General features: G+C 40.7%; 5 protein-coding genes and 1 pseudogene across 11 annotated transcripts; 3 read left to right on the top strand and 3 right to left on the bottom strand.

Moving 5' to 3' along the window:
• Positions 1-32,868: 32,868 nt before the first annotated feature.
• Positions 32,869-45,148, bottom strand: ccne1 (cyclin E1). The gene is made up of 12 exons (XM_033620720.2): positions 44,877-45,148; positions 44,272-44,322; positions 43,955-44,042; positions 43,557-43,619; positions 43,127-43,293; positions 42,304-42,439; positions 40,419-40,565; positions 40,133-40,228; positions 39,434-39,568; positions 37,169-37,280; positions 36,868-37,025; positions 32,869-34,037 (listed from the first exon to the last, which is right to left on the bottom strand). Exons 2-12 carry the CDS (start codon positions 44,283-44,285, stop codon positions 33,852-33,854), a joined length of 1,302 nt encoding a protein of 433 aa, XP_033476611.1. The 5' UTR covers positions 44,286-44,322; positions 44,877-45,148; the 3' UTR covers positions 32,869-33,851.
• Positions 45,149-45,269: 121 nt separating this feature from the next.
• LOC117253353 (uncharacterized protein F13E9.13, mitochondrial) lies at positions 45,270-56,503 on the top strand. 5 transcript variants are annotated; one of them, XM_033620730.2, is made up of 7 exons: positions 45,270-45,390; positions 45,768-45,869; positions 46,102-46,202; positions 46,292-46,472; positions 46,802-46,952; positions 49,781-49,908; positions 55,500-56,503. In XM_033620730.2, the coding sequence occupies exons 2-7, from the start codon at positions 45,797-45,799 to the stop codon at positions 55,688-55,690; spliced, it is 825 nt and encodes a 274-aa protein (XP_033476621.1). In that variant the 5' UTR covers positions 45,270-45,390; positions 45,768-45,796; the 3' UTR covers positions 55,691-56,503. The 5 variants fall into 5 exon arrangements, with proteins under 5 accessions (XP_033476621.1, XP_033476635.1, XP_033476644.1 ...); XM_033620744.2 differs by having other exon boundaries at positions 45,272-45,390; positions 46,120-46,202; XM_033620738.2 differs by lacking the exon at positions 45,270-45,390 and adding an exon at positions 45,398-45,533.
• Positions 55,788-61,281, bottom strand: LOC117253375 (tumor protein p53-inducible nuclear protein 2). The gene is made up of 4 exons (XM_033620765.2): positions 61,130-61,281; positions 59,770-59,916; positions 59,486-59,639; positions 55,788-56,932 (listed from the first exon to the last, which is right to left on the bottom strand). The coding sequence occupies exons 2-4, from the start codon at positions 59,894-59,896 to the stop codon at positions 56,704-56,706; spliced, it is 510 nt and encodes a 169-aa protein (XP_033476656.1). The 5' UTR covers positions 59,897-59,916; positions 61,130-61,281; the 3' UTR covers positions 55,788-56,703.
• A 1,150-nt stretch (positions 61,282-62,431) lies between these two features.
• On the top strand, positions 62,432-67,565 carry LOC117251409 (protein C19orf12 homolog). 2 transcript variants are annotated; one of them, XM_033617685.2, is made up of 3 exons: positions 62,432-62,655; positions 64,211-64,385; positions 65,341-67,565. In XM_033617685.2, the coding sequence occupies exons 2-3, from the start codon at positions 64,226-64,228 to the stop codon at positions 65,604-65,606; spliced, it is 426 nt and encodes a 141-aa protein (XP_033473576.2). In that variant the 5' UTR covers positions 62,432-62,655; positions 64,211-64,225; the 3' UTR covers positions 65,607-67,565. The 2 variants fall into 2 exon arrangements, with proteins under 2 accessions (XP_033473576.2, XP_033473567.2); XM_033617676.2 differs by having other exon boundaries at positions 62,441-62,626.
• A 2,382-nt stretch (positions 67,566-69,947) lies between these two features.
• Positions 69,948-96,812, bottom strand: LOC117254476 (AP-2 complex subunit alpha-2). 2 transcript variants are annotated; one of them, XM_078161926.1, is made up of 23 exons: positions 96,574-96,812; positions 94,836-94,904; positions 92,786-92,928; positions 92,431-92,624; positions 90,768-90,897; positions 90,295-90,396; positions 90,091-90,199; positions 88,436-88,586; positions 87,934-88,102; positions 86,892-87,029; positions 86,626-86,808; positions 85,130-85,227; positions 82,370-82,601; positions 79,407-79,571; positions 78,950-79,039; positions 78,186-78,319; positions 77,816-77,898; positions 77,520-77,610; positions 76,236-76,358; positions 76,039-76,155; positions 73,906-73,975; positions 72,912-73,046; positions 69,948-72,809 (listed from the first exon to the last, which is right to left on the bottom strand). In XM_078161926.1, exons 1-23 carry the CDS (start codon positions 96,638-96,640, stop codon positions 72,732-72,734), a joined length of 2,871 nt encoding a protein of 956 aa, XP_078018052.1. In that variant the 5' UTR covers positions 96,641-96,812; the 3' UTR covers positions 69,948-72,731. The 2 variants fall into 2 exon arrangements, with proteins under 2 accessions (XP_078018052.1, XP_078018054.1); XM_078161928.1 differs by lacking the exon at positions 78,950-79,039 and having other exon boundaries at positions 96,574-96,811.
• Positions 96,813-105,545: 8,733 nt separating this feature from the next.
• Positions 105,546-112,763, top strand: LOC144458959 (5-hydroxytryptamine receptor 1F-like; annotated as a pseudogene).
• Positions 112,764-137,205: the final 24,442 nt, after the last annotated feature.

The raw sequence follows: 137,205 nt of genomic DNA on the forward strand, positions 1-137,205 counted from the left end.
TGTAATATAGAGCAGATACACAAAACATCTATCAGCATGTGTTTTAAATGCTCTGAGCAATATAGTACAACACATGTTCTTTGTAGCGTCAACATTGTTTCCACATTATGACTTAAAGCTCATGATGAGCACACCAAATATCGAAGAACGATTTTTAACCATTTTTCCATGTAACAATATCAATCTAAAAATCTGAGTCTTAGAAACTCTTTTAAGACTCAGGATAAGGTCATGACGCAGTGCCTTTCTCATGGTGTCTTGACTTCAGTTCCATTTTATTTCAAGTGCATATTCCTGAGACATATTTACTTACAAAGTTTCAGTCCACAGAGCCCCATCAGGCAAAATTTATCGAAACAAACAAATGATAAATTTGTTATATGTAAAGAGTTGGGTATAACACGTTACAAAGTAAGTAGAGTACTTTGATTACTTTTTGCAGTAACGAGTAACCTAACACGCTAGTTTGCTGTTTGAGTAATCAAATAGACTACTTAAGTAGCCTACATTTTCAAACAAGACATCAGTTACTTCCGTTACTTTTAGAACGCTGTTCCTCCAGCTCCGAAACAGCAACGGCTGTTGTTTGGTTCTAATAACGGAGATAATGTTAAACCTATCAGTCTGAAAGAAGCCACGGAGCTGTGAGAAATGCTGCCGTTGTCTATGGTGGAGTCTAAATAGGTGGAGTAGGACTCACTGACAGACATATTTCAGACTCAGGACTTGCATTATGCCTGGTACACGCTACATGCTGGTACTCACCAGTTATCCCCGGTCGTCTTTCATGGTGTGTGTGATGTCATCGGGTTATTCTTGTCCTGTTTTTATTACTTTCACTATCTGAGTCTGTTCATGTGCCAGCCGTCATGTTGTTGTAGTCACCTAAAAGCGTCAGCAGATGGCAGGATTTGAAACAAGTGTTGAGATTGAAATGATGGTGCGATATGTTAAATTTACAAAGACAACGGAGTGGATAAAAAGTAAATATATAAACACACAGAGGGATTAATAAATAACAGACCGTCTATAATGTAGTTTGTTTCAAATGAAGCTGGGAGCCTCTGCAGTTGTGGTGAGTAAAAGCCCCGCCGCTATTTGTTAATGTTATTACTTTATGTCTGACCGTGAGGATGTACCATTGTTTGCCAAATAGGCTGACCAAACGTCAGTGTAACGTGTAAGTGTCCCCTATAGGGGCCTATCTGAATTTCTGTCTTTGAGAGATATTATTTTGTAATATACATAACTGAATTTTCTATCCATACATATAAACTTTGAATAGGCTATAGGCCTATTAAAATTATAAGGCATCTTTGAGTAAACTGCGAGTATCATTTAAGTAGGCTATGTCTATCGTGGCCGGGCCAAGTGTCCTCTTTTTTGGAAATCAAAATATGGTCACCCTATGCTAGCTTGATGCTAATGACAGTAACGTTAACTCAGCGGGTTGACAAAGTGCCTCTGCTGTTTCACACCATCATTTCCCCCTTTTACTCTGTGTGGTAACATTCCTAGAGGAAATATTAAAAACGCTGGGGTGTTGTTGTCATACAGTTGTCTACGGCAGCAGATCGTTCTGTGTTTCTACTGGTCAAAGTGACGGCTGTGATGGGAGAATTGGGTCTCAGTGAAGGGAAAGTGGTCCATAACTTTAATTTTGGAGACAAAAAAATGTAGGCTTAGTACCCTGTGGTCCATAGACTCACAAGTCAGTCTTCAGATGCTTTGCTTAACTAAAGACTGATGACTTTCTCCCTGATTTTGTGTTTAGATGGGCAGATACAATTTCAGAGTTTAACAAAACTCCCTACGTTGCAGAACCAGTAGTAAATCTGCAGGGCGGTCCTTCGGTGGCTCGCTGAACTCTTGTGCTCGTAAACATAGTCTGACTAGAAACACATGTAGCGGTACAAAATGGCTCAAGTCACTGTAAGTCCTTCATTTCCACAATCTTGTGGACTGAGCACACGTTTGATAAAACGGAGTTAATTTTCAAGCTCTCTGTGTGTTTGTGTCCTTGCAGACGAGAAAAGGGGGAGCGCACATTTCCGGGAGGGTGTGTCCTTTTCAAAAATGCAAGAGGCGTTGCTTAGTTGCTGGCTGTTTTCTCTGGTGTGTTAAACACACTTTAGAAAGGAGTGTCCCCAGACTATCAGAAGGCGGAGATCTCTGATTGTCTGGTGGCAAGACTATGTGGTCCATTGCCCAATAGGAATGTAGAATACTCAAAAGTACTTTAAAAGTGCTTGAGTTACTTTTCTCAGGGAGTAATGTTGGAAGTACTTTTAAAGTAATTGAGTTACTTTACTCAGGGAGTAACGCAGTAAAGTAACTGGTTACTTTTTTAAAAAGTAACGCAGTAATGTACTTTGATTACTTTTAAAGTAACCCTTACCCAACTCTGATCAGCTTACAGTTTTTATAGGGTACTGGTGCTTTTTGTTTATATGAATTTACAGTTTGTGGGCCAAAACGTTGTAAATAATGTGAATGCAGAGGATCAGCTGCTGGGTATTTTGAGTCTTTTACAGTCAGGGTTTTTTCACCTTTCTAATATACTTCCTGGTGCCAAAGAATGTTGTTGTAAGTCATGCATATTCCTTCATTAAGTCATTAAAGAAATTAAGTCATTAAAATTTAAACCAATTAACATTAGGGCTGTGTATTGGCAGGAATCTGGCGATATGATACGCATCACGATACAGGGGTTACAACTTTGTCATATATTGCAACACTGTAAGCAAGGCAATATATTGCATTTTTTTTAAAAACTAAGTTTAGAAAAACTGTCGTAGTACAATGAACACACCACATATACATAAAATCTGACTTTAAAAAAAATCATTTGTGACTTTTTCATGACATTTGGACAGCTTTTTAAATTTTCTAATCAAACAGACAGGTGGCCAAAATATTATTACTGAAATTGCAGAAATTGCCTGTAATGAGGTTAAAGTAGGCAAAGCTATTATCAAATGTTTATCAGATGATAGAAACAAACGTGCACAACTAAAAGCTGTAAAAAGAAAAGAATTTACAGTCTGTTAGAATAGCCTATAGACAGTTTTTTGTATCCTTAAACAAACAGTAGTCCCGTAAAACTTCATTAGTAGCCCAGGCTATTATTGTACTAAATCACTGAAGTCAACAGGCTTATCTTTGGGACAGATGTCTATATGGGACAGGCCTTAATTCCTTTTACACAACTGTTGCTCAGTGAAGATGAGAAATATGATCAAATTATTTAGTTGTACCAGTATGAATGTTACTTGTATAAAAATTAGGCTTCGAATAACATATCAGTTAGAAATTATTAATTCAATCTCGCTCCAACAGACAGCGTATCACAGAGAGAGAGCGCGAGAGAGCATTATGACACTCTTTTTATAGCACTCGAGGATTACGGCATCCAACAAACCGACACAGTATCACTTTATCCTGTTAAAACAATATTCACAACTTGGATTCATTTTCATGAAAAACCCTTTTCATTCTTTTCATCAGTGGACCCTCATGGACTAAAGGAATATGAATAACTTACTGGGTAATCGAGGAATGGACACATATTCTGACTTTATGACAGCTTCAAAGGTAGGGAGTCATCTTTTTTTTCATCATGCTGGTAAGTGTAAACGAATTACGGTTTTCTCTGGTGCTCATGATTTCAGTAAAAGGAACTGAAGGACTGAATTGTGGAGAATCTAACTGAGCTAACGATGTTTAGCATCTCCATATTGACAAAACTTTAAATATTTATATTTGTATGTACAGTTTAAGCAGCTAACTAATATTAGCTCCAATGGGTAGCCAACAATCTGTTTCATACATCCAAAGAACTTCTTTTAAAAAAATAACTGCTTAGCAACCAGACCAGGTGTCTAATTGAGACAGGCCTGTATTTGTTAAAATGTGTAGCTAGTTACTACAGGCTAGTAAAAGGGACTGGGCTTTTAACTGAAATTTTACAATATTTATCGTTCCTCATATTTGGATTTAAAATCAGACAATAACTCTGTCTTTTAGCAGAAAGGGCGCTTGAGGATGAATAAGGACTTGTAGTGTTTTTTACACATTATTTCTCCAACTTTTAAATAGTAGCTATATATGACAGGGCTACAGTTAGTGCTGTTCACCCAGACTTAAAGTAAACCTCCGCAAATCAAAAACCCCTTTTAGATAGGAGTTGTGCAAATTTGCAGGAAAGCCCAATCAGTCTTTTTTCATTGGCAGTATAAAAACAAAATCGGGGAGTGCAGCAAAATGCCGCCTGCCTACTTTTGTTTATACAGAATGCGCCTTTTCCGGGGCAATGTGGGGCATGAGCAAGTAACAAAATGTGTAGCTCAGCGTGTGACGTAAACAGTGACGTGGGAGGGAAGCCGCGGCTGGTCAGTCCTTCAGCAGTTCTCTCGTAAGTCGGCCCGTTCCCATCATCTGATGGTTAATGGCCTCTTTGTTTGTGAGGACAAGGAGGATGCTCAATTCCTTGTCTCCCCAGTTGCTCATCTTTACAGTGTCTGTCAGGTTTGCATTTCTCTCTTGCTACTAGCTGCTCGCTAATTCCTGCTATCAGCTGTTTCCTGTTTATCCATTGCCAGTGGCTCGCATGTGCGGTGTCATCAACAGCTCCTCCCACAAGTCATCAACAGCCCCTCCCGTTGCAGAAGGCCGCCTCGGTCTGTTTAAACTAAAAGGGTTCCGCCAATATGTTTACCCTACGAGGCGGAAAATTGGGCATCTCAGATCAACTTGCCAGTCTGGCTCTGTGTGTCTAAACGCTCACAGCTTGCCGGCAAAATGGCCCAACATTCGCGGAAAATCTGGCAGTGTAAAAGGGGCTAAAGACGTGATCTTATTGTTTCATTTCAGATCTAATTTTTGGAGTTCGGTGCCAACGCAACAAGAAAAGGTGTCACTGTCCAACATAGATTACACAGCATATCTAATATAGACTCTCTCAGGGTGTGGTAGGGAACTCTTTTCCAAAGCCAACTAGACACTCCCTTTGTTAAGCATTGTTTAAGTAAAGCCAGTAAAAGATCCATGTCTGTCAGCACTACCCCTGTCTTCTCCCTTGCTTCAGTGGGGAATGGAAGAGCAAAGGCCAGTGGGACTTGTAGGACAAAGGAGGGGAGATGCTGGAGGCTAATGGGGAGGAGGGCTCAGCTGTGACACAAATGTCTCTCTGGCAATGAAGTCTTTAATATCCTCTCCCTGAGTCCCACCATGAGTCAAAGATCTCCTAGAGCACCTCATAGCTTCTTGCCTCCCTGGAATTGTGGTCCAACAGTGGATACACAAGCCTGCTACTGAGCCCCCAGCCCCAGCACAGACACCACTGTCATATCGACACTCTGGTGGATTTTCACTCTACAATTTATATGTAGAAATCATGACACTCTAGATAAAGTACAGAACATTTCCTTACCTGCACCTAACATACTATTTCAAGCAGAGGTGGGGGATTTGAGTCACATTACTTGACATAAGTCAGACTTGAGTCACAAATTTTAGAACTTGAGACGTGCTTGACTAACACTGCTGAATTTGTGTGTTTTTGTTGTTGTTTTTTTAAACATGATTGGGTGATTTCTAATGCAATGCCAGTATATGAGGCAGCGGTCATGCAGAGAGGGCTAGTCCAAAAATAATAACATTTGGATTCAAGGATTACGTTGTCAATGACAGTAATGAGAAAAGAACAGCAGTAAGAAGAAGTAAGGTCTGCAGCTCAAATATCAGTGGCACAACCACCACACCATCCAACTTCATCTGTCACAACAAAACTCACAAGGAAAGGTGCCTGTCTTATTAGCTAACTTACTAGGTTACTGGCTGGTCAAATGTTAGCAAGAAAGCTAAGGTTAAAGGGATAGTTCAGATTTTTAGCAGATAGCTATACATAGACAGTACAGGCCTATTACATACAGTAAGTGTCAGTCAGCACATGCCCAGTTTGAAGAAGCAGGCTGGAGTATTTTAGCCACCTAAAGAAAAGTCCTACTTCAAAAAAATTAATATCAGTTTAGGTGTATGCTATTTTGAAAATATTTTCACTGCTTCACCTTAATGCCATACAGTGATTTCCATCTTTAAAATGAAGCAGTTATATTTCTCTCTTCAAAGCCACACTCCATTGAGAAAAACAGTGATTTGATGTTACTGAACACAGGAGCCTCTGGTCTACAGCTGCCTCAAACATTTATTTTATTTGTGTTATTATGTGATCTTGGTATTTAAAAGGGTTGGTTCAGATTCACAGAAGTCTCACATAACACAAACTAACTGATTGAAAAAGCAGTAAACCAGCAGCCCCCGTGTTCAGCAAGCCAAAATGACTGTAATTGTCAATGGAGTCTGGTGGCTTTGATGAGAGCATAGATAGGAAAGTGAAGACATTAACAGCTTCCTTGTCAGAACAGGCTGTCTGACAGAAAAGTTAAGTGCTGAAAATACTCTAAGTAAAGCATAAACTTAAACTGATACTGATTTTTCTAGGCAGGACTTTTTTAGGTGGCTAAAATACGTTTTGTTGGGTAAATTATCAGAATTTCATATGACTTGACGTGTGACTTGTTCGACCTGAGCAATGACTTGACCAGAGTTGGGTAAGGGTTACTTTAAAAGTAATCAAAGTACTTTACTGCGTTACTTTTTAAAAAAAAAAAAGTAACCAGTTACTTTACTGCGTTACTCCCTGAGTAAAGTAACTCAAGCACTTTTAAAGTACTTTTGAGTATTCTACATTTCCTATTGGGCAATGGACCACAGGGCGCTAAGCCTACATGTTTTTGTCTCCAAAATTAAAGTTATGGACCACTTGCCCTTCACTGAGATCCAATTCTCCCATCACAGCCGTCACTTTGACCAGTAGAAACACAGAACGATCTGCTGCCGTAGACAACTGTGTGACAACAACACCCCAGCACTTTTAATATTTCCTCTAGGAATGTTACCACACAGAGTAAAAGGGGGAAATGATGGTGTGAAACAGCAGAGGCACTTTGTCAACCCGCTGAGTTAACGTTACTGTCATTAGCATCAAGCTAGCAGACAATGTTACGTCCTCATGGAGACGGACATAAAGTAATAACATTAAAGAATAGTGGCGGGGCTTTTACTCACCACAACTGCAGAGGCTACCAGCTTCATTTGAAACAGACTACATTATAGATGGTCCGTTATTTATTAATCCCTCTGTATCTTTATATTTTCACTTTTTATCCGCTCCCATAGTCTTTATAAAGTTAATATATCGCGCCAACTTGGTTGTGGAGGATACAGTAGCTTGAATGTTTGCCTACGGTACCTCAAATGGAGCTCCTGCCATCTGCTGATGCTTTTAGGTGACTACAACAACATTTGGGCTGGCACATGAACAGACACAGTGACTCAGATAATAGTAAAAGTAATAAAAATAGGACAAGAATAACCTGATGACATCACACACACACCGTGAAAGACTACCATGTAGTGTGTCATGTCTGTCGGCCAAGTCACAGCACGATTTTGTGACTCCACAATCGTGTAATGTGACATAGTGACTTTCAGGACAGGCAGAAAAGTCTTGTAGTGTGTACCAGGCATAATGCAAGTCCTGAGTCTGACCTGTCTGTCAGTGAGTCCTCCTCCACCATTTTTTAGACTCCACTGTAGACAAGGCAGCATTTCTTCTACCATGTAGCGAGCCACAACCTTCATGACTTCTTTCAGACTGACAGGTTTAACGTTATCTCTGTTATTAGAACCAAACGACAGCCGTTGCTGTTTCGGAGCTGAAGGACCAGCATTCTAAAAGTAACGGAAGTAACTGATGTCAGTTTGAAAATGTACTCAAGTATTTGATTACTCAAACAGCAAGCTAATGTGTTAGGTTACTTGTTACTGCAAAAAGTAATTAAAGTACTCTAACGTGTTACTTTGTAACACGTTATACCCAACTCTGGACTTGATGTTAAGATCATGCTTAACAACCCGTTCTGATACAAAAACACATTACAAATTACCTCATCACAAACTCTGACCTTCACAGAAAACCAAAGCAGCACATTGTCCAACACAAACTTAATGAACACAGTCAGGAACGTTGCTGAAACAAAAGCTGATTAATTTCACCAAAATGAAATGCCACAACATAACTCACAAGCCTGAGTTTCACCACCACTGCCAACTCTATTTTTTTTTTTTGGGCAACAGCCTGGAGTCTGAAGCTGTGGTCCACTGACAGTCACACCTGATCTCCCACGAACTGATGACAGCGGTGGAGCTGCAGCCACGGGGCTAATGTTAGCTTGGCCTTCTGTCGTTATTTCGTTCCCTCATCCTCCCACAATCTTTTTTAATCACATTTTGCCACTTTTTTATATCCATTATCACCAACCGTACATTAAGCTACTATTTGCTAATGCTAGCTTCCAAAATTGTTTGTACGTTGCATTCAACCCTTGACCTTGTGGGTCATCCTTAATCTCTGGAGACTTGATGGTTGACCATCTTCCTCATAAATTAGGCTAAATTGTTGAAGTATGCCCCAAAACAGTTTTAATTAGAATCATCACAAATGTACACACAAATGAAAAGCTTTTTTGCTTTTTACCTGAAAGATTTTATCAGAAGAGGGGTCTGGCCATCTTGCCTTTAGTTGTTTTTCCAAAGTTATATGCAGATTCAAGCAAAAACTCACCAGGGCCCCAAAATGGCATTTTTCTGTTGACATGCTGACCAAGGCAACTGTGCATTTAGAGACAGGCTGTCACTTTATGGTGTTTTAAATCCCAAAGGCCTACAGGAGCTTACCTAGAAAACAAATAACACATTAAGTTCAGTTCTTTCTTAGGCCCTGCCTAACTGTTGCTTTTGCCTTTTTCTTTGAAGCTGCAATTCATCACTATGTCAAGATCAATACAAAATCCATATTTGACACCAACATTTTGAGAATGTCCTCCCAAGAAAAACAACAGCATCTGTCAGTTGTTTTAATGCCTAAAAACAACATATGTTTCGGTTTAGCTCACAAGGAACTCAACTTTTAGTGAATTATGTTTCTGCTTGTCAGGAACAAAGGAGAAATCATTGTGACATTGCAGAAGCCAAAAACTTGGTCACTGGCCTAAAAAGTGAAAACTAGCTTAACTTGTGTCACAGCACAATGGGATGTCATCTGACTGAGTATTGCATTGGCCGATCAAATGGTATGTGGTAGCACATGGTCATGGTAGATTACTTTGTAACATGAATGCTCCATTCTACTGCCAGAGCTGTAAAATCCTCTCTGACAGTGCTATAAATCTCTGTGGATTGTTTCACCTTCTGATGAACGTTCAAACCATCAATCAATCAATTTATTTGTCACATGAAGTCATAAGAATACAATTTCAGTGATAATTTCAGTTTCAGTGGATATGTCACTGAAACTGGACTTCCTGGGTCATATTGTATTTCTCATTGAGATGTTTTAAGAGCTGTTTTTGATGTGAGTGGTCACACAGAGGCATGCTGGAGACAGCCTGGCACTCCAAGGGAATCAAAATATGCAGCTTGGGTAGTGTCCCTAGCACACCCTTTAGCTTCAGTAGGTGCGGTTACATGATGACTTCATGAAATAAAAAAAATATTTATATATATATACATATATATATATATATATATATATATTTCATTTCCAGCAGCTTTTCCACTGCGGAACGTGGGTGTATTTTTAGTGACCTGTCGCTGTTTCCACTGATGATAGGGCCATGAAAAGCAGATGTTTTTTACCAAGAGATCAGTGCGTTTCTTGCTGGGATAGTGCTGCAAAAAGCAGTTGCGTTTTTTTAGCAGGGATTTTGCCACCAAAATTACACCAAAACGTGATCTTTTCCTAACCATAACCGAGTGGTTTTTGTGCCTAAACCTAACCATATGTTAGCCACAGCATTATTAAAAGTTTCAGAGAATCCACTGCATAGTAGTGTACAAATGTTACTTTTACGTGGTTTGTTTGTTTTTGAGCCTAAACCTAACAAAACTTTAAATTTGTGATAATTTTAAGTTAACTCTCTGTCAGTTCTGTTTTTGGTCTCCACCAGCTCCTGAGGGAAATATCTGTCTGTTTAGCTGCTAAATGCTCCACTGTGGAAAAAAAAACAGCTGCTTGCTGTAGCCAAAAATGATGCTAGAATGGGGAGAGTGAACCAAAACAGTGAAGTTGTGAGCCAGACGACTAAACAATGAACTGAAACTCAACATCAAGATCTTTAAAGCCACGGGGAGTTAGATTCAGGTGATGATTCACTGTAGTTTCATCACCATGAGCAAACCCTTTAGCCTATTCAGTTTGGCTCATATTCAAAATTTTGGGACCTAGAATCCAATGGAGGGTGATTCTGTAGAATCACTGAGTACCTTTTTAAATGTTTGCATTAAAAATTATGGTATTAAAAGCCCAGTTCAGACCAAAGATTTGCAATGAGATGAGACTACTTGCATTGCGCTGTTCTGCAATGTTCTAAGAAGCTGCCAGTTCACACCGATGCAGCTAGATGAGACGGTGTGTCATCTGTACTTTCGTTCTGATTTCCAGCTTTTCAGGCTTATTTTTAGGTTGAATATAATTTGTAGCTTCTTAAAATGTGAATGAGGACAGGATAGTGAGATACTGACTACAGTTGCATTTATAGTAGTAATGAAACCACGAGAAACATAAACAAAATGAGCACCAGGTGGACTGTATTGCCACAATAACATAAAAAACCAGCACCAATTCATTAGTCAATGAGAATATGTGTGCGAGGGGGCATAAGCACATACAGCGTGCAGCAGCAGCGACCCACCATCCCACACCGGCACACCGTGAGGACGGAGACAGAGGGTTTGGAAGGGACGGAGCACCTGCCGAACACGCCGTCTGCTGTCATCTTGACTTGATCAATGGGCTTCACTACAACTTGATAGGCTATAGAAACAGGTGATGTAGCCTATGTTCTAAAACCAGCTGCCTGTGATTTGTCCAGCTGAGTTGCAGGTGACACCATCAGCCAGCATCAGTTATGTATTTCATACAGCCTATTCAGCCACAAGTTTTCTGATGAGTGATGGTCATAAGTCATTCACCACAACAGGGTAAATTGGACCAGTGCTCCTGCTTCCACAATAACACCCAATAAAACTACCCAAGTTGCTTGTTGAACGGAACCAAAATAACCAGTAAGGGACCTGAAGACTTGAGACACAAAGGAACAGTGATAGCTCTTACAATAGGGAGTAAGGTTGGGCTGAACTGGAAGGGTCAGTTAATTAATAGAGGAATTTTAAAGAGAGCACATATTGCTCCTACGTACTCCAAAACAGCGGGAATCCATGACAAGCAGCTTATCACACACACTTCACCAGGAGAGTGAATGTGTGTGTGCTTGATAGAGAGAGAGAGAGAGAGAGAGAGAGAGAGAGAGAGGCAGTTAGACAGAATGTTAGGAAGAAAATGTCCATGAGTGTGTGTTTGTGTGTGTGAGAGAGAAAAAGAATAGAGTAGGAGAGTAGGATCATAAGAGTACGAGAAGGAGCAGAAAATCTGTGTGTGTGCGCGCCTGTGTGTGTGTGTGTGTGTGTGTGTGCGTGCGTGTGTGTGTGTGCGTGCGTGCGGGCGTGTGCTGCTCCTCCACAGGCAGCCAGGCAACTCTCTTCGATGAATGTTGCCTGAGGTTTGCCGGGCCTCCCACTGCTCCCCGGCACTCCAGGCGTCAGTGAGCAGGGAGGTAATTCGCTGACACTGTGTCACTTGTGATAATTGGGGAACGTCAGTGCGCTCGCTCGCTCACCTGTCTCCGCGCAGGTGCTGGGATGTCATCGCCCACCGGAGAGGAACAGCTCCTCTTCTTCCTCTTCCTCCTCCTCTCTTACTTCCCACCACCCAAACAGCTGCTGTTTATGTGATTGAGAGAGGGACGGGTTGGGAAAAAGCTCATTTAAGGCTGTGTTTAGTCATTTATTATCTTTACCGTCCTCTATCTGTGACCACTGGGAAGTGCAACAACATGGTTTAAGGCTGATTGATAATTCTGCTTGACACCGTTCTCCCCAAGAAATGACCCCACAAGTTGTTTATAAAAGCAGTTAATTGGGACCTATATATCGTTAATTATTAAGCAGTGACCTCTACTGGCTGTAATAATTTTGACGAGAGCAAAAGGAGGAAGTCAGGTGACCTTGTAAAAAGAGAGTTGTTCAGGGCTTTGAACAGGCCCCCGCTGCTCAGCCTTGCAGCAAATTTTTCCCAGTGGCCACTTGCGGTACTGGAGCGGTAAAAATCCACTGTGCCCAAAAAGCATTTTCATCATAGACCAATTGTTAAAGACACGTCTGTAAAACTGTTGTCAGGACACCCCTGAACTGCAAACAAGCTCAATTAGAAGCCTTTCTTTTCTGAATTTTTGAGCCATGGTAGTTTCATATTTGTAAAACTTTCCTCAAAGAAGAGGGATCCCTCCTCAGTTGCTCTTCCTGAGGTTTCTACCGTTTTTTTTTTTCCCCGTTAAAGGGTTTTTTTTTGGGGAGTTTTTCCTTATCCGCTGTGAGGGTCTTAAGGACAGAGGGATGTCGTATGCTGTAAAGCCCTGTGAGGCAAATTGTGATTTGTGATATTGGGCTTTATAAATAAAATTGAATTGAAATTGAATTGAAAGTGAGAAAAGCTGTTTAAAAATCTGTCATCACCACAATGTAAAGTCTATGAGCCGAGTGGGAACTTGCAGACAGGGCCAGGGGGAGAATCACTACTGCAAATATTAAGTGGACAGCATACTGCGGAAGTAAACGTGGAAGCTTGAAAACTTTTTTGGCGTATGCACCAGGCAAGCAATTCCACTGGAATGAATAGGTACCATCTCAGGGTACGGTATTTGAAAACTCTTTGGTTCCAGGATGGCATGTCAATTCACACTTGTACATGCATTGTGTCTTTTCAAAATACACCTCTGTTTTCAAGGGAAGTGTACAGTTTCTGCTCATTTTATGCATACAGTCTTTTTTACAGTACACTTGCAACGTATGTTCATACCTTATATTTATGTTGAGTACATAGTTAGGTTTAGGAAAACACATCATGGTTTGGCTCAACATTCACATGGAAGGCAATGTCTAATGGCTAATGTCATCTATTGGCTGTATCTATGCCATCACAAAGGACACATGGAAGTATAAGGGCAGCGACTTTTACAGTGTTTGAAATGAACGCATCTATTGTTGTATGTAAAGGGGTTTAAATGAGCCTTAAAACTTAAACACATCCAAACTCCCCACACCTCTGCACTACCCTGCAGGAAGGTGCTGCATTGCCGGATTTGGTGTGTAATCATCTGCCATGCATGCTTCATCCTCTCCGCTTGGCTTCTCTGCTCTGTGTGTGTGTGTGTGTGTGTGTGTGTGTGTGTGTCTGTGTGTGGCTCAACCTTACCTTCAATCAAACAGACACACAGACCTGCAGCTTGCATCCACAGAGCAGAGGAGAGAGACGAAGACAGCAGTGTAACCTGGTTGCTACATTCTTAGATGGGGGCTACACACTTCTAACCAAAGTCTGACACCCTGAAATGTCTACTGTGAAATGTCATAATAAGAAGAAAATACAGTCAGAGAGCAGGTTCTCTGCACATACACCAGCACACACTACTAGTCATAATGATGCTGATGCTCTCAAATTGACACACCAATCACTAACCTCCGGGCCTAAAAAAGCCAACACAGAAGTGCCAAAAACTGCAGAACCTCTAATGGCCACTTGAGGCTGGCTCCAGAAGCCAGTCAGTCCCCATAGACCCCCCCAGTGTTAAAATGCCCAGCTTTACAGCAGAAATAAACACATTTACAGCCTGGTACTGAAGACAATTTTGGTCTCTTTTGCTAATGTCAACATTCATGACAACTGTAGAGGGTGAATTTTTATATAACAGGTTATAAAGGGTTAATGTTACACATTATTAAGGGCAGCTGCTTCGAGTGACAGGCTGTCTGCAGATAGGGTCCTAGGCTTCTCAGTCAGATCCACCCCTCACTCCTCCACAGCTCTACCCTCTAAGTATGGTACCTTGTGGCTCCAAAAAGATGGCAACAGCCAAAATACCATACTCGTGGCCTCAAAATAGGAGTCCACAAACCAGTGGGACACAGTAGCTATGTCCAGTATTTTTGGTCTATAATACAGACAGATAGTTGGCTGATGGACAAATCAACCAATCCCACTAATAAATAAAAGGTCAGAAACTGGGGCACCCGCTAGCTCACCTGGTAGAGCAGGTGTTCTACTTACAAAGGCTGTGTCCTTAATAGCCACGGGTTCAATTTCAACTGATGGGCCTTTGCTGTATGTCATTCCCCTCTCTGTCTCTCCTCTTTTCAAGCTATAGCTGTCCTATCAAATAAAGGCCAAAAGCTCCAAAAATATCTTTAACTGATCCATACTTTGACAAGATACAAAGCTAAATAGATGCATGAAGTGTCATCGCTCAAAGAGACTGAAACCAGCCCAAAGCTACAGGGTTAATCTGATCTGTAAGGAAGAAGACAAAAGTTAGGACAAAAAAAACAAATGTCAGATTAGGGGAAAAGTGAAACAGAAGGCGAGGGGGCCACCCACAGAACGAGGCAAGAAGGAGCAACAGCCAAACCACTTGGGAGTAATGGTCTGTGAGGCTAATATTTCCTCTGTCTCTGCTGAACCCTGAAGGAGAGGGGGGTTGGAGAGGGGGGTGGGGGGACGCTCACTTGTTGTCGGTGTGATGTTGGAGGGAAGGAGGGGGGCAGGAGTGGGTCACCTGTAATGGCGGAGCGCTAGATTGTGGCCATTCCACACTCATTACACCATTTACAATTACTGCTACCTATCACCCCCCCTCCCTAAACTCCCCAAGAGGCCAGTCTCAACCATTAGCACCACGACTCAAATGAAGTGGATAATTGTGTCTCTCTGTGGCATATCATGGGACAAGAGAGTCAGACAAGAGAGGAGGAGGGAGAAAAGAGAGTGACTAAATGAGAGAGAGGGGGAAGAGAGAAATGTTGAGACAAAGAGATGTGCAAAATTAAAAAAAGGATTTGTGTTGTAATCACAGCCTGTAGCTTTTTAGACAGCACTGTACAGAATAATGTATATGCTATACTGTGATATAGGCCTGATTGTTGTGACTAATTTTGTGTTCAAATACACTGCAAAGGTAACAGCTGTAATGCTTTAAAAATCAATGATAATCATCTTCAGTCAAGTGCAGAATGAAAATACTGGCTTTATGATTAATGATACTCCCAAATAACACAACTGTTCTTTTATTGTGCACAGGTGAAAAATTAGGCTACTTGAACTTCTCTCTTTTGACAGCTACACTTTATGTTTACCACTCACTTTGAGGAGAGACTGGCAGAAACTAGGACCCGTTTTCCCATTTTTACAAGTTGTTGCTCCTTTCTCTGGCAGCATGATTTCCTCTCCATAACAGGTATTAAAGATATATTATACAGAATTTCCCTAAAAAACAATGGATAGGCCCATACAAAAGTAATCCCTCTCAATCATCACTTATGACTCACTAGAAGTGTGTAGCAGTGTATTTGTCTGCGGAGACTCTGCCTTCTGCTTGTATTTTTATATTTTCTTCTTATTTTGTTGTGCTCAGGACGTTCCTGGGCACAGGGCGCACATGAGGTCGGGACTTTCCAAAATGGAAGCAAGCAGTTGCAAGACCCAACTAGCATGCATCCAAGAAGAAGCCATGAAATCGCAGACACAGTGCCAGAAAAATGCAAACATAGCGAGGTGAAGCACTAAGCGGTTGGCTTACACCAAGCAAGGCAGTTCCTTGAACGGCCACTTGAGGCTGGCTCCAACAACGAGTCAATCCCCATTGATACCCATATTAAAATAGTTAGCTTTGCAACAGAATGTTTACAGCCTGGTATGAAAGACAGTTTTGACAAGCGGACAAGTCGCTACTATGGCAACAGCATTGTTTGGGCAACTTAACCATGGTGTAACCCAAAAAATCTATCTATCTATCTATCTATCTATCTACCTATCTATCTATCTATCTATCTATCTATCACATGAAATCATACAGGTCATACGGTCTCAGTGGTGCAGGAGCAGAAATTCCTCAGTATCTGAGGGGTTATCTGGAATTTCGTCAAGTGTCTCAGGTAAAATAGTTTTAAGTTTCAAGTCAGGCCCTCAAGTCAGGTGATGTGGGCACCAAGGTATTTGAAGCTCTCCATCCTCTCCACCAAGGATATTGAGGGGAGAGTATTTCCTTGGCTGTTTCTTCCCAAAGTCATCTATCATCTCCTTAGTTTTGCTGACGTTTAGGAGTAGGTTGTTGTCCTGTAAACGCACCATGCTAACTAAGCTAGCAGATAGCATTGGTTAAGGGTTAGCTCCACCCTCTCCTCCAAATATGGTCGCTTCTAGCTCCAAAAAAAGCAAAAGAGTGACGGTCAAAATGCCAAACTCAAGGCTTCAGAGAGGGAGTCCATAAACTAATGGGTGACTTCACTGTGACTGCATGCATTATTTCTATGGCTTTCACTTTCACTTATGCTGCATTACTGTTTGCAAACAGTAACCAACAATGCCCTTATAGTACTGTATATCATTAACACGTCTGCCTTTAGACTTAGTCTGACAATACATCTAAAAACCTAGTTTTTAAGTGTACTTAGACCTTAAAAGCAATAGTCAACAAATTACTGGCAGAGCTAAGCTCAGTTTCATTACAATGCGAGTGACATGACTGATATAATTTATTAAAAAGCAACCATCTTTGATGCAAAACCCATTTGCTTACAACACTTGTTTGATGCAGATCTGCAAAGAAACAAATGCAGTCAAACGAACATAACAGAGTCATTCTTTATCATCTCTAAGTGTTGACTTATATGCAAATACAAAGATTATGAAATGCTGCACACCAGGTATGTTAATAGTAGGCTGATAGTAATTGAGATAGCACAATAGACACTGAAGGCCCAGGATACGACAGGTTGGCTGAGCATCCCTCAAGTGCCCCAGAGGAAAGGTGGGGTGCTTGCCATCGACCTGATGCGCCTTGTCTCCAGAGATCTCCAAGTGGCTTCAGGGTCTAAGTGTTAAGGACTGATGTAGATCACAAGAGCAGCTTCCAGATCTTGATGGGCTAATGACAGTTACCATCTTCAAACGGGAAAGCCCACCACTGTGCATCTTTATTCAAAATGGAACGCTTCTTATATTTTGCACATAGGGTGGGAAACTCATGAATAGGAAAGTGAACGAAAATAGAGATTCATCTCATGGCGTCTCTTGAATGCTAAATATAAGATGAAGGCCAATGAGCAAGCCCAGACAGACTTGTCAAACTTTGTGCCTTTACTATCCTTTGTCTTAGAACAGTTGTCATGTACAGCCTGTACCCGTATGAAATATTAATTTTGCATAATAACTTTCAAAGGGGAATAAAGCACAGAGTTAATTATTAATAGCATGTGTATTCAAGGCATCTCTCTTTTTTCAGACGCACCAAAATATTGCGACAGTTGCCACTCGAAGGAAGAGAATCCCCATAATGCCGTGCTGAAGCAGAAATGACAATCACTAAACACTGATGCAAGTTCCACGAAACATCTAACCTACATTTCACAGGTGTCAGTGGGAAATTCACCAGCGCTCTGCACTTTCTTGTCTTCTCCTCAGCTGGGAAAACTGAAGTCGCTCCTGCTCTTAGTCTCATATTTATAGCATGTGTTAAACTGATAAACATGTAACAGCAGTTTTGGCACAGACCAGACTCCAGGACACATGTGAAATTAGCATGAAAATGGTCCTGCGGCAGTTTCTTTGACAGCCTCTAGCTTTGCATGAGTCAATTCACACTAGAAGGTGGTACAAGAGTGCATTTTACTCCTGTCCCACTCTGCTCCCACAAAATAAAATCCTGTCCCATATTAGAACTGCATATTTATATATAAAAACAGACGTATTGTTATTACGAGTCCTCTCCCAGTCATGAGATTAAGAGTGAAATTGACCCCCATCCCATGCGAATCCCGCAAGAATCCCTTGATACACAGGATTCCCTGAAGTACAGTATGTCTTCTTTTCTTTACATTAGGCTTAAAGACATTTGGGCATTGCATCTTGCTGCACACACATAGCAACATTAGCATTCATTTGGAGTCGTGCCACTCTCTTTTTAGCTCTGTTTTGGTCTCCACCAACTCTAATTTTGCCTGTCTGCTGTTTGGTGCTGGGCAGGTACAATAGTTGACCTTTTTCAATGAAAACCGCTGTCTGCTGTGCCTGAAAATGGCACTCATTAAAACTGTAAGAGAGAACCAAAACAGTAAAACTGCAGACCATAAAACCAAAATAATGAGTTGAAAGATGCTAAAATGCTCCACAGAGTTGAAGCGAATGAACTGTTAGTCACGCCAGAGACCAAGCAGCAATTTTTGGGGCAGAAAAATGAAGCCAACATGAAAGTGCCCAAAACTGCAGCTCTTTGAATGGCCACTTGAGGCTGGCTCCAGAAGCCAGTCAGTTCCCACAGACCCCCATGTTAAAATGCCCGAATTTACAGCACAAATGAACATTTTTACAGCCTGGCACAAATAATGAGTGACCGGCTGTCTGCCGATAGCTTCCTCGGCTTCTCAGTCAGATCCATCACTCGCTCCTCCACAGTGCCAGCCTCTTGCCCAAATAAGGTCACTTCTGGCTCTAAAAAATCAAGATGATGACGGACGAAATGCCAAACTCGAAGCCTCAGGGAGGGTGTCCACAAAGCAATGGGTGACCTGACAGTAGCTACTTTTATTATTTTTACAGCTTATGCCAGGGAAACGACATTGAGTATAAAGAGGAGCGCTGTTGAGACATTTTCGAAAACAACCATAATGGTTGCAGCTGAGGTGGAACCATGACAGCTCCCCATAAATGAAGCCAAAACATCTCGATCACCCCCTGGTGGCTGGCTGTAGTCGTAGACCCTGCCTACTCCATGTTAGCAGGTGGGAAATGGGCCAAACCAAAAGCTTCAAATATCCTCAAATAGATTTTTCCTAAAGATGGTTTCTGGCATCTTAGGTAGTTCTCATCATGTTTTTAAATACTCAAGTTATAACTAGTTATAACTAGTTATTTGATGCTATGAAAAAGGGGGTGGGGGATGGGGGTGACGTCATGACTGACAGCTATGTGTACCAGTCAGTGTGCTAGCTGTGAATGGCACTGCTCGCAATTGGTTGGACAAGTGTGTGGGAGGAAACTCGATACTGCGCAGATCGCTATTACGCAAATGGCGGCACCACAACATGACGCCACCAACTGTAACCAGGGTATTTTGGCTTCATTTTTATACAGTGAAAGGATGCAGAGACGCGTTGTCTCTCATACAGTCATTGTGTAGAACTTTTTGTTGATGTAGGCTATTTTTTTTTTTTCAAATTCTCATAGCAAAATGGCAACACATATTTATGCTACACCATCAAAGCTCATCTCTGCAGCCTGTTAACATCTGTCCGTTGCTCAGTCCTACATCACATATTTAGTGGCTCTGACTGGTTGTAGGTCTAACCGATTGCGTCCAGAAGAAATTTGGTCTACAGCTGCTGATAATAAGCTTCCCGTCTAAATTGAACTAAGAGGTGACTCACATTTGCGATTTAATCTGCCGATGTAAGGCTAGTGAACTGAAGAGTGGGGTAAAATTCTCTGCGGGCTCTTAACTATTAGTGACCCCCTTTACGTTACAAAAAGTCATTTGATTCATTTAAAAAATGAAAACATGACTGTAGCAGTTTTAGGCACCTGTCACTCAGAATAAATGCCACTTTTAAGATTGTGTAACCATCCTTTTCTGTCATACAATTATACCATGAGACAAACAGCTAGATTGCACAGATACAGTGTGCATGCATGTGTGTGTGTGTGTGTGTGTGTGCAGACAGCAAGGCCAAGGTCAGTTAATTTGAAGTGGCTACGTCATAAACCCATCAGGCGTCAGTAGGGGAGGAAATCAAGCAAGCCGCTCTGATGAGGGGAAATGCTATCTGCTAGACAATAGATATCTCATTTACTGCATTTCTGTCCCATTTCAGCACACTTTGCCCAGAGCCCGTTAATATGCACGTTATCCGACTGTGCTGAGGGGGCGCATGGAGCCAGCGAGGGGGGGTGGGTGGGGAGGTTTAAAGGGAGGGCGGCTGAGGCGAGACGGACCATTTCAGTGTCAATTTACAGCAATTCCCGCCGTCAAAAATGAGAGGGAAAAAGTGAGAGTACTTCCCATTTTCTTCCCAGATCTTTTAGTTTAATTCAATTGGACCTTTCAATACCTTATTTATGACACACAGGAAGCATTCGCCCTATTGCATTATGGGGAGAGGGGGAGAGATAAAGACGCTGATTCTTTAAAGCTCTTCGGCACGAAAGGAGATAAAAGCAGATAAAAAGAGGAGTGTGTTTTTCATTGTGTTCTGTTCTGTAAGGGAGGAGAGGATTAAGTCGCTTTATAATGCTGCCTGTCTGTGTTCAGGAGACAAAACACAAGCTAACACATTTAACTAAACTCAGACGGGGGCTATATTTGACTTCTGTTCGTACTCTCAAAGTGATGACACACCAAACTTACACCTAGAAGTTATCAGGTCCTTCCATCAGTTGATCAAAGTGTTTTAACCCTTTAGCTGAGGATATACAAAATGTACTAAATTTAAGCCTTCTCTTTAACTTATTCTTTAATATTAAAGCAGCTGTGCGGAACTTCTTACCATTAATAAAACTGTCCCTAGTTCGTATCACACCCCCTTGAAGATCCACATATTTATTTGAACCCAACAGCGACAAAAAAGCCTTTCTCTATATGGCTATTTAGCGTAGCCTGACTCGGGTTGGACACAGCAAAAGTCAGCAAACTAGAATACGGCACCCGGAGGCGGAAGTAAGTCTGCACGCCCACAGCGGCCCGCAGCCATTAAACCATAGAAGAAGAAGGAGCCGTGTTTATGAGTAGGATTTAAGAAACAGGCTAAATGACATGTAGTAGGGGAGAAGTGAATGATTTCGGACACATTGCACACTCTTGTACAGTTGGTGGTATGCACCTGGAAGTTGTTTGCGATCGGCCAATAAATTGAGAGAAGAAGAAGAGCCGTGTTTACAGAGAGTGTTCTTCGAGTAAGCGGTACGCAATGGGCATTGCTGAACACATAACAGTTTTACCAGATGTATCTATAAGGACTTGGTTGTACTTTCAGTGTCATGGCGGATAACGAAGGAGCACCATCTAAAAGAAAAAGAACAGAAGAAGGCTAAACGGGACAGTGACAGGGCTCGAGCCCAAACGCGTGTAAACCTCAGTTGGGCATTCACCAAGTGGAGAGAGCTGAGAGATTTGAAAGGTTTTAAAACTGATCCTGAGTTGGCCCTTTTCCTAATCGACAGGTATGTAATTTTTGTTTTTATTTAGAGAATATACTGCAACTTGTTAGACGTTGTTTCACTTCAATATATGACGACATGGAAGTTATAAGCAAGCTAAATGTAACGTTAGCTGATGTGAACCGCTTTTGTCTAGTAACGTTACAACAAATGCCACAAAATTTTCTGTGACCATGAACACAAATATACAGCAGGCAGTTGTCCTCAGTTTATAAGAAATTCAGGGCTACACCAGAACATAATTTTTCTCTCGCTCTCCAAAATGCATGCAGTAATTGCCGGTTGCAGTCGAGATTTTACAAATGAAGCCGAAGGCTGCAGTCGGAATTTTACGACACCAGGCTGTGGGTGTCATACCGCTTCGACCAAAAGGGGCGCTATAATCAACGAAAACGGAAAGTTTCGCACAGCTACTTTAAGGCCCAGACACACCAAACCCACTTCAGAGAGCTAGCATTGCATCATGTCACCGTGTCTTGGCCACACTGCAGCGGCTACAGTTGGTCAACCAGCACATACGTTCTGCTCCTGCGTGAGAGGACATAACGCTCCGCACCAGCAGATGGCGGTAATCTATAATCCTCATTCAAAAAGGGAAACAGGAAAATAGCATAGGCTATGTGTCGTGTGACAGTGAACAACAACACAAACCATCAGGAAATGTTTCTGCTGAAGAGCTCAGTGGCTAAAGAAAAATAATCTTACCTTATGTAATAAGTTGGTTTTGGTCTCACTAACTAACTCTAACTCTGCTCACTTCTGTTTCTCTTCTTGTGCACCAAGCTGAACTGCCAATCAGGGTGATTTCATTCACTGATGGGCTACGCTGCGCTGACACCTATTCAACATGCTGAATCAGCCAAAAAAAAAAAAAAAAAAGCCAACAAGGTGCGACAAGGGGAAACAGTGCAGGACACACCACATTCGAGCACCTAATTCTGAACCATTTGGAACATTTTGTCCAAAAATAAACTGAACTGGAAAACTTGGTTCGCAGCTGGAACTCTGGAATAGTAGGTTTGACCTGAAGTGCAAACTGTGATGCCATCAGTGGGTGTGTCATATTCATCAGATTGGAAAGAAAGGATGGAGTCTTGCATGTAATAGTCTTCTATGTCTTCTTATCATCAAGAGTTGGTCCGTGATTTTTCTAAAAAAAAATTTAATAAAAACAAATATTTGTGACTAATAATGGCTCACGTGTAGTCAATGTGATCTGCCATCTTGCTACTACTGTTTACTTCTGTCGTGCATTGTGCAACACCCTCCATTGATGACACATCCTTGGTTACACCGGTTCTATTCAAAACTGGTGGAATCGCAGCCTGATTCACTGGACAGCACCAAGAGTCCAAGAGTCTTAAATGAACCGGCTCAAGAACGAGAGCTAATTTGGTGATAAAGGAGTATGGGAGCATGCAATGGACATATTTTGATGATCAAGAAAATGATCATTTCAGTGTGCTAATGAGTGTGAATCCCTAAAAACGCAGAGGGGAACTGCACCAAGACAAAAGCAACTGCTGTAGCCTGCCACACATGAATAATAGGTCAGCTGTGATCGAACAGCTCCATCTCCATCCAGCGATGGTGAGCCGGCATATCTCTTCTTTTCCAGGAATCTCAATCAATAAGCAGTCACTAATGTGTTTGACTGAGTGAGATGCCTGAATCTATATTTAAATCATTGTTGCACACATCATCTCCCTCAAGTTATATGTGATTAGGCACAACTGCATTCACATTTGAACGTAGTTGCTGTTAATTATTGACTTTCTTGTCACAAATTCATAATGAATTCACAAGCGTCTTGAACCCCGGTCTTCCATGATCACAACCCCTGAGCTCTCCCTGCACAGGCCTTCCACACGGCAAAGCACAGAGGGAGGTTGCCAGATACCACATAATAAAATGACACATTCCCTTACTGAGAAGCACCACCATGATGGCTTCAGGCGCTACCTTTGTCTCCATCACAGCGATGACGAAAATCAAGCATTGTAACGCAACACCCCTGATTTCATGCAATGTGGTGGATTATGGATATGAATTGAACGCTCAGCTCTTTTTTTTGTGTTCCAATTTCCAAATTAGGATTTTCTGCCTTCATAATGACACAAAGCATTCTCTTAGTCAAATCAATGGCAGCTATTTATATGAGCGGTAATCCCTCACCCAGCACTGAACTGCCAGAAAAGAGGGATGGCTTTTAAAGTAATGCTGCAAAACAAAAGGAGACACTAAATGAATGCAAATTGGCTTCTCTGTCTTTCTGAATGTCCATCTCTGAGAACACGGTTCAGCCGGCCAGGAAGAGGAAACAAAACAGCTGTTTAAGACAGCTCATTTGGTAAATAACCCATAACGCCATGTTCACTACCAGTTAAGCTTAGAATAAAATGTTCAAATAAGCACCCCTCCCCTCCAGTAGCAGCAGCAGCGGCTCATTCCTCTCTGTCTTACATTTCAACAGAACAGGGCATGAATGCCTGACAAGTAGGCTATCATCCAAGAGATCATTAAGCACAAGGGTTGAAGTGCCATCTTCAGTGCCATGGCAACAGGGTTGAGAGATGAGATAAAAACAATGCGAGGCAGGAGGCAGGAGGCGGGGCGGGCGCTCAACGATCGCCACTGATCGATGGATCTCTCTCTTTCTCTCCCTTTAGAGGCCAGGCACAGGAAGGGGAGGCTGGAATGGGGAGGGCAGCGAGAGAGAGAGAGGGAGAGAGAGAGAGAGAGAGAGAGGAGGGGGGGAAAGGCCAAGCAGCTTTAGGGCTTCATAGGTGCACTAACAGTGGGAACTGTCTCTCTTCAAAGCGCCGATCGTTTGCCTCACAAGGGTCTAATTGAACATGTCAAACAGTGCATTTGCATGGGAATGATTATTTTTACTTTGTAGCGACGCTGAGCCAGAGGCTTCACATCTGTACTGAAGAACAGCAACTCAGCACTCACACATGCAGAGCAGAGGATACAGTGTGGATGTGTGAACACTCCTGAAGTCACAGATTCCGTATCAAACCAATATGGCCGATTATTTTACAGCTGTTCCTAAAAACGGTTCATGACCTCACAAATCTGGGTGTATCAGACGGTCTTTTGTGTTGCAATCCAAACAGATCAGGCACACTGTACTGTAGGTTTGTGAAGCATAAGCACTTTTTTGTGAGTGTGTGCATGCATACAGTATCTATTTACCTCTTCTCTTCCTACATAACAGGCGTTTGGAGTATGATAGAGGTGAGCTGAGAGGAGCGAGTGTATTATCTTTTGCAGCTGTCAGCACTGTTTGCAGTTTTGTGCCGAAGCTCCACGGGGCTCCTACTAAATGCCATCAGGTTACGACTGTGGTTGTTTGCTTTTTTAATTATAGCAGGAATGCTTTTTGAAGCGTGCGATAAGCACTCCACGACTTCCCCCCTTTACTCTGGGGCTGCATACACACACAGCAGCGCCACCGTGCACCCACAGACACACATGTGCAGACGCACAAAACGTACACAAACCCAGTTTGGGTAGTTGTCTGTCTCACAACATGTGCTAATCAATCTGTTGAGAGCAATCTGTCAGGAAATCTTTAGCTTTAAACAACCCAGTGTGAATAGGGATGAGGCCCTTTCCATGGGGCAGGGCACTGCAGGGACTTAGCAATAGCTGTCTTTACGCATCCCGGAGTGTCAATAAGGATTAGGAGCGAGCTTTTATCTCTTCAAACACACAGACCAGTCACTCATTTAAATGGATGAACAATTCAGGTCTGCTCAATAAATAAAAAAAGAATATACTTCCATAAATACATTCAAATCCCAACTCCATTCAAATTCCAGCACCATATGCTTAATTTAAGATCTAATCTCCCTTTTTCTATTTTCACCAATTCACGGAAGGCAAATCTTTGTACACATAGTTGTTTAAGACCTCAAAGGATAAACACAGACTACCTATTGTTGATGGCAATGCACCTTTATCCTCAACTTAAGACCCACAGTTCCTTTGAGAGTGCTCCTGGCAGATGCCGTATGCAAAGCAGGTGCACTGAGGGAAACATGCCCGACAAAAGAGACATTATTGCATTTCACAACCTCCCCAAAAAGACGAGCGGAATATTAAAGGTGACACAACTGTATTTACACATCATTTCAATAGACCTAAAATAACCTCATTTCTATCTTGCTCTATCAAATAAAAGGAGGCAATAAAATCTGCCAAGGGAAGAACAAATAAAAGCAAATTTTGACATTTTGCTTTTTGACGCCTTCCATTTATAGGTCAGAGGAAACACCAGCCGACCTCTCATTGTTTTTAAATGCCATTTTGTAAGGCTGGGAAGCAGGAATTAATTAATGCGTGGGTAGCTGCCACTGTCAAGAGGCAGCACATTAAAATCAATGATTAATAAATTCAAAACACACAACAAACTCAGCTGGGAGATGAAAATAGTATTGTGTGCTCCATAGGAAGCAGCCCCAGTGCGGGTCCTCCCACTGAACGAGGCGTCCACTCAGATGGCTAATGGAAAGTAGCCGGTGCCAGCTGTGTGCCTGTGAATAAAATCACTTTAATTAAAGGAATTACAATGGAAAAGGAACCGGGGATGTGTGGAGTAGTATCGACAGGAAACGGCCTCTCATGTGTGACACACACACATATACACATTATGAAATCCCATAAAGACTTAAAAGAACAGAGTGCCTTTGTGCTCGCATTATTAAATAGGCCTAATCCACACATGCTCTATTGTACCATACAGCTCTAAGATTTACTCCAAATATGTCCCCCTCAGTCTAAATTGTAGGGGAAGATACAGATACTTTGGTAATGTCTGCGAGCGTGACACCCACTGAAGAACACAATTGTGTCTTGAACAAATAACAAATCCCTAAATACAATTTAATAAGGTATTTGTTTGCTTAAGCAAGGACAACAAAATTAATGACAGGCAAATACTAGATCCTGCTGCTTCGTCTGGGGGGAGATGGTAATAAGAGTGGTTTTATTTAACCTTTTATCAAGCATGACATGAGAATGGAGCACTTTGCCAAGGATTTTTGAGAAGTTCTGGGTTTGCCACAGACCAACTTCCAGATGCAATTCCAGAGTGGCTTTTGGGTAAACATTACTGGAAAAGCAAAACGTTTGGCGCCATTGGCACCCCAGACACAATGTCATTCAGTATGTGTTTGCATGTCTTTTCTTGCAGTGGGTGGCTGTTGAGTATGTATAACAAAGACAGGGTCAGTGCAACACTTTTTATGTCCCTCCACATGTATTGAATCAACATAATGTGTATGTAATCACTTAATCTGAATGCACCTGAATGTCAGAACATTTGTTTTATATTATTGTCTCACCTTTCCAACACCAGATGCTCCTAAACAGATCTTGACATTATATATAACAAAGATGTAAATCGGTTTCCTCCATCCAACTTCTAACAGTGTAAAACATGTTTGTAGAATGCAAATATCAGAAAAATATTGGTGTTTAACAGCTGTAGTTTACAGAGTATCCCATATCACTCAGCTACTTTCAGTTCTGAGAGTAGCTGAGCGATATGGGGTACTCTACATATTAAAAACTTTATCAAACATGTACTTGTCTTGGATAATGTATAAGATAGATGGGGTTATGAAAGGTTTTACAAACTGATTGTTTTCGGGAGTTCATAAACATGTGCCTGTTTCAGACTCCTGTGAGATCAGATGGAAGGCCAGCATGGTGGGCTTGTGGGAAAGGCTGCTAGGTTTTCCAAGCAATTGGCCAGCTGGAAAATATTTTATTGGGATTTTTCTATTAGAGGTGAATGGGCATGTGAAATATTTGATTTATTACATGAATGTGAATTTTAGCAAAATTACCTCAAAAAACAAATGTGGATTAGTTCAAATACCAGATCGGGGCTAATGTAATCAGGGGGAATCTAGCAGGTTACTGTGATTTAAGAAAGATCATAAATGTGAAAGATTTATGGACTATAATTTGAAATTCTACTTTGAGACTCTGTTCACAGATTGAAAGCAATACAAAGGTGTGGATGAGGGTGGAATCTGTGAATACTGTCAACTGAACATGGTGGAAAATAGATTTTTTTTTTTTTTTTTTTAAAAAGATATATAATTCCCTGCTGTCCTTTATATCATGACTTGTGACAAGCATTGTCGCAAAAAAAGTCCATGTTCCAGATTTCGATTTGATCATAACTGAGGATGGAACTTTAATTGAAAACCATGCTAGGACATGGTTACATGGTACATTGAGAAAAGAAATTACTTATGATAGGTAAAACCCTCATGGAATACAGGCTATTGATATATGATCTGAATCACATACAGGGTCTTAATGTTGATTTTTTTTTTTTTTTTTGGTTGGTTTGTTTCAGTTGGGTTTTGTTAAATTATTATGTTTATCGTTGTGTGTATATGTATGTATATATGTTTATTTAATTTCAATTGTTGGCAATCTCCTGGGACATAAAAAGTAGGCTGTTCATATTTATATGAGGTCACTGTATTATTCTATTAGATATTACTGGGTTTACATTCATATACATTTGAAGGATGGGTCAGACAAATACCCAGACATGAAAATAATAAAATAAAACTGAATGAAATAAATAATAATAACAATAACAATAACAATAATAATTAATTCATTCATTTATTCATTCATCAATCTACAAAAAAATTCTCATTGACAAATATTTTTTATTATTTCAGATCATATTGTACTCAAAGGACACAGCTGTGAAGCTTGAATATCTGTTCCATTTAAAGCTGCTGTAAATCCGCCTTTTTCATATAATCAGTGTTTCACTTAATGTTGTTCATATTATACTTTTATTTTTCTTAAGAATTCAAAACTTTAAAGACTCTGTAGTACACAAAAATATTGAAATCAGTACACATGCAATATAAAAGGCCTTTTATATTGCAGACACTTTGACTTACTTCAACAGGAAAAGCACACGTGTTGCTGATAACCTCATAATCTACTTTATTTTGATTTAGGTGTGCCAGTTTCAGTCCAAAACAAAAAAAAAAGTTTCTCAAGTGAATGCATCAACCCTCCATACATTGGCATAGCTAACTGTGACATTTAATGGAACGGAAACCATCATCAGTGTCATTAGTTACACATTGCTTTTCTTGCTGACAAGTTGAAATATCTGCTGTGAAACAAGTTTGTATCCATACTCATTCAGAACAAGGGACCTCAGAAACCAAAAGGCAACACATGACACATAACTTCCCTACTTCAGAGAGACATTATTGTCAGTTTTGATGTACTACACCTTTTTAGATGCTTCCAAATGTAAAGCTATGTATTTTCACACAGTCACATTTCACACTTCAGGGATGTATTTGTGTGTGTTTGGCATAGCCACCTAATAGCAGCATAATTAATACACAAAAAGAAAAGCTCTAAATAAAAACTTTATATGTGTCTTTACTGCCAAACTCTCTCCTGCTCAGGATTTCCAAAACTGTTCTGCCAAGCCATGAAACATTGATGTAGTTTCTGAATTTTGAATCTTAGCTAACTGACAAAGATTCAAAGAAGGCATTTAAACTTGGTGGATTCTTGGAGCATATTCACATTACTCACATGATTTGTAATCTCTTTTTCAGATTTTGTGCTCAACTTGGAAGCACACACTTTATGCAGGGGAAATTCTTATAGAGAGGGAATTAACTGATGACAGAAACAAGCCTGTTAAATAAAATCAACCAACACAACTCATCTTGTGCAAAACGGCCTCAATCCAATGCAATTAAATGCATCAGTTCTGCAAAACAATGTCTTCGTGAAATTTCAGTCTATTTCTGCTAAGTTTGTCAAAGCAATGTTTAGTTAATGGTGTGTTAAAAACATTAATTTTTCTCTCGAATCCTTTTCTTTCTGTGTGTGAGGGGAGAGCATGAGGCTCCTGTGGGGGAATCAGTGGCTCAGCAAGTGGACCTGCACTTAATTAGAGTAGCCACAAGAGGGAGGCAGACACACATTTAAAACAGCCTGACAGACAGACCAACATGTACATCAAGAGTCCCTGAGCATTTCAACACAGACATGTTTCTCACAGTCTAAGGGTACTTCAGGGTTTCTGGAGGCCCCTGAACAATCACTGGCCCTTCACCAACTCAAAGTGATCAACTGGAAATCATACAAGATTTTCATACAGTGTGTGCTGCTGCCATGTTTGTGTTTACCATACACCACAAGATAAACTGATCCTTTTGAGTTTTTGAAAAACAGCAGTCATAGCCCTTGATATAGTCAATTTCTCACTCGGCTGTTGTGAATTAGCGTAAGTCAATAAAATATTTAAGAGTAAGAGAAGAGAAACTAAGTCAGCTGGAGACATCAAAGTGTCTGCTAATATACACTGTAGCATCTTGTTTACATGGGACGGTGGCGAGGCCCTGAGGGAGGTCTGGCCTGGTTCTAACTCTGCTCAGCTAGAGCAAACAACACCAGTGGCAGCGTCAACATACAGAGAAGAAACTAACCACTGGAGACAAACAAGTCGAGATCTATGCTGGTGGTTAACAAGAACCTCAGTGTGGCTGCTGGTCGAGTTTCTGTGTGGCTATTGACCGTCTCCAGTGTTTGATTGTAGAGCTGGTTCTTGTGTGGCAGTTGTCAAAGATCAAAGGGGTGTTTCATGAAGATGGCTCAGATTCAGATAAAGCAGGGATAATTGTGAAAAGCCTGGCTTAAAATAGCCTAAAACACTGAACCATAATGGCCAAACTAATGATTGTAACTATCATGACAAAGGAGCCACCATCAGTTCAGTGTTATAATTCTACAGTGAATGCTTACAGGGAGGCAAGCACAGTTCCAGGTTAAAGGGACAGTTCATAGTTTTTGTTCAGACAAAAATACATACAAATATTTTTACTCTTAGCTAAAATGCTATGTATTAGTCTAGATTGTTTTGGTGTGCGTTGCAAAACGTTGGAGATATCAGCCGTAGAGATGTCTGCCTCCTTTCCAATATAATAAAAACTAGATGGCACTCTACTTGTGGGGCTCAAAGCACCAAAAAACACATTTGAAGAGCTCAACAGCAATGTCTCTTTGCAGAAATCATGACCTGGTTACTCAAGATAATCCACAGACCTTGTTGTGAGCAGTTTTTGTGTAGGAACTATTTCCTTTCTACCCAACTGCACCTGTCAATTGTATCACCATGCAGAAAGAGACATGCATTTAACTGCTAGCTCACCTAGCACCACTGAGCTAACTATGATACAGCTCAGCAGAGGAGGACGGCATTAATGTTTACATCTCAAGCTGTCATGAGCGCAAGCCTCTCGTCCATGAGTAGATGTACACTTCCTTCCACGTGGTGATACAGTTAGTGGGTGTAGCTCAGTAAAAAGAAAATACTTCCTACATGAAACTGCTCACAACAAGGTCTGTGGATTATCTTGAGTAACCGGGTCATGATTTCTGGAACGTGACATTGCTGTTGAGTTCTTCATTTTTTTATCTGGCGCTTTAAATTAAGCTCCACTAGCAGAGTGTCATCTTCCATTATATTGAAGAGAAGGCAGACATCTCTACAGCTGATATCTCCAACAATCTGCAACTCATGCCAAAATAATCTAGACTAATGAACAGCACTACAGGTAAGAGGAAAAAATATGGTATATATTATATTATCTATTTATGAGATAATAGGTACCATGACGATGGTTATTACGTTTCTATCAAACTCGTCTTTGTACTCATGATTTATATACCTGGTCCTTATTTGCTGAAGTGTGATTTCCACTACTGGTATTGCAGCTAACACAGAACTGATTAATCCTTTGGTATTTATCACAAATAATATTCAGTCAACTTTAATTTGATCTGGCAACGAGAGTGATTTCCACGTATCCGACCTAGATGCTATTCTTGACTATAACTTCTTACTCTGCTGTATCATGTTTAAAATTTAAGAGCTGTGCAATGTGCAGCTGTCATGCTAGAAATAAATGGCAGGCACTGAAAGGGCATTGAGTGGTAAAATAAATATATTCTCTGATGACAATACATGATTAACAAGTTTCTGCCAACATTCCTCTCCTGCATTATTTGCACCAAATGCCCCTTTTTAATTGGACAAGCACAGAGCCAGAGGAAGGAAACCTGGGTTAACAAAGAAAGTTGCTAACCACCATCGTGGTTTCCCCATTACCTCGGTTCTGGGTTTTAGGCTTTGCCGAGCTAGCTATGAAAAAGAAAGCCTGGCTCTGTCCAGCTTGCCTCGTGGTACAACCCCCCTGCTTTCTGGCACAGGTCCATTTTGTGAAATGTTGTGATTCCTATTTTACTCATGTTTTTACCCAGTGTTGTGTTTGCACCTCAGGGCTACTGTACCAAGGACTTTATAAGGTCCAAATACAGTAATTCTGGGTTGCAACACATAGGATTTACCTTGTTGCTGAAGTACATCAAGATGTTTAGATGCTCTGTTGCCGATCTGCAGACTAATTTCATGACTTGAGAGCAGGGCCTCTTCCACAGAGCCCACCATGTTTCTGCAGTATCCCAGAACAGACAGACCCAACACTGGTCTCCAGAGGGCCTTCAGCGTTTTTTACAGTACAGTGGCAATTTGAATTTGGTTGTGTGAATGCACCGGTCGGAACCTGAAGCCTGCCTTAGGTTTTTCCTATATGCTTGGAAAGGGAGGGTGAGAGGAGCAGTACTCAGTTGGTTGCAATCTGCAACCTTATCACTATCATGCCCCTAAATGGCCAATGCTCACAAAAATGAAGACTTGAGAAATTAGTTGGCTCTCTACACTGCTTTCTGAAGACTTGACATGATACAGGTCTCAAGTTTTGGCAAAATCCCTGTTGTGACAGGCAGGCTTTACAAATATATGGACCTGACCTTGTATCTTTTATCAATTCATCATAAACTTCAAAAATAAGACTAGCCCCTGCCTTTGCTGCTCTCTCCTAACTGACCTCTGGAGCTCGCTGAATTAGTTTCTCTTACAGTTTACATCCGTGTCGGTGAAAACATGGATGATTTACACACATCTTCCCCCTGGCAGCACAGAAGATCTACACAATTAGCAGTTTCAAGGTGGACCACCTTGACTTTAAGACATCTGAAGAGGTTTAAAGACCTGCAGACACCCTGCTTGAGACTTGATCTTTTTTTGTTTCTGATATCTGATCTGGTCAATGAATAATGATACTTAAGTGATGCTATATTTGCACGTTTCTCCTTCTTGGCGAGAACAGAAGGCATTCAAACTGACAGCATCACACTGACATCTAGTGGAATAAAGCCTGTGTGCATCTGTGATTTTTTTTTTCTTGCAGGGGTGAGGGAAAAGTCTGTAACAGTTTCATGAAAAAAAATCGGTCAGAGTGGTTTTGTGCACTACAATGTCAAAAAGGCTTATAACTGAAAACCCATACACAACAAAGGAGTGTTTAATTAAAAGAGGAAATATGTAGCAGCATTTTATTTAAAAAAGTCAAATATAATCTTACATTTTGGTGGTGGGGAAACAAACCGCAGGTTGGGATAAAAATGCAAGTTAAATACAATCAATACTTTAGCTTCTGAAGCCTGGCTGGTTCATGAGTCCATTTAGGTAGCCAAGCTACTGGTCCCTAAGCAAAACATGGCCATGTTTTGTCCACTAAAATGACAAGAGTAGAACCAAAAAACAAGAGCAACACACTATTTCACACACAGACACACATTCTTCCCCCTCCGTCATGCAAAGCCCACTTTTATAGCAGCAGAGAGCCAAATATGACCCTAGGAATAGTTTTTGGGCAAATGAGGCCACTTATAGATTAAAAACAGCAATCACCCTCCCCCCCCAAACACAGACACACTCACACACAGTCTCGCACACACACACATACACACACATGCTAAATCAAGTAGAGACTCCATAAAATGTCCATTCAATTTGGCCTCTGCATAGAAAATAAAAATGGCAACCACAAAATGTAGGTGTGGCTGGTAATTAATGCAAGCATTTGGGTGCACTCCTCGTCAAAAAAAAAAATCCTCTTCAGTTGTCCCATCCTTAACAGCCCTTTGCGATGCGTTTTCATCTCAACTGGAGGGTTAAACAGGTCAGATTCCTGTGTGGATAGGGCCGTCCAAAGTGTTTGCTCACTGCATGTCAGCATTTCCGATTTCAAAGTCACTGTGTGCACCCAATACATAGACATTTAAAAAGCACCTGGATCCAAGTAATCAGTGATATAGCCATCCATATTTCCCTACTGAAAATTCATCCATCAGTCCTAACATGTGTGCTGGTACTGCAGTGGCGTCGCTGTTCAGAATCAACACATCAGAATTGCTTTTCTTCCCCTTACAGCTTAAAGTCGAATTGGGATTTGCTGTTGTCTTGTCAGCTTCAGTGTTTGCTTCACTACTTTGGAAGGTGTCGTTGTGGTGATGAAGTCTGAATCCTGGGCCTGACTTTCAGCGTTGTGGTATCCACTCGGTTCAACTCTTCGGTTTTCTCACTGCTCTGGGGTGGAGTCAGGACACCTGGAGGTACAGGACAGGTGCCGTGACGCTCCAACTCCACATCCTGGTAGGAATAGGCCTTGTCCTGTACACAGCAGAAATACACAGGTTAACTCTGCTGTCACTAGAGAGCAGTGGCAGTGATTTCAATGTGCTTCTAAAATCTGACTTTGAGGCGTGCCTATCAGAGCATTGTTGGTAACATCACGTGAAGTGAAAGCCAATCAGGTCTATTATGCAAACTGTGCCAGCGTACTGTGGAATTTGAAACCTTCAGTGTAGAGAGCAAGCCCATAGGAACCAAGCTGGGCTTTGAAGCCAATTTGAAAAAGTGGTCAAACTGTGGAATTGCAACATCTGGGTCCGTCACATAATGCCAAGGGGCCCAAAAACACTTTCTCATGGACTTGCATTGTGAAAGAAATGTGTGTACATGAGTGGAATTTTTTTATTTTACATGTATCAACTTCCTTGCGAACACTAAATAAGTATTTCACTACTGGAAAGATGGTCTTTTCATAAAACCAGGCTGTCTATGCAGTAGAGAAACACAAATACTTTTGAAACTGGTGTTATATGACTAGGGATGGGCAAACGATCAAAATTCATTATTCGATCATCAAAAAAATTAATGATCAATTATCAATTAATTGATAAGCGAGTATTTCAAAAGAGAGAAAACAAAAGAGTGCAGTGCAGACTGTCGCCGCAAGAGAGCGCAGCTTCCCCAATTTTGAGCTTCAATCCCCCAGGCCAAAGAGGAAGAATGGCGCGCATGCACAGTTCACCCCTGGGTGTTTACAACCGTTGCCAGCAAGAGTTACAGGCTTCAGTTTTCAGCAAAACCTCCGTCTTTCAATGGCGTAGTGTTTTCAGAGGCCTCAAGGGAAGCCGCCGAGGCTTTGGAGAGCGATGAGAGCTTCCGTCTGTTAATGATTTTTTGCCTGGCATAAGTCCAGTGGGGATCTCGTAGGCCCGTCAAGCCGCTGTGCTCGCCGGGCAGAAGGGTCTCATTGGCACGGCGACTTGCCGGGCGGGGGGTCTTGTTGGCACGGCGGCTCGCCGGACCTATGCCAGGTATTGTAGGGAAACACTGCGACTATCGATCAAAATTATTTGTGATCGATCAAAAGCCTTAACAATCAATCATCGATAATCGAAAATTGATGCCCATCCCTATATATGACCACAGAAAACAGAAAAAGGACTGTGACATTTGCTTTGCTCTAGATGTAGAAAACCTATAACTACCAGAATACACAATGCTGCACCTGACCAATCAACACTTATGCTGGCGGGTGAAGTAATGCACACTTGTCCATTTTGACACAGGAAACAAAATGGCGGTCGGTTGATTTAGCTGTGATATGATCACTTATTAGCACTACTTGATTTTATTGTTTGGTCTCTGTTTCTTTTATTGTAAAAACAGAAGCTGAAAAAAACTGTTTGGTGCCCACTCCCTTTTCACATATTCTCATATTACAGCTCAACAGTCCACTAATACGTTTCTGCCAACGTTTTAGGTATGGAATAGGCAATATTGTAACAGGATTCTCTTTTATTTTTGATCAGCACTGCTTAGTTTAGCATTTGATCAGAGTATGAAATAGAGCAAGGGCGAGAGTGTCTCTCTCTCGACCCTCCTCTGCACTCTGTGTTGGAGGGCACATGAAAATGTGGAAGAGCAATCTGTTTTTTAGGACACTTGACCAGAGCCAGCAAAGAGGAGGAGCAGGAAGAAGGACCAGCAGGTAAGATAGTCGGAAGCTGACCATAGTTAATATACAAACACTACCCACACTGTCATGATTCATATAAGATCTATTTAAGGAGACACATTGCCGATATTTAACCAGTTTTGTATCATAATGACCTAAATGTTGCAAAATTCACTAATAACTGAATCCAGAGTTATTTTCCTGCTCTTCTTCGTGTGAGCGAGCCCGAGACTGAGCGGTTGGAGGGAGGGGTTAAAGAAAACACCTGTGTGCTTGCTTTTATGGATACAGGAGATCTGGGTTATTTTGAACCTGGAATTATAACTTCATGCACCACTTTTATAAGAATAAACAGGGTTCTGCCTCCAACACTGTGTCCAGTTCTCTTCATACATCCAGAGAAACATTTGAGTGAAACAGTTTCTGCTCATCAGTTAAACTCATATTTGCATGACGTGGAATTTCCAGTACAAAAGGAATAGATCTGTGTTTGAGGCTTTTTAATAGCTTTATTTAAAAAGTAAATTAAAGACCTACCTTTTAATGTGGAGTAACATTACAGTCTTGATTTTTTAACCACTGGCTTTTACCTTATTTTATCCCTCCTGTTTGTTTTTATTCTATTTTATCTATTTACTTTCTTTTTATTCTAAAGAGTTTAATCATCTTTTTTTTGTTTGTTCTGGTTTGTTTGGTTTGCTTTTTTTAAAGTCTTATTGTTGTAATTTTCTAGTCTTACAAAACTTTGTGTGTAGTTGTTTGTGTTATCCTTTTTATTGGGTATGTGTCATTCCAGTTTTGCCATGTGGAGCACTTTAGGCTGCATGTTTGTATGAAAGGTGCCATGTAAAAAATGTTGAGTAGCTTATTCAACATTTTTTGTAGACAATATTTCAGTTAAGTATTTTTACAAAAGTTATGAGGTAGGCTTAAACTTTTTTTTCCATATAGTGCCCTCCATTATCACTAAAAATGATGTTGTAATATACACGCATCCTCAGCTTAAATAGTGGATGAAAGAATTTCAGATGTGTTCATTTGTAGGTTATAGCTACCAGGCATTTAAGCTCACTTCCTCAGTTTAAAATTAAAATAAAAACTTGCAGTGATTCACAAATAGCTGTTTTGATGGGCAGCAAATTTTGCTACATTTTAAAATTGAAAAACATCATATATTACAATACTTTCACTTACCAGCCATGTCATGTAAGGGACATGCGTCTGGATGTTGTGCATGTCATCTGCAGGGATTCCTGGGAATGTTTTCATAGACGACCCACCAACCTCTCGCAGAGCCATGGCGAATGGCACCATCCACCTCACGCACTCTTCTAACTCCACCCTCTTCAGAGCTGCATGGACAGAAAGAAGTGATAAGTCAGGGCAACACAACCAGGGTAACAGCAGCAGGAAAAACAAACATTAAAAAAATAGTGGTATGTTTTAATAAAACTTTTGCTTAAGGAGTAAATCGTTATTTTGTTTATTCCTTTACCCGAGACGTTTTCCACCAGCTCCAGAGAGGAAAAGTGAAACAGGGCTGAAGCAGCAAGGACGCCATTGGAAAACTCAAGGCAACGCACATCGAGCATACACAGGTCCAACAACTAGGAGGAGGGGAAAAAAAAAGACAAAGATGAAAAAAACTGAACAGAAAAGCAAACCTCAAAAGGCATACTGCAAATACTCCTACTATATCATGACAGAATCAGCTGTGGAAAGGATGTAAATACTGCGTGTACTACATTTCTGAATAAAGAGAACTGTTTATGCTCCTCATACCTACACTGCAGTGCTGGTGACTGTAGGGCAGCAACAAGTAGAATGACCAGGTCTTAGTAGCAGCACAGCATTTTGTGTTGTTCCCTGAACTTGACCAAGTAAAAGCTTATCTGGTGGTAATGCAAAATCCACAGATCGTGTAAAGTGATTTATGTATGTGTATGCTATCTCAGAAGGTCGGTGAGGCCTTTAAAACCAAATTATGAGAACGATTAGGACCCAATACTGGCTTCCTCTGAATTAAATCCTCACTCAAAGGCTGTTTAGGAGACTATATTTCACCCTCAAGTTTCACTTTGTCACTTCCTTGGACAAAGTGAGCCCATATTTTATTTGCGCTGGCAGATGCATCTGGTCCTCATCCCATTCAGACAGATTTCCAGCCGACCTGCCCAGGTCAGGCCAATCACAACCGTTAATCTGATGTAGGGCATGTTTGAGACTGTAACTGACAACTTGTGAAGCCTTTACTCTTTACACAAAATATGCAATGACATCCCCCATGCTGGGGACACTACTGAGGCATTTTAGAAAACAACCCAGATGGCTGCAGCTGGTATGGAACTTTATGTTGTACTACTTTGAAATTCTGATGGCAAAAAACAGCAACACTGCTTACAGACATATTGATGCTACACCATCACAGCTCATCTCTGCATGCTGTAGCCATTTCCAGGTTAAAATGAACTGAGAGGTTCCAGACTGACTTGCATTTGCGATTTTGGTCTGGTGATGTCAGGCTAGCTCTGCTCCACTTTGCAGTTTATAGATACTAGAGCTGAATTTTTACAAAAACATTTAGCCATCTGTAGGTTTTTAATGCAGCATGTTTTTCTTGTTTTCAATTGATCAAAACTTGTTCCTCATCAATAAAAAACATTTATATCTATCATTATTTACAATCACTCACTGGACATGTAAAACGGACACCCGTCTGTGGTGGGAAAAAAATCTCACTGAAAGCAGGTAGGGGAGGTTCAGCATTTGCAAGTGAATGTACCTGGAGACTAGCCTGGTGAAACCATCCTAATCTCACGAGCTCATATTCGATTTTGCTCCGCAGATCAGTCTGGCCATGCAATCATAAAGGCGCATTCTGGTGTCGGTTAAAGCTTACCGGGCCAATCACAACCGTTCATCAGAATAGGAGGGACAAGGAGTGGAGTGAATGCATTTTGTAAACAACCAACATGGCTACTGATTTTGAAACTGCGATGGTAAATGTGTTGAACAAACTGGAATGTACATTTTCTTTAAAAGCAGAGCAATCGGCTGCACTGAAAGCTTTTATTGAAAAAAGGATGTGTTTGTCGTCCCTCCTACAGGGTTTGGTAAAAGTTTAATTTACCAACTGGCTCCGTCGATCGGGAAAAAGATGGGACTCAGTGAAAACCCAGTGGCTACTGTTGTTTCTCCGCTAGTTGCTCTCATGGAGGAGCAGGTCAGGGAAACGACTAAGCTGGGAATCACAGCCATGCAACTCTGAATCCACAGTGAGGAGGAAATCTGCAAAGATGGCAACACTCTTTCCCAGACATTATCACAGCTCATCTCCGCTGCAGCTTGCTGGTCTGTTTACAGTGGCGTTGTGCTAGCCTACGTCACACGTTTCGTTTACTCTGATTGGTTTTCCGTCTTTCCAACTGCGTGAAGGGGCACTTTGAGTGAGAGCCGTTGATACCTCCCCTCTGGAATAGAGGAAATGTACACTCCGTGTCCAGATCCATTTGGGTCTGGCAATGCCAGGCTACCTGGAGACATGCATGTGGTGTAAATATAGTAAATGCGAGCCAAACGCATACTCGTGTCACTCTTGACAACAACTAACAAGACATGTTGTTTCACAATCAACAGAACTGTGCAGACCTACTGAAAGCCTCGTAGTTCTGTTTTTGTTATGTATTACTGAAGGACCACATGGATACTTTAGTTCGTCATTAGGGCAACACACACACACACACACACACACACCCCATACCTCTGCAATCTGTGTGAAGGTAGTTTGTGGGTATCTGGGGATGAGCAGCTCGTCCGTCTCTTTCAGGTAGGCCACCTGCATGTAAACATTGAGCCAGGAGATGGGAGTCTGTGGGCTGAGACTCCACTTCAGCTCCTGTGGTAGAAAAGAGAGAAAGATCAAGTAACCTGCAGTGCTGAAGTAAAACCATCACTAACAGCAACTTGACCACTTGCAACTTAAATGTAAATAAAATTAAAGATTTTGTTTGGCTGACAACCAAACAACTATCTTTTGAACAGACAGACATTTCTAAAATAATAATACAAGAATAGAACAAGAACACATGCTGTCGGCCATTAGTGATTTGGGTAACTTAAACCAAATCACTAATGGCCGACAGCATGTGTTATAGTGATTTGGGTAACTTAAACCAAATTTATACTTCTGTGTTGAATCAATGCTATATTTACAGCTTGGGCTCTGAGTAGCTGTCTACCATATGCTACAGCCTACACCACAGCCTGACGTGCACCTCCCCAGAAATATAACTCCATGCTGCGGCAATGAGGACCTCCTGTTTATTTTTGTAAATTGAAAACCATTTCTTTCAGTGGAAAAAAAGCTTTAGTTTAATTTTATTTCACAGATAAGAAACAGTAAATTGTGAGGTTCATACTAATGTGTCATGGATCAATGAGTAATGTGAGTGTTCTTTACCTTCATAATAATGATTTCCATACTGAGAATTTCATCTTCAGTGCAGGCTTCATCTGTAACATAGGCAAACTGGTGGACCTTGGGAGGATACATCTCCTGGGGGATGCAAAAACACAGGAGACAAGAATTGTTCGACCAATCATACTAACAAACATTGTAAAATGCTGTAGAAGGTGGTAATGTAGCTTAGATAATGTACCTAAGGCAAGCCCATAAGAAAGATCTACAGGCTACCAGGTATTTTTGATCAACCCACTTTTCTTCTAAACAGTCCAACCCTTCTTACCTCTACTTTGGCAGCAATGAAGAGACAGGTAATGCCTATGAGCTGCAGTGTTGATTTGAAGACGTTTCTCTGTGTGGCCATGAAACGATCAAAGTAGTCCTGAGCGAGGTGGTATGACTCTCTGTGCAGTTTGTACACCTCACTTACCTAAAACATGCACACAAACACAACATGGCAAAGCACTGTTACTATTAATTGAAAAAGAGACATTTGTGTCTTTGCTGATTAATGTCTATCCTATTTTATATTCCTTTATTTAAAAAAAAAAAAGTACAATTGAAGGATTTTTAACAATAAAACGTCACAGAACTCATTGCAAGTGACAAATAAGGATGTGTTTGCACGTGATTTTCAAGGAGAGCTGGATACAAAACAAACTGAACTATTATGATGTAAGAGCACACATGTAACACTTAACACTTTGTTGCATCAGTAACTTGTCCCCTTGTCTCTGTCTCTCTGCTGCACCAGTACTCACAGAGTGCATCACAGAGCCTGTTATCTTTTGAAACAGACCTCAGATCTGTCTAATGAGGTCCCACATTACTTCCATGCAGCCCTTATCGCCCTTATTTTAGCAATTTATGCTTTGATATTAAGAGGAACCAAAATCAAAGGCTAAAGCAGATAGGGTCTTTATTGAATGTGATTAGGCCAATCAGATTGGTTGATCTCTTTCAGACACAGGAGACCTCATAAGTCACTGCAGCTCATTATTTACCTTCATTACAGTGATGGTCAGAACTCAAGAGTGTTTTTTTCACTGCCACACAAGACACTGTTGAAGATTTTTTAACCGTTTGTGCCAATGGATGTTTACTGATAATTACTCACAAAACATATGTCTTTTCTCAATAACCAGTTTCCAATTAGGAGATTAAGAGAGGCTGTTGCCAATGTGTTGCGCCGTAGCTCCAAATTGCATCAGTACATTAAAATAAGAGTTATTTCAAAAGTCATGAAATCTAAGATGATGTTCTGTAAGGCTGTCTACAGCTGCCATTAACAAAATCCATGAGAGACAATTTAGTTATGATGCGCAAGTCAGTAGAGGACTATAAATGCAGCCTTTACTTTTATCCCCGCAAATAAAACTGAAATGATCAAAATGAAAGGCATTATACATTTTGTTAAATGTCATGTTGACAAGGAGAGAGGCGTTCAAGTGGTCTCTGAAGCTGGGCACAAACGGTACCATTTAAGCCCGTTTCTGACCCAAATTTTGAGCTGCATAGCTCATTTTGAAGTTGGACCGGTTTTCAGCTTAGTCAGGCATCATTTGCCATGTAATGTACATTGGGAGAGGAGGAGCAATTAACTGCTCCCAACTGGCTGCCAGACATTCAGATGAATTTCGGTCAGCCGTTGTCAGACTCTTAAGCAGAGCCACGAGTCGATTCCCAAAGATCAGTGTCCTTTCTCACTGTGCCTACGTTAAGTGGCAAACAGAGCGTCTGAAAGTGTCATGGTGACAAGATGTGTCATGGTGACAAGATGTGTCATGCAGATGTAAAATACAGAGGCCAGCTTTAGAGCATATATGCCTCTTTGACGTTTCCCTCTCCTCCTATCACAAGCGGTATGACCGAGTGAAACATTGTCAATAATGCATTACTGTGAATCGTACTGGTGTAACGTTACAAACCTCTGCTAGCAAACAAACTTCTACTTGCCTCAGAGCTTTTCAAACAAATCTTGACAATGGTTAATAGCGAGAGTCATCCACGAGGGCGAATAGGCCATTTATTTGCTATGTTACTATTACTACTATTTTTCGTGAGCTTTGGCTTCTCATTGCAGCCACTTTACTCATACGGTAGGAGCTGGAATTAAACAACATCTTTAAAATTGTACAGCATATGCCCAGGTTAAGACTACTACAGACCTCCATGAGCCAGTCCAGTAGAATTGCCCTCATCTTGGGCTGCAGATGAGGATGTTTATCCATCACATGGACATCTCTGGTGTAGGTCTTGTCCTTCTCCAACATGTTGTTCCATACCACATCCTTACTGGCCCAGCTGATAACAAAACAAATGGGACACAATAGTTAAAAAAAAGGATTGACTGAACTCTTCACTGTTCACAACAGCAACACTTATGTATGCAGTCAGCTCTTTACAATCCAATTCCTGCAGGGCTGTATTTTGGCCCTGGTTACAGGGGTAGTGATTTAAGGTGAAGCAGAATGTCTATTAGCTATAACTAAAAGAAAAAGCAAAACTATGACAGAGAGCACACAAGCTAAACCTATACAACAGGCCCAGGCCTTGTCACACACAGATGGGCTACTAATTAAACTTAGATACAAGGGATAAAATGGGTGGCTGCATAACGGAGCCTCGGCTGAGACAAACCAAGCTCAAACTCTAGGCCCTTATCTCTTTCACTGATTTTAAACTTAGAATACAGGAGGTGGTCACTGATAGTTGCAGCAGCTTAAATGAACTAACAAATTCTGGACTAAATATTGCTGCATTGTTAATGCACCATTTCATGTCATGTGTTTGGCGTATCTATTGACGCCATTTTTAAGACATACTTAATTGATCCCCAGAGGGGAAATTCAAGTATTGTATTTGATGTGGTTATCCTGTTTGTGTTTGTTGCTACTATTTGACCCTGTCTTGGTTAGGTCTCACTTGCAAAAGAGGTTTTAATCTCAATGTGAATTTCTATTTAAATAAAAGTTTAACACCAGTACTCACCACAGTGCAGGGAGCGGGGCACAGCGCACGGGGGTTACAAATACGTTGTTAAAGTTGTAGTGGGGGAAACCTGCGTTTATCAGGGCAACTGGTGGGTCCACTTCCTGATCAGGTGTGGGGATCCACCTCTGTGGACTTGTGTAACCAGCATCAGGACTCCAGCCCACCTTCACAGAAAGAGGAAACAGAGAGATGACAAATCTGATGGTAAGTTCATAATATGGACACATGTTGTGGTCGGGCTGACTCCCCCAGTAAGTGGCCTGCAAACATTAAAGCCTGAAGGGACTATAGACAGACCTCCTAGCCAGAGATCCAGTGAAGTGCTAGTCATAGCAGAATTATCAATAGCCTATATGGATTGATGTGTAGTCAAATTGGGGTATGGCACATGTTTTAACATTGAATGAGGAGAGATAACCAAGCCTACCTCACATTCCCGCTGCTTCTTCTTTGTCATCTCTGCTACCTCCTCATCCAGGTCTTGTAAAAACTGAGGATGGGAAAATAAATTATGTTGTGTGTGATTCAGTTCAAAAACTGCACAGAGCTGGTTAGATCAAATCAATTCCCACAGCACATGAAAAGGTGGCAACTGAATCCTGTTCTGATGGTGTTCTGCTCTGTAAGCACCAATAAAATCATAGTCACATACAGTACACTATCAGCTGCATCAATCAGTAATACTTCAATGAAGCACAGGACATTGTTACTTGTGAACACTGTTAAACGTGACACCAGTTTTATATTTTGGTTATTCAGTTAGGCCCTATAACCCAGCCACAGGTGAAGTTTCAGGCTGGTCTGCAAGCCTTTCAGACTACTTACAATGGCAACATCTGCCTTCCTCTTTCTCGGTCGTACTGTAGTTTCTTCGGGCGCCTCGGGAGCAACAGACTTCGGTTCTGTCTCTTCCCTAAAACAACACAGAAACAGAAAGGTACCAACTGTAAGTCACCAAAGTCAGCACAAAACAGTTTAACAAGCTTGGCGTTACAAGTTAATGTGACCAAAATAAGGTCGTATAGCAACAAGCTAACTAGCCGGATGGCTAAAGCTCCATCAACTCAACTTTTCTTTCTGTCGTCACACACTTTGATTGACGCGCTTAAAAGAGCCAGGAATGAAATAAACATGAGACTCACCGTTTTCCTCGCATTATACTCAGAGGGGTGTGTGTCAGCTTTGGAGTAAACCTGTGAATAAGAAGTGTTTTAAGTTGTTTTTTGGGGGTTTAAACAGAACACATTCACACACTCCCAACCCCCACTCTCAACTCCCTCCTTCTGACAAAGCCCAGCTCAGCCAGGCGCGGCGAAATGGACACGGTACGCAATGTTAAAAGTCGCCAAAGAGTATCACATAATGCTCGTATATCCATGAAACTAACCGTTGACTAACATCGGACACCATATTAGCTGACTTGGGTTGTTGTTTGGCGTATTTTTGAGGGGAAGCTGGTTATTTTCCCTCCCTAACTTCGGATATCTTTCTAGCCACATAATGGCCGAACTACAGGCACAGCTGAGACGCCTATTTTCTCAATTCACCATTTATCAGTAACAGCAACAACACCTAACACACAACTACAACAGACGACATCTAAGTATGAGCATCCATACAAAGCTTCAATTCATTATCCAACTTGTCGCGGGTTAGTTAGCATTCAGTCAGCTTAGCTACGAAAGTTGCATCCGAAACTAGCTTAACTAACTCCATGCAACGGTAACGTTTTGTTTGGTCCACTCACCTCAAGATTCAGCCCTTGAAGTTCACTCTTATTCGCAGCTAGAAGATAAATATGAATAACTTGTGATTTCACCGCCTGTTTTCAGAGCATGCTCTGTGTGTATGTGTGTATCCAGGCCAGGCTAGTTCCTCTGAGCTGGCGCCTTGTAGGGAACAGATGACTTGAAGCATCAACGTCAGAGAGGAGTGGATTTAACTTGGCGCTAAACCCCCTCCTTCACCGCCTCCTTTTAGTCTAATTTAATCACAAATCACCACAGTTTCTCATTTATATTGTTAACAGAGATCCTATTTTTGATACGATTGATTTATATTGTGCTAAAGAAAATGAAAAATACGTTTAAAAGTTAGCCGGCAAAACTGGAGGTGTGCCTGCTGTGGTGACAGCTGCAGAGGCGGAGCATCCGATGAGGAAGTGCTCGGGCACCGCGTGGCTAGTCTGTCAGATGTAAACAAAGCCGAAGATCTTTGGATTAAACCTAAAATAAAACTTAACGCGACCAAAGTATTGTGAGGTAAGCGGGCCTTTTTGTTCCGTGAACTCCACAAGTTGTTGTCTCGCGCTGTCACCCTGGGCGCGTCTGTTATTTAGCAAAGAAATCATCTATGTTAGCCTGCGGATGCTTCTGACGACTACCGGGGCGCCCATTTCAGCACGGTTTGTCTCTTTGCAACCACCAAACTGTTTCCATGAACAAACATGCTGCACTGCTAAATGTGTTTTAAATCAAGGTGGAATAAGGTCAACAATTGTTTTCTGCACTACCGGTTTGTTGTTGTAGATTTTGAAGACGGGTTATTAATTCAACTTTTGTCTGATTAAACCGACCTTTGCTCCAGTCACGTGATCCCCGTGCCCCGAGAGACAAAAAAACAACTTTTTTTTTTCCAGCTTCCAGGTTGCGCAACAAAAACGGGAACATGAAGTTTTTGGATCTTTTTGGTCGTCTAAAATCAGTGGTTATTGGAATGATCCATGTTAAAGCCTTACCAGGTAAAGACTGTACTGACCTGTGCCCCTCGATGTGCAAATGGAGGTATTCAGTAAAAGAAGCATTATGACACTGTAAAAATACTGTATGTTTGTGTAGAAAATCTGTATTTTTAAAGTAACTAACCAGAAACCAAGGAATTACTTATTATTTGACTAAATGCACTTAGTTGCATTACACCACTGCACATCTGGGAGCTATAAGTTTTGATAATTCATTCTGTTTGAACGTAAGTTTTCCTGTTTGTCTCAGGCACCCCCCTGGGTTGTATGAAAATGTCCCAAATCACCGAGGAAGCATGCAGGGAGGCAGCAATCTACCAAGATGCAGGGATTGTAAGTTATTGCACATTGTGTGAATTCCTGACACATTTGAAGTCTTCCAGGGCAAGCCAGTAACCAGTGCCCCTAAACTACTCTTTCAGGATGGTTTGATCATTGAGAACATGCATGATATTCCTTACTCATTCTCCGTGGGCCCTGAGGTGTCTGCCTGTATGACTGCAGTATGCACCGCTGTGAGAAGCATCTGTCCACGCCTGCCGCTCGGAGTGCAAATACTGTCTTCTGCAAACCAGCAGGCACTGGCTGTAGCTCTGGCTTCAGGTTCAGTCTTAAATAAGTTGTTGTTATGCTGTGTATGAGGCTCTTATCATCTGCAGCAAAAGCTGTTAGAACAGAACAGAGGTTCCCAATTATGTGTTATCATGGACAAAGTGTAAACGGATTTTCCTACATCAGCTGACATCACTGTCAGGTCACCCTTTATAATTGAAGGTGTGTATGTCAGAGAAATAGCTGCGGTGTGTTTGGTGCTTACTTTATGACACAGATCAGCTATTTGTGTGTCAAACTTAGCCTAAACCTACTTGTATTTGACACAGTGGCTAACAGTTAGTCAACCATAGAGTTATAATGTTACTGTATGGTCACAGGTCTGGATTTCATCAGGGCTGAGGGGTTTGTCTTTTCTCACGTGGCTGATGAGGGTCTCCTGAATGCCTGCGCTGGGGACTTACTGAGATATCGCAAGCAGATTGGAGCTGAGCATGTGCAGATCTTCACCGACATCAAAAAGAAGCACAGGTGAGATCAGTCACCAACTGTACAGTGTGATTAGTAGGGAGAACCTGATGAGCCACTGATAGCAAAAAAGACCTAAGGGCATATTTGACTTTTTATATCTCTGAATGCAACTGTAGTTATTCGCTTAGAACTACTTTTTCTCTGATACTAGATAGATAGATAGATAGATAGATAGAGACTTTATTCATCCTGAAGGAAATTAAAGCATTCAGTAGCTTATTCAACAGCAACACAGCACATTCTCACACAGGTGCAAGTGCAAGGACCTCCTTAGTCTGTTTATGGAGCACGCCAGTGACAGGAGTCTGCCACTTAACATGCTCCTCTGCTGTGTGAAAGCTCTGTGAAGCGGGTGGTGGTACTACTGGCAGAATTAGCAACGGCAGAACTAACTACTGACCCAGCCCCTTACTGTCAGTCAATAAAGGCTTATAGAAATTGTTTTGTGGTGACTAGACAGAAGAATATTAGTTAGGGAGATTTAAGCTCCTTCAGTTTGTCAGTGGCCTCAAAATCAATTACCTTGACCTTGGCTGCTAATTGGGTCTGACAGGGTTTCATCAAATTTAAATTTGTAGTTTAAAAAATCCCATCAGTTTCAGTTCAATTTAAATTTCATTTACAAAGCCCAATATCACAAATCATAATTTGCCTCAGAGGGCTTTACAACATACAACATCCCTCTGTCTGTGGACTGTCACGACGGATAAGGAAAAACTCCCCAAAAAAACATTTTAAAAAAATGGTAGAAACCTCAGGAAGAGCACCTGAGGAGGGATCCCTCTTCCAGGACCGACAGACCTGCAATAGATGTTATGTGTACAGAACAGATCAACATAATAAATGTACAGTGATCCTTATGACAAAATGATACAGACAGAGAAAGAGAGAGATGCACAGCAACAACAACAGTTATAACAAAAGTAAGAGAAATATTATTAATAATAATACTAACAGTAGTATATGATATTATCTATATTACATGTATATATCAGTATATGATAGTATGTGTATGTGACAGTAATAATCATATGTATATGATGATAATAGTAGAAGTATGACTAATAATAATACTAGCAGCAGTAGTAGACATCAGGCAGGACCACAGCAGCAATGTGACCACAACCAGCAATTCATTATACACAATCCAGGCACGACCTCGATCCGAGGGAACCTGTGAGACAAGGGAGCACAAAGGCTGTGGGGGAGAAGACCCACATTGATATGCAGAATAGGACATGAATGATAGTAAATGAAGAGAGAGAGAGAAGGAAAGAAGGGGTGCACTTTATCATAGGTCCTGCCGCAGACAAGGCCTAAATCAGCCCAAGTAGGGGCTTGTCCTGAGCCAGCCCTAACTATAAGCTTTATCAAAGAGGAAAGTTTAAGTCTACTCTTAAATGTGGAGACGTTGTCTGTCTCCCAGACCGAAAGTGGAAATGGTTCCACAGAAGAGGAGCCTGATAGCTGAAGCTCCCGTTCTACTTTAGGAACCATGAGTAACCATGCATCCTCAGAGTTCAGTGTTCTGGTGGGATAATAGGGCACTATGAGCTCTCTGAGATATGACAGAGCCTGACCAGGCCCAGATTTATCAAACTGCGGAAAGTGAAATTTTAGACTTAAGTAAACATCATTCGATGGTACTCTCATTTGCAAACTTAAGAATAAAACCTATGTATCAAATTTCATTTGACCATAGATTTCACTTAAAATTAAGAGATTTCCAGGGGTGATAGCCCAATGGTTAAAGTGCATACCCTGTAACCATAATGTCCCCAGTTTGATTTGATTCCGCTTTGATGCATGTCATATACCACTCTCTTTCTCTTTCCCCTCAAATCCCTCTACTCTGTCTACTATCCAATTAAAGTGAAAATGTTGAAAAAACATCTGGAACACCTGTACAATATCATCTTAAGCAATATTTGTTATTCAGAGTTGGAGTTAGAATTAGCTTCCTTTTGCAGTTCTCATGGGTGTAAAATATAAGAATAAAGCTGCAGCCATTATTTAAGTCACTTTCTATTAGGGGTGGGAATCACCAGAGGATCCATGATATGATATTATCATGATACTTAAGTCATAATACAACACTATTCTAATTTTAAATATGTTTTGATATGCTAAATATTGCGATACAATATATTGTGATTTATTACCTTTTATCAACTGTAAATTATGTCCCTGAAGGAAAACTTTGCCAACATCTGTTTTAACTGTCTGTTTATCTGACTTAAGCCAATTTTTTTTTGCAGCAAAATGTATCTAGTGGACTAATAAAGCAATTGATAATATTACTCTAGTAGGCTACCTAAAGTTTAATTTGTATTTGTTTTCATTCCTTTAAGGGTCATTCTGACAGATAAGATAAATTCTTTCATATCATGATACCGTGAAATCGCAACATTTTCTGAGACGGTTATTAGACCGTGAAAATCTTGTAGCATTGCAACCCTACTTGAGAGCTGCTCAGTTACTCCTACATTTCACAGTGAGTAAGAGAGAGATGCATGATACAATTCTGATTCTTCACTTTTATTGAAAAAGTCATCTCTTCAGAGCTTTTATAGGTATAATAGACAAAGGCCCAGACCAGCATTCCCACAGTACTCACAAAGAACCACTTATAACTACTTATATTTTGAAATCCAATTCATAAGGGGGTTTGGAAGTTTTGATGGAATATCAGGGTTTAGAAAATTGACACCCTGCTTTCGTTCCTGGTCCCAGTTTAAAGTTAATTTTAAAATGTGTTTTAAATCTATCACAGGCTGAGTAAAACTGTGTGTGCTTGTGTATGTGTACTGTATGTGTGTTTTTACCAGCTCCCATGCCCTGACATCAGATGTGAGCATTGAAGAGATGTCACGAGCGGCCGAGTTCTTCCTCTCAGATGGACTCATCATCACAGGAACAGCCACTGGAGTGCAGGCTGACCCACGGGAGCTCAGAGGTACTAACATCATACAACCAGGAGCCATATGGTGCTGCAATTAATTCTTCGATCAGACACTGTTTGACACTTTGGCATCATTTTAGATAGCAACATAGGGCTGCAGTACAAGCTATGTTCAACGTTGATTTGGTTGATTCAACATTTTTAATGAATCTTTTGGTTTATATAATGTTTAAAACCTAAAAGTATTCAATTAACAATAACAGAATATAGAGGGAAAAAGCAAGTCCCCAGATTTTAGAAGTACCACAGCCTTGTGTGCTGTGTAATCTAATGTAACGTTATGTCCAGCAGATGGGGCAGTGACTCAACGGTAGTGATGCGCTATTCAGGTACTCATTCACCATTTTTTCATATGTGGCCTGGATTGTGGCCCATTTCAAAGCTGGTGTTACATTTGTGTCCATTCTGCAGGCAGCTGTCCTAAAAAAAACACTGATAAAGCAATTGTACATGACCTGCTCAACACCAAACAGCAGACACACTTAGTTAGCTAGCGAGCATAGTGGAGCATTTTAGCTGTTAAAGAGACAGATATTTTTCCCCACAGATTGTTGGAGACAAAAAACAGAGCTAAAGGAGAATGAATATTGGACTTACATTCACCAGACAGACCAAAATCCATGACTCCAAATGAATGCTAATGTTACGTCATAACTACTGGATGTTAAATAAGCAAACGCTAGCAAGTTATTTTGATCAACTTTACATGAAATGTCAGTATATTGAAATCTTGGCCAAAAAACAAAACAAAATCAGCTATAGTTAGCAGTGACTTAATTAAGATTTACATTAGGACTGGACGATATGGAGAAAATCAAATACAACAATATTTTTGACCAGTTACCTCAATACTGATATTGTGATGATATTGTAAGGTTGACTTTTGGTGCTTTCACAAAATATTTACACAATGAGATTTTTGACAAATTATTACAGTAATGTGGATATAATGACTAAGTGGGTAAAGGGAAATAACAGAGCAACAAGAACAGTTTGGTAAGTTTAGAAAATGACATTACTTTACTGTAATGCAGTCTTTAAAACCAGGAAAAGACACACTATTACGATATCCAAAATCTGACGCCCATTCTCGAGAATTAATTTCTTACAAAAAAAAGAAAGAAAACCTTTGAATTATAACTTATCAACACACGAGTTTTGTTTCTGGAGCGAAACAGTATTTTTTTAAGGATTTATATGTATGAAATAAGTTTTATATTTTCATTTTTATGCAGTGTTTTTATTATTTTATCCTTTTTTTTTTTTTTTTTTTTACTTGACCTGTGCCAGAAAACAGCCTATCCCAGACAAGAATTCACAACTTTGAACAATTAAAAAATGTATTAAAAGCCTTTAAAACCTAAAATTACCACTACGTACTGATAACATTGCTGTAAAAATGTAATGCTATAATCATCTTTGTTTTAAAATATATATTTTTTATGAAAATGTTGGCCGTTTAAAGATGTCCACCAGATTTCAGTCAGTTATGTTAGATTTCTACAAAAAACATCATTTAATCAGGCATAAAAGAAGCTAGCTATATCCCAAGGACTCCTGTCTCACTTCCTGGTTTCCAAAAAAAGCAGGAATGCTGCTATAGTACTTGTAAGCTTTCTATTTTTCAATGAATTAATTTAATAATATTGCTATCAAGTGTGTCTCAGTTATAACAGGTCAACTCCATAGCCCTTTTAAATCAAAGCTAAGTAAGAATTATGGTTTAAAAATAAGTACTTTGATTAGAATTAAGAGATCTCTCAGCAGCTGTGAAAAATAAAATGGCTCCTTACTACAACTGCAGGAAAATTAATAAATCTAGAAGTTTTTGTCAATTATGTCAGATCTTACCTCCAACATCCATCCATCAAAGTGGCTGGTGGATTTTGAATTCTACCAGCCACTCATACTTTTGACCAGCCACCATTCTGCTGTCACACTTGTGTGTGTAACTAGCTTTGGTGTTTGTGTGTACAAAGAAACAAAAAAAAAAAAAACAACCAATACACATTGTTCTCATTAAAAGTATAAGTTTGATATTTTATTTAATGCTTATCAATTTTTGATTCTGTCCTTCACACAGACACACAGACACAGACAGACACAGACAGACAGACACACACACACACACACACACACACACACACACACACTTCAAATGTACAAAAACAAAATGCAGACACCCAAGCAAAAAAGATATTTGTATTGATTCTGATTATTATTATCATTATCATTATTATTATTAAAACTCGCCTTTTTACGAGTTGGCCACTCTCTTTACACCAGTCACATGGCCAAACTGTCCTTAAAACACCCTGTCAGATTAGACAAACGACACCCATGCTAATGTTAACTGCTAACGCCACTCAACTTTATGACTCTTCCTTTTCGTCGTCTTATATGGCAGTTGGTTGGTTTGCAATCTGCCAGTAAATACAAACAAGAAGACTAAGAAGAAAAACTTCACTGGTGCAGTGAGGACACACTACACTACATTACCTAGGTAGAGCGACCTGTGATTGAGTCGATATTTTTCATGAATGGATTCAATCGTTTGGTAAATTTTTTACCCAACACCATGGTGAGTAGGTTCATAAAATCCATCCTCCACCGGCCAAATTCACCCGCATTTGGCGGGTGCTAATTTCCAACACAGATTACAAGGTTTCATAATCAAGACTTTGATCTTTTAAAAAACATTTTCCTAGCATAATTGAAGAGTAAAACTTCATAAACCATCAGAAATAAGGTTTTGTCCCAATTCTCATGAATGAGTGCGAAGACAATATCTAGTCTCATATCACAATATCGTTATAATATCAATATATTGCCCAGCTCTGTTTTACATAAAACACACTTTGCTGTTAATGCTTGCGTTCCTCTATGTAAGGCAGGTTTTCAATGCAGCACTTGTCGTAATACTACTAACACATATCTGAGTACTTTTTTTCTCCACTTATTTGACAGTTTTTATTACTTGTTACTTAGAACAAATCTAGTCTTACCTGCCTGTCTGATCAGCTTAAAAGATACAATGCAGTATATACAGTATTTAAAATTAGCTCCACCTCAGCCAGTTACAACATTAAAATACTGCTTATATGTACTGGTGATAATGATCCAGCAATAATGTTAATACTTGACTGCATTGAGCTGGTACTACTTTTACAGTACTTTTACTGTAGTGAAGTATTGAATTGCAGTAGTTGTACTTGTAATGAAGTATTTTTAGATGTTGGTGGCCTACCAGAATTTGAATACTTGTTCCACCAGTGGCCAATGGGGTGATGAAAGGCACCCAGCAGGTTTGTATCTGCTGAGAGTCAGTGGGTCTGAAATCGGGATCATGCCGTCTCATGGCAACACCTGGGCTGCTATTTTAAGCAGAGTTTCCAACGGGACATTCAAGACTGTAAACACTCAGATCTAAACAGGCACACAGCCTCGGTTTCATACACGCGAGTGTGCTGACACACAGAATACACACACTTTCCCCTATCTCTTTCCCTCACACACACGTGCGGTCTCTATCTGGCTGACACAAACATGCAGACACTGGTCAGACAGAATGATACTGAAGCTCACATGCCAGGGTGGAGGTTAGCTTCTACTCTGTCCAAAGTTCACTGGGTGTATCACAGCCTCTCTCGATTTAGTCTCTTCTTGTTATAGCAGACACCGTGGGTGACATTCATTAACTTAAGCGTTCATGGACAGGCCTAGATTTTATAAGGAGCATTCTGCATTGACGTGACCAGAAATCTCAGATACAGTTAAGCACATTTGATTTGAACTCTGTATCATGGTGATTTTGTTAGAATAGATTGAAGAAATAGTTCACCCCCAAATGACCCTTTGTATATCAATTACTTCCCGTGTTGCATTGAATTTGGGAAGGAAACTTTGTGTTTCATGCATGCTTCTGCGGTGAAAGAAGAATCCAAAAAAAGGAGAAAAGTCTTGATGAATTGAAGTCATGGGGGTACATGTTTAATAACAGCAAAACTTTATCAAAACATCTATTTACAAACTCTCACATAACTCTGGCAGTATAATCCAAGTCTCATTTATCCAGACCTATGCCTAGTACTCCCTGAACAGATAGCCGGGGAACTGAACAGAAAGTGAAAGTTATCTATGCTCACTTCAGAGCCAGACTCCATTTTACCTCATTGAACACAGGAGCTGCTGATCTACCGCTGCCTCAGTCAGTTAGTTTGTTGTTGTTAATGTGTGAATTTAGTGACTTTAAATGATTAGTTCAGATTCAACAAAGAAAGAAAGAAGATGTGTTCCTTTGAGATGCACCCATGTACATGTGCTGGTGAGAGGTGGGTAGGAAGTTAACTTTTTATATGCCTTTAAAGACTTCATGTTGCAGCAATGTACATTAGTTATAAGATATTGTTTATTTTTATGCCACGTGCTGGCAACAGCTGTGGCCAGAGGCATTATGTTTTTGGGTTGTCCATCCATCCGTTTGTTCCATTCTAATAAACACGATGTCTTAAGAACACATTTGAAGGAATTTCTTCAAATTTGGCACAATGTCCACTTGGACTCATTGATGAACTGATTAGATTTTGGGGGTCACAGAATAAAGGTCAAGTTTGTTGTGGCCTCCTCGTCTCTTCCTTGTGAATGTGATATCTTAAGAATGCTGTGAGGTGGGGTGTCGGTGGCTTAGTCGTAGAGCAGGCGCCCCATGTACAAGGCTGTTGCTGCAGCGGCCCAGGTTTGATTCCAGCCTATGGCCCTTTGCTACATGTCATCCCCTCTCTCTCTCCCCCTTTCACACTTAACTGTCCTGTCCATTAAAGGCAAGAAATGCCCAAAAAATATATTAAACAAAAAAAAAAAAAAAAAAAGAATGCTGTGAGGGAATTTTTTCAAACTAGGCCCAGACATTCCCTCAGACTCAGGACAAAGTGATCAGATTTTGGTGGTCAAATGTCAAAAATCAAGGTCACCGTGACCTTGTCAGTCGCATAGCTGTGAATGTGATATCTCAAGAACACTTTGAGGGAAATTGTTCAAATTTGGCACAAACATCTACTTAGACTAAAGAAGAACCGATAAGAATTCCATGGTCAAAGGTCAAGGTCACTGTGACCTCACAAAACATGTTTTTGGTCATAATTCAGGAATTCATATGCTATTTATGACAAAATTTCACTCAAATGTCTATGAGGATAAAATAACAAAGTGCTGACATTTTATATGTAAAAAGTCAAAGGTCAACTTCACTGTGACATCATAATGATGTCCCAAAACACTTTTCTGGCCATTACTCAACATCCTAACTGGGGACCAAAAGGGAAGACATTTGGTCAGATACGTAATTGTTGTCATTAATCTTAGGTGTCCACCTTGAAACTGTGCTGATTGTATAGATCTGTGCTGCTGGGGGGGGTGAAGCATCCATGTTTTACGGATACAGATGTAATCTGTAACTGCAAGTTACAGATTACATCAGTTTTTAATCATCTCCTGGATTTGTGTCATCATAAACATTGTAGCATTGTTAAAATACACTCTTGGTAGGCTGTAGTTGCCACTGTTAAACTGTTTATTCGCTTTTGCAGAGGTTTCCCAGTCTGTGAGTATCCCAGTGCTGATAGGTTCTGGAGTGACCTATGACAACATTGAATGCTACGTGGATGCAAATGGAATGATCATCGGTTCTCATTTCAAGGAGGGAGGCCACTGGGCCAATGCAGTCGACCCAGAGCGAGTGAAACGGTTCATGGGAAAGATAGGTGACCTTCGAAAATGACAGTGAAGGTTTTCTGTCTCTCAGTGCCTTCAACATGTTTAACTCCAATGTCTAATTACTGTCTGTAGTGCCACATTAAACACACACAGCCACCACCTTAAGAAAACAAGATTTTAATTTTTTTTGTACATTTTATAAATACACACATATAGAAAAACACAATATTCAACTGTATTTACACTTGTTTAAAATGAACAATTTGTGTTACATGAAAAAAGTGAGTACTCGCTGGAAAGTACAAAATGGTAAACTCAATACAAAACATGAACAGTGGTTTTTGTAATTATTTCTTAAGCAGAAAATTCACAGATGTATTTGCAGGACATGGATACTGTACAGATCACTGCGGTATGAAATATTAATACATTTGTCACAAGAACATTTAAAGCCAAGGCACATAATGAATACAACCAAAGAATAACCGCTCAACATGTGCCATAATTCAACTGCATCATAATGAATGGAAACAGAGCAAAATATTCTTAAGATCTGACGTTTTCATATTTGGATCAATGTAACACAGTAACAACACCTTTAAAATAACTTTCACACACCTCCAACTTCTTGTAAGTCCTAACCCTACTTACTACATCTAATCAATCTAAATCACTCAACTGTTCTCATTTGATAATATACAAAGGCTTTTATGTGACAGTAACTGTGTGTTACTACCTGAGGTCCCAAACTGAGGGACCAGCTATGTCATTCACGATGTCAGGAGATCAAGATTCATTGTTGTCAGTGGTTTCAGACGTGAGGGGTGCAGTGCAGGTTGCCTGTATTAAAATCAAAATAAAAACTTGCTGTGGTTCATTTGACGGATCATTTTACTGCACAGGAAGTGGTGAATCTCGCATGCTTTGCCTTGGTGGATATGCAGTAGCAACTGTGTTGAGGTGAAACAGTGGCGGAAAACCTGAGTAATTCAGAGTCAAGGCACTGTGCTGCACAACCGGGCTATGGTGGAGGCAACTTGAAACACACCCTCTCACAAGCAGCTCCATGGCTCCTGATCAGTAGTTGTAGAGGCGCTGGCAGGGCTGCTTGAAGTGGCCGTAGCGTTTTTCTGCCGGGGAGAATCGCATCTTAGCCAGGTTCTGCCTGTGGAGGGCGCTGCGGCTAAGCTTCTTCCGCTCAGCCTGAGTCCTGGCCCTCTGGACAGTCAGCAGCTGGATGTTGCAGGGCAGAGGGATTCCCCAGGCGGCCAGACGCCAGGAAATATGCCGCCTCACTGCCACTGGCCTGGACAGGAGAAGTGTCAAAGTATGTGTTGATGATATAGGTGAGATACAATATAAGAGAAAAAGTATTCCCCTAGACAAACTGCGTGAATGTTCTGCTGCCATCTTAGTGAAAACCAATTCAAGATTTAAACCCCAAATGTGAGGACACTTGTAAAAGGTTTTGGATGGTCCTCATTTTCCAAGAGTTTAGTTCTGGAATAAATTTTGAGATTACAGTTAGTATCAGGATTTAAAGCTATAGTGTGTAACTTCTACAGGTCCGTAAATGTCCGTTTCACCCAAGCCACTAATAGAGGAGATGACACAATGCTGATTAAGCCGATCAGCTCCTCTAACATCTCGCGGTATTTTTTCAAAATATATCATTTTTAGTATGCGTGTCGACCGGCGACATTCCCGTGCTGGCACACAGGAAATGCTTCCTCACAACAAGAAGGGAGGGGGAGGAAGAGCGGAGGGTGTCATAGCAAGAGGTAGAGCGCAGGTAGAAAGAGAAAGCAACATGGCGGAGAAGCGGCCGAGACACGGTTCAGAAGTGGATCCTACCACAAAGGCAAGTGTTACTCTGTGTACGGTGTGTGGCGACTGGCAAGTGTTACTCTGTGTACACGGTGTGTGGCGAGTGTTACTCTGTGTACATGGAAGTGCCGCCGGCTTAGTTGTAATAACGCATTATCCGCTGGGAGTCGACAGAAGTTACGCACTATAGTTTTAAAAGCCTTGATCTTTGTGTCCACGTGACACCCATCTACTCAAGTGCAAAAACATGTCAGCCAACCACAAACAACTCAAGTGGCCTACAAATATTTTCTTAGCTAAGAATGCAAGTTCATTCTTGACCTTGAAAACCTTGACCTTGCTAAAAGGAATACTTCACCTGCAAAATGACCATTTGTACATCAATGACACACTTACCATGCCTCCACTTAGTACGGAGAATCCAAAAAATGTAAACATTCTTTATGAACTGAAGTCACTGGGGTCCATGTTAAACAACAGCAAAACTACATCAAAGCATTTATTTACAAACTCTCACATAACTCATGCAGTATAATCCTCTTATTATTAGTCTGATTTATCAGTGCTTCCCAAACACATGCATTTTAGATAAAACCTTTACAATATAAAACACATCCGCCTACAGGTAGTGCACCCTGAGCATGTCTGAGCACGCTCCTGCCTATGAGGGGAGTTTAAATGCACTTGTATATCCAGGCAAGCGACTTGGGTGTTTATGAGAACGTTTGTACTGATGTGTTTTCATGTTTTAGTGAAAATGCATGTGTTTGGAAAGTACTGAGCATACGACTGGATAATACTGGATTATATTGCACGAGTTGTGTGAGGGTTTGTTTTGCTGTTATTGAACTTGGTCCCCTTTCACTCCATTTCATCAAGAATTTTTGTTTTTGGATTCTTCGTTCAACCCCGAGGCATGCGGGAAGTTTTCTTCATACATTCAGCTTAACAATGCAAAGTGAAATGCTGCTTACACATCAATGCACCTGTATAGAATGCTCCATGGATAACTCTTATAACCCAGAAATAAGTTAGCATTTTAGCACTACCGCCTCCGCTGTGTTGAAGTCAATGGTTTATTTGAATGGGTTTTTGGTTAGATGCCTGAAATAAGGTCTGTGGTTAACACAAGCTTAAGAGACCTTTACATTTTGTTGTACGACATAAAATATGCCAGTGAATACCCCACTCATGATAGCGGGGGCTTTCATGTGTCTTAAAAAAGACAGTTGCTAACAAGTGGTTAAATGAGACAGAACTTTATCAGGGCTTGACAGCGTCATTGTGGGGGCGATGTTAAGTCATGCATCTGTGGTGTAGTTCGTTTATAGATTAACATTTGCTTTCTGCTTCTAGTGATTGCATTTAGGCTTCAAAAATAATGAAAGTGGTGTTCATGTGTGTCTTCCTATACAAAATGTGTGTCTCATAAACATTTGTTTGCCACAGAGTTTATTTTCTGCAATAGTCAAAATCCAATGCAAAAATCCCATAGGCCTTTTGATGAGAGAACCAGGGCAATGCTAACTTCCATGTTGGCCAACAGAAAAACGCCATTCCTCAGCACTCTATTAAATACTAATATAACAGTAAAAACATATTTCTGCATAATGAGTACTTTTACTTTAGATACTTATTATATTTTATTAATAACACTCAAACTTTTAATTAAGATTCTGAATGCACAGCTTTTACTTATCACTGAGTATTTTTACAAAGCAATACTGCTAGTTTTGCTTAAATAAAGGAGCAGAATGCTTTTTCTACCACTGTATGTATGCAACAACATTTATGCACTTCACTTAATCCTCTGTGTTTTGCCACTGCAGATTAATGAAGCCTTGTACCTCCTCGCTTCTATAATCATTCTAAGTCCAATTTTATAATATTTAAAAATAAAACCCCCTCTGGAGCTCATGTGTGTTTTAGAGTAGGATGACATCGAGCTGCAACTAACAGACATCTTCACTTGTCTCACACAAGTTCTGAGACAAATATATGTGAGTTGGAGTGTGTGTAGATGGAAACTAACCTGGAGATGTCCTCTTCATCTTCATCAGAGCCTAGCTCCTCCTCCTCCTCAGCGCTGCTCATCCTGCGTCTCATCTGGTAAACCGACATGCTGGGGTGCTCAATCAGCAGGTTCTCCAGAGGATCAGCCTCAGGGGCTGACAGGGGCCCGTTTTCTGTACACAGAACATCCCAGTTCAAACTGATCTCATCCCAGTATGAGCTGCACGCTCACCGAGCCATTTGAAATTATAAATATGTGAATAACATATTTGGTCTACCTCTAGCAAGGGGTCTATCTCTCACCTGGGAGGTTAACAATGACCCATCCTCCCTCCTCAAACTCCATCAGCTCTTTGTAAGTTTCATCTGCTGCCTCACAGTCCTCCTCCTCAGTGTTCCCCAGCAGATGAGAAAGAATCTTTCCAAGCATCTCTATTCCTCGATTGCGATCTGTAAATATCAACAGCAAGCATTTAAAGTACATGAATGCACCAAAGACACAGTGATGTAGTTTGGGAAGTTTTTGTGTCATCAAACCAGTCCATATTTTAAAAGTTAAAGTGAGCACTGACTTGATATGAGTAACCTTTTCCACCTGAACTCCCTCCCTGCATGTGTCTTTTGCTAAGTACCAATGCAAATGGCTCCCTCTTGAGGATGTCTTAATAAACACCTGAAAGGCATGTCTTCCATGGACAGCATTACTCTGAAGCAACAACTGCTTCCATTGCGCCAGCTCAGAAACCTGAACAGCCTGACTCGTTACGTCACTATGACATGGAGTCATGGGGTCAGTTTGGAGCTGAAACAGCTGAGGGAGGCTGAAATATTATATAATCTGTGATGCTGGTTCAGATGAAGAAGGTATGTAATTTCTGTGACCTCAGGCTGCAGCTGACTGACCTTTGTCCCAAACACATGATGTGAAATTAACATCAGCACTGTATTGTTAGTTGGTCCCTGGCACAGGTTTCTATGCCATTCTTGGAAGATATTTTCATCTCCTAATGTTACTTTTTTTCTGTTATAATGCAGTATTTCACTGTCTAATACTAAAACTGAAAACTCTTACTGTCACAATAAGTAGACAAAGTAGTGATTCTATTTCAGCTAATCACAAATATTTATTTCAAACAGACAAAAACAGGACTTAGTTTACTCATCTGTAGAGATATCAGGTATATGCCAAAATATGTTTTCACAATACACCATGACTTACTACACGTTTATTACAAGTATTAGTACATGTCTGCTGTCGTCGTTTAAGACAAACATTGATCCATAAATCGACCCGTGTTTCCCCCCAGTGTCTGAATGCCTTCCTGCCCGCTTGTCAGTTGTCTGCACAGAGTCTAATGTCAGCAGACCCTCCCTGTAAACACTGCCTTAATCCCGGCAGGCCTTTTATAACCTGATATCCACCTACAGAGCACAACAGCTGACTGCCTGCTCAGAGACTACTGCTGCTTCATATTTTATAATCCCAGCTGCTCGCATTGGGTGAGGTTTTGGAGTGGAAAATAGAGTCCTGCTGTAACAAACATTAAGACATCGCAGAGCCAGCGAGAGGATTGTACTTAGAGAACAAAAGACAGATGAAACCCGAGGCTGATAACGGGCCGGTGTTTCTCAGTGAGGCATAAAGATTTACATTTGGACTTACCTGACCAAATCAAAGTAACGTTAGGTTTGTCTTCGGGTGTGGTCGTTGTACAGAAAGGTTTCCGCTATGTTGCTGTTCTTCAGAGATTGTTTTGATCCCAAAGTTGTTTATCGGCGAGAGCCCTCCCCGTGTCCTGAAACGTCATCAAACCCCGCCCAATGAGGCGGGACGAGTTTGCGTCAGTCACTGCGTCATATGTCCACAAACCCACTTCTTCCATGTCATCACGGAAATATTACCTTTTTGTTTTTTTTGTATTTTATTCACATTTGTGTGAGTCTTGTCAAGCTACAACACAAACTGGAACATAACGTTTTAAAACCCAACAGTTTCAAAAACGGACAGTCTGCCAATGTTGTGAAACGTTTGTTGTATCTGTCTCCATACAACTCACACTCAGCTGAGGCAGCAGCGTCTGAAAGGCAGCAGACAGCACAGCAACGACACCCTCTGCGAGAACTGACAAATTAAAAATGTATTTTCTACTTTGGCTTGTACATATAACGTTACATGAATGAGCGAATGGAAAAGGTTACGACAGACTCACTCAATGTACAACTTTATTAAAGGTTTGATATTTTTATCACAGACAGCAGACCCTACTTCCGTTCGAGATAATTCCCCTCCTACACAACACCATTGTTTGTGTAGTGCGCATGCGCAAGATTAGGACAAACGTGTATTTAGTATTTACCAAAGACAAAAACAGTAAAAAGTAAGGGACTGCCCGTTACTTGTGAGAGGAGAGGGGGTGATGCAAAATGGGGGAGGAATGTCAAATATATATATATTTTTTTTTATCACAGCCAGAGACTATCCAACTAGCCAGAAATTATCATTGGATTTTCACATTTCCAACTGTCCTTGTACACATCATGTGTAGGCTAATAAAAGCCTCTGTTATTAAAAATAAATAAAATTAAGATAAATAGTGATATTTCATCAAAATCACCTTATTCTGTGTCTCATTTAAAACTTGGTCTAAAATAAACCATTTGCACTCACTAACTGGCTTGCACAACAATATGTTTTTTCAACTTCAGGATTTCATCTTTAACTTTTAACCTTTAAATTTAAACATCAAAGGGTACGTTTTAAAACTTTGATAATAAATTGATGGTCATGCATTTTCTACCAGTCACTCAGGGAGGCTCAGGGAAAAATATGTGTAGCTTCTAGCAGGGTTAAAAAAAAAAGAAGAAGAAAAAAAAGCAAATGCTTGGAAAAGGAAGTGCTTTATCAGTACAGACACATAACATCATGTGTCATAGATTTATATGATTTATAGCGTTTGCCATATTTCTATGTCTTTGTTGAAAATACTCATCTTGTCTGGACTGTGTGTTATAGACTCTTTGACGCATTTTTGGAAAGCAGGAAGTGGAGCTACTACCAATCAATCCCATCATACAGTGCAAAGCGTACACTGTCTGAGAAAAGCCGACTGCACACGAAGAGCTGAAACTGCCGCCTCACCCATTCAGGACAGGACTGAAGGTAAATGTAACAGCTAGGTAACTCTTGAGGTAAGGCTGCTGACAGCTGTCTTCTGTTTCTGGTCTACTCTGCTTAAATAGAGACGAATAAACAAGTGACTCAAGCACTCAAGTGCTTGAAGTCTTATCTAGTTCGGTGTTAAACTAGAAACGAAACTTTGGTAACTTGAATCGCATTGACATCGCTGTTGAATCTACGGTCCTTATTGTTATAAAAGCATTTTAAAAGAATAAACATAGGCGTATAGTAGCTTATTATGCCCACTTGGTGTACAGTTTTGTTTAGTTAAGACCAGTAACGTTACACAGCTAGCAACTAGCAACCCCGACACCAAACTCTCACGCCAAACTCCATTCACAAATCAGGTAATTTAAAATAAACAAAAACTAGTGGGTGTTAACGAGCATAAATAACGCGACTTGAGATGTTCTACGAATTGATAACAGACACGTGAACATTCGGTGTACCTGCAGTGTAAAAACAATACATTGTTTAATCAAGGGTCAGGGTTAGGGTTTAATCAGTATTTCTTAAAAAAAAAAAATACCCTTTTTGTTTTGGTGAAAGACAGTTGTAAAATGCTAGGACATATATTTAAAATATTGTATTATGTATGTGCTTTTTCATGCTGTTAAGGTGATGTTGAACTTGCAAGTAAAAGTGAAACCAAACTGATCCTGACAGTCTCAAGAGTCGCTCAGGAGAAACAATAGAATATGACTTAACATGTGTCTTGTACAATATGTTGGACTATCTGATGACTTTCACCTGTAGCATCTGCAGGACTGTCTTTTTTTGCTCTCTTTTTATTATCTCAAGTGTGTGCTTTATTGAGATAAGGATTTGTCTGACATTTCTCCAAAGCAGGCAAGTTCTTCAAAAGAGTGATAGCTTTCTTTTTCAGGATGTAGACTGCTGCATAAATATTATACAGCGTGAATGCACCGGCTGGTGATGGCAGTCTTTATTTCTTTGACCCCAGATTTGCAGGACTGTTAGTTTACAAAAATGACCACCACTAAGGCTGGATTATAAACTCTCTGGCCACTGGATGTCAGTGTGTTTTGGTATTTTTTCAATTGCAAATTTCATGTTGGAACTGCCACCACTAAAAAACAATATCAGCTAAGGTGGTTTTTGCATTGCCACCTAATTTTGTGTCCCTGTCTTGGAGAGGACCTTTAGTCAAAATCTGTTTTAAGAAATCATGATTGCAAAGTGTTTTGAAAGAAACCTTGGTATGTGGTCTAGGGGCTAAATTGCATGACTCATTATGTCAGTTTAATCTTAACCTGTTTCATCTTCATTGCAATCAACATTTCACTTTTTATGCTTCCATCATTGCCTGAGAAAATCTGCAAAATCTTCAAACTCACTATGAGATAATAAGAGACATGTGATTTGAGTTTTTTTTTAAATTTTGACGACTACATTAGTTTTGTTGGTTTGGTAGATGCTTTATCCTACATCCATCTAATCTGTCTGAATACTCAGCTCAGAAAATTAGGCTTAAAGATGGATATTCGTTGTCTTTTATGTAAAACACCACAGTAGAGTTGACAGTCCTCTTTCCTCTCATTCCAGTGTCTCAATATCAGGATGGCTCCGCGAGTGGATGATGTCATGCGCCTGTGCTGTGAATTATCAGCTCATGATCAGATCAAGGTGGCAGTGAAAAACTCCACCAAAGGAGCGATGGTGGCCGGAGGAACTGCCTTTGTGGGCGGGCTGCTCGGTGGACCTCCAGGAATTGCTGTTGGTAAGAATAAATATTGGGACAAAAACTACAGATTCTGCTGTCGGTGTTTCTGATGAAGACATTACAGCAGCCTGATTAGAGGGTCCGAATGTAGCCCATACTGACAGGGGGCTGTGAGACTGTTTGATCAGTAGGGTCTCGTATCTCACAGGAAAATAAAAAACTTTGAGTAGGCTGTCATTCACAGATGAGACTAACACTTTGTTACAATATTTATACCACCACCTCTTCCTTCTTACTCACTGCTAGGTAATTGATTGGGAGAAAATGTATCAACTGGGATTTGCTGCTTTTGTCAGATCTATATCATTGTTAATTCAAAGTCTTTTGGTTTTTGACTCTTGGTCAGACAAAAAATCAGTTTGGAGATGTCACCATGGGCTCTGCAAGCTTGTGATAGGCATTTCTCACCATTTTTTGATTGCTATATAACTGAGAACACCATTCATAGCTTCTTTTAAAAGACGAATGCCACCTAAATTTCTCTGCAAAGTTAAAACCAGCATTATGTGATTTTTTTATTTATTTTTTGGCTGCATGGGTGCAGAGCAACAAACTGTGAGCACAGTGTTGACATATGTATCTCAGCGTTAGCATTTATTTGGAGCCGTGTTTCTGGCAAGCAACAACCTCAAGGGCTAAGAAATGAAGCCGAAGTGCAGGTGCCAAAAACTGCAGTTCTTTAAATGGCCACTAGAGGCTGGCTCCAGGAGAGACTCAAAATGTCTGACTTTACAACAGAAACAATGGTTTGGGTCTCTGTAAATAATGTAATCATTCATGACAACTCACCTGTTTACATTTTATTAAGACGTGAAGTTACACATATTTAGGGACGGGGCCAATTGAGTGACAGTAACCCCCCCCCAGCACGAGACTAGCACAAACTTAAATTGGATTTATACTCAACCTGTAACTGACCACTTTATCCGCCCCCTCTCTGTGTCTCCACCAGGTGGAGCAGTAGGCGGTTTGTTGGGCAGCTGGCTGACCAGTGGTCAGTTCAGGCCTCTGCCTCAGATCCTCATGGAGTTACCACCTACCCAGCAAAAGAAGCTCTGTGATGACGTTATGGCTATCTTGGGCAACCTGGACTGGACAGACGCGGCCCAGCTCATTGCCCTTGTGATGGGCAATGCCACACTTCAGCAGCAGGTCACTGCAGCGTTGCTTAACTATATCACAAAGGAACTCAGAGCAGAGGTGCGTTATAAAGACTGAGTTATGGTCACACATGGACTTTCCAGGATGTTTAAGCCTGCCAAGCACAACCAGAGTCCTTTACGAACTATTTTTGTACTTAATTGGAAGAACTGTGAATCATGGATGCTCATTTTGATGACTGTGCCAAATGGAGCACTTAGCCTTTACTATCTTCAGAGTGTCTGTCCTTACAGCAGAGGGAGAAGGTAACTAAATACATTTACTCAAGAACAGAATTTGAACTATTTCAATTTAAGCTACTTTATCCTACTACTCTATGACAATTCAGAGGCAAACGTTATACTTGTGCCTCCACTGTTTGGCAGATTCTGAATATTAATACACAGTAGAGTGCTGCAGGGATAGATTTTTTTTGTAGGCAAACCAGGAAGTAAGCATTACCCTGGTTACATCGTCAAAAAGCCAATGGGATTTTACCACTGGATTTTGAATCACTGCAGAAAATAAACTCTGTCACAAACAAATGTTAACAATTGTTCACCAAATAAACACCACTTATATGATTTTTGAATCCCAAATGCAATCGCATTCAGTGTTGCCACCACAGCGATACTTTAAAGCCATGTTCAATGTTCTGTAGTCTCATTTAACCACTTGTTAGCAACCACCTTTTTTAAGACACACAGAAGCTTAAAAATTCACAAATGGGGTATTAACTGACATATTTTGTCATAGAACAACACTTGAAAGTCTCTTAAGCGTGTACTTACCACTGACCTTATTTCAGGCACTTGAAAAACCCACTGACTTTGATACTGGGTACTGTAAGTGCAAAAATGCTAAATCATTTCTGGGTTTTAGGAATTATTTCTGCAGCACTCCATTTAAATCAACTAATAAATGATAAATGTTCTGTACGACATCTATTGCACGTCTGTCCGTCCTGGAAGAGGGATCCCTCCTCAGTTGCTCTTCCTGAGGTTTCTACCGTTTGTTTCCCCTGTTAAAGGGTTTTTGGGGGAGTTTTTCCTTATCCGCTGTGAGGGTCCAAAGGACAGAGGGATGTCGTATGCTGTAAAGCCCTGCGAGGCAAATTGTGATTTGTGATATTGGGCTTTATAAATAAAATTGATTGATAAAAATTGAAATTGATAAGACATTATTATAGATCAAACTACCCTGTAGTATATAAAGGAACTGAAAGTAGCCCCACCTTTGCCAGCTGCAATATTAGTGATGCTTACACATTTGTACACCACTAATTATAGTCCTGTGAAATGATATACATTATTCTGAAAATAGTCATTCTGCATCATGAGTACTTTTATGTTTAGTACTTAACAGGTGTATGATGCAGGATTGGTTAAAGTAAAGTGAGAGCCAACTTCAGATTCACTCTACTTTGGTATTTCACCTCGCTATATTTGGCGCTGTGCCTTTTGGATGCCTACTGCTTACGGTCTGAAAACTGGTCACTGTTATTTTATAAAGCCCCGACCTCACCTGAGCCCTGTGGGGTTACACACCCATAAACATCCTGAACACAGAAAATAAGAAGAAAATAAGAAAATCCAGGCAGAGGGCAAAAAAAAAAAAAAAAATCTGCACACACTGAGTGTATCGTAATATGAGTCGTAGTATGAGTCTAAGTTGTTTTTAGGACAATCGTGCATAATATATCTTTGCATGTATTTTAATTTCAGAATTTCAGATCTGAGTCCTTTATCCAACAGTGCCTAACAGGAAAGACCTCACTGTGCAGTGCAGTCACCACAGAAACATTTTATGATACTATATAATGAATGGATAGAGACATTAGCTCAAATAATGGTTTGTATGACAGATAGATTGTCAAATTTCAACTCTGCTTTTTTTTTTTAAATCTCTGTAAAATATTGTTCCTGGGGAGTCATTTATTCTGGATTAGAATGTCATCTCTATTCCCACACTCTGTATCAGGGTGTTTTAACATACCTCTGTTTAGGGATTAAAAAGAAAATAAACAGATGAAGCTGTTGTGTTTTTGACTGATTATTTGCTCATTTAAAGTTTTTAGGATTTTGAAAACACACACATTTGTATCAGTGTACGTTCTCACAACCTCTGTACAATATGGCAAATGAGATTTTTTCTTTTGTGACAAAATAATCTAAGATCAAAAGTCCACCAACTACCTTTCAACTGAGTCAAAGGTCCAGAGCAGTAGTAGGGAGATCATGGGTCAGTAATGAACTTACATGTTTTTCTTGAGCCCATAACCATTTACTTGGTCCTTTCAGGTAAAATAACATGTCTTACTAAGTTTGACTGAGTCCTTGGAGTAAAACCGTTCTGCAGGAACATTGATTGAAATACACTGTAGATGATTGTATGGAAGCCCATTACTGCTAGGAACATTAAAAAAATAGATGAAATGTTACAATATAATGTTGCATTATAAAAAAAAAAAAAATACTCATGATGTTATAAGATAGTATATCAAAACTATGTCATACTAAGTTAAATTTATTGGTATAGTAAATATGTATTATGAGATGAGGTTATGGTGAGCTGTATATATGTTATATTTTGAGTAAACTGTTATGGAGACAGGGTAGGACAATAGAAGTGTGCACTTACTCCTACTTCTTATTGACATGTAAATAATTAATATTTATTTATGTTGTTTACAAGAATATACATATTGAGAATTAGCCTTAAGATTACTGTTCTTTTTATTTATTATTCTTGTTTGAATTCTTTTACATGTTCAAAATAAATCAAATAAAAAAAAAATAAAATAAACGTACCAAGTTAAAATTATTAAAGTTAAAATTATTAGATCATAAATTAAAACTTTGAACCTCAAAGTGTGTGTTCTAGTGGGGTGCTCAACCTCAAAAATCCAAATCAGTTCAAAAGTAGAGAAGGCGGCACACCACCAAAGCAATCAGTGCCTGTAGAGCTTTTCATGTTTCAGTCACAGACCCTCCTCAGAACATTAAGTAGTCAATCGTTTTTCCCCACTTTTTTTGCAAAAAACTGTGTATTGTTGTTCTCACAACAAATGTGTTATTACTGTCTCAATGTGGAGGCATAAAAGTAATAAAGAATTATATACTATTCAGCATCTAAGAGATACCCTTTTGTGATTTTATTGAAATGCTAACCCTGAAGCTCCGTTCAAGTTCTTCACTTGGTTTATACTACCTTCCCCCCTTTGCAGCACATGCTAAGGAAATCAGTAATGGGTCATATCGGTCTAGAATAACCTTTGACTGCAGTAGTTAAAACAGTACAAAGATTGCAGTCATGTATGCTACATTGATAATCGATTGTGTAAAACAGATTTGCTCTGTCCTCCAAAAAATCCAAACTAAGTCACCAAAGTGAATGACAATTATGTTAGTGCTAGGAAAATAATTGAAAATATAAATTCCTCCCCGATCAAGTCAAAACGTATAAATATCTCAATTTGTTGCTTTGATTTAAACATTAAACTTGATAGTGAAGCATAAAGTTTTGACAAAATGTTGGCTGTCACCACATCACTTTTCCTGTGGTGTTGATGCTTCTCTAAACACAGATGATACATGGCAGAAATGGAAACTGGTGCAGCTATCTTTGAGTCTTCCAAAGTAAAACACACATCTGTCTTTACCCTCTGAACTGAGTGCTCAAAGCCAACCAGCCAGCAGTGAGGCTTATACTGAAGAACCCTGCAGTCAACTGTACGCAACACTCAGGTGTAATGTGAACATACTGTTTGATAACACTTGATAATTAATCATGTTTTTATGCCTCTGTGCCGGCAATAGCTGTGGCCGGAGGCATTATGTTTTCAGGTTGTCTGTTCATCCCATTTTCATGAATGTGATACCTCAGTAATACCTTGAGGGAATTTCAAATTTGGCACAAATGTTCACTTGGACTTAATGATGAACGGACTACATTTTGGTGTTCATGGGTCAAAGGTCAAGGTCACTGTGACCTTGTCTGTCTTAATGTCATAAACGTGATATCTCAACAATGCTGTGAGGATATTTCTTCAAATTTGGCACAAATGTCAACTTTAAGTCGAGAATGAACTGATTTGAATTTGATGGCCAAGAATTCATACGCAAATTATGACAAAATTTCCACACAAATGTCTAATAGGATGAAATGATAAATTGATAACATGTTATATCCAAAGGGTCAAAGGTCAACTTCACTGTGACATCATAATGTTCTGCAAAAACACTTTTCAATGTCATATCTTGGTCAGACACTTTATTAGTGACACTAATCTTGGGTGTCCACCTTGAAACTGAGCCAATTGTATAGCTCTTCTGTGCTGCCAGGGGGAAGATCTGTGTGAAATATCCATGTTTTGACAGACATAATTCTAATTTTCCATTAAAAAGCCAGCAGTATATGTTATTTGTTTACAAAGGCCAAATTTTTTATTTGTAAAAACAACTTTTGGATCTTGAAATGACATTACATTTAAATAGCAACAAGATATTCAGCTTTCTTTTTCAAATGTCTGGCAAAAAGACTGAATGCTTTTTAGAAGGCACAAAAACACAACAGCATTGTGACAGGTTGTGAAGTTAAAATGTTACAGTCACTGATAGTAAGCACTGAGTGTACTGGATACAGTACCAGGGACCCAAATATAGGTCTTACAGTCAGGGTTTAGGCCCAATTACGGTATAGTTTAGCATAAGCTTGTACTCTACTTGAACACCACTTTACAATAAAATTCAATGAGTAGTTATTTGAAACTTTAAAAGTGCCGTTTCTCACTCTAAAATATGAAAGGCAAATTTGTTAGCCAACAGTAGCTTAATTACACATCTGGGAAATTCTAATCAACAATTATATGGAGCAACCTAGCTAAAGACAGTCCAATATTTTGTTTGGTTTGTTCCTCCGAGCAATACCTCTGCCATTTAATAGTCATTTGACCTTATGGTGGTACTGTATCCAAATAGCCTAAAAAGAACATCAGTGCTTATTGTCAAGTGGTCATTCACAGCTATACTTTGTTCTATTTATTGTTAAAAAAGAAATGAAATGTCACCCCTTGACATTCACCTTCACTCCATTTGCTTTCTTGAAAATAAGCTGCTGAACAACAGAAGGCACAGTGTGACACTGGGATATTTGGTCTTCTTGACAAAAGTAAAGAGATCATTCAAGACCTCCAAAAGGACCAAAGCCACTGGCCTTATATAATGTGAAACCATATATCCCATGAGCCATAACTGATTATTATTATTATTATTATTATGGATAAAACATGGTAACATCACAGTAATGCTTGTCTGTTCCAGATTGAAGTACCCTTATTCATAAATCAGTCAAACCTTTTAACAATCTAAAGATTTATTCTTACACTCTTTACATTTATTCTTACACTCTTACTAATTTTCATCAATATTTCTGAACAAAAGCTCATTAAAGAATAGTCTGACATTTTGGTACATACTCTCTTATTTCTGTTCTTGCTAAGAGTTAGAGAAGAGGATCAATACCACGCTCATGTCTGTCTATTAAATATAAAGCTACAGCCAGGAGACAGTTAGTCTCTGATTAAGCTAAGCATTAAACTAACATAGCTCAGTCCAACAGTTAAAAAAAAAATCCAACTACAAGCACGTTATTTCTTGTTTAATACAAAAACAGCTATGTAAAGGAGGTTATGAGTAACGAGTGCCCCAGAAATGAGTCCTAAAACCTGGAAATGAGTTAGCATTTTTGCACTCGGGTTCCCTCGTCTCCAAGTGAATGGGTTTTTTTTAATGGGTTTTGGTTACATGCCTTATAAGGTATTATAAACGTTTGTTTGCCATTGAACCTATTTTCTGCAATAATAAAAATCCATTATTAAAATCCCATAGACTTTGCTGAGGGAACCAGGGCGAAGTTCCTTTCCGCATCAGCCTACAGAAAGATGTCATCACTGGAGCACTCTGTTTCTATCTGCTGGGCACAATGACTTCTGGAGTCTTGCTGTCGTGTGAACCCCCCCTGCAGCCTGTTGTTTGTACACTGCTGTAGTGGTAGATTGTTTTTACCTTTGGAAAGAGCTGGTCTTTATGCAAAGCATCCAATAAGGATTATAATAAACATACATCTCATAAAACAGAAAATACACCAGACGTTACTGAAATAAAGAAATATTACCAGTTTGGCAGTGCTGTGAATAAAAGCATTTAGGTGAAAGTAGTGTGACAGTGTGGCAGTGCTTTAGACTTACATATATTTAACATTACTCTTGTCTAATTGAAGGCTCGTTCTGTTGTTCACAGAGTGACAAGAGCTCATAGGCACGACTGTGGAAGCAAAATCAGACAATGCATTTCATAACTATCAGAAACTGATATCCATTTGCTACCTAGTGTTCTATATTAGTTTTTTTTGCCATTTTTCTGAAGTGTCTGAATTCTATGTGTAAACTTTATACACATTATAGCTCAAAAAATGTCACCACGGAAAAAAAAATAGTAGCGTCCAAAGACTATTATTTGGTAAAAAATACCAAAATGCAAAGCTTTGCTTTTCCTCCTGAGATGACAGACATGTAAAATTGGTGAAATAAGTAATAATGCTGATAGTGAAGCAGAATTCTCTCATCTAAACCTATCTGATCTACCTATGTGATCTACTTTTTTGCCGAACAAGTGCAAAATGGGCAAGAAGTTGAGGAAAACTTCCCATTTCTGTGCATCATTTGTTTAAAACGCTACAAGAATACATATCTCATAGAAACGCTATCAGAACAACTAAATTCATTGTTGAGATCATTGGTAAGCTTACAATCCTGTTGAGATTTTCAACTAACTCAATCTCATTAATGCTCCTTAACCAACTCTTCAAAATGTTTGAATAAGAAAGGCAGTACCCAAGCAGCAAAAACACACAATTTCAAAACTGTTCAGAACTCTGGAGCTGCAGAGCACCACAGAGAAGCACTCAGAGCCGCTTGCACCATCTGCAACATGTTGGCGAAGGTGCTCAGTGTGAGTACACAAGGCAGGTTTAAAGCAGTGTTATATTAGTAAAGCTATGTGCGAAAAATACATTTCACTTCATTGACATGTGAAGTAAAAAAAAAAAAAAAAAAAGAAAGAATTTACACTGTACAAAACATCATTCCCATCTAAAGTGAGACCAGGAGAGTGAAGGTGGAGAAATGCTTGTGCTGTGATGAGTCTAAAACTGATCAGAGAGAAGATCACACAGTCTTTTAGACACAGTGTCCCTGCTGGTCCGGACGGTGAGACGGTACATCTGAATAGAGAACACACACACATACATACACACACAGTTACACATGCTGGTTCATGATGGTTCAATACAAGGATGAATCTGTGTGTGTGTGTGTGTCTTTACCTGTGCTTGTGTGTTGGGCTCCAGTCTGAGGAGGCAGCCCACCTGAGAGTTCTTAGTGTGAATGACTCCAGCTCCAACAAAGTTTGCAGGATTGGGATCCACCCCATCCAGCAGAGCTACACCAAAACCTAAGATCTACGAAACCAGTTACAGAAGAGGAATAAAAAATAAAAACAAACATCATGATTATATGTACACAAAGAAGAAGAAAATCAGGTCTAAAGAAATCATAGGCCATGCGTCTTACAGTAATTCAGACTGAAAACTGCCTTCAAACAGTGTAGGGGGCTGCATTGGTGGGGGCCTGTTGTTTAAAGTCTCCCTCCACTCAGAAATGTGTTTTTCTTCTGTTTATGTCCCCTTAAATGAATGAGCTTTACTGCACTGACTTGTATCTGTGCAAAGTTGGTGACTAGAGAGGTGTTTTCACATTCCTCTAATAAAGGGGGCAACATCTATCCTTACCTTAAAATTTGAGATTGATTTGTAAGCACAGAGAGCAGAGTTAGCATTAGCATAGTGAATGTTTTGACAGCAAACATGGCAGTGTGTGTAGTTTTTGGATGTTAACTGGACACAATGTGAACACACTTTAACACACTGTACCAGATTGTATTATTACAACCACTAACGCTGTGTAAGCCACTGCCAATTAGCCTACAAGCTATCAAACAACATAAAGAAATAAAAGTTGTTAACTACACTTACCATTCTGATTCATCTGCTAATCGCCAGTTTTCGTTTGGTTCTTTAAGGTGCTGATGCGACATGTCATAGACATTGAGTCTAGACTGTTTTATCAATTTCTATATTGTGGCTGACAAAAACTATCGCCTACCAACAGGGATGTCATTCATGCAGATTTTCTCCATGATGTGAATGTGGAGTGGTTAAACAACTCTCACTACAGCATGCCAAAATGAGTCCAAATGTTTAACACTAATGTACAGCTAAGCAGTTTCCCTTAATTTTTTTTTTTTTTTTTTTTTTTTACCTTGGCATTGGTAACATCTCTGTCCATTGGGTGTTTGGCTTTGAAGATTGTCTGAACCTCTTGCTGAGGACTGAGGACACAGAGAAGAGAGGTATAATTATAGTTACATATCTGCAGGTGGACAGGAACATGACCTATCTGAACCTCATTCTGGTAATATTTTGTGAACACTTGCATATATGCATGACCCAAATGCCAAAAACATTCAATCATTCATTTTCTGTAACTGCTTTTCTTATTAGGGGTGGCGGGGTGGCTGGAGCCCTTCCCAGCTGACACTGGGCGAGAGGCAGAATACACGCTGTACAGGACACCAGACTATCACAGGGCTGACACACAGAGACAGACAACCACTTACACCCACAGCCAATTTAGAGTCACCAATTAATTTGTCACCATTTAATGTGCATGTCTGTGGATTGTGGGAGGAAGCTGGAGTTTCCAGAGAAAATCCACACTGACACGGGGAGAACATGCAAACTCTGCACAGAAGGACTCCCCCACCCCGGGGTTCAAACCAGGAACCTTCTTGCTGTGAGGCAACAATGCTAACCACTGCACTACCGTGCCGCCCAATGCCAAAACAGTCCAAACCTATTCACAATGCTCTGTGTTCCCATTATTTTTACAGCAAGATTATTTTACTGGTGAGGATGTGCCACACTGTTGGCCCTGCTGAACGACAAAAACAACATTTTTGCCTGGTTGAAAACAACGAATTAAAATGAATGTAAATTCATTTCAGTTTTAGTTTTTGAACTACCGGTATATGGCCTCCAAAAAAACAGGAGACAGAATGAAGTTCTGTCAACTCCTGTGACACTGAAACACTGAAACTGAACAAACGTGACATTCCAGGAGATGTCGCTATGCTGCAATTGCTTCACATTGGAAACTAAACTAGCACAAACAATAAACATTAAACATTGTGGCTGTGCCCATACAGTTCTCCAACCATATGTTTTATGTGTACACCTATAAGCCACAACATTAAGAGCACTGGTTGGTGAAGTGAATAACATTGATTGTCTTGTTAAAATGCAATGTTCTGCCGGGAAACCTTGGGTCTTGGCATTCATGTGGATACCACTTGACAGCCTTCACCCAAACAAACAACACTGCAGACTAAGTACCCCCTCCTCATGGCAATGACACTCCCTGTAGCCCCACCAGCAGGACAACGCACCATTGGCCTGAGGAATGTGACAAAGTGCTCAAGGTGTTGACCTGGCCTCATAATTCCCCAGATCCCAATCTGATCGAGCATTGGATCGGATTCTGTCCCTTGGCTTCTGGCACCAGAGCATCAGTGGTGGATTGTGTGGGTTGAGTTGAAATGGTATTCCAGTACATCACACAGATATTCAATCAGATTGGGGAATTTGAATCTGGGAAATTTAGAGGCTAGGTTGACACCTTGAACTCTTTGTCACATTCCTCGGGCCATTCCTGAGCACTTTTTGCAGTGTGGTATGGTGCATGGTCCAGCTGGGGGGGCCACTGCTGTTGGGGAGTGTCATTGCCAGTGTTTGAGAGGGTGAAGCGTGTCAGGTGGCATCCACATGGATGCCAGGACGTCAGGTTTCCCAGCAGAACATTGCATTGTAACAAGATGATGAGTGTTATTCACTTCCCCTGTCAGTGGTTTTAATGTTGTGGCTGATCGCTGTATATGTAGCTACACACTTCTGGGGCATTTTACCTGGCTTGAACAAAAATATATTAGAACTTCTGTTTAACTTAAACTAATCATAAAAACTAAGCCTTTCTGAAAAACTGAAACTAAACTAAAAACTAACAAACTTAACTTAAATGAAATCAAAAATTACAACTGAATAGAATAAAATAGAAACTGAAATTTCAAAACTATAACCTTGCTTGGAACCAGATCCAAAATGGCTATCTGACTACTGTATGACAGTACTAAACCAATATTGTGTTTTTAGGAGACCTATTAGCCATAAAACAAACAAAATATACAGTGACTTTTGGATCATTGTTGATTCCAAGAAGTTGAACTACATTTCAAATAGTTAAAGTATTGTCTCTCATAAAACTGCAGTTGTCTCTTCCTCTTGTGACAGAGACAAGTGCTGAGGCAGTGGCACATTGATGATGTAAAGTGAGCCTTACAGTCCAAGCTGTTTCCAGCGTTGGAAGAATTCTTGGGATACCATCTCTGTGGGCTGAAAAAACTTGTTGAGCATCACAGGGAGTTTCACTGCGATGTTCTGAAGAGTTCCACCATATCTGTCCACACAAATACAGTCAGAAAGTAGCATATAAAAGTGATTATTATACATCAAAAAAGTATGCATTCAGACACCAACCTGAACTGGATATTGAGCACCGGTGCATCTGTGAAATCTGACACACACTCAATGTTAAGGATCTGCTGGACCTGAGCCCCACCTTCCACTATGGGGTCTACGGCCTTAGGGTGGACATTTAGCTGTAAAGGCAATGGTTAAGGACTCTTTAAACACCCAAATAACACAAGCATTGGCTCAGCTTAGCCTATAGCAGCTCTGGAAAGTATTCACACACATTCAAGTAGGGCTGGGTGGTATGACCTAAAATTTATATCACGGTATAAATCGAATCCCTTCACGGTAACGGTATATATCGCGGTATAAATTTAAGTGTAAAAGTTATAATAGAAGTGTTTCTGAATGGGTAGTAGTCCCTTAGCAAAGCTAAATTGATTAAAAAAAAAAAAACAACAACAACAAAAGCAAAGATATAATGTATTTTTTAGAGCATTTATTTTGCAGAATGCAGATCTCAAAACTCAAAATTAAAACCCAGTACTCTATGGTGCAAAATGTCCCCTGGGATCTGTATCAAAAGGTAATTTCCTTCTTTTAGCAAAATCCTAAATGACTGAGTTGTGTTTTTTCCACCTGGACCTTTATGCTCTGCCATTTCTCCTCTAATCATCACGCTGTAACCTGTGACAGGCTGCTATGATACCACAACTATCACACATTCACATATGGAGTTTTTTGTGGAGCCCTTAGCGTCACATAGGTTTACATTACCAAAGGTTTATGACAAACTCTCTTGCCGAAAACCAACTCCTGTGTGCGCACGGCGAGAGAGGAGAGGGAGAGACGCTGTGCTGCTGCCAGAGGAGACACTGAATGAGTTCCCTCTGAGCGGTAAGTCGCTAAAAGAGTCTGAGAAGTCCGGGGCTGTTCATAAGACATTAACTCACTCACTCACAAGTTCTCCAGCAACACATGTTGCACGTGCTACGCTAAATCACAGACATGATCCAGCTCCTCTTGCTCCGCTGTCTCTGTGCTCGCAGCCATTTTCACACTGAGGCAGGTGCGATGACGTCATCGACGATAGGATGGTAGAGCGCAAATCTCTACCGTGGGCCAAATTTATATCATTTCTACCGTCTACCGCATATACCGTGCAGCCCTACATTCAAGCTGTCAGTTTTGTTGTGTTGTGCAGAATTTAAGCGTAAAGCACTCCTCAACTGGGAAGAAGTAGTAGGTGTTGATTTAGTAGCATGTGTTATGTAATCTGCAGTATGCTTTTTGGGATGGAATGGGACAAAAAAGTCTGTAATAAGAAACTATCAAGCAGTAGAAAGGATATGAGTCTTGAGTGTGTCATCACAGGTCACTGATGTGGTGAAGCTGAGGAACTGAGTAGATGTCTTGTTGCCGTAAAACGCATAAATGCGACCTGAAGGATGACAACAAATAAACTGAGTTCATTCTTTTTGAAGTAATCACATATGACCAGTATCCATTACATTTAAAATGATATATAATTACTATTTCAATTCCATATCTTATTCCTTTCTTCTCTAAAGCTAGCCTAGAAGTATCCTTTAACAATATCCTAACATTTCTTATAGAAAAATAATTAGAGTTATAAAGCTACTCACCCAGGTTCTGCCTGTACTCAGATTTCAGTCCAATCTGCAACAGCTGGTTCTCATAGATCACACCGTTGTTCTTACAAACAAACCTGGAATTTACAAGAAAACAATAACAATTTTACAACGAAGACCTTTCAGAACCTTCACATTTGTCAACCCATATGCTTGGCTTGCAACAAACTGTAAAGAATAATTTTAGGATATCTCAACCTCCACAGCTTGAATTTTTTTAACTGTCCCCTGTTTGTCACCCAACTGTCTGAAAGTGCAATTCTAATTAACCCTGTTAATATCTAATAGAATGTGGATTACCCTACAGCATGTGTAACCACACTGTCTGCAAATGCCATCAACTAAGCTCACAGAATGGTCCCACCTTGAGAAATTCTCCTCAGAGACATCTATGGATGCAGGAGTGGAGCTTTCGGACAAGACATCAACTAGCAGACTGGGTCCTGCTGGAGGGGGGGAGTTTAAATTCAGCAGGTCTGTGAGGGGCTGGGTGGGTGCCTGAGAGAGAAATATTCACTTTAAAATACAGTGTCAACATGCAAACAACACCAAAATCTGAACAGATGTGTACAGTTTTTTTAATCTACAAGGCTAAATACAATCCCAAAAGAATCCAATTATTCCTCTGCTTTCTATAGCTTAAACTTTTCATTGGGCTGAAGCTTGAATTCACTTTTTGTGTGAGAAAATGTAAACCATAACAACACTACAGGTCTTAGGTGCGTGGGCATTTCCCATGTTGTAGGTTGACTGTCAACTGAGAGATGGCGTACTGCAGCAGACGCACTGTCAACTTCTGTGAAGCACTATTGGCTGAGGAACATCATAGTGAATAGTCTATTATGCTGACAATATTTCATGATACTCTATCATGCCATGAACTGCAACTTAAACTGTCTGTCACTTTTAAAACATTCAGTGTTGTACTGTTACGTTTGTATTCCACTGAGGAAGCAGAGGCTAGTTAATATATCATGCCAGCACTAAAGCAAGTGGAGAGAGCAGTGATGACCAGGGGAGCTTCTAATATAATACAGGATATATTGGAGACAAAAGTAGCTGCCCCTCCAGTGGAAGTAAATAATTATGTAATTCACTCTACTGTGTTGTTTTTAGCTATCAATATACCATGGTCCCAGCAGAGAGTATGGTGGGACTAGAGGAGGCAGGACGGGGTCTGTTGGTAGGAAGAAGGTCTGCCATCAGTGAAGGAGAAGACTGATGGAGAAAGAAGAGGAAAGGGAAAAAAAGAGGAGAAGAAGGATAGAGGGGTGAAGGTGGGGAGGGAAGGAGAGAAGACAAGTAAAGGTGAAGATCAAGGAAATGCTTAAAACTAGAGGAAAATAAAGGAAAGGCAGTAATGACCAATATAATGTAGGCTTGTTTTAGGGATTAGGGAGCACCGCTACAGTAGAATAGCACATTGCAGAAAATGATTCAATGTGCTGATTTGTATGAGAAACTGGTGACGTTTCCTTACTTGTTAAGATAGCATCGGGTTTGTAGGAAAAAATATATGGTGAAAAACAAAAACTCAAGCTGTACTGGTCGTATTTTACTGCTACTTATTACACTGTGGAGTTACCTTGTTTGTGCTTTCAGTGTTCTCACTGTGCTCGGTGCTGCCGTTGACATTCCAGCGGGTGTCGTCGATGTCGGGCAGGTTGCCTGGGCCCTTCTTCCTCTTCAGTTTGGCCAGGATTGAGGACTCTCTCTCTGGGAATGGAGGCATTTCTTCTAAGACTGTGGCCTGTGGAGGAACAGAGAGTGTGAGACAATAATGTAAAGCTTTAGGCTTTTAGGCAATATAGACAGTTACTGCACCACCGTACATTTAGCACCACAGGAGTGGCCACTGTGATACCAAGAGTGGTTTTTTTTCAACTCACAAGTGTAATTTAGGAAGTCACTTGGACATTTTAAAACTAAAATAACTACAGAAAGTACATCATGGCACAGTGAGATGGGCAAGGTTCCGTTGAGGCAGATGCCGCTTCACGAAGCTGACAGCAATAAGTACAGCATGAGATGGAAGGATATATTCACAATGTGAACTTTTATGAACATGGTGAAATGATGCAAACTGAGGCAAAGTCATTCCCATCTCAACAAAAAAGGAAGAAGCCATGTGGTCTTTGTGTAGAGACCAAAGATGAGTCAAAATTGCTCCCGCACTGCTGGGTATTTGTCTCCTTTAACCCTTCTGGGGATCAGTTAAGTACTCTATCTACTTGTTACTGGATACAGACCATGGTGCTGACCTAGTCTCTCTTTACTGTAGCACGTTACTTTGGGTGGGCGACATGTAGCCGTGCACAGATAATATAAACATTAGCCTTGATCTTTTCTGGCTGACGATAATTCATGTTATCAGCAATCAACCCATCTGACCTTTTCCAAATCTCTCTAACATTACCCCCGAAATTAGGAGGAAGCAAAACAGAAGCTGGTGATCTGACATTAGGCTAACTCCTCTTAAAGTTAAAGTTAAAGTTAAAGTTACACTGATTGTCACACACCTGAGTGTGTGAAATTTGTTCTCCACATTTGACCCATCCCCTGAGGGAGCGGTGAGCAGCAGCGATGATGATGACGATCGCACCGGTAATCATGTGGTGATCTAACCCCCCAATTCCAACCCCTGATGCTGAGTGTCAAGCAGGGAGGCAATGGGTCCCTTTTTTATAGTCTTTGGTATGACCCGGCCGGGGATCGAACCCACGACCTCCCAGTCTCAGGGCAGACACTCTACCACTAGGCCACTGAGCTCTTGATGTCACTATACATTAGCTACCTAGTTACCAAGGTTTTGTCTAACATTAGCTAACTTACAATGAGATTATATACAATGTAATGTGTCCATGAAGATTGTGACAGTACCCCAGCTACATCTTTTAACCATCTTCAAAATTTGGTTTCTTTTCAACATAGATAATATATTATGTGCTAGGCTTGTCTAAGTATAACAGGAAATGGGACAGATGACTGCTGGTAATAGAGCATGCTCAACTGTTACTTGAGCACAGAGCGGAATGGGGCAGGATTTAAAAAGGACTGACTGGCTAGTCATTGAGTAGGTCTGCATGTTTGATTATTGGTTTCTCAAAATTTACAAAAACTGTGAAGCATAGTTTCCCTAAAATAGATGTCTGAGGGGTATGGAGGAAGGGGGCTTCAGACTAGGGCTGCCACTAACGATTATTTTCATTGTCGACTAATCTGTCGATTATTTCTTCGATTAGTCGACTAATCATTTCATCGAAAAATGTGTTAAAATGTTGAAAAATGTCGGTCTGTCTCGCCCAAACCCCAAAATTACGTCATCTAATGTCTTGTTTCATACTCACGCCAAAGGGATTTAGTTCACTGTCATGGGAGAGTGTGTAAAGCTGCCAATATTATTTTGGGGTACTTTTATAGTACTTTTCTATGAAAAATGACTCAAACCAATTAGTCGACTACTAAAATAGTCACCGATTATTTTAATAGTCGATTAGTCATCGATTAGTCGACTAATCGTGGCAGCCCTACTTCAGACACAATTCAATCATCCCACAATCACTCCGATGAGAACACACCTATGCTTTTGGACATTTGTAAAAGGACTCCCAAAAGAAAAAGAAGAACCAACTGTGACTGCCCTAAATGTCATGGGTACAAAAACAAAGGCGAGCCAATAAGATGAGCCTTGATGCAGACTTCAGCTAATGACGTGTCCTACTGATGATGATCAAACTCTCAGCCAGGCGTTTGACCTGTACTTTTCCCCAATCCTGTCTTCACTGTGACGGACTGATCTAACTTCACATAAAATGAACTACTCAGATTAACATGCTGCCCTAAATTGTGATGCAACTGTACAATTTGATTGTTCAATCAATTATTGTCATCTGCTGATCATATTTCAACAGAGAGTGATGTATCTTGTCGGATTCTAAATATAAGACCTTTGTTGTGTGATATACTGCAGCACCTCTGCTGTTTCTCCCTGAGGGCATAGAAATGTAGTAATTCTTTTCAATTCTTAAGTTAGGACCAGACTTTGCTGGAGGAATACTGTAACAATAAAGGCCAAAACACACCGGCGGCGTCATATGACGGCAGCGTCATTGACGCGAGTCAAGTGCCATCTCCAACACACACAAAAAGCATCGTGCTGCGGGGCGTCAACCGGATTTCTATTGCACACTCCAGTCTGCTAGGCTGGGAAATACAAAATAGCGCTTTTTCAAGGGCGGCGACGATAGAAAAATAGGACAATAGCGTAAAGTGCCGTGGTGCGGCACATCAACGCGCATTGAGCCGCCGCCGGTGTGGGTTTGTAAATAGAAAATAATGGGGGCGGCTGTTGTGACGCGCGTCGTACGCCGCCGATGTGTTTTGGCCATAACTGTTAAACATTTATTGCGGATGTGAACTAATATTATATATACCAAATGATTCCATTCAGAATGTTGACAGCACCTCACAAAAGCGTGCGTGTGTGTGTGTGTGTGTGGTAGACTGGTGTTATCAGTATTTTGTCCACATCCTACATAATTCACTAACCAATATGTCAGTGCTGGCAATGCAGCTGAGCCTCAGGTACTCAACAGCTCTTTGCTGAAGCTCCACGTCAGCGTTGCGGAGCTGGCTATCTGAGCGCAGGACGTCTTGAATCGTGCCCTTCACTTCTGGAAACAAGTTAATGAACTTGATGTAGGCTGACAGCAACAGTGCCCGAGTGGGCACAGAGCATAGGTGGAACTTGGAGTGGAGAAGGTTGAACTGGACTAGAGGGCTGAAAGAGAAGACAACACAAACCAGTAAAAGGTCTTTACATCAAGGTCAGCTCAAGACTTGTTACAAGATCAGGGTATATGCAGGAATCCTGAGGTTAATTTCAATACCTTTTTAAGACTTTTTTAAGACCTTCCAAAAAAACCTTAAGACCTCATCGCCACTTTAAGTTGTCGTAGCAGCAACGCATCTTTAACTTACTAAACAGTTGTAGTTTGCAATTAAATCTATGGAGCACAAATATACAACAGAACTCAGATAAGATGAGAAGGAATAAAGCTTGAAAGAATAAATTAAACCAAAGGCAGGTTTATTAAACAATATAACAAGTAACACAGCTCTACAGCTCAACATCAACTATTCAAGGCCAACTTGCTGAAAACAACAAACTTATGGCTAGCCCCTTACATGTGGGATTTAGGGCTGACCCAAAAAATTCTAAGCTTCAAAGCTTCATTTGATGGCATGGGATTCGATCGTGAAAGAAAAAAAAAAAATCAAATATTAGGCCTTTTTTTTCTCCCGTTTTTTGGGGGGACCTTGAACGCAACACTAATCATACCGTCCATTTACGGTTGTTTTTTCCCCTTTAGCCATATGTAAACTCAAAGAACTGCTGATAGCACCTTGAATTGCACTTTACTTGCACCCGCAGCTTGCTCCGTCTTCAGGTCCTACTCATAAAGGATATTGCGCTAATGATATACCAGCGCAAACACGCCCACAAAGTTTGGCAGCTGAGTGCAGTTTGCCCGATTGCAATTAGCCACATGGCAAAGTATAAATGCTGGCTTTGCGCCAAGAACACCGTGGCAGAACAATGGCAGACTTTGTCTGGCAAAGTACTGAATACTGTATCCCCTCATGTAGTGATGTCTGCTGGTGAGTCAGTCTAACAGTGTCGGATGGGTTGAGGCTGTGGATTTGACCAAGTCTGACCACTTTATCACTATTCCCTCTCACTTGTAGCTGTTTCTTCGTTATCTTTTGAATTTCATATGAATTATGGAACCGTTTTTGTTCACGTTTGTTTCCCCCGTTTCGTAAAATAAATTATTGAAAGTTGCTTTTGAAGTGCGTGACGGAAGTGCATTTTGAGAACGACGCATCAGTATCTTCGGATGCCATTAAAGTAATAATGATTATAATAATAATGTCAAAATATTATTTACAAACTGATTTAACAGACGATCACTGCTGCCACGATCACTGGAAAGTCTGGGCGAGAGGCTTCCACAGGAGCGCCCAGTTTGCACCAGCTTTCTAATGACGTTATTTACTTCACTCAAACTGCGTGTGGCTATTAGCGCTGGTGTTAGTGAATTAGACGTTGTTTATCAATGAGGCTCATTTGCATAGAAAGGGGCAATTTTTGCGCCAAATATATGCATATTACCTCATTTAAATACATGCAAATAACACCGGAGCACCGAGACGCAATCTGCTTGGCAGCGCAGTTAGTGGAGCATTTCACCCTCTGCGCGTGCTTTGTGAATTAGAAGCTATCTGTTTGCTCCATTTTTACCGGTTTAGTGGCCGCAAAAGCCACGCAATCCTTTTGTGAATTCGGCCCTGAGTCTGGTGTCAGTGACACATGCTGCTCTGAGTTGTGCGCATCTGTCTGCTTGCGCTGCAGTGTGCGCCGAGGGTTTTAATTTTTAATGTTAAATCAAAAGTTAAACACTACTTATCAGCAACCAGAAGTGCTTTTTCGTTTGTGAATATTTTTATCTTAATTCTAGGCTTGCAAGAAACTACCCTTTCGCCATAATTTTTAAGTTATTAACTTTTTTGGACTTTTTTTTTCGCTCAGCCCCCACCCCCAGTGGCAGTCCGAGTGTGTCTACATACACATCGTTGTTTGTAATAGTCGCGAGGAGGAAAATAAATTATACATTCATGGATACTTTTTGTCAAAGCTTGAATGCCAAGAAAACTTAATACTTCATAAAATCACGATTAAGACTTTTTAATACTTTTTAAGGGCCTTAATTTTCCAACATTTGATTTATCAACTTTTAATACTTTTTAAGACCCCGCGGACACCCTGAAGATGAAGTCAATATTGCCCCAGGATATTAAGCTCTTCTGCTTCTTTCCTATGCTAAACACAGCACCATGTTTAGTTTTAAGACAATATTTTGGTGTCAGCAGCATTTGTTTAAAGCTTTGGTTAACACTTATTACAAATAAACATATTTTTGCACTCAGCCTAGTTGTATCCGGCCATAAAGATATTGTTAGCTTAATATAAAGGAAGTTTAACAGAAGGAAAAGTCCTGGCGAAAACACTAACAGTGAGGTCTAAAACAGGAAAGAGAAATTGCTATGAAATTTTCAAAAGTCATTTTCAATGCTATGGGCACTAAAAACAAAAATCAATTCAGATGTCTCAAAACCTGGACAAAAAAAAAAAAAGTTTTTGAAGATTGGGCAAACATATCCTGAGCTGAAACATTAACTGAACTAAAAACATGACTTTGACATGACTTTCAAAACAGTGGAATCAACTATGTGGGTGATGTTTACCTGGAGCGCGAGTCACCTGCAATTAGGTTGCCAAACTCTCCAAGGATGTAACCTCCCACTTTAACCAGGTTCTCATGGCAGGCGGGAGCCTGTAGCGCCTGTAAGTGTTCACAAAGCATGACAGCATTGGGTTAGGAATATCTACTACTTGATTATTCAGGTGCACAGTGCACACATAGGGGCGAATTCACAAAGAATAGAGCGTGGCCTCTGATAGCATCATGAATTGCACATCACTTGTAAGCCGTATCTGCCCCGTCTCAAGGTCTGATTCACAAAACATATTGCACTAACAATATTACAGTGCAACACACCCATAAGATGTTGCTGCTGAGTGCAAATTTTTGGTGTCTGGTTGCAGTTATCTATGTGCCAAGGTATAAATGTTGCCTTTGCGCCAAGAGCACAGTAGGCAGGACATTCAAAGGCAGAGAGAAAAGGAAAATTGAAATTCTAAGGCAACGAACCACAAGTCCTGACTGACAAGGTGCAGAAGCACTCCTCAAAACTTCAGGTAAGAAATGTAAATGTGACAGAGAAAAAAACATATTTGGGATTTAATATCCAAGTCTGTCAGTGCACTCCAGTTAACACCAACTCTCTGAAGACGCTATTAATTTCACTGTAACTGTGTGTAACTATGAGAACTGATCTTTGTGAATTGGACTGTTTTTGCACTGAGGCTCATTTACATAGAAAGGGGCCACTTCTCCACAAACGTATGCATATTACCTAATTTAAATATATGTGTCAATAGCACAGGAGCACTGAAACACTATTTGCTTGGCAGCGCAGTTAAGTTTGCATTTCCCCCTTTGCAGGTGCTTTGAGAATTACACGTTTTCTGTTTGTCTTATTTGTGCAGGTTTAGCCCCCTAAAAGTTGTGCTTTATACCCATTGTGAATTCGCCTGTGAGTGTAAAGCAGGTTGACATGTGTGAAGAAATTTGCTGAATAGCTTTGCATTTTGAAAAAAATGGATCACAACTTAACTTTAATGGCTTTCTATAATATTTTATAATGACTCACTCCTTCCTTGTGTGGTTCAAGTGTTTAAACAGAGCACTATGAGTCATGTGTGGCAGTTCATGCATTCAGAGCAACCCAAGGTTTGGAAATCACCTTGTTCATACCTATCCATTAAAAAAAATGTCTGAACAGCTCAGGACATTCATAGATGCAGCACTATAAACGTAGCATGTTAGTCTGGGTGACCTGTCGATAGAATGGAAAAAGACATTGCTGTTTTTAAATGTGCAGGCCCATGTGAGGCCTGGGGATGGGCTTGCCATTTTCAGCATTTGTGAATGAACCTACGTATGGATTCTCACAGTGTAATCAGTTGTAGCCAATTCCCATTTAGCCCTCATTTAATTTTCTTGGTGCCCACATGGACAAGTTTGCTAAGAGAAGTGCCCTTACAACAAAGAGGCAGATGCTGAGGGGTCACACTGGCAGTCACACTGATCTGTGATAACATTAATCTTCATGCCTACCTCAAAGACGGTTTTGGCTGCGTAGCCTTGGACATCATCTCGGTTTATGACAATTTGGATGACACGATACCACACCTCCTCACTGACATAGTCACCGGCGATGCGGATGAGGTTGAGAATGGTGTCCACGTACCAGGTGTAGTCCACAGCATACTTTTCTGCCAGGATAGCCACCTTGAGCACCTGATGTTGAAAAGAAACTGTCTGAGTTGGAGAGCTGCACATAGAGGAACTAAATGGTGAACAGGCCTATACTGATGACCCACTATTTCCTCTCTGATTGAGTAGTCAGCATTCTCCAGGTAGCTGAGCATCTCTGCCACGATTTGCTTGGCATTGCTGCGGTCACACATAGCATAGAGCAGATCCACAGCCCGCTGGCGAACACTCACATCTCGCTCTGTCTGTATATAAAACAAACATGAACAGAATATAGGACTAAATGTCTCTGGCAGGTTTTATCAGCTAGCATGTGATAGTGTTGTACGCAGACATTAGGGCATAAAACGAGCGATATGTTGACTATTGCATATCTGTCAATGCTGGAAAAAAAGATTAAAGAGAATTGCTGAAATTGTTTCCAAAAGGTGCTTGAGTAACATTTAGGATCATAAGTGTCACAGACATCATCCACAATATGGATAATGTGAACATGGAAAACAGCTGAAAATGAGTTATGGCCATCCTGGGTGGATGGTTTGGTTCAGTAATTCATGTCCCTCCTAATTTCTGATTATTACATTATATCAGCATATTAAAATGTGCCTTTTCTGTGACTGCAGTGGGTATGATTACAACCTCCTGGATTACTTCTAGGCATTGGAAAGTAGCTAAAGCTCCAGAAAAGATTGGGTAGGAGACAGAATTCCATAAGCATGACAATTCCATGCTCAATCACAGCTAAGAACCTCCACTGTAGGCTGATTATTCTTACTAACTTGCCAACCATCAAAGTATGTTATCAAAAGTTCATCACTGTTGCGTTTTCTGCCACTATTACAAGTCACATAACCTGCAGCCTACCAGGAATCCTCTGGACTGTCTCTAACTTCTCTCAAACTCAGGAGCTACTCCTAGTGCTAAAAGGCTTTGTAAATCACTCTTTAAAACCAAAAGCTCCACTCAATAACTTATTTTAGAAGGTAACTATCAATTAATAATCTGAAAAAGTGCATAACAATCCTAGTAGTAAATGTCAGATTTCATAGCTCCCCACTGTTCAGATGTATTAAAAAACAACAACCAAGCAACCACCAGGTTCATCATTTTCACATTAACCAAAGTAAAAAGAACTGATGAAGGACTCACCTTAAGAGCGTTGATCACAGTGTCTATGTGCGTCTTTACTGCCTCGTGAGAAAACTCTGAGCTGGCCAGTGTGCACATGCTCTCCAAAGCCAAATAACGGAGATTGGTTTCCCTGTGTTGCAGAAACTGGCCTAGCTGGTTGCAGGCTCGTACCAACAGGGTGGGCTCACTGAGAGACAAGACACAACAACTAGCTGTAGTGTCCAAATGCCAGCACACATTTCATCACCCAAATGATACACAACAGAGGAATGTGAACTCATGGCAACTGGGTTTGCTCTGTAACTTTGATGTGACGTGTGAAGACACTCTTGGTGTTTTTAATGCAGCATTACAGTCCAGTGCCTGCTACAACTGAACTGATCTAATACAAGACGGTGGAACTTAACACTGTTTTCTAAAAGTCTACCCAGTAGGCTAATGGTAAAATTACCCCGATAATGAACCAGTGTGTCTGAATTCAATGAGCAGCTGAAAGCTCTTCACAGTGAATATCACCAACCTGTCATGATGTATGATGAGGGAGATGGCTTCAAACAGAACAGCATTCTTTGCGTTGGAGTGCTGGACCTTCTTGGACTTGGGTGGCTCCTGGGCTTTGTTGAGGATGGTCTCCAGACACTCTGTCAGACGACTACGCAGTGCTGCATCCTCTACAACAATAAAGATTATGTTCTTAGAACCTCCTAGACTTTTACTCTCATCACATATCTATATACGTGTTGTTATATTACAATGAATCAAATCACTCTGTATATTGTCACATTATATGGAGAGACGTTACAGACTTCCATGCCTGTGTTGCTGTTTTTTGTTGTTGTTGTTGTTGTTGTTGTTTTTTGCTGGATGTCTAACTAAACTCAGGGAATGTTTTTTGCCACCTAATCATCCAAAAGAAATAGACAAACTAATATATTATATCAAGACTGATTGCTAAAGGGTTTTTTGCATTTTACATTTTGTACTCTGGTGCCATCTAGTGTCAGAAGTCATTTCATGCAACTATGTTCAAGGGTGGAAATGATAGCAACTATTCAAAGCATTCTAGTTTTCTACAAGTTAGATACACTATGGGAATAAACATCTCACAAACAATGCTTACACCAAGCACTGGGCAAAGAATACAGTGGTTCAATTTTTTGACCAGTGTTCTTATTCTCTTCCTTCCTGAGTGTAAGATGAGAAGATTATCACTGACATCATGCCTGTGTGTTTAAATACAAAGATGAAGTCAAGATGTGTTTCTCTTAGCTTAGCATAAAGACTGGAGGTAGAGGTACATACAGTGGCTCTGCCAAAGTGAAAAAATACACTTCCCTACACCTCTAGCACAGCCTCACTTACATGATGTACCTTGTTCATTCAACCTCTGAATAGAAATGTACAAGGGATCATTTGTAATTTGGGGAGGATTTATTTAATACATTGACACAGTATGTCTGTCCAACTGGAATGATTGGTAAGCACAAGTGAAAAGCATTTCAAAATAAGTGTTGAAAACAAAGGGAACTGGATTCAGGAAGTGTGGTAAATAACACAATTACCCTTAGGGGTCATAAATGTGTTTGAAAAAGGTGACAATGACTTAAGGAGTAGGTTCAGTGTAATGTTTCACTGATTTCCATCCAATAAACCAAATAAAATTAATCTGTGTCTACATGTCAACAGCTTTAACTGCAACACACAACAGTGCTGCTTACCCAACTGATACTAGCAACACAAAGAGTTGTCAATTTATGGTAAAGTTAAGGATATCAAATCTGGAAAGCAAATCAGTCTCTCCATGATGCAGCAATGGCAACAGTTAATTCAAATTCTGCCAATCCCTGTAAATTCTGCTTGACCTTGCAATTTTGTCCAATCACTGCAACTGTACCACAAATGTGACTGTTTAAAATGGGTAAAGTCTCATTTCATTGTTGAGCTGCATGCAGCGTATTGATTCACTCAACCCCTCATTGCCCTGCCCTGTCAACGCAAATGTGCACTGCTGTTGCTCTGATACGTGCAGCCTGAACACGTGCAGAGGCATAAATATGTGTCAGTCAGTCCTGTTCCATAAGAGTTCCACTAGTCACTTGTCAGGTGACGGGACTGTATGTTTCTACACTGGATCATAATTTCTTGAGCACAAAACAAGACTGTACTGTACCATACCAGGTGGAGGGTAGCACTGAAGCAGGCGCAGCAATTTGACAGACAACCACGGTGCAGCAACAAAGTAGTATGTATAGTCCTGTAGGTCTATGGACGCAGAAGTCACAATCTGGACAAGCAAGAACAAGATAACACATCAGTACATGTTGAAATCAGATTTTACCTTTGACCTGGTATCCTGTGAAGTTACAGAAAGACACCCACCCTACTGAGCCTGGCCACAGCCAGCGAGATGGATGTTTTGAAGTCCTCTGGACTCTTCTGGACTAGTGTGGTGATAAGGCTGGTAGCTGCTGTAACCACTCCCTGACAGACAGACAGACAAACCTTCACACTTCATTCCAAATCCGACTACACAATAATTCTGTGGTGTATGTACTGCATACTTATTGTCATTGTGTACGGTTTTAGCAGCTAGTATACAAAAAAAATTCACACATATTACATTTTATACTAAACAATACAGTACATACAAACTTTTTCCAGCTGTGAGCAACTCCATTTCATTTGTTCATTTCCTTGTGGGATAATATCAACAGCACACGCCACCATATTCTGTGTGCATATGGTCTGCTTTGGATTTATTTTGTCACTTCACTGGTGTGAGTATACTACACACTCAAAGCCTGCTTAGAATCAGTATGTAGTATGGAGTCGTGACACGGGTACAGTCTTACTAGGTGTTGATCATTAAGCAGGTGGACTACTCGTGCTGTCCATTCACCCATGGGCACCAGGTCAGGAGAGGTCCTGTTGAGTCGTAGCAGACACAGTGCCGCACTCTGCTTCACGCTGTCCATCGTGTCCCTGTTAGAGTCAAGTACATCTTGACCTCATTGAATACATCTTCAGTCATCATAATCCAACACATAAATACAATTCAAATGACTCAATTCAGACAACTGATTTTAGATTTAAATATGCAATGTTTAATCCTGTGAGTTCAAGTGATTTCTCCTGAATCGGCACCATTTAAAAATGAAAAACCTTTCATAAATATAAATGAGGCTTTTTTAAGATATTTTCTGGCCTTAAATTTTTTAAAAATATAATTTTAAGCCTTCAAAGGATTTTTGAGGTACTGCAAATACCCTGCTCCGATACAGCAAGAGGAGAGCTGTCAGTAGATGGAGAGAGACATGTTGACATACATGTATGCATTGTTTCCTGTAAATCCATCCTGCAATGTGAAGTCAATTTCAGTCTCACACAGGATTGGCAGATTGCACCACTTACAATAAAACCACTTTTTAAATCCCAGTTCAGACCAATGATTGGTGACGAGACTAAACCATTTTAAAGCGTTGCAGAGAAAAGTTGCAGCGGTGTAAACTGGCTAGTCTAAGCTCGACTCAAGCCAGCTGATGGTGTCACCTGCAACTCACAGCTGGTTCAAATCATCAGCGGCTGGTTTTTAGAACTAAAAGCATGTCACCTGTTTCAACAGCCAATCAGCTTACAGTGAAGTCTGCTGGTCAAGTCAAAATGACAGCAGACGGCTTGTTTGCTTGCTGCAGCAGATGCTCTGTCTCCGCCAAGCCCTCTGTTTCTGTCCTCACGGTGTGACAATGTGGGACGGTGGTGTTGCTGCTTGCTAAATGTGCTGCCCACTGCCACACACACACACTCTCATTGACTGATTAATTGGCACTGGTTATTCATATTATTGTGGCGTATTTACTATGAATACAGTCCATGTGATGCTCATTTTATGTTTTTGCCATTTCATCACCACATTCCTCACTATCACTATCCTCATTCATGCTTTAAGAAGCTACAAATTTTATTCAGCCACAAAATAAGCCTGAAAAGATGGAAATCAAAACAGAGGTACAGAAAGTTGTTGCATAGAGATGACACACTGTCTCATCTAGTTGCATTGGAGTGAACCGGCAGGTTTTAAGAACGTTGCAGAATGGCATATTGCAAGTAGCTGCCTGTTTCAACTTGTCTCGTTGCGAATCTTTGGTCTGAACTAGGCATAAGATTCAGTTATAGAATGTAAATATAATGAATAGCTATTGCAGAACAAATGCTGCGCATACCTAGAAATCAGGTCTGAAATAATGACGATCTTATGGATTATAACTATAATTCAAAAGCTGATTTGAATGCCCGTGTGTGTGCGTTTGCTTTTGCTATGAGAACGAAAATTCTTAATTTCTTATTTTGTCAGATGCTCTTTAAATTTAACCAAGAGCTACAAGTGTCCCAAACTGACAATAAACTATTGACTAACATCTAAAATTTTCCATCAGTTGTTTTTTTATGGCTAACTGTAACAACTTCACTGCTTGTTTGAGACTTAGAGTTAAAATGCACCAATGTTAATGTACAAACCCTGCCACCAAGATGCTGGGAATTTGAGAAGCAAAAGCCTCAGCCATTTCTCTGCTGCCCACATTGGCAATGCAGTGCAGAGCCAGGTTCATGAAGGTCGGGTTGCGGCTAGTCAGGTCATTCTTGATGGCATTATTAATTAGACGGATCAGGTCGCTGTTAGAGTTAACCAGCACTGAGATGAACAGGTAACCCTGAAAGAGGACATGGGAAAACAGTTTTTAGTGAGAGTCCACCATGTAAAGGAGAAACAATATATGTTGGTGCATTTGTATACCCCTTAATGCTCACCCCTTCACACAAACATATATGCATGACAACTTAAGACACTGGATAAACATGAGGACAAACTTACAATTTGTTTCTCTGTGTACTTATTGGAGCTGAGGAGGTTGACAGCCTCCATGTGTCCAAAGTCGATATCATGGCCCAGAAGAAAGATGAAGAGCAGCTTGCAGACATATTTTTTTTTACTGTAGCCATCAAGAGCTTTGTCTCCTGTATACACACACACACACACACACACACACACACACACACACACAAAGATGGACTTGAATGTGACATGAAGTTACAAATGCAGTGATATCAATGGTCTGACATTGCCCAAAGTAAGAACAGTGGGCATTTCGTCATTTTATATTAAACTGCTGAGCAGTGGAGGAATAGAGGCAGAGCGGAATTCAGCTGATCACAATTTTTTATAGTGAAATAATTAATGGTCATTTTTTTATAATTACAGTATCAAATGGGTTTACAGGGTTCATAAAGAGTAGATGTTGATATATCTTATTTGTTTATGTTTTATCTTATAAATGTTTTTTTTTATTTCTTTTCTCTTAAGTGCTTCTTAGTGTTTCAAGAAGATCCAAGCTTTCATTTTACTTTGGTAAATAAAAGTTAGTCTGAACTGGATTATTTCTTTTGTGGAAAATGATTGCTATAATTGAGCTGACAAACACAGCAGTGATTGCTGGAATTTGTGTTAATACTTGTAGTGCTGCACGATTAATCTAATCGTGATCGCAATTGCGATGTGAGGCTGTGCGATTACATTACCGCATAAAGGAAAGACAATGAGACAACTGAAAGCTGCCAGAGCCTCATAAAACAACATCCAAGCACAGTTAAGCAAACATTTATAAGTGTCACAGGGAAATCATGGACTCCATAACAAATGAAAAATTGAGCAATTTTGATCGGTTTCGGGGCCACTTGACATGCTGCTGTGTTGTGCTATGGCGTGCTGGAATTTGTCATTTACGTGACAACGCCTGAACGCAACATATGCTCGCTCCGCTGGGTGTACAGTTCCGTGCTGTGCTCGGACCGCCAAAGACATTTGGTCAAACCTTGGCATAACGCAGGGGCAGGAGAGTACATAAAGACTATGCTAGAATGACCATAGGTCAGAATGCTGGGCACTATGGGCACTGGGCACAGGATGCAGCTTCATTCTGGAGCAAACTAATTATAGGCAGCATGGAACAGGTGGCAGGAGAAACAACACTAAGAGCAGATTTAGACAGACACATTGACAGTGGGGTGTATGAACAGTGCAGACGCAGTGACGGTCATTAAAACAAAATTACGCCCCTGTGGTTGTATGCCTCCACCAACCAGTTAAGTTGCAGTTTACATCCATGTCTGTTGAGACTCATATGTAGCCATGACAGCAGATAATGTTTCCAATATGGAGGTTACTGCAAAGGAGCTACAAATTCTAAAATGTGAATGCTTTACACACATCTTCAACCCGGCAGCACTGAAAGGCTATACTATCAGCACAGTTTCAAGGTGGACACCCAAGATTAGTGTCACCAATTCAGTATCTGACCAAATGTCTCCCCTTCTGTTCCTCAGTTATGACAATGAATAATGGCCAGAAAATATGATATCACAGTCAAGATGACCTTTGACCTTTAGAATACTGGCTAAAATAATATCATTTCATCATTTTCTCCTATTAGACACACATAATTAGTGCATGAATTCTTAAGTTAAGGCCAAAAACATTACAGTGACCTTGACCTTTGACCACCAAATTCTAATCAGTTCATTGTTGAGTCTAAGTAGACATTTGGGACAAATATTAAGAAATTCCTGTTATGGAAATATGGTTTTCAAAAGAATCGGATGGCTGGACAGACAGACAGACAGACAGCCAACCCGAAAAACATAATGCCTCTGACCACACCTGTCACTGGCGCTGATGTGGGAAAACTGTGAAGAAACTGAAAAGTCGCAAAGCCGAGATACAGTCTTAAGATGAGTTAGCAAAGCGAATTAAACAGCAACAGGGAAACTTGTGTCAGGGAAGTCAAAGGGTTTTATTCTAGTAAAAAAAAACATACCAGGTGCCCTCCATGCCATACGCTTACATTTATTCAGAATTGTACACCTACCTTTAAATTTGGATCGAATATTGGCCAGTTCTTTGTTTATCCTCTTAATCTCTGCCTCTTTACTTTTACCTGTAAATAGATCAAGACATTTTACATGTTATGTAACAATGTGATCACCCATGATGACTTTGAATTAATCATACTTCTGCCTTTTTTACACTGCCACGCACCTTTTTGATGAGCTAAGAAGAATAAACCACACTTGGTGTGTTCACCATAATGACAGAATGTGACACTTTATATAATGTTATGGCTCTTGCATATATTTTTATGGCACTCCATGATACAGAAACATATTACCTATGTTATATTAGCTACAAAAAATAGTTGTCTAATAATGCGTCTTTTATCAATGACCCTACATGCACCATCCTCTCCAGCACAGATGCTGCATCTGCATTAAGTGATTAAGTAAACACCTCTAGTGACTATACTGTAGCCACTGCACTGGAATTGCTACTCAATGTGTGCATACTGACAGCTGTTGACAGTGTACACTGAAACAGCAAAAATTCAGCTCCAAGCTGTGAAATGACCTGAAATGTCCTTGGAGCTGGGACTGGTGACTGACATAACAACAAGTAGATCAGTGTAATCATTGTTTTGTAAGTAGACATTGCCAAGAGATTACAATGCCTGTGCAATGTTGACATAAACATGGCATTCATATTAGCCAATGACATCAACATCTTCTGTAACCTAAAACCAAGGAAGAAATGAAAGCAAATTTAGTCATCTCTATCTTTCGTCCTATTTTTTCAGGTGGTGATGATTATTCACATTGTCCTTAAACCATTTTGTCACAATTAGGCCTACTGGGTGAAGACATCATTCCCACAAGATGTTTAATCCTTTCTACATGTCTATATCGCATAATTATAGGATGTGAAAGTCAGCTCATGATGTCTGCACATTTCCCCCTCTAGTGAGTGCAATGTGCTTTTCATTTCCTATTATGAGAACACAACACGAGTTTGTTGAGTAATTCTAAAATGCTTGATAAACACTTTGGGAGAATGGAGATGTTAGGCAACTGTTTGGTAACAGTTGCACCCAATAAAAATGTACTTGAACGCACAGTGAATATGATTTGTGCGTGTGTGTGTGTGCGTGCGTGTGACTAACAGACAGCCACTTCCTCTGAAGGACTCAAGCTGAACACTAGAATTTATTGGGATGTCTAAGCTCTAGTTGTGTATTTTTTAAAGCCTACGTTAGTATAGACAACTTGGCAACATAAGTAAAATACACCACAGTTGTTCATGCTGTTAGATGTGCACGTCCTTTTGACGCAACCGTTACCTGAAATATTCCTTACACAGTCTAAATTGGCAGTTGTATTGTTTTACAAACGTGTGAATGGTGTTAGAGAGAATTCGCTGAATTTCTGACAGAAAACCATTTGAAAACGCTAACGCACATAAACTTTAAACGCTTTAGACTAATAAAAATGGCAGTTTGGCATTATATCTCCAGTTAGCCGTGCGGTCCACGCCCTTCGACATGACGTTAGCAACTGGAAGCTAACGGCTAACGTTAATTAGCTTGTGTAGGCTAGCCAGCTGTGTGGTCGTCTAACCCCACTTTAAACGTAAAAGTTACCAGTGAGTAAAGGGTGAGGGACACACTTGTTGACATGTTCTGGAAACCACCCGTCAGATATCTGTTCAACGTTATGCGAGCTAGCTTGTTATTAGCCTAACCAAAAACGGTCTGTGAATGTGATAAACAAACTTACAGTTCCTGATGTCAGAGATGAACACGGCCAGGCCACGCATCCCATCCCCTTTTGAGACTGCAGGCATTTTGTTCGCCCCCTGTTAATGTGACGTTTTTTCGTCTGTGTTTAAAATAACCGAACTACACAAAATAACTTTGTTTAAAAGTTTGCTAACCAGCTAGCAAGTGCTGTATCGGACAGGGAGCCCCGATATATGACGGAGACAGGAACCAAACAAGCTGCGGCTGCGTTCAGTTACGTTACATCCTACACCCTAAAGCAGGGCGTCGTTCCATACTTGTGGAGCATAACACCATCATGAATGATGACAAAAATGTGCATAGTTAAGGTGCAATGAAAATAAAAGAGAACTGATTAGATATTTTAATTTTGATGTTACAAATGCTGTTTGCAAGGGCATTTCAAGGATTTGAGGACACTCATTCCCAAATGAACAAGCACTAATTTGATGCTTTGTATGCACTCTGGCACCTTATTTTTCTTAAAAGCTGATATCCACCCCACCCCCACCCCCCAGATTAATTAAATAAGACGAAACTAAATAACCGAGATCAAATAAACTAGACAAAACTAGACTACAAAAATAAAAACATTAGTTTTTAGTAAGGGACTTATCAGAGGAGACCTTCTGCCTCTCCTGGAGCCTCTCTGAGATACTGGTGGAAAATGCATGACCCTCCATAAATTAGTTTAAATTGTTTATTTCTGGCCAAAAATGAGACGTAGAATGTCGGGATTTTGATGAAATATCCCTTTTTTAAGATCAGATTTGGTTAGTGTTTTTTTTTTTTGTTTGTTTGTTTGGGGGTTTTTTAAATAATTTTTTGTTGCACATTATGTGACCAAGGACCCTCAAAACCTGGAAAATCCAACAGTAACTGCTGTTTTTACAGTTTTTTACAGACTATGATAAATGGTGTAATTTTGGAGATAACATGCCAGGCAGCTTTGGAAAGCACATTTTCTTTATAAATCTGCAGCACGAAATTCTGAAATACTTGAACTAGGGCATTTCCATTTTATTCCATGTTACACTTCTACTCCACTACATTTCAGAGAGAAGTATTGTACTTTTTACTCCACAACTATATTTGTCTGCTTTAGTTATTTTAAAGACTGATTAATAGTAAAAATATAATTTACTAATTTTAGGCCTTTAGATCAAAAAGGATTAAGTTACTAAAGCTCTGAGCTTCGTAAATTACTCAGGACCACTGAGCAAAAAATGAAAGTATCTGGTCTTTTACACACGTACAAAAAAAAGTTTCAAGCAACATTGATAACATCCCACACATTACAGACTTTTCAACAGAATGACGTATAAACCGCACTTACAAGGGTTGACCATGTTATTAGGTTACTCCTACTGTTATAACCCATGATGCAAATCTTATGAAGGATAGTAATATAGTTAATTTGATGATCAACTTTTTGCCAATGATCTTTTTCTTTTCTATTTTCTTTCTTTTTTTCAATTCAGTTCAAGGGGTCATTTAAATGGGCAAAAACAGACCATGAACCAGCCTCCACATTCCCCTGACTCAAATATAAAGTCTGAAACTGAACCCCTGGGGAATGGCAGCAAGGCACTGGAACCCCAATCAGCTTCTACTCATACACTGACAGAGCTCCAGACGGTTTCCAGGTAGATTTCAACTGGACTTCAAAACTCTGACACACGCACCGTTTCCTTTAATTTAAACAGGAAGAGGTAGGCCTATACATCTACACCAGCCATTGATCCAGCAACAATTTAGTTCTTTGCCATTACCAAAAAGGTGAAAGTTCTTTGATGAGCTTGGTCCCTAAGCTAAAAAAAATCATAACAAATAAAGGACAGTTTAAAATACAGCTGTTAAGCCTAATTGCAAACTGGGTGCACAACTGATGGTGCTCTCTACTGCCTCCTCACAGCAGTAATGCCCCAACCCTACCTTTACCAACACCCATCCCCATACTGGCCGAGTAACACAAAATAGAAATTCCTGATCAATTGTTCTTTTTATTTCTTTCATTAATATTGTTATAATTTGGCCATTATGCTATTCTGAAACAACATCTAGTTCATCAAGTAAGTAATGGGGCGGCTATGGCTCAGGTAGTGGTGCGGGTCAACCACTGGTAGGAAGATTGGATGACTCCTCTAATCAGCATGCCAAAACATCCTTGGCCAGGATACTGAACCACAAACTGCTGCCGAATGTTAAACCGAGTAGCAGGTGGGACCTTGTACGGTAGCCTCAGCCAACAGTGCATGTATGCGTGTGTACATTGGGGGAATGTGATAAGTAGTGTAAAGGTGCTTTGACTAGTTGGTAGACTAGAAAGGTGCTATGCAAGTGCAAGTCCATTTACCATAATAAAGGATGTAAATTATTTGTGTACATTTAATTTGTCTTTCCAGAAGTATTATGGGATGATTAGGATGTGCCTTTTCACTGTTTTCAAAAAGAGGACACTTTGTTTACATGTTACTGATTGTTTCAAGAAATGACAGCTACTTGATTTTTGACCAGTGGTAACCTAAAGAAAAAGATATTGTATATGCCAGATGATTTAAGTGCTTAATACACTGATTGTGAGAAGTGAGCAGTGTCTTGTTTCTATCACTTCAGACCAACAGTAAGTTTAGGCTCCATAGGCTCCCTGAACGCTGTTGTCCGTCTTCTTAAGTCATCTACAAGAAAAGATAGTGTCGCCGCCTGGCTGGCGCTCATACGGACGTAGTTAAAGAAAGCTGCCCTGAGAAGGCGTAGTTCTTGCACTAGGTTGTGAAATGCTCCATGTTCCTTCCTTTTCTTGTTGATGGGATGTACCCACATGCAGTGTCTCCTTTGCTGCAGCTGCATAAGTGGAAATACAGCCATTCTACTGTGCAGAGTGTGCTAGTATCTTGCTTCTGTTACTGACAGGACACAAATTAGGACACACTTTTGTGCTTCTAAAGGGCGCAGGACCAACAGAATAAAAATATAATAATCCTTACTCCAGGTGAGATCTAAAAGTTTTTTTAAAAACAAACCAGGAGTGTTCAAACTGGTTTCATAATTTTCTTGAACTAATTTCCCAGTTACCAAATCCCTACCAAATGTATTATGGGCTACAGGGAACAGTCAATACTGCCCTCTACTGGAGACAGATAATAATAATAAAATTTATTTATATAGCACTTCATCCCCAGTGTTACAGAGGCCAAATGACATGAACACAGAGAAAGTAAAGACCATAAATATGTCCAAGTGCCCGCACTGTATCCAGTCCAAACTGTACCAAATTTTCTTGCATACACATTTAATCCAAATGTGGCCATGGTCCTACCAGAGTCTGACAGACTTATAAGTTGCAGTCAGCCCTGTCAAGTCTCCATTCTACCGCCACAGTAGGAACTGCTCTTTGACCTCTCCCAATCGGCCAGTTTCCCTACAGTGCAACCAAGCTTTACAAAGTCCACAATTACAGGGCAACCTGTGAACTGCCTACAGTGTGAAAGCCAGTATAATATATAAGGCAGCTGGGTTGATGACCCTCCTCTCTGCTTTTGATTCTGTAAGAATAATGCATTAACATGCTGCTCTGTTCATAGATTCTGGTCTAAAATAGCACAGGATAGCCACTTAAAGTCCCACAGACGTACAGATAATTATTATTCTCATTATTAGATTGGCGGGGTATACAAAATCTTGTGGCCTATCTGAAAGTTGTCATATTCACAGACTTTGGATGTTTCAAGTGCTCTTTAACAGGCTAATGTGTTCTCCTGTAGAGAGAGGTCATCTTTTAATGATGACAATTAATATGTTGGGTCATTATAGTGTAACACAGTATGTAATTCATAAGGATCTCTGGGAGTTTGACAGTCCCTATGAGAAGTCAGTGGTGCTAAATTGTTTCCCACTGTGGTGCTTCTGGCTGAATCAACAGTTGCTTGACTCTACTACACACTAATAATTGTCTTTTTTATCCAAATATGTGGCTGGTGTGTGATAACTGACGTCTGTCACGTCATTGGGATTAGCCTCAAGTAAGTGTGGACACACAAATAATCATTGTAGTACTTAATATAACCATTGTGGTTGATTTCAGGGGTCTCGTTTAGTGGAGACATAGATAAGCTTAAGTGAATGTGGGATCCCAGAGTACATCAACCAGTCTCTTATTTCTCGGATGAACAGATGTTAGTGTTTGATACATTAGCAGATTACTGAGTTAATTGATACTTTACCACCAGTATTATTATTGGGAGGATTTTTTTAAAATGATTCAATGATATCAAGGCAAAGCTGTACAACAGTTTGAGTGTGAGCAGAGATGGGATTCAGTTTTAAATGTTTTGATAAAGATAAAGCAAAACCCATGACAGCAAAAGGGCAAAGTTTGAGACGTCCATTGATTTACTCTGGAAAAGCTATTACAAATTAGTGGAAGGACACTGCTGGTGTGAGCACATACTGAAATGACTAAAGGGCAATACAGTATAAAGCTGACATCACTTTTTAATAATTTTTTGTTGTTTTTAGTATTATCAGTATCATTGTTAAAATGCAATAGAATCATTGAGTCTCGGATAGTTTGTTAATAAGACTGGGTTTAATTTTTCAGACAGATCTGAGGATTTATCTGTCTGAGAATTTCTCATCACATTTTGATGATCATTTCAAGGACCCTTTTTTTTAAAGTCTGATAACATTGTAAACACTGGAGTGACACAGGGAAAAAGGACAAAAAGACATTTTTTCCCTACAGACTGTACTAGATTTCAGGTTTCAGAAAATTCCTTTTTCTTCTTAACTCGACACAGAAGGTAGACAGGGCAGTTTGGATCAACAGTTGATAGCCCAGTATGTTCGGTAATTTTGACACAAGCACCACAAGAAAATGTTTTCTTTCTCATACAAAGTCCCTGGTATTTATTGTAAATTATATTGATAATGGTATTAGATGAACAACAGCATAACAGTAGTTATCACAGATTAGTTGCTTTATTTATTGATCTTGCATGCAGTGTTATGTTCCTTAGTTACGACAGGATCTTGATATTGATTATTTTGTGAAGAAAATGAGTACATAAGAATAACTTCCAAGAAAAATATGTTACAATGAGCATTGTAAAATGGGCTATCTAATATGTAGGATACCTTTGTGATCTAATTAGTTTCATCTGTATGAAAATCAGAGGGTCATACAATGATAACATTTAATATGTTTCACGTTAATATGGTTAATATGATTTTTTTAATGTTAAAGCACATATATTAGGTAACTGTAGTAATGTTGTGTCTAACGTTTTGTTGTTCACTCGCACCAATAACACATTAGTCATTAAATTAGCCTAAAATAAAAATATTCATCAGGTGTCCAGACACGAAAGACAGAACCCTGTCGAATCGTAGAACGCCTTAAATATGATGACGTCACACGAAGCACAAGCCTTTGTGACATCACAGAACATTCTCTCCTCCTAGGTGAGTGTGCAGCAATATGTGTTAACCCACGACAGTTTTTGGATGATAGCCATGATAGGATGTTATAGGAGGACTTAGGACACATCCTAAAAGAAATATTGAAATGTAAAAGAAAATGTGTAGGGGAGACCAGGGACAGTTGTAACACTTTTTCCCACTTTTTTTTAAACACAATTTCCCAATAAATCAGAAACTGTTTACACTGGAACAGCCAATTTGTTATATTAAAAACTTTAATGTGTCAGCTACAGAAACAATGTATGAAAGTGCTTTTAAGAAATATATTCAGGTTGCAAAATTCATATAAAGGCAGTGACTCCAATGTTACAATCCTCCCAGTGTACAGGGACAGTTGTAACACATGCCAGGGGCGGTTGTAACATGTCTACAAGGCTACATAATTAAGAAAAAGGCTAAATAATTAATCAACAATATTCAAAAGGGTAAATATTACTTAGCATTTATGTTATTGGTATTGTTAATTATTAAAATTAAGATAATGGTTACCTCATTCATATTACATATAAAAAAATTCAGTCAAATTGTAAAGCAAGAAATGTCTTTATTTGATATAACATGCTTATGGCTACCAACATGGCTTATGAAGGCATTCACACTACCAGCTGCAAGGCGACAGGCTACAATTCATCAATTCGTCAATAGAAGCCGGCAACATGGAGCTATGCTTCTGACGCCTGAAACTTGTCGCTGCGTGTGTACAAATAAGCCTGCCTAACCTAGTAATAAGCTAATAAGATGGCCTCAACTTCATTCTGTGCTTCAATGACACGGTGAAGCACCAACCAATCACATTTCACCATTCCCGTTTGGCCAGCTGTGGTGATGTTATTTAGTTAGCTGATGTTATGCTAGCTAACGTTAGCTTTTGTGCATCAGGAAGTGTGAACACCCGATGACACAGGGACAGTTAACAAGAGGTTACAACTGTCCCTGTGTCACCAGCCATGTTTCTCCCTCATGCTATAGAGCTTGACTGCTAATTTGACACATGTTAGCCATTTCTATTTCTAGCTTACAAAGCAAAAGCTTTTTAGCTTGACAAAATTATTTATAAGTGCCAGATTTAATTAAAGACACTAATAAACCTCCTGTGAATTGAACTTCACTTTGCTTCTGTTGAACATTTAGAGTTCTGGGCAAGTAAACTGAGACCATGACTTAGTCAAACCCTTGGGGAAATAGCTTTTGCCAATGTTTCAACAACAAGTTTACAGTACGCCCGGTAAAAGACACCTTATGGCATTTCGCTGGCTGTCATTGTCCCCCTTTCCTGGGGTCGTGCGGTGTAGGGGGCACAGGAAATGGAACAGGCTTTCTCTGGGGTCGTGCAGTGTATGGGGCACAGAGAATGTTGGGAATTAGTATGGGGTCCTTGGGGGACTGGGGAGGCAGAGCTCCGTCTCGGCTGGCCTCGGTCCTTCCTGCCCTTGGTGTGGCTGGGAAGGCACCACTCTGTGGTGGCTGGTCCTGGTCATTCCTGAGGGGGGACACCTGGGGCTTATACTGTTAGTATGGGGGTCCTTGGGGGACCGAGGAGGCAGAGCTTCGTCTTGGCTGGCTTCGGTCCGTCCTGCTCTTGGGGTGGCCATTCTCTCTCCAGGGCGCCCTGAAGATTTGAATGAATTTAAGGGCTCATGGTGCGCAAAGGACCTGAGTCCGAAGAGCAGCGTGGGCACAAAGACATCCCGGACCACTGCTGACATTACCTGGAGTTGAGCCTACTGTAGCTCCACACGTAGCTGGAACATACATTTTTCTTTCCAGGGGCGCCCTGAAGATTTGAATGCTCGGGTACATAGGGGTGCTAGTAACCCCTCCGAGCAGGGCTCATGGTGCGCAAAGGACCTGAGTCCGAAGAGCAGCGTGGGCGCGAAGACATCACGGACCACTGCTAACATTATCTTGACAGTACAGTTGGGGTGGACGACTAGAGTCGCCCAAGGTGGGATCAATAAACTGTAATTGAACTAACGCACAGTGAACTTGAGTCTACTGTATCTGAACTGGTGGTGAACTGTGGAGGAGGGTTCTTTTTGTATGCTGCTGTGTGCAAATAAACCTCCTGTGAATTGAACTTCACTTTGCTTCTGTTGAACAATTAGAGTTCTGGGCAAGTAAACTGAGACCATGACTTAGTCAAACCCTTGGGGAAATAGCTTTTGCCAATGTTTCAACAAGTTTACAGTATGCCCGGTAAAAGACACCTTATGGCATTTCACTGGCTGTCATTGTCCCCCTTTCCTGGGGTTGTGTGGTGTAGGGGGCACAGGAAATGGAACAGGCTTTCTCTGGGGTCGTGCGGTGTATCGGGCACAGAGAATGTTGGGAATTAGTATGGGGTCCTTGGGGGACCGGGGAGGCAGAGCTCTGTCTCGGCTGGCCTCGGTCCTTCCTGCCCTTGGGGTGGCTGGGAAGGCACCGCTCTGTGGTGGCTGGTCCTGGACATTCCTGAGGGGGGACACCTGGGGCTTATACTGTTAGTATGGGGGTCCTTGAGGGACCAAGGAGGGAGAGCTTCATCCCGGCTGGCTTCGGTCCGTCCTGCTCTTGGGGTGGCCATTCTCTCTCCAGGGCGCCCTGAAGATTTGAATGCTCGTGTACATAGGCGTGCTAGTAACCCCTCCGAGCAGGGCTCATGGTGCGCAAAGGACCTGACATTACCTGGAGTTGAGCCTACTGTAGCTCCACATGTAGCTGGAACATACATTTTTCTTTCCAGGGGCGCCCTGAAGATTTGAATGCTCGGGTACATAGGGGTGCTAGTAACCCCTCCGAACAGGGCTCATGGTGTGCAAAGGACCTGAGTCCGAAGAGCAGCGTGGGCCCGAAGACATCACGGACCACTGCTGACATTACCTGGAGTTGAGCCTACTGAGGCTCCACACGTAGCTGGAACATACATTTTTCTTTCCAGGGGCGCCCTGAAGATTTGAATGCTCGGGTACATAGGGGTGCTAGTAACCCCTCCGAGCAGGGCTCACGGTGCGCAAAGGACCTGAGTCTGAAGAGCAGCGTGGGTGCGGAGACATCACGGACCACTGCTAACATGATCTTGACAGTACAGTTGGGGTGGACGACTAGAGTCGCCCAAGGTGGGATCAATAAACTGTAATTGAACTAACGCATAGTGAACTTGAGCCTACTGTAGCTGAACTGGTAGTGAACTGTGGAGGAGGGTTCTTTTTGTATGCTGCTGTGTGCAAATAAACCTCCTGTGAATTGAACTTCACTTTGCTTCTGTTGAACAATTAGCGTTCTGGGCAAGTAAACTTAGAGCATGACTTATTCAAACCCTTGGGGAAATGCTTTTGCCAATGTTTCAACAACAAGTTTACAATATGATCGGTAAAAGACACCTTATGGCATTCCTCTGGCAGTCATTGTCCCCCGTTCCTGGGTTCGTGCGGTGTTGGGGGCACAGGAAATGGAACAGGCTTTCTCTGGGTTTGTGCGGTGTATGGGGCACAGAGAATGTTGGGAATTAGTATGGGGTCCTTGGGGGACCGGGGAGGCAGAGCTCCGTCTCTGCTGGCCTCGGTCCTTCCTGCCCTTGGGATGGCTAGGAAGGCACCGCACTGTGGTGGCTGGTCCTGGACATTCCTGAGGGGTAACACCTGGGGCTTATACTGTTAGTATGGGGGTCCTTGGGGGACCGAGGAGGCAGAGCTTCGTCTTGGCTGGCTTCGGTCCGTCCTGCTCTTGGGGTGGCCATTCTCTCTCCAGGGCGCCCTGAAGATTTGAATACTTGAGTACATAGGGGTGCTAGTAACCCCTCTGAGCAGGGCTCATGGTGCGCAAAGGACCTGCGTCTGAAGAGCAGCATGGGCGCGAAGACATCATGGACCACTGCAAACATTATATTGACAGTACAGTTGGGGTGGATGACTAGAGCCGCCCAAGGGGGGCTCAATAAACTGTAATTGAACTAATGCATAGTGAACTTGAGCCTACAGTATCTGAACTGGTAGTGAACTGTGGGGGAGGGTTCTTGTTGTATGCTGCTGTGTGCAAATAAACCTCCTGTGAATTGAACTTCACTTTGATTCTGTTGAACAATTAGCGTTCTGGGTAAGTAAACTGAGACCATGACTTAGTCAAACCCTTGGGGAAATAGCTTTTGCCAATGTTTCAACAACAAGTTTACAATATGCCCGGTAAAAGACACCTTATGGCATTTTGCTGGCTGTCATTGTCCCCCTTTCCTGGGGTTGTGCGGTGTAGGGGGCACAGGAAATGGAACAGGCTTTCTCTGGGTTCGTGCGGTGTATGGGGCACAGAGAATGTTGGGAATTAGTATGGGGTCCTTGGGGGACCGGGGAGGCAGAGCTCCGTCTCGGCTGGCCTCGGTCCTTCCTGCCCTTGGTGTGGCTAGGAAGGCACCGCTCTGTGGTGGCTGGTCCTGGTCATTCCTGAGGGGGGACACCTGGGGCTTATACTGTTAGTATGGGGGTCCTTGGGGGACCAAGGAGGCAGAGCTTCGTCTTGGCTGGCTTCGGTCACGTCCTGCTCTTGGGGTGGCCATTCTCTCTCCAGGGCGCCCTGAAGATTTGAATGCTCGGGTACATAGGGGTGCTAGTAACCCCTCCGAGCAGGGTTCATGGTGCGCAAAGGACCTGAGTCCGAAGAGCGGCGTAGACGTGTTTTCCCCACAAATACAACATGCTAACATTATTAGCACAAGCCTTTGGCATTTTACATTGTATAAATTAGCCTTGCACCTGACAATCTTTCCCTCTTCTCATATATAGCCAGGGACAAAAGCCACATTTAACAAAGGTAACAGCACACAATTTGGCTCCATTACAACTCTCAAGATTCACCTAAAAAACAACCTTCATTCTAAACATGTTTTCCAAACAAATGCAACATGCTAACTTTATTAGCACCAGCCTATGGCACTTTACATTATATAAATTAGCCTAGCAACTAGCGATCTTTCCCTCTTCTCATATAAAGCCAGGGACAGCAGCAACATCTAACAAAGGTAACAACGGCACACAATTTGGCCCCATTACAACTTACAAGGTTCACCGACAAAACAACTGTCATACTAAATATGTTTTCCAAACAAAAACAAAATGCTAACGTTATTAGCATAAACCTATGGCATTTTACATTGTATAAATTAGCCTAGCAGCTGGCAATCTTTCCCTCTTCTCATATAAAGCCAGGGACAACACATCTAACAAAGGTAACAACGGCACACAATTTGGCACCATTACAACTTAGAAGGTTCACCGACAAAACAACTGTCATAGTAAACATGTTTTCCAAACAAATACAAAATGCTATTATTAGCACAAGCCTATGGCATTTTACATTGTATAAATTAGCCTAGCGGCTCGCGATCTTTCCTTCTTCTCACATAAAGCCAGGGACAAAAGCAACATTTAACAAAGGTAACAGCACACAATTTGGCTCCATTACAACTCACAACATTCACTGACAAAACAACTGTCATACTAAACATGTTTTCCAAACAAATGCAACATGCTAACGTTATTAGCGCCAGCCTATGGCATTTTACATTGTATAAATTAGCCTACCGATGAGTGGATATTTCCTCTGCACATATGAAGCCAGGATAAATCACACACAAGACTTAAAATGCTATTTTAGTGGCGGCTTTACTGTCGCAATTCGCAATTTATTGTTTCTTATCTGTGAAAGTAAATACAAGCTTTGTTTCCACCGAGGGAAATGGTTTCAGCTTACAGAAAGACTATTCATCAACTCTGTACAGCAAACATCCTAGTGTTCTGTGTAGTAAATAAAGAAAATAGTGTAACATATTTTAGTTATTGTTCTCAATTTCACTATTATAATCTGAGCAATGTTTGTTCTGGTTATTCTGCATATTGATTGACTGTTACACAAATCACTGAGATGTTTATTAAGCAGAGCTGAGCTCCAACTACTGGGTAAGAGTTTATCATATGGCTGTTCATTGTGAGAATTTATTGTGTTGCTTATTCTGCTAAGACTTCTTGTTTACAACATAGAGTGGATTATTGATTCATTATAATTTTTGATGTTGACACTGACAGTGGAAAATGAAAGGGTCATAGGCATCTTCCTTACAAGGTGAAAGATTTAATGCGGCCAACAAAAGCAAGATGAAGATGTAACAGTGTGTAACAGTGCAATCTAAAGAGAAGAAACTGTTTGTACCTAACAGTCAAAATATTGAAGCGAGACGTCAGTGGCATTAATGTTTAGAATAGTTACTGCAGTGGGGATGAAAGATTTCTATACATGTTAAGCAGCAACAAAAGCTACTCGCTTGAACGCTCGATTAACTAACAATCATAGGCTCAGCGTTCTGCAGTGCTGTGCAGTACAATATCAGCATATCAAAATAGAAGATTTAGACTGTCTGCACTTTTCTGAATGCAGCTATGAAGTCACAGCTTTACCACAGTGTGGATTTATGTTGCTGGGTTACAGATGGAAAATATGGTTGTGTGACATAGGATCCAATCAGTCTGACTGGTTGTATTTCTGTGTAGGTAATATTCTTGTCATTGTTATTGTGGCTGCAACCAAGATTTTCCACTCGGTGACGTCAGTGCTGATAATGAACCTGACCATCAGTGACCTCCTGGTGGGCGTTGGAGTGATGCCTTTTGTTGCTTTGTCCATCATGAACCGTGGATGGGTGAACTGTACTGTATGTCATCTCTGTTCAGCACTATGAAATGTAACAATAGTAAAGTAGTGTCTGACATGATCTAAAGTTGACCTGTTATTTTTCTTTGATGCAGTGAATGTGCATGTGATGAGATTCTGTCTCTTTACTGTCTCACAGGACCTCTGTTTGTACATGGGTTACACCTCCTCTGTGTACTGCACAGCTTCTGTACTGACATTAGCTGCTATTGCATTGGACCGCTACCACTCCATCATGGACTGCCTGCGCTACAGTGCCCGCTGCACCCTGTGGAGGACCTGTGCCGTGGTTCTGTGGATCTGGCTGCAGGCTCTGGTCACCAGTTGTCCTCCCCTGCTGGGCTGGAGCTCGGTCATCTATGTGGATCCCATGTACAGCTGTGCAGTCAACTGGGCCAGCAGTCCAAGTTACACGGCTTTCATGGCTGCCCTCAGCTACCTCATACCGGCAGCGGTCATCCTCTTCTGCTATGTGAACATCGTCAAGGTGGCCCGCAGCCACGCCAGGAGAATTCACACATTGGAGGATTCTGTGCAGCCATCAGGAACCCAAGCTCTGACTTTGCTCCTGGTGATCACTCCAGGACTGTGGGAACCTCCACAGCCCCTCGAGACTGATTTATCATGTAAGTGGACAATTTGTGAGTGAGATCAGTAGAGAAGAGGGGAATTACATCAGCAATGCTCTCCCTGATTCTGCTAGTGAGCATAATAACTCTACATCCAGACGTTTGTTCTCCTTTCTGGCTCAGAGCACTTCCCACCCACAGCTGCAGAACTCCCAGCAGCACCATAACCACCATGGAGTGGTGCGTCTCTTCCTGGCCATCTCTGCCTTCTTCCTCTGCTGGACACCTTACATAGGCCACAGAAACCGCAATCTCAGGCCAATCCAGCCCCGTCCCACCCTCTGCTGTTACCTTTTCGTACTGGCTGGTGTTGCTGAACTCTGACATCAATCCACTGCTGTACGCTCTGCTTAGCAGACGTTTCCAGGGTGCTCTCCAGGGACTGAGGCAAAAACTAAGAGCACGTCTGGGGAGTGTGGTGGGCAGGGGAGAGGAGGTCAGGGCGGAGGGAGATGACGGCAGGAGCAGCGACCCCTGCACTCTGACCACCACACATCCTGGTCCGCCTACCAGCTCTGAGAGTTCAACCTGTGATGACTCCAAGTATTCCTCCTCCATTTTTACTGTTAGCACTGACTTTAAACATCACTGTGAGGAGTAGCCATGTAAAGTGTGTCACCATGAAAATACCCCCGCATCCTGCTGTGTGTGGCAGGATGCTGATGGCAAGATGAGGGTGGACTGCCTGCAGGTTCCCTCTTGACCACAAGAGGGAAGCAGTTTACCTTTCTCTGCTCTGACCCGGAGGAGCCTCAGGCCACTTTCTTCTACGGACAGATAACAGTCAGAGTGGGGCATGATGTTTGTTAGGCTGATATCTGCAGATGATGTTGCACATAAGTTCTCATTGTATTGACAGTTATTTTCATTAATCTGTTGATGAATTTTTTAATTCAATGTATTCACGATGTGGGCAATAAAAAGTCAGAAAATAATACTGCTTGTTTTGTCTGAGCAGCAGTCCAAAATCCAAATATATTTACTTCAGTATGACACAAGACCAGTGAATATTGACATTTGTGAAGCTAAAATCTGTCCTTTTTTGTCATTGTTGCTTGTAGATGGGTAGAAAAAGATTTCCGCACGCTTACATGTATGCAGTGTTTCACTTTATTGTTGAACTTTAGATCTATTCAACCTTCATCATAGCATACATGAGGCAACAATGGACAGGCTGGTAAAAGTAACCACTATCAGTCTAATCACTGGCTGTATGCAATACACCAGTGTGCCACCCTGGTGGTAGAAGCTCCACCCTTTGGGAGTTGTAGTTTTTTTTAATACTGGATGGCAAACTGAAAGGCATACAAATGGAAGCCATATTTGTCTTGTCATACAGTACCACAATATAAAACAAGGGTGGAACACAGTGAAAACAGAAATACATTTAAAATCACAGAGCACCTTATAACATTATCAAATTACAATTACATCACATAGTAAATGGTTCTCTGACAGGATTCAGGCTCAAGCCTTCATTAATCAGAGATTATGTTAATGTACAATACTACTGGAAACACAAATAAAACATAGAAATATGAAAGGGTGTCAGATAAGAACCATCATAAATCATAGACCCCAAATTCTTTTAAAAAAAATTGTTATTTCACTATAGGACTTGAATGCAGTTTTTTTTTTAGCACAAAATGGGCCAAAAAAATCCATTTGATTATTAAATATGGGTTCAAATATGGTCTTCTGCAACTGTTGCATTGAAATGCTTTAGAAACCTGACTAAACATGTCAGTGTTTCTTAAAAAAAATAAACAGTGCTTCATAACTGTAAACCAGGACGGTGAGAGGGGCAGCCTGCAATGCTCTGTGTCAGAGATGAAGGGTTGGGTCACAGGAGTATCACCTGTGTATCTCATGTTGTGTGTTGTGTATGACATGCTGATGTCTCAGGAAATAGCACAGGATGAAGTCATATACCCACACTTACCAAGAGCCATGCTATTGTGAGTTCAGCTGTATATACACAGTATATATGCAGAGATTGCCAGTAGGCTATGTAACAAAAAAGTGCAGCACTGATGGTCTATATCACCAAGAAGTTAAAAAATATATAGGCCTAAGTAAGTCTATATTTTTATTAGCATGTTTATGCTAGGCTGTTTGTTGGACAGATAAAACAGACAGTTGGTAAACCAGAGAAAGTAGCTTTAGATTTACCTATTCAGACTTGGTAACAGTCAAACGTCAGTCCTCTTTGATTCATTTAGGCTACAATAAAATAGTAGCCTAGTGATGTAGGCAAAACATTGCCAATATTGGTTACATTTTGCCTACATCAGTACATTTTTGTCAAGTCTTAACGGTAAAATACCAACCTGATCTGGGCTTTAAGAAAGTGTCAAAATCTCTCGTCTACCGTGAATGAGTCCGTTTGTCAGTGACAGCAGGTCTTAAGAAGAGGTCCGGAAGCAAAAGGTCTCAGTTTGTTTTCTAGAAACTTCGTCGGGTGAAAGTTGAGTTGCTGCTTTTCTCTCCGACAGAAAGTTTGTTTTGGTTCAAATGATTAAATGTATGAAATGATGCACCTAGAGACAACATAGCAACCATGGAACCATCAGGTCCGTAACAACATGTCTGACCTCAGAGTTGTCATTACGTCGTCATCAGCCAGTCCTCCACTGCAGGAACAACCTACCATCTAGCCTATTAGTTTGTGGCGATTTAGTAAACACGCTAAACACGCTACGGATTTTTTTTAATGTATGAGTATGTTTTGTTTTCTGCTATCGACTGTATTCACGTGGACAGCTTTTTTCAATCAACAACCTCACTGAGAATCGGTTAACTCAGCCGGGTTTTGGTTCTTCTTGATGAGGATATCATCATGTGAATTAATTAAGGTGTATTCATTAAACGCTTTCTAGCCAGCTCGAGGCTGTCATCGTCTGAAACTCAAATCACACTGGTTGTGTGTTGTATAGACTCTGTCTCTAAACATGGAAAAAATGGTATAAATGCAACTGAGTGCAAATAGCAATGTTGCAAAAATCATTATAGAAATAAAATCATTCGTTTTGGGTTTCGCTGGGCGCTCCCTCCCTCTTCCAGCACTGTTCAATAAAGGCGCACTGCGCTTTTACGCACGACTATTGACACTGGAGGAGATCAGAGAGCCATGAGGACCGTCAGCGTGTGAGCGTTTTGCTGCCACCATCACAAGAATTTGATCCTGGTGCCTGGTCTGTTGTTCTCTGTCTGGGGAGAAGCGGGTCGGTGCCTGGAGGAGGAAGGTGGCTTCACTTTTGATGGGGACCTCCGCGACTTTGTCGTGGCCACCAACACGGTTGACATCGCTACCGAGGAGAGGCTGTACCAGCTGATCCAGCACCTGACTCTGGTCCAGAGTCTGACCCAGAGAGAGTTTTACCGGGTTTCTGAGATGGATGAGTGAAACACAGCTTTCAGCGTCAACATATTTCTGCCGTTTGTTGCGAATGAAACTCTGAGCAGCTGCGCTGTGATGCAGGGCCGTAATCACCTATGTATCATTGGGTAGACCATTGTAAATCACCGGTAAAACAACTGATGACTGGCAACAATTACAGCACAGATACAGAATGTTTACAAGGGCGCATATCTACAAATGTATAATTCAGTAATATTTATGATTATTTTGTTAACTTAAACCATTAATATCTATTCTTATTATTACAGGTGATCAGTCACAAAACAACCACAGAAGACACAAAGTGACCTCAACGAGACACAAAATTACCTTAAAAAAGACTAAATGACAGACACAAAATGATCTTAGAGAGCCACAATATTACTTAAACGAGACATAAAATGACTTAAACATCATTTGACCCTTAATAGTGTTTTAGGACATTTTGTCAATATTTGTCAAACATTTTATTAATATTTGTCGGACATTTTATTAATATTTTTCTGACATTTTATAAAAAAAATGTTGGACATTTTATGAATATTTTTTTCGGACATTTTATGAATTACTTTTCAGACATAAAGACTTCTTGGACATTTGATCAATATTTTTTCGGACATTTTATTTATAATTTTGCGGACATTTAATTAATAATTTCTAGGAAATTTTATTAGTATTTGGCGGTCGTTTTATTAATAATATTTAGGACATTTTATTAATATTTGTCGGACATTTTATCATTAGCTATTTGTCGGACATTTTAGAAATATTTGTGGGACATTTCATTTATATTTTTCCAACATTTTATTAATAATTTTTCGGACATTTTATTAATATTTGTTCGGTCAATTCATTAATATATTTTTAGATATTTTATCCATTTTTGTCGGACATTTTATTAGTAATATTTCGGACATTTTATTAATACTTTTTGGGACATTTTATTAATATTGTCCAACATTTTCTCAGTATTTTTTCGGACATTTCAACAATTTTTCTTAGACATTTTATCAGTAATATATCGGACATTTTATGCATAATTTTTCGGACATGTTATTAAGACATAAAATTACTGTTTAGAGAAAAAAAATGACCTCAGAGACACAACATACTCATACTCGTACTCATCATTGTTCTCTGTATCAAACAGCTGGATGGACTTCCTTACAGACAAGAAGAAATATCCATCTCATGTTATTTATTTATAAAGCTCTACTGTTAAAGCTACCAAACTACCTCACATCTCTTCTCTCTTTCAAATCCAATAACTACAGTACAGAATCCAGTAACTACCCAACCTTAGATATCCCCTGCATGCGCACAAATGTTGGTAGGTCTGGTTTCAGGTACTATGCACCTTATAAATGAAACGAGTTACAATCGACCCTGAACCTTGAATCTCTTGTTCCTCTTGGAGTTTTTAAAGCTTCACTATCTGATGTTTTTCATGATTCATGTAATTGTTTTTATTAAATCCTTGTTGTGTTGTTCCTGTTTGTGTCTGTGTGTTTTTGTTGTTATGGTTGTTGCTTTGCTCTCAGGTCTCTCTTGAAAAAGAGATCTTGATCTCAATGAGACTGCCTGATTAATTAAAGATTAAATTAAAAAAAAACATGACTACAGAGAAACACAAACAACAAAATAGAGGCAAAACCACCCTGACCCTGTGAAGGAGAGGTGGTGGGGCCTTTTGCATATCTGTGCCCAGGGGCCCATTGTCTCATAATCTGCCCATGCATACAGTAGACATAGCTGTCTTTTACAGAGGGACATTTTTTTCCAGATATTCAACAACATGCCAATTTTACACTCTCTTGCTGAATGAGAAAAAGCCAGCACCATATCAGCATTTCTTTCTAGAAAAATCTCCATGATACACACCTCTCTGTTGCTCTCACAGTATGATGACATCATGTTATTTAAATGAGGTTTAGTGTAAAATACTCATTAATGAAAAGTATCCTGAATATTGAGAAAATGGTTGAATTATGAGCATTTTCAAATAATAAGGCTGCAATGCCTGTGTCACTGCTTGCAGCACTGATGGCCTATATCACCAAGAAGTTAAAAAACATATAAGCTATATTTTTATTAGCATATTTATGCTGGGCTGTTTGTTGGACAGATAAAACAGACAGTTGGTAAACCAAAGAAAGTAGTTTTAGATTTACCTATTCAGGTAACAGTCAAACGTCAGTCCTATTTGATTCATTTACAATAAAATAGTAACTTAGCCTAGTGATGTAGGCAAAACATTGCCAATATTGGTTACATTTTGCCTACATCAGTACATTTTCGTCAAGTCTTAACGGTAAAATACCAACCTGATCTGGGCTTTAAGAAAGTGTCAAAATCTCTCGTCTACCGTGAATGAGTCCGTTTGTCAGTGACAGCAGGTCTTAAGAAGAGGTCCGGAAGCAAAAGGTCTCAGTTTGTAGTCTGTTTTCCAGAAACATCGTCGAGTGAAAGTTGAGTTGCTGCTTTTCTCTCCGACAGAAAGTTTGTTTTGGTTCAAATGATTAAATGCGTGAAAAGATGCACCTAGAGACAACATAGCAACCATGGAACCATCAGGTCCGTAACAACATGTCTGACCTCAGAGTTGTCATTACGTCATCATCAGCAAGTCCTCCACTGGAGATAATGCCATCTATTCGTTTGTGACAATTTATTAAACCGACAATTTATTTGTTAAACACGCTACGGATTTTTTTTTAAATGTGTGTGTTTTGTTTTCTGCTGTATTGAGGTGGACAGTTTTTCTCCATCAGCAGCCTCACTGAGAATCGGTTAACTCAGCCGGGTTTTGGTTCTTCTTGATGAGGATATCATCATGTGAATTAATTAAGGTGTATTCATTAAACGCTTTCAAGTCAACTCGAGGCTGTCATCGTCTGAATCTCAAATAACACTGGTTGTGTGTTGTATAGACTCTGTCTCTAAAAAAATGGTATAAATGCAACTGAGTGCAAATAGCAATGTTGCAAAAATCATTATAGAAATAAAATCATTCATTTTGGGTTTCGCTGGGCGCTCCCTCCCTCTTCCAGCACTGTTCAATAAAGGCACACTGCGCTTCTACGCACGACTATTGACACTGGAGGAGATCAGAGAGCCATGAGGACCGTCAGCGTGTGAGCGTTTTGCTGCCACCACCACAAGAATTTGATCCTGGTGCCTGGTCTGTTGTTCTCTGTCTGGGGAGAAGCGGGTCGGTGCCTGGAGGAGGAAGGTGGCTTCACTTTTGATGGGGACCTCCGCGACTTTGTCGTGGCCACCAACACGGTTGACATCGCTACCGAGGAGAGGCTGTACCAGCTGATCCAGCACCTGACTCTGGTCCAGAGTCTGACCCAGAGAGAGTTTTACCGGGTTTCTGAGATGGATGAGTGAAACACAGCTTTCAGCGTCAACATATTTCTGCCGTTTGTTGCGAATGAAACTCTGAGCAGCTGCGCTGTGATGCAGGGCCGTAATCACCTATTTAACACTGGGGGGACCATTGTAAATCAGCAGTTATCCCCCAGGTGAAAGTTTTTAAAAACTTTGCTTCTAAACTGACCATTTTACAGCAATGTGAAAGAAAAATCTTCCATCAGGAGTTTTCAGAGTTTAGATGGCTGAGTGCCATTTTAAGGAGTCAGCATATGATTGAGGGATGCACAGGACAAGTCAACTGTGACTTTTTATTTTTATATTTTTATTATTTTGTCATTTTTAGGAATGACACACTGAACTATGCTTTGTTATGAATATGACTTTTTAAAATTACATGCCAACACTTTACAATAATGATCACAATTGACAGCGATAGGCTATATCCTACAAAACACTTATTACATTCTATCTTCCACTTTTTATTACATTTGAAAGTAATGAAATAGATAGCATATATGTACACTTCACCTCAAACTAGAAACAACTGAATTAACTGTTCAATGGATATTAAATTGTTTTATCTACATCTACACTCTTGGAAGTTTATTATTGTCTTTGGTATTTATATGAAAGTATATAAGTGTGTTGTTACAGTCGCCCCTGCACGTGGAGGCAGATGTAACATTTGACTTCTACTGTTTCAATGGGGACTCAAACATGGCTTATAAAAAGTCAAGTTTGAAAAAAACACTCATTAAGACTGAACAGCAATGGTCTTAAGAGGGAGAGGAGAAGTTTAAGGACTGATTTGACACTGCAGATTGGCAGATGTTGACAGGTGACACATGCTCTGATTCACATGAACTGATAGATACAATGGCAAGCTATATTAAGTTCTATGACGCTGTCATCACCACAAAGACAATTAAGGTGTTCAGTAATGACAAACCATGGCTCTTAAAAGACCTTAAAGCATGTTTAAATGAGAAAAGAGCTGCATTTTTCTAAGTTTGTACAGCAAAATTGATTTGAAGAATGAGGTTGAGCAAAGGTTTTGTACCATGAATGCGAAGCAAGCATGGGAGGGGCTTAATAGGACGATGGACAGGGAAGGGAAAAAGCAAAGTGTGAATACTGCAGATTGTGGTCAGTTTGTTAATGATCTGAAAATCGGTTATGGAAGGTTTGATGTAAGAGACCCAAAGACAGGCTGCAGTAATATCTGCAATAGGTAGCTATGACATGTGCCTCTTCAAAATCAGGCCCAACAAAGCCCCGGGACCTGATGGTCTGAGAGGAAGGGTGCTTAAAGTGTGCTTAAACATCAGTTTAACAGAAACCATGATCTAACCAAGTTCTTTTGCTGCGTAAGCCTTACCATGTAAGTAAAGAAAGGCAAATCATACATTTCCTGTAAACACGGACACAGAGGTTTATTTCAAAAAGACACTATGTATGTGACGAGAGAAAACTGACACGGTGACCCTGACTTTAATTTGCATTCCCTGGGATAGTGAAGGCATAACCCACGCTAATCTGCCTAACTCTGCCTCTGATTGGCTTACCCTGACATTCTTACACTAACCTAAATCAGTCTCACTCCTCTTGCCTAAAGCTAACCAACCCAACCAATGCAAGCAAGTTTTGGGGTTTGTTCCCATACTCAACACTTGCCCTCAAAATTGGCCCTAGCCCTTGTTTTTGTGCGTTCCCGCTAAGGGCTAGGGTGTCCCAAACATTAGGGAAGTGCTTTTCAGCCCTTAAAATCCCCACTTGAATTGAAGGGCCATGCAATGCACACTCACGAATCCATCTCAACTGAGGGGAAGATTGAATTTCCCAGGATGCATTGTGAAACTATCCAGCCAGGCGAGTTTTCCAGGAAGATGGCAGCCTGCATGAGAAAGCCATCACACAATTGTAAGTACTATTTTTCGCAAATAAGCATTCAAAAATTCCAAAATACGTCAGAATGTGTTATGTTTCTGCATAATGCATTGTTATCTGCAAGCGTTGAGTTAGAACATGAATGCTTGAAAATAGCTAATTCACGATGTAGCCAACATGAATATCTACAGAGTTCTCCGTGAAGCCATTAAAGCTGCACACATTTAGGTAATTTTATCGATATGCATGATGAGCGTGCCTGCATCTACACGTTTTCATGAGGCTTATTCTGATATCTATCAAATTCGTGTCATGACATGAAGTTTGTGATTGTGAATGTGAACACAGAACCCACGACAGCTATCCCAGTTGAAGCCTTCTGCGTTATATGTCGACATTCAAAGTTCTAAAGACCGCAGCTTTCTCTTGCAAGTCATTCAATCAATTGGCAACTGTACAAAACCGATATACATGTGTGCCTGTAAATGCATGCAATCATGGTGGTTACTTGTCACAACTTTATCAATAATGATGATAATCATGATGATGATGATGATGACCAAGTTGTCATAAGTAGTGTCTCATATAAAATAGGTGTTGGCTTGCTGAATACCAAACTTGAGACCTATTAATGATAGATGAATAAATCAGAAGGCACTGATTTCAGGAAGGTATCTGCACTCTCCACAGGTTGTCTGGTAAGAACAGGAATGATGTTGATGGGTTAATGAATCCAATTCACACACACTCTCATTGAGATGCCACTCATTTATTTGTGAATAAACTCTTCTGTTGATATTGTCTGTGTGGTTAACTCTCATGGACGCACAAGACGGAGCAAATCAACAAAAGGGGAAGCAAGAGTCCAGAAAAACACAGCTGCAGGTTAAAATAGAGTCCAAACTGCTGGGATGAACGAATAAAATCCAGAAACTGCAGTGGTGTTCAAATAAACACAAGAAGTTTGTGCTCTAGAGAAAGGATCAACACTCAGTGAAAAACCTAAGCCCTATGATAAGTTAATATGGCAAGGCTTAACTATACAAACCAGTGAGCAGTGATAACTAGCATGTCTTTGGAGTCATCGGGTGGGAACCTCCTTTCACCAGTGTTTCGTCTAGTTGGTTCCACGACACCTCCAGGAGGCTAGACAGTGATCTCTAGCGTCCCAGAGACACTCCCCTAATGCCAGGTCTCACTGCTCCCCTCCCTGCACCAACCCAATAACCTCCTTTACCTTACTTACTCATGGCTTTCTCAGCCCAAACAGCACTGCCACCTTCAACCAAACCCAGGCTCCATACATGCGAGCTCCAGGTAGAAGCAGGGCTGATACTACCTTTCCTAGCACATCCACCATACTCTATTTCACACGCTACATAGCATAACTACAATATAAGCTAAAGTTAAAGGAGCTAAATAAACTTACAGGATCAGCAAACACACTCACCTTGCCGCATAGCCTCAAACAAAATGGATTGAAATAGACCACTCCCACACTTAAATAACCTTCCTCTTCCTGGACTTCCTCCTTATTTACACATGGCTTTCTCAGCCCAAACAGCACTGCCATCTTCAACCAAACCCAGGCTCCGTACATGCGAGCTCCAGGTAGAAACAGGGCTGATACTACCTTTCCTAGCACATTCACCATACTCTATTTCACACGCTACATAGCATAACTACAATATAAGCTAAAGTCAAAGGAGCTAAATGAACTTACAGGATCAGCAAGCACACTCACCTTGCCGCATGGCCTCAAACAAAATGGATTGAAATAGGCCACTCCCACACTTAAATACTTCCTCTTCCTGGATTTAATTGCTTCATCTGACATTTCCCTCACTGTCTTCCTCAAACTCTGTCCCCGCACTCCGAGTTCCCCCAGGAGCGAGACAGCTGATCTTGCTACGAATCCCCTACATCCCACTTCCACTGGACAAATCCTAGTCTTCCATCCTCGCTGCTCAGCTTCTGCTCCTAAGTCGGCATATCTAAGCTTTTTTCTTTCATAGGCTTCTTCCACTGAGTCTTCCCAAGGAACTGTCAGCTCAATGAAATAAACTATCCGTTGACTCACTGACCACAACACTAAGTCAGGCCTCTGCCTGGTACAAACTATTTCCTGGGGAACAACAAGCTTTCCCCCTGAATCTACTTGCATTTCCCAATCACAAGCACAAGGCGGCCACACCCTTGCCTCCTCACTAACTTATCCCTTCTGTGTTTCTCTCCCTCACAGACAAACTGAATTACTAAACTCCTATCCTTAACACCTTCTGAATTCGCCTGTCTTCGTTTCCCTTCGATGCCTGCAGCTAAACATTTCAACACCTGGTTATGTCGCCATGTATATCGGCCTTGTGACAAGCTAACTTTACAGCCTGACAAAATATGCTTTAAGGTTGCGGTACGTGAACACAATGGGCATGACAGATCCTCATTTACCCACAGTTTTAGGTTCTGGGGGGTTGATAACACATCGTATGTAGCCCCTACCAGGAATCTAATACGATTCTCCTCCATACTCCACAGGTCCCTCCAACTAAGCTTCTCTCTTCTCTACACTTTCCCAATTCAACCACTGTCCCTGTTTAGCCTGGGCCACTACCTTTGCACCCCTTAGCATCTCTTCCTGTCTACGTATCTGTTCTACAACCAGCTTTCTTTTATCTTTGAGACCTGCTTTATTCCATACTGGTTTGCCTGAGCCAAGCCCCAGGCCTCCCCGGCCAAACTGAACATTACCTACAATCTCTGCATGCCTAAGAGCTGCCTCTGCCTCCTGAACTGCCGATCTTGGGTTCCACTTCCTCCCCTCGGTTGGATTTGGAGCCACACTCCTAACTACCACGTCCTTACTCCCAGATAACAACAGCTCTGTCCTGACCTTGGTACATTTAAATTCTTTTGTTAAACTAGATACTGGCAGCTGAAGTATCCCTTTTCCATACAATGCAACACTACTTAGGCACCTAGGAGCACCCAACCACTTCCTAATATAGGAGCTAACCGACCTTTCAATTCTCTCCACTACGGATATTGGAATTTCATAAATTGACAATGGCCACATTAACCTAGGATATAGCCCAAATTGCAAACACCACAACTTCAACTTTCCTGGAAGTTCGGATTTATCTATTCTATCCAATCCTTCTGCCACCTCTTTCCTAAATTTCACCACCTGTTCCTCATCATTCAACTCCACATTGTACCACCTACCTAAGCTCTTTACTGACTTTTCCCTAATTGTTGGGATTTCCTCATCATCTATGACAAACTTCCTATTACTTAACTTCCCTCTACGTATCGAGATGCTTCTAGATTTACTAGGCTTGATCTTCATGCTGGCCCACTTGAGGTTCTTATTTACCTTCTCTAGTAGCCTCTTTGTACATGGCATTGTTGTGGTCACCAGTGTCATGTCATCCATGTAAGCCCTAACTGGTGGAAAATGCAACCCGTTCTGTCGTCTCTCTCCACCTACCACCCACTTAGAAGCCCTGATGATTACTTCCATTGCCATAGTAAATGCTAATGGAGAAATTGTACACCCTGCCATGATGCCTATTTCTAGCCTCTGCCAACCTGTTGTGAAACCTGCTGTACTTAGACACAACCTAATATTCTGAAAATATGCTTTCACTAAGTTAACAACTACCTGTGGCACTCTGAAGTAGTCAAACGCACTCCAAATGAGGCTATGCCGTACTGAACCAAACGCATTTGCAAGATCTAAAAATACTACATGCAGGTCCCTTTTCTTAATCTTCGCTGCCTGAATCTGGTGCCAGATCGTGCTAGTATGCTCTAAACACCCTGAAAAACCTGGTATTCCTGCCTTCTGCACCATGGTATCTATTAAGCTATTCCTTTCTAAGTAGCTAGCTAATCTCTGCGCAACTACACTAAAGAAAATCTTCCCCTCTACATTCAAGAGAGAAATCATCCGGAATTGGCTAAGGTCCACAGACTCCTTCTCCTTAGGAATGAGGACACCCCCTGCCCTACGCCATGCTCTTGGTATAACTTGCTTCTCCCAAACTATTCTTAGCTGTTTCCACAAAAATTTAAGGGTATCAGGCACACTTTTATAAACCCGGTAGGGGACTCCATTAGGCCCTGGGGCCGAAGAAGCCTTTGCACGCCTGACCACCTCCTGAACTTCCTTCCACCTAGGTGGTCTGACATCCTTCTGAATAAAACTCTCTTCATCGGCTCGCGCCAGACACTCTGGGCAACACCATGCGCAAGGTAACAGGCTCTAGGACTGTGCATGTGAACTGTGAATGGGCTGATCAGGGATGCTGTGTTGGAAATTGGCAATGAAGGGCTACCCTTCTGAACACATGTCATATTTCAGGGTCTGTTGAGGAGACCAGAGGCCTCATTAGGTTTTGGGCTGAACACAAAGAGCAATTTTACAAAAAAAAGTTTGCAGCAAAGCAGCTTTGGGAGTGAGTAAACAGATGTTTGCTCTGCAATAGATAAATATGTGGTAATTTGTAAACACAGCCTAATTTTCATCACTGGTTGTTACAGGAAAGCAATCATAGAGCTGGGTCTGCAGGGCAAAGAAGATGGAAAGCAAGCTGCCAAAAATTTGAAAATTTGAAAAGCAGATACAAGGTAACCTATTTCTGTAGTTAGAGGTCTGATTTATGCTTCATCATCTGCATCAGGGGCGTAAATATAGACAGTGCAGGCAGTGCGGTTGCACTTGGGCCCAGGGGCGGAGGGGCCCAACTGCCACCTGGAAATACGCCCGTGTTCAAAGAAGAACTTACATTAAAACAAAAATGGTGCTATTTTTCATACATGCCCTAAATAAGACGTTTACCTCATAAGCTCTCTCTGCATCAGTCAGTGTCTCATCGTGAGCCATCTCTCCAGACAAGTCTTTTTTCTTTCTTGTCCTTTTCTGCACCAGTGCGGCCTCCACTTCTAGCTCTGTCTCCTTATCCTGCACCTGAATTATCTCATTTGTCCATTGGACAAATTTGTCTGCAGCTGCCTTGACTGTCTGGAAGTCTCTTGCCATGCCTGTAAAATTGTCCTGTATTGCCACAACCATTCTATGGGCAGATAGGATGTCCATCCCTCCTGTTTGCAGGTACTTTGGAAGTGTTGATGTCTGCTCAGATAACCTGAGGAATACTTGAGCTGTCAGTACTGTCTCATACCTGAGCAGGGCCTCTGTGTATCCTCTGGCTTTGACCTGTCCTTTTGTATTCTTGGTTGCCTGTAGCAGTATATCAATGTAGAGACCATTTTCAGGTTTTCCAAAATGTCGAAAGACTTTCTTCAGGACATTGTCCTTGGCCCACCACCGTGTCTTGCCGATTGGAGAGAGGCGCCTGTGTCTTTTGTCCTGGCTCTCCTTCTCCCACAGATTCATTCTTTTGTAAGACTCTCTGATGAACACAGCAATGTCACTGAGGAGAGCAAACAGGGATCCACTTTCGATTGCTATCTGGGTTGTGTCAGCCAGCACCAGATTAAAGACATGTGCATAGCAACATACATGCACATGATTTGGGGACAGTGAGGACATCACAGCAGAGAAGCCTTGATACTGACCTTGCATATTAGAAGCCCCATCTGTCACACTTCCAATGCACTTGGTCATGTCCAATTTCAGCTTTTCAATTACCTCGGTTAGCAAATTGACAAAGTACTGTCCAGTAGATGCCTTGCACTTGACCACTGCAACAAGCATCTCATTAACAACATTGGTAACATATCTCAGAATAACCGAGCACTGGTCCTCAGAGGTTATGTCCTGTGTTGTGTCAGTCTGAACTGAGAACATTCCAACGTTCTGAATGTCACTGGAAATTGATTCTTGAATAAGGTGCTGAACTTTATCTATGACTGAATTGACTGATGTTTTGGAGAGTAGTGTGATGAGGGAACCTCTGCCTCTTGCCCCAGACTGATGCAATTCTTGCTCTGCTCAGTACAATTACTGATGATGCTCTTTAAGGCAGACATATTTTCCCAGTAGAAGTATGAGTTGCCATGATCTATACTGCTGTCTTCAAGAGTATATGTTGCCTCATTCTCCACCTGCCTGTAGATAAGCCTCCTCTTGCCTATAACTTTAACTACATCTACTATACGCTCAGTCTCTGTAAGCAGATATCTGGCTGCCACTCAGCAAATTCTTTATGTCAGTTTTGGAAGCCTGTAAGAAAAAAGCTTCTGCACAGCTCCTATGTGCAATGCTCTTCTCGAGCTCCTCTATGCACTGGTGCACGTTTCCAATCTGTCATTCCAGTAAAAAATGAACTACTACTATCAGTGGGCTTTCCAAATGCCATACAAATGGAGCAAAACAATGTGTGACATTCTTCACTGTAGGTTAGCCACTTTCTACTGGTGCCGTCTTTACAGCAGAAAACTTTCTGCACCATTGGGTTCTTTGCCTTTTGTTGAGGGAGATAACTGAAAAACAACTGGCTTGGGACGGGTATAGTAGCCTAATTGATAGTTGGGCTTGTTGGGGTTGGGCTGACAATTTCCTGTCTTGGAGTTTGGAGTTGTAGGGAGTAGATCATTCCATTTGTGTGATGCTTCAAACCTAAATTATGTTTTTCCTAGTTAAGTAGGGGAGAGCTGGTACGAAATTAACGTGGGACAAAAGTAACAAGGTGATTTTCTCAGAGCCTGTTGAAATTTGAAACGTCTAATTACGTCAGCACGTACAGCACGCAAAGCACGCAACTACGGAAGCATATTGTATTCACTTGACAAATAAATAAAGCCCTGTTTCTCTGAGTAATTTTTTCTGTTTTTCGGAGTAATTTATTTATTGTTTCTGTTTTTTGGTGTAATTTTTTATGTTTTTCTGAGTAATGTTTTCCCTGTTTTTCGGGGTATTTTTTTTTCTGTTTTTCGTGGTAATTTTTTTTTCCTGAATGAGGAGACGAGATACTTCAAAATCTCGCGATAAGCTCCCACCTGGCACCTGCAAGTGACCCCTGCATCCATGGTGACTCCTGCTCATAGATGTATTTTGCATCCGTGCTCTTGCTCCTAGACAATTTCAACTATGGGATCAATAAGGGTAAGGCACGTAATTAGTTACACACTGGGTATGATAATCTAGCTATGTTTTCAACTGCATCCTTCTAGTGTAGGCCTATTGCTCAATGTAACATTTTGTTACACGTTGTTACAACCTGTTACTAATGTAGTTTTTTATTATTTTTGTAGTGTAACGCACCAGAAAACTTTAGTTATTCCTTATTCCTGAAGAATATATTCCACTCAGAAAATCCAAAACTAAAAAATTATAATGTTAATTATGCTAATTGCGGAGTGCACCATACTCCTGAGCTGGACCAGAGAAGCCGTGCATCATCCATCCCTGGTGGGAAATTCTTGTTACATAAAGCAAAGATATGAGTATTTCTGTACTTGCTTCTGTTTGTATCTGCCAGTACCTGCTTTTTTGCCAGTAATTGTTTTGATGACAATAAATGTACACCTTTCTGATCTGTTGTGTGATAGCGGAGCGGAGAGTCAGCAGCTGGATTTTGACCACGGTCAATAGTATTAGTAGGTGTATAGGCAAACAAACAAACAACAACCACAACGACCATTATTCATTGTATTATTACATTTGTGGGAAGTTATTACAATAAAGATTTTCACTTCCCCACAAATGTAATAAATCCCTGCAAACATAATAGTTATTACATTTGTGGGAAATCGTGTGTTACGTTTGTAGTAGGCAGCGGCTATTACGTTTGTGGAAAATTTATTACAATTGTGGGGGCGCTGTGGAGCCATGAGGAGATAAGACACGTTTCGCTGTAGCTCCTACAGATTTCACGTTAAAACTACATTTAAAACAAAACCTGTGCAATTTTCAACCAAGCGGTTTTTGTATTTTGCATCCCAAACACTCCATGCACCGACTGTCTAGTTAAAATGCCGAAACGAGTGGGGACCTCTAAGGCTGAGCCGAACGGCGATGGAGGCCCGACTGAAGCACAGATCCAGAGTGGGAATGAGAACCCGAAGTCGAGCGTGCAGAGCACGGACAACCAAGCGGTGTTGGCCTCTATAGCATCGCTGCAGGCGGAGTTGTCCCAGGCTAAGTCGGACATTTGCAACAAGATTGACGAAAGGATTGCTGATGTAAGTACAACTTTGAGAAGCGAAATTGCCACTCTGAAAGCTGAAAGCGACGCTGCATTCTCCGTAGTAAATGTCCGACTCGACTCCCAAAATGAGATGCTGAAAAGTTTGGGAGAGTCAGCTACTGCTACTTCGGATACTGTTGTGGACCTCGAAGCTAGGGTAAAGCAGCTACACAGCCAAGTTGAACATCTGTCAGAAAAGTGTTTGGACTTGGAGGGACGATCTAAACGTCAGAATCTGAGAATAGCGGGAGTTAAAGAAGGGGAAGAAAAGGGTCAGAAAACCAGGGATTTCGTGGCACAGCTGCTTATGGATGCACTACAGCTGGATGAAAAACCAGTGATTAGGCTCGTTCGAGATGAACTGCGCCTCGCCTGAAAAGTAGACGAGAGCAGGCGGCCACAGCGGGGGGCGGTGACAAAAAGCTGCGGTGATGTCGGACAGTTTCCCGACAGTTTCCAGCAGCCTTCAGTCACTGCGTACAGGAAGTCACAGACACACTAACATCCTGTCTGGAATGATGTCAGTTCATTAAAAAAGTGATCAGGCCCATATATGTTTGTTTTCACCATCAGTCACACAACATGTTTTCTGTTCACAGAATAAACCTTCAGGTCAGACAAATACAATCTTAATCTCTAGAATTCAACAAAAATTAGTAGTTCATCTAAAACGTCATCTTGTTGAGTCGGCATCTGAACCAATCAGCTGTTAGATCAGGTGAGAGCCAGGCGGTGCAGTCGATGGAGAGCAACTGCAGTGCCTGGCTCTAAAAACTGCGGCCGCCTCGCTCTCGCGATTTTATCGCCGTCCACTTTTGTAATACGTCAGAGCAAATCGGGATGAAGTCGGACACAAAACTAACCAGCATGCATTGTGCGCCAATCGCCGGTGATCGAATCTGCGCAGGACTGGCTCATCTCAAACGAACCTATTGACCGAGCTCATAGAGCCCTGAGGGTGCGCCCTGGTGATGAAGAGCCTCCTCGACACCTGATTTTAAGGGTGCATTACTGTCATGCTCTGGAGGACATACTGCAGAAAGTCATGAAAACCAAAAATCTCACGTATCAAGGGCAGCGAATTCAAGTTTTCAGAGACTTTCCACCTGCTGTAGTTAAACGCCGAGCTGCCTTTTCTCTGGCCAGGAAGTTGCTGCGAGACCAACCTGGAGTTAAATTCGGACTCCTATACCCAGCCAAGTTGAGAGTGACACATAACGGGAAGGAGACCATTCATGGACCCTGAGGAGGCCCGCCTGTATGCTGAACGCCACTTCGGACAGGGACGCACCTGAGATGCACACCTTTAGAACATGGCTCATTCATTTCTGAGAGAGACTGGAGGTAAATGTCAACTAGACCAGAGATGTTATGAAGAGCCACCTATGGACAAGTAATAGGCCCATGCATACGTAATCACAATTAAAGTAACAATAACACTTTGATAAGAATGGTGACTGAGCTCAAGAGCCTAAGAAACATATTGATGCTTATTTATTATCTTTTTTGACTAGGCCTGAGTTTCTGTTTTCCCCTTTTTTTCCCCTCTCACCTATTATAATGCAATATTTTGTTTGCCAGCCTGCCCACCAGAATGCATATTTCATTTGGTAGTTTGAATAACTTGGTTTCTTTAGTGAATATGTTATTTCTTTGTATTTTATCTCGCACTTAAGACAGCATGGCTTTAAGTCACTGATGGTGGGGGGACACAATGTATGGCCTGGGGGTTTGTGAATAAGTGTTTGCCTTGGAGTTTTGTGTTTATTTCAGTAAGGTCTGCTAAGATATGGGCGTTTACATTCAATTTTATTAATGAGAGATAACTAAGCTACTTTGTAGCTACATAGGTTTTGTTGTAAGCTTTACAACTGTAGGGCTACTAACTACAGTAGGATCAAGAGTTCAACCACAGTTGGTTGCTAGAGTTCATTCTCGGTTTAGAGAGGTTAGACTACACATTATTACGATTGATAATGTTTTTGTTTTTCTGTTTAAGTGTATTTTGGGCGGGACAGGGGTGGGCAGGGGTGGGAGGGTGGTTGGAGTGTCATTTAACTTATGGTTACATATATCCAACAGAGAGAGGAGAGAGTCTAAGGATAGATGCGTGTAGTCACCCGACGTAATGCACAACGTTGCACATAAAGAGAAGAGGAGGGATGATGTAACATTCTGCTCTTGGAATGTCAATGGTATTAACAAACCAGTTAAACGAGGCAAAGTGCTTGCACACCTTAAATCATTACAAGCTGATGTTATTTTTTTACAAGAAACCCACCTGTAAAATGACTCGCATGCTAGGCTTAGGTGAAGATGGGTACAACATATTTATCACTCCAACTTTTCAGTAAAGACTAGAGGCACAGCTATCCTGATCCGTAGGGGAGTTCTCTTCAAGCACCTAACTACAATAGCAGACAGGGACGGGAGATATGTTATTGTTGTGGGAGAGATTTGCTCTACACCAGTAACACTATTAAAAATATATGGGCCAAATAACGACGATCCGGAATTTTTTAGAAAGGTTTTAAATCTGATCCCAGATATTTCTAGTACTAATCTAATCATTGGTGGCGATTTTAATCTGGAATTGGACATGTATTTGGATAGGTCTTCTACACAGAAGGTGGAACCTTCCAAGGCATGCAATCTTCTGAAATCCTATATTGAAAATATGAATCTCTTTGATGTGTGGCGGATTTCTAATGCTACTGGTAGAGAATATTCCTTTCATTCTAAAGTACATAATATCTATACTAGGATAGACTTTTTCTTAGTTGATGGCAAACTATTGCCACTTTCCTATAACGCAAAATACCACAATATTATTATTTCTGACCATAGCCCAATATCATTTTCATTAAAGCTTGGCAAAAATGAGCCTGTCCAGGGAAACTGGAGGTTTAATCCTCAGCTCATCACAGATGCTTTTGTGATTATCTAGAGTCAAACATTAAGATATTTTTTGAAACTAATGATAAGGAAGGTACTTCTTCTACACTATTGTGGGAAGCCTTTAAGGCCTATTTGAGAGGGTGCATTATTTCTTTCCAATTCTCTCTCAAGAAGCGTAACAAAGCAAAACAACTAGAACTTGAGGATGAAATCCGCCAGTTAGACATGGAGAATGCCCTACACCCCTCATTAGGGAAACATACAAAAATTTCAAATCTTAAATATAAACTAAACAAAATATTGTTGGATAGAATTTGCAGAGCCTTTATTTTTACAAAACAGCGATATTTTGAATTCGGTGATTGGCCACATAAATTATTAGCAAGACAACTACGAAAACTTGAAAATGACAGGACGATCCACAGAATTAAGTCAAGTCAAAATCCTGGCCAAGACATTGGCCAGAAGACTTAATGCCTTCATATCCGAGCTGATTCACCCTGACCAAACAAGGTTTATCCCCAAAGAAATTCCTCCCACAACTTTAGACGTCTTTCAAATATCATGCACTCTCCTAGATTTCCCAAAAAGGATCTTGTTATCCTCAGTTTGGATGCAGAAAAGGCATTCGACCAGGTTGAATGGCCATACTTATTTACGGTCTTGCAGAAATTCAACTGTGGTGATAAATTTGTGTCCTGGACTAAGCTCTTATATAATGCCCCCTGGGCCAGAATACTAACTAATCAAACTCTTTCTGACCCTTTTCTGCTTGGCAGGGGCACAAGGCAGGGCTGCCCGCTTAGCCCACTACTGTTTGCGCTTGCCATAGAGCCGCTCGCCGAAACAATTCGATCACTTCCAGAGATCCATGGCTATAATACAGAATACACCAAGAATAAAATTTCATTGTACGCAGATGACATTTTGTTATATGCTACTCAACCTAGGATTACAATTCCATCAATACTAAAAACATTCCATTTATTCGGTACTTTCTCCGGGTACAAGATCAACTGGAGCAAGAGTGAACTACTGCCAATACAAGTTGAGGATCAAGAATGGCTCAGACAGCTTCCCTTTCGAATAGCATCTGACAGCTTAACTTATCTGGGGATAGTAATCACCAAGAAGTACAATGATCTTTATAAGGCTAATTTCCCCACCCTGTTAAACAAGTTAGCAAGCAATATTCAATTCTGGAAAACACTCCCCATCTCTCTGTTGGGTAGATTGAACGCTATTAAGATGATTTTTCTCCCTCAGCTGCTTTATCTTTTTCAAAACCTGCCTATATACCTTACTAAATCTTTTTTCAGTAAACTGGACTCTATCATTCTCCCCTTTGTTTGGAACTATACGTCTCACAGAATAAAAAAGGACCATCTTTGCAAACATAAAACCAATGGGGGGTTGGCACTGCCTAATTTTATTTTATATTACTGGGCCACTGGGATACGCTCTATTGTACATTGGTTAGATGACAATCCATCACCCCATGATGGACTAGAGATGGAACGGGAGGATTGCCTACCATATTCTATTAGAGCGGTTATACTGTCACCCGTGCCAGTCAATAGAATTTGCTTCAAACATAATCCCATAATTTACGACTCAATTAGGATATGGGAACAACTAAGAAAACATTTCAAGATCAAAACGGTGTCATATCTGCTACCTATAGCAGCGAACTCCTCCTTCGCTCCCTTTGTTCTGGATGGGGCCTTTATTACCTGGAAGCAATTAGGGATTTGTAATGTTGGCAACCTATACATAGAAGGTACTTTTGCTTCTTTCCAGCAACTCCAGGAAAGATATAACTTGCCCAAGAATCAGTTTTTCAGATACCTCCAGATTAGGGATTATGTTAAAACACATCTTCCTAATTTTTAGAGGGCAAATCCAGACAAGCTAGAGAGTTTATTTAATCTGTTCCCTAACCCACGCTACATAATCTCGCAATTATATGAGACACTACAAAGTTTGTGCCTTCCCAAAATGGACAAGATAAAAGAAGAGTGGGAAAGAGAGATTGGAGCCTTGATACTTCCCAATGTGTGGGAGGAGAGTTTGGAGTACATCCATGAATGTTCCATTAACGCCCGACACTGCTTAATACAATTTAAAATCCTGCACAGACTTCATTATTCCAAGACAAAGTTGCATAAAATATTGCTTGAAGTCTCTCCTTTGTGTGAGAAATGTGAGTCTATGAAGGCTACCTTATCACATAGTTTCGCTCTTTGCCCCAAACTTCAAAACCTTTGGTATGAAATATTTCAATTTTTTTCTGTGATTTGGGGTTCCAATTAGAACCAGAGCCCATCTTAATAATTCTGGGAACATCAGATGAGTTACGGAGGCTAAATGTTGCACAGCAGCGTCTTCTGGCGTATGGTTTTATAACGGCAAAAAAACTGATCTTACTTTACTGGAAAAAGAAAGAGGTGCCCTTCTTCAAGCACTGGTTGACTGACTTGACAGACACCTTACATTTGGAGAGAATTAGATTTATTCTGAAAGATAAACTGAAGGACTTTCATAAAATTTGGCGACCTTTGGTCTCTCATCTCGAAAGAGAATCTAAATGAGACTCTAGTTTAAATGCACTCCCAGGGAGGGTTGGGTGGGTGGGGGTTGGGGGGGTGTTGTTTATTTTTGTTGTTGTTGGTTTTTGCTTGGATGATGGTTTTGTTTGCTTATAATTTGCTACTTGTCTCACTTGTCATGTTTGTCAGGGATTGTGTTTGTGGAATTATTATTATTATTTTTTTTTTAATTTTATTTTATTCTGTTTCTGTAAAAAAAAAAAAACAGGAAACGTAACTGTCGATTGTCAATTTCACTGTTTATTGACTGGTTTCCCAATAAACATATTTGAAAGAAGGAAAATTTATTACGTTTGTGGGTTTATTACATTAAATGCTACAGATTTTTATTACGTTTTTGGTTTATTATGTTTGTGGACAGTTATTACATTGGCGGGCATTACAAGGCACTTACAATTATACATACATACAAATTACAGGCAAGAATATCAGTTCTACTGGGAAAAAATAAGATGTCCAGGGTTCCCATGGTCATGGAAAACCTGGAAAAGTCATGGAATTTTAAAATGTCATTTCCAGGCCTGAAAAAGTCTTGAAATGAAGTAAAATCATCAAAAGTTTTTGAAAAGTCATGGAATTTAATTTTGTTTTTGAAGGCTATCTTACATTTAGTGATGACCTTGTGAAGCCTCATGAAGCATTTTCTTTATTTTCTGAGCCCACTAGATGGCACTCTTGGTTTCAAGAGAGAGGCTCAAAGGAGTGTTTTAAACCTTTTGTTGAACAGAAAGCGCCATCTCTCCAAAGTCTGTCCTCTGAGTGCCTCCACTTCTTGCACTTCCTTCAGAAGATACATGGTGTGCTGAGACATCTCTTTCACAAGGATGCTCTGCTCCTCCTCCAAGGGTTTCAGCAGCATTGACTGGTCAAAGACAGACCTCTTCAACCTGAGGGTGTTGCCTTTAGGTTACGGAAAGGAATGGAGTAGTGGACAAGAAATATTTATTATTATATTATACATATATTATTATAACTGAATGATGTTTATTTCTGAGACACAGATCTATGTAGGAATGGCATTGGTTTTCTTGAATGTAAACAATTAAAAAAATATATCATTACAAAGTGTCAATCTTATTTGGATGGAAAGCTTGTTAAATTGTGATGGTAAAGTGTCTCATTTGTGATTACTACGGCATGGTATTAATATCACCATAACTTTTTCTGCCCCATGATGATGGTGATGATGGTTCTGATGGTGATGAGGGATGGTTTGCCCATGGCGTAAAACAAGCCAGGACCGCCTCTGATGGTGTTGTATTGCAAGACCTTTTCACGAAGCTTCTTCTTCAGCTCTGTCATTTTCTTTCTCTTTCTTTGTCTTGCCTGGTTGCTATCTGCAAAGTTTAATGAAAATAAAAATGTGTGATGGTGTTTTTGTGGTTTTTGACGTGTAATTTAAATAACTTGTTTTGACAACAAACAGTGCTGATGATACAGATCTTGCTTCTTGTGCAAAAGGGTTACAGTGATGCTCTCAATATCAGCCCTGAGGTCTTCAGTACACCCTGGAGCATAGACTCTCTCTAAATCAGTTAAACAAAACAATTGGAGAAGAGATACAATCAGTGACAGTCTCACTTTCAAACTACAAAGGTACAGTCATTAACAGATGTATATACGAAAAGACATCAAAGTACTGTACATGTTTTACCTGTGACTGCCCAGTGGCTGACATCACACACCCACTGCTGTATGGTCTACTGATCAAGGTTGTGCTCCTTTTGGATGTTGCTAAGGTTAGTAGCTTCCACCTTTGCCCTTTCTGTGACCTTTGGAGGAGAAATAAAATAACAAAATGTCAGAACAAAAGCTCCATGCAACACCATAATGCAAGACCTTCATCAGAACAGGTGAAACATTTAATGACACCATCTGTATAGACACCCAAGCGGAGGTCTGAATAAGTGAAAAAATGTCTATATAGCTTTGAGGTTACAAGCTTTTAAAACTGCAGGCATTTGTCACAAATATGTAGTGTCACATGAGAAGACAACTTTAATTTGCCCTTACTTTGACATATCTGTGGGTCAACACTTGGTGAAGGTTGTCCCTCTTTCTTCTGTTCCAACCCATGGCTTGTTGTGTCAGCATGTTCACTCTTCCTAATTAATACAAAAATGCATCCACAAGCCAGTTAGAATTCACATCAAAAAAACTATACTAAGTGAGAAACCCAATAGACATGACTAAGCCCAATTCAACAACCCAAAAATTTGTTTAACTGGTAATGCATTATCACAGTGTTTACTGTAAGTGTAATACCAACCTGCCTTTGTCATGTATTTTGTGACAAGAGCTGCCCTGAAGAGAAAGCTGTTCACCTATATAGAAAAAATAATGTTTTGTCTCCATTGCTTAACAATATTACCAACAAATCATAGATCTTACACTGGATGGTTTAAGAGAAAACACGTACACTGACTTAACCTAGGAATTTAGGACCCCATCCTACAATATGCATGCATTTTGTGTTTCTGAAAATATGAATTGCCTATCTTTGATTTTAACTCAGACATAAATGATGTGCTTTATCCCTAACACTCACTTAAATGACAAATAAGTAATTTTAGTGTGCTGGTTTCTATTAATACTCCTTGTATACATATGGTTACAGTAATGACTTTAATAACATACCTGCTCCACTTCCTCCTCCACTGTGTTTCCTGCTCCATCCTGGTTTCTGCCACCCCATCTCACCTGCAACACGGTGTGAGAAGTGTTATATAGTATTACTTTAGAAGTTTTTATGTAACATTGTTCAATCAGGCATGACATGCACAACAATTTGCACAAGCAGCTGAAAAGCAGTTGGTGAAGGTTAACACAGAGCACATTATATTAGCCTGCCCATTATTTCCCAGTGGCTACTTTCACACCAGAATATAAGTAACTGCATGTACCTCGCATTTTGCTGCATGGGCTTTAGCATGCATGACGCTAAGAAATGGCCTCATTTCTGTCAATGGCAGAAGCTCAGGTAACCCCTCTGCTACTCTGTTCAGGTAGGGCCAGTACCTAAAAAGCAGGAGCAGCATTTTGTGAGTGTTAAGGATCCATTTTTCATTGACAGGACAACAATATCAGTATGACTAAATGACTACCATAACTGTAAAGTTGAGGCACAGGCCATTTAAACATGGTGATGGATTTGTAGCATGACAGTGAGGATTACCTGCATGTGACATCCATACAGAAGAAGGTAACATTTGCCTCATCGGATAGGCAAATATTTCTCCGCGATGATGGTTTAGTCCTCATAAGAGAAACCCATGTCTGATTAATCAGAACAAAATCTAGTGGTTAAAAATCAGTTGACCCCGCAAGGCCTGGCTCAAGCACACATCTCTGTCATCTGGGTGCCTATAACAAAACATAATACTTGGCTGCTACAAAGGATGGATAAATAACACTCCGCAATCAAAAGTGTTTAATGCTTCCAATGTGTGTTTAGTGCCTCCTGTCTTACAAAGACTAAGACTTAGACTGCTATTAAAACTCAAATAATGAGACCAGACTCAAGAGTGGAACACACACACACACACACACACACACACAGTCTCATTTCCATTACTTCAGACGACATTAAATTCAAAGTCTTCACCTTAAAATTAATGATTTACATTAAGGGGACCTGCTTTTTGCTTGTTTGTAAAAAAAAGTTTTATTACCATGTACCAAACGTTCCTTTTCGTCTGCCAGTTTTCTGTGAAAGTGACGTCGATTGCAGTCAAATCGGCCAGTCCTGTTCCAAAATTATCTCCGAGTTGTTTTTCCGACGTTCATGTGTATTTTCCCAGTCGGAAAGTCATTTTTCCGATTATTCCAACACCACTTGAATGCAACTTACTGGTCACAGAGAAGAAACGAACAAAAAATAGAGAAAGGAGTTTCCCCACAGGGTTTTTAAATTCCCAGATTAAATCGGATAACGGATAACGATTCGATTCGTTTTACATTTTTCTTTTCTTTATTATCAAATAAAAAACGGGAGACGGATCATTTTTTTTCCTTTTTCGTTTGGACATTTCAAAACAAAAAATGGATAATGGTTGGTTTTCCGTGTTTCAATTTGTTATTTCGAAACGAAAAACGAATGGCCGCGAAGTACACGGACCCATCGACATACACATAAAGTGTAAACTCTTCAAACTGTTTGTAGACCAGTCAAACCACAGTTTTTGTGTCACTCATACACACTGACTGCACATGACCCATTTCTAATGGAAGCAAATGATCATATTTTCTTTACTAATTATTTAATTATTCTCACCAGTCTCTTTGATTACTTTTTAAGTTTTACACAAGGAGGGGCCTTTCTATCAGCCTTATTCAGAGAAGTGATATGCTGCTTCATCTATTCAAAATGTTTCAGTACAGCATAATGAAATAAAGCAACAAAAATGAGCACGTGTGTTTGCAGAATGACTCTGCACAGAGAACATAAGGCAGAACGCATTGGATAACAATACCTGCTACATTCAATGCTGCACAAAGGCCTGGGCTCTCTAATTGTATAAACAGAGAGCAGATGGATCCCACTCTGAGATTGGTTTTCATTAAGCTTCTCAAGGAGCAGAGCTGCACCAAGGTCAGATTTACCGCTCAGAAAATCCTGGCTGCAGATCACTTGATACTTGTGAACAAATTTGCATCAGTGATTCTCTTCTCAGAGGGCTGTTAAAGGTCAGATCCGGCTGTAAACGTGTTTATATATGCCAGGTCTCATATGGAGCCTCCTTGAGACAGGCTACTGTTTCAGACAAAATTAAAGAACCAGATGGAGACTTCCTGTCTCGTTATAATTACAATTACTCAGATGGATAACTGCATGGGCAAAGTGAGCACGTGCTCAGGGACCTGGAGTGAAAGGGGGGCCCTGGCCTTAAGATTTCTTTTCATTGATTGGAAATAGAACTGTACTTTCATGCAGGTAAATCTGTGTGGCCTACCCCCTCTGCCAGTGACACAAAACATACGTCATTTCTGTGCTTCCTCACCACCAGCGTCAGAAACCCACATTCATCGTGTGAGAGCAAATTACTGAACCACATCCTCAGTCTTAGTCATTTTCCCAAGTGGATTTCCTGATACTGGAATATTTCTGAGCATGCACATGGCTTAACTCTCTCTAAATGTTGGGAATCAACATCCTATTTGATTAAAATGAAAAATCCAGTAGTCATCTGCACATACACAACGACAAACCAAGATGCACAAACATAAAACGGTGCAGTTTATAGGCATGTCTGACGTGAAGAACGTAGATAAATGCAGCCAGAAAACCTAAAAGAAGGTCTGATTCACCCGTTTTCCAAGAGGGGAAACCTCATTAATTTCACCCCTAATGTGGATACTAATGGCAAGAGCTTATAAACATGTTGGGTGCTCGTAACAGCAACATCATTAACACACCATGCAGTCTTAAGTACATTTATGAGTCACCCACTAAAGCTGTTATACGTCAGTGGCAGCTACCTTGGTAACAGTAACTATAAAGAAACTGATTAAGTGAAGCAATCA

Source organism: Epinephelus lanceolatus, chromosome 2 (assembly GCF_041903045.1).
Source record: "Epinephelus lanceolatus isolate andai-2023 chromosome 2, ASM4190304v1, whole genome shotgun sequence".
NCBI lineage: Eukaryota > Metazoa > Chordata > Actinopteri > Perciformes > Serranidae > Epinephelus > Epinephelus lanceolatus.

Coding starts and splice junctions, on each gene's coding strand:
- ccne1 (XM_033620720.2), bottom strand. Junction 43,294..43,556: donor AGAAGCAGCGGGAATGTGAG/GTAGGCTTGGTT, acceptor CTTTCTGTGAAG/GTGGGCTGGAGTCCTGATGC. Junction 40,566..42,303: donor TACTGGACTGGCTCATGGAG/GTCTGTAGTAGT, acceptor TGCATGTTTTAG/GTAAGTGAGGTGTACAAACT.
- LOC117254476 (XM_078161926.1), bottom strand. CDS start 96,640: ATGCCTGCAGTCTCAAAAGGGGATGGGATGCGTGGCCTGGCCGTGTTC. Junction 88,587..90,090: donor TCAGTGCTACCCTCCACCTG/GTATGGTACAGT, acceptor TTATTGTTGTAG/AGGATGCAGCACTGCGTAGT. Junction 78,320..78,949: donor TACTCTCTGCTGGGACCATG/GTATATTGATAG, acceptor TTTCTCTCTCAG/GCACCCACCCAGCCCCTCAC.
- LOC117253353 (XM_033620730.2), top strand. CDS start 45,797: ATGAAGTTTTTGGATCTTTTTGGTCGTCTAAAATCAGTGGTTATTGGA. Junction 46,473..46,801: donor GGCTGTAGCTCTGGCTTCAG/GTTCAGTCTTAA, acceptor GTATGGTCACAG/GTCTGGATTTCATCAGGGCT. Junction 46,953..49,780: donor GACATCAAAAAGAAGCACAG/GTGAGATCAGTC, acceptor TGTTTTTACCAG/CTCCCATGCCCTGACATCAG.
- LOC117251409 (XM_033617685.2), top strand. CDS start 64,226: ATGGCTCCGCGAGTGGATGATGTCATGCGCCTGTGCTGTGAATTATCA. Junction 64,386..65,340: donor ACCTCCAGGAATTGCTGTTG/GTAAGAATAAAT, acceptor TGTCTCCACCAG/GTGGAGCAGTAGGCGGTTTG.
- LOC117253375 (XM_033620765.2), bottom strand. CDS start 59,896: ATGCTTGGAAAGATTCTTTCTCATCTGCTGGGGAACACTGAGGAGGAG. Junction 59,640..59,769: donor GGTCATTGTTAACCTCCCAG/GTGAGAGATAGA, acceptor TTCTGTGTACAG/AAAACGGGCCCCTGTCAGCC. Junction 56,933..59,485: donor GATGAAGAGGACATCTCCAG/GTTAGTTTCCAT, acceptor TCTCCTGTCCAG/GCCAGTGGCAGTGAGGCGGC.